The 127,529-nt window shown below is 42.5% G+C and overlaps 2 protein-coding genes across 2 annotated transcripts in view; one reads left to right on the plus strand and one right to left on the minus strand.

Annotated features, from left to right (window-relative positions):
• The window catches only part of urb1 (URB1 ribosome biogenesis homolog), a 17,013-nt gene extending 13,253 nt beyond the window's left edge, over positions 1–3,760 (minus strand). Inside the window, exons 1-13 of the mRNA XM_071517141.1 lie at positions 3,631–3,760; positions 3,310–3,449; positions 2,641–2,792; positions 2,396–2,525; positions 1,955–2,051; positions 1,789–1,874; positions 1,581–1,706; positions 1,327–1,457; positions 1,041–1,236; positions 809–946; positions 358–531; positions 97–229; positions 1–7 (exon numbers count right to left, since the gene is read on the minus strand). The exon at positions 1–7 is cut by the window's left edge and continues 116 nt beyond it. Coding sequence (XP_071373242.1) covers positions 1–7; positions 97–229; positions 358–531; positions 809–946; positions 1,041–1,236; positions 1,327–1,457; positions 1,581–1,706; positions 1,789–1,874; positions 1,955–2,051; positions 2,396–2,525; positions 2,641–2,792; positions 3,310–3,449; positions 3,631–3,757 — 1,637 coding nt within the window. The 5' untranslated portion in view covers positions 3,758–3,760. The remainder of the gene's footprint in view (positions 8–96; positions 230–357; positions 532–808; positions 947–1,040; positions 1,237–1,326; positions 1,458–1,580; positions 1,707–1,788; positions 1,875–1,954; positions 2,052–2,395; positions 2,526–2,640; positions 2,793–3,309; positions 3,450–3,630) is intronic.
• Positions 3,761–37,080: 33,320 nt separating this feature from the next.
• On the plus strand, positions 37,081–114,245 carry LOC139642338 (protocadherin-16-like). The gene is made up of 20 exons (XM_071517138.1): positions 37,081–38,880; positions 94,690–94,878; positions 95,575–95,806; positions 96,705–96,941; positions 97,418–98,446; positions 99,745–99,932; positions 100,025–100,121; positions 100,821–100,978; positions 102,495–103,341; positions 105,715–105,954; positions 106,621–106,746; positions 106,914–107,123; positions 107,403–108,269; positions 108,616–108,729; positions 108,821–109,032; positions 109,361–109,512; positions 109,833–109,963; positions 110,272–110,558; positions 110,791–110,932; positions 111,498–114,245. Exons 1-20 carry the CDS (start codon positions 37,081–37,083, stop codon positions 114,095–114,097), a joined length of 9,858 nt encoding a protein of 3,285 aa, XP_071373239.1. The 3' UTR covers positions 114,098–114,245.
• Positions 114,246–127,529: the final 13,284 nt, after the last annotated feature.

Here is a 127,529-nt window from a genome sequence, read left to right on the forward strand (position 1 = left end):
TCAGCCTCTGTCAACATAAAAAACACGATGGTTAAAGCCCTTACTTTACAGGACTGGTCAGAATAAACAATCGGCATGTCTTATAAATGTTATTACCAGGCACTTCAGTTTTAGTATCCTTTGCATCATCCTTCTCCTCCTTCTTGCCCTTTTTTTCTTCACCCTCTGTTTTTTCCTTCTTGGTAAGCGACTGCCACTTTGCAACTATGCCTGTCATATCCGGCAAAATCTGGAACAGAGCATAAAAAGTGAAAGTTAGAGATCTTACTCGCTAATGTGGCTAAGAATCTCAGTGTAAAATGCTGAATAACGCATCATTACTATTTGTAGGTATAAGACGACATTTCCTGACATTACCTTGCTTAGTGTCTCCCTGTACTGCTGCACCAAGTCCTCCATCATGTCAAGAGAGTAAATGTCTGAGTTCTGCCACACAGACTTATCCAAAAGGTACTCCATATTCTTATGGGCTCTTTTCAAGATGAAAGACATCATAGAGAGAGTTGTGTGCTGCACTGCTGTGTTGGCAAACTGTCAGACACAAGAGAAGACATTCTCAAAAGATATGGCAAAACGCATTTCCAATGTCCAACAAACCCAAGTAGAACCGATGAAGCCTCTCAGATGAGTGGCAAAACATCCTCAACTCTTCGTTTTAAGTCCAGTGGATTTTGTTTTTATTATTTGATTGACATCTTACTACCTGGATGATTGAAATGAATCTACACAAACATATGCATTTCCGACATTTTGTGGCACTGCAGCTATTGAACTAATGGGTTTATTTCTGTGAGAATTAATCACTTACATTGAGTCCCTGTGTGAAGAAGGCCTTGTTACAGACTGGAGGAACAGATGCCACCATAATCATGGAGAGCAGGCGAGGTAGAGGGATGACCTCACGAGTTTGGAAGACTATGGAAACCTCTGGCTGAGCCTCATAGATCTGAAACATAAATGCAAAGAAGACATTATTTTATTAAGAAAGGTATTAGCCAACACTGAAATCTCTACAAAAGCAAAATGAAACCAAACATCACCTTCTTAAGTAGGTTGACATTGTCCTGCCAGGCACTTTTAAGGCGTGGCGTGTACGAATACTGAGTCTCCTTAAAGTATCTGGACAGAACATCAGGACTGACTTTGAGCACACTGACCACCAGCTCTGCCACTAGTTCGTCCTCTGTGGCCTGCTTCAGCCCCACCAGGAACTGAAGCAACACAATGTTGCCAGCTCTGGAAAAAAAAAAAAGTATAATTTGTGGTCAGTATGAGAGGTTTCCAGAAGAGGATGAAGTAAACTCGCCATCCTAAAAGGTGACTTACCTGCCAGCTGTTCCGAAGCTGGGGTCGTGAAAGCTGATGCCATGCTTACGAGAGCAGCACAGGTCCAGAAGGAAACTGTGAACAAGTTCCCGGACCAACGATATCCCAGCCTGCTCTGGGTTCTCAGACATCTTAAAAAACATAAATCGAAAATTTAGACCTACTACAAAAAAACAGAGAGGTAATCTTTTGATGCATAAGCCACAGATGATTCTGTAGGTTATGCATCAAAAGTCAAAAAGCAAACAACTCACCGTGTTATCATCTGTGCTTGCATCCACAATCCCATTCCACTTGTACAGAGATGCTATGTTGGCTAACACAGCAGGTGTGAAGAAACGCACTTTCTGTGTTTTGCTTATGGCTTTGCTCAGTACAACCTGCAGCAACAGAAACAGAATTAGCACTCCAGCAACAGAATCTAAAATGGGAAAAGCTAGAACAGCCAAGACACAAACTTACTCTAGTCTTCAGTGTGGATAAAATCAGATTGACTATGGAGATCCGATCCTCCTTGAGCCCCGAACTCAGGATCTCCGGCAGGAGCTCTGACACACCAAATCAACATGTCATCAACACGTTAAAGTACAGCGAATTGTGTAAATTATAATCCATATCAAAGCATTACCTTTGACCTCTAATAGCTGTCCAACTGTCGCATTATCTCCAGACACCAAGAAGGAGAGCGCAAACTGAATGAAAGCCATGCGAACATCAGGTTTGCCCTGGAAAAAGGATGAAAAATTGACCAAAAAAAGAATGGAAGCATGTATATTTGAAGAGTTTGTTTTTTTGACACCCACTCTCCCACATTGACTTCTGGCATGAAAGTTAAGCACATTATGGATTAGTGTTGAAGTTGAGTCATCTTAACACATTTCTTTAAAAAAAATTTTTTTACATTTTTTGAGGACAGAATCATTTATGTTTTTAAAATATTGCCTGATGAATTTCAGGTAGCTAAAATAAGTGGATCCAAATGGATGTGTACCATTTTGGAATTAAACCTTTATTTTTTTACTGGAAGCAACAAATTAAATACACACTGGCAGCAAATCGTACATCTCACCTTCTTATCCCTTCTCCTTGCCAACCCAGACAGACCCTTATTGAAGTGAATGTGACTGAAGACCTCTCTGGCAGCTTCTGGACCCTGGGACACCATGGCCGACAGCAGACTGAGGCACTGACGGACAAACCTATCGTCACGGGAAAACACAATGTCAGGCACACACAAACAGTGGACATACAGTATTTTAAAAATGCGTTCATGACTGATATTTGGGGGCCCCGTATTGAGCTCATCACACCGACCTGTGATTTTCAGAATAGAAAGAACCTTGTAGAAGTTTCATGTAGCTAGAAACAGTCTTTTTCACGATAGTGCTGCCCACCATGCTGAAGTGGGACAGGTCACTGGCTGTCCTCAGTAGGATCATCTCCAAGCTCTCAAAAATCAGCATCATCTGCATAGGAGGAAGATTAGTTTAGTTTACTTTATTTAAATAGCACTTCTCAAAACAGCAGTCAGCTTCACAGTTGATAATAAAAATGCATAATAGTACACAGAATGAAAACAGCAAGAAAAAATACAATTTATAAACGGAAACAAACACTCAACAATAAAAGCAATATAAACAACAAAACACAATTAAAAGACAACATACAACCAATAGGAATTGCAAAGCAACAAACTTATAAAAACATCAGATTAGAGCTTTATCTGTCCAAAAAAGAGGAAACTAATTTCCACAAGCACACAAAGACACATCCAAACAAGATCATTATTATTATTATCATTCTCAGACTTGTGACTTAACACAGGCCAACACAACACACGACACAACAAAGAAAATGCAGACATAACAAGACACTTCACATAGTTGTAGAATAGTTGTAGAACAAAAGCAGATAAGGCTTGCTTGGATATTCACATACCAATGCTGCTTTTTGGTGAGGAACAAGACAATACCTCACGCTTACCTCACTTTCTATTTGCCTTTCTCCTTCCAGCAGTTTGAAAATTTCAGCACACTCCATAGAGATTTTAATATAGCCTTCAACCACGTCGTACAGGTCAGGGCATGGCAGTTTCTTTGCAGTTGATATGAATGTCTCCAGTCCTGCAGGCGATAAAGCATCAGAGCAGTGAATCAAAGCACAGCAGACAGCAGCGGTAAATATGCTGAAACACTGACTGAGCAAAACGTAAAAAATCTGGATGGAGTGTATCGGTTGAAGTCATATGACAAAGCAGTATTTGTGTGAAATGACAATCCGTAGCAATGACATATTCACACTCACCCTTCATCGCTTTAGCAGGCTCCTTCAACATGGCTTTAAAAACAGTCCCGTTGAACTCTGCCATTTTGTCTTTTTTCACCGGCGTGTTAGACTCTCCCGAGTCTTCGCTGCGACGTTTTTTACCCATATTTTCCCCCACAATAAACACAACTTTTTAGCAACTTATTCCGCTTTCATTCTGTTTCCACACAAGTAGAGTTTGTCGGCGTGACACACACGTTGCGGTGTAAACAGAAGTATTGTCCCACGGAATTGTCTTCCGGGCGAGCCGAGGAACGTTGGCTGCTTTACTTTAGTTCCGCGTGCTACATCTTCTGTCAGGTTACCCAGTTTACTTTCAGTGATGTGCGTGTGTGCGTGCGTGCCGTGTGTGTGTGTGTGTGTGTGTGTGTGTGTGTGTGTGTGTGCGTGTGTGTGTGTGTGTTTTCCCTCCGAAAAGAACCACTGCATAAATAGCCAAAGCCAGAGCAAATCCCTTTAAAATGCACGTTTAGGCCTAACTATTTGGGGAAAAAGCTATATTTTGCTTATGAAATTTGCAAAAAATAGCAGTAACTAAGTCCTGAGTACATCTTTGTAAGGATCTTGGTACAGTTACAGAAAAAGAGGAAAGGTGGGTGCTTTAAAATACACCACCTGCTAACATCAGCATCTCAAAGCCCATACACGTATTGTCCTTTTACAATTGTTACATGCAATATGTTCAGTTTAAGTTCAGATTAAGTTATATCAAAGTATACTTAATGTGGTCATCATCCATTTTATAGAAAGTTCGCTCCCGTACACTCTCATTTTGGCTTTTACCAAATATTTGTTGGCAACTTGTATTTCACTTCAGTAAGTTTTGGAGGTAGAAATTATAGTTTCAGTGCAGTTTTAGTTTTTTTTTTTTATACACATCAGTTTTTTTACATGCCTTGTTTTAGTTTCACTTGACTACAGTATAATAATTTTGGGAAAAGACAGATTCTGCTGAGACCGAGTAGACATACTTGTGGCTCTGCATTGTATTTAAAGAGTAGTGGTTTCAAACCAAAGTGCAGCTGGTTCGCAGTTATTCTTTTAACAAACTGTTGCAGGCACTCTCTAACCAAAATTCAAAGTTGATGTTGAAATGTTATATGAACTGTAAACCAGCACAATGCTAGTAGTTTTTTCTAAAATGAAAAATAGGCTATGTCAGAGCAGTTTACAAATGGTACATTGTAACAATCAATTTATTTAAATGATTGATCATTTATTAAATAAATTAATAATTGATCAATTTCAATAGATGATGGTCATGGGGAGGAAAATCATCATGTCACTCATCAGGTGGCTGTGCTTAAAGGTCAGTGAGAAAAACCTGAATTTTCCATTAGACATTTGATATACAATTATATTACAGAATATCTTGAATGAAACACAACAAGGATTTAATTTGCATATAAAAGCCATCTGCCGTCACTGATTGTACTAAGCCTACTTGCAGGCTGCTAAAGACAAAAGTGAGTTACACAATTATTTATTGCAATAAACTTATGCCAGATAATAATGTTGTCTACATAGAAAAGAATGGTGGGGTCAAATCCATGTAGCTAATTGTTCATGAGAAATTATTTTGTATTTTCTCAGGAATAAACTGAACCTGCAGGAACACTAGCTGTCCCTTTCCCTCTCCATAACGTTTAGTTGTTACTCAACTGCATGGCCACCAGATGTCACTTTTGTTTGGCTTCAGAACTTTTAAGCAAATGAAATGGACAAAATTTGCTTACAGGCAGACTGACATACAGCAGCCAGTCAGACTGACAACAACATGTGTGACTCAACAGAACAAATGCCTTCCAGTCAGACAGTGAATCATATTTGGAGGCAGTTACAGCATGCTGTAGTTACCATGTCACCCTTGCATCAGTCCATTGTAAAGAGAAATGCTGGTAATACTGGTCTTGGGGCAGAAATAGTGTACATCACACCACCCTATTACTTTGTTGTACACGGAGTAATGCTGCTCTTGGGGCAGGAATATTGTATTGTATGCATATATTGTGCTACTGTATCACCTTATTGTGCATGAGATAATGCTGCTCTTGGGGCAGAAATACTGTACTGTAATGCTAATTTAAGATTACCAGTATTGTACTGTAAAGTAATGCTCCTCTCGGGCATTGCTGCTCGCAGCCAATCACCGTGAGGCACACCGTGCGGAAAAAGCGCGAGCAAAATTGAGTGGAATAAACTTTTCGCCATCGCTGCAGTGTGCGCACTAATTTGCACTTATTAAAGAAAGGTGGCGGACTACTCTTGAGGTGAGAGAGAAATATCTGTTTATCTATTTAAAGGCATTTCTTCTTTATTGGGTGCTACAGAGTGGGCAGTGACAGCTACCAGCTGATGATTTCGACTGCACGACTGGTAGAATTAGCTTTAGCTCCCAGTTCCAAAAAGTTGCATTTTGTGAAAACTGAAGACTTTATTGAAACTTTTATGGTGGCGTGTGCATGATACTAAGCCCAAGGACACTCAATGTAAGTTTGAGCCACCAAGGAGCCGGCGTTTGGAAGGCGTCCCTAGATGAAGTTCTCGTTAATGGTGAGTTGGATAAAGATCTTTGGGAAGCTAGTAATGGCTGTGGGGCTATAGCTAGCTAACAGTAGGCCTACTTTTTGTGTTTAGCCTACCTAACGTTAGGAAGAAAAGACAGAATTATGTGGATAATGTTCATGTTCAATGTTCAATGTTCATTCAGGCTTGAATGATGATAGATAAAAGTTTTAGGTTAAGTAGAATTTAGTCGGGGCATAATCGTTTGCTAGCTACTGTTAGGACTGCTAACATGCGGAAAATGGCGCATGAGATGTATTTTCCCGCCTGGCAGTAATTGATACCATATGCCCACTAAGATTTACTATGTGTCCCTTTAGAAACAAAATGTGAAAGACTCTGGCTTGACCATCCCGCCACTAAAGTGATGCACCCCTCTTACAGGTGAGTTCTGATAGTCATCTGTTGTTGTTTTGTGCTGTTTGCAGTTTCGTTGCTGTACTGTAGCCAAGGTTGTGTAATTCTTCTATACTAGGAAAAATGTTTAATTTAACTAGGTAATTCACAGCTCGTCTCTACGGTAAACACTGATATAGTGTTTTCCTGTGTCTGCTTTGGCACCGTGTCTGATGTATTCTTGGTCCTCAAAGCTTAGTAACATTTCTCATATTTTGTTTTTGTCTTACAGCCTCGGGTCTCCACGAGTCCACTTGGGCCTCCCAGTCTGTGAGACCATTGACATGTGGTCTCTTGGCTGCATCATGACAGCCATGTAACTGGACTCACACCTCAACCCTGCAGGTGGTCGGACTCCATCCTTTATGTCTGGAGGCTAAAGGTATCATAACACCATCCTGCTGTGACCCTTGCTCGTCATAATATATTTGAAATTGATTGAAAGTTTTTTTCAACAGTGGAGTCTAAAAAAGAAACACGCATCTAATCTGAAGAGAGTAGGGGCTACATCTTCAATTGTTGGGAAGACCTGATAGGAGTAGGTGGTCCCTATTTTATTGTACAAGTAAAGACTGAATCCGTAGCGTTCATGTGCTTTATTTCCGTCAGCTAGGAAGTGGATTTGACTGAAATGCCATTGACTTTGTTTCAAAATCCAGCTCAAGCATAAGGTTGGATAGGTGCTTGGATGCATTGATTTATTGTCATGCTTCATCCAGTGTGAAGGGCTCGTTACCGGCTATGTGCGTTTGTACACTCGAGGACTCGCCATTTGAGAACATTCCCTGTGTTACCACCAGCCAAGATGATGTAGAGCCCAAGGATGGGAACACTCACTCTAATAAAAAACCCTGATGAAGGCCACGAGCCGAAACGTGTTGGTTTTACTAATAAATGTTTGTTCCCAGTACTGAAAGTGATGCTGGGATCTATTCTTTTCCAGTGTTACCTGCCCATTCCATGCACCTTGTCAGTAGGTGAAGTTGCGCCAGAATTCCCTTCCGTCTTCTAACGCTCACTCTAATGACAGAGATTTGTTCGCGATCGACTCTAATGATGGCGCTTCATCCACGACAGAGTCTAATGACTCAGTGGTGGATGTTCCTAAGGATGGAGCTCCAGCCACCACTATCTCTTTTGATGGAGCTTTGGCCACCACCTGTTGACGGAGATGAGATAAACACTGTTCCAGGGTTAGGGTTAGGGTTTATCAACTAAAGCTCACATCAAGGAGAAAAGTAAGAGATAAAGCCAAACTTAATGTATAGAAGTGTATTATTTCTGCTCCATATTATAATTTTTCCTACTATTCAGCGAGGATGATAATTTTACCAAATAATTTTGCAGAGGTCAAGCCTAAGAAGAACATCCGCCAATCTTTCTCCAGGGTGATGAGAGCCATATGTTGCTGCTGTGTCAGTGGTGAAGAGTGAAGCTCCATGAAAAACCAGAAGACTCGAACATCGAAACTAAATCAACAGAAAACTCCTCGAGAAAATGTATAAGCTACCTGTAAACAACTGGAGAAGCAGTGATTGTGTGTCCCTGTGTGTGTTTTGTCTGCTGGTGCTACCCCACGCCACACGTGGTTATAACCACACACACAGAGGGGAATGTCTGTTTTTTTTCCCCCTCTTTTTTTTGTCCATTTTGCCTCACCCTATTCCTTTTTCTTCTTTTTTTCCCTAGCAGCTTGTTTGACAAGATGGACGGCATGGTGCACCAACTCCTTGAGACCAGCGTTTAGCAGCGGAAGATTATACAAGAACTCATGGCCCACCAGACCAGGGCTACTGAGGAGCTGCTCCGGAGCGAGGTGACAGTGAACGACGGTATACCGGCTCCTAATGAAGCGCACCCTTGATGACGATGGAGGCTTATCTCCACACCTTTGAGAGAGTCACAGAAAGAGATCAGTGAGACCAGTGTGAGTGGGCCTGATCCTTACCCCCTTCCTCACTGGTGAGACCAAGCAGGCGTACTATGCCCTGTCTGCCTATGAAGCCCGAGACTATGCTGTCCTCAAGGCGGAGGTCCTCCATCGGTTGGGACTGTCCCTCGTGAAAGCTGGGCAGCAGTTCCACGGCTGGAGCTACATCCCCAGCGTTTCCCCCAAGAGCCAGATGTCGCAGCTGTGCTGACATGCATGCTGGTGGCTGCAGCTGGTGCCAGCCACATCGACGGAGGTGGTGGACTGGGTTGGCATGAACGGGTTCTTGCAGGCCCTGGCCCCAGAAGCAGAGGGAGCTATGGGCCACCAGGCACAGACGATCCCATGGCAGACGGTGGAACACTCCCACTCGTTATCTTTTCTGGTTAAATAAAGCATCCCTGTGAGGGTTTTTGTTGTCAGCCATTGTGTCTGTGTGTGTTTTGCCCACTGGTCACTGCCCCACGTAGTAGTAGTAATAGTGTATTTAGATTAATTTAACATGAGTTGAATAGGTGTTATATCTCTGACAAGGTTATGGTGTCATTCATACTGCAGAACTATAATACAGCTGTAAGGGTGGTATACAGATAATGAATGTGAATGAAACGCAATGAAAAGCCTATAGGTTAAATCAAATAAGTACCATGACAAAAATAGTAGCTGGAAATTGGGATGTAGAATATTATGAATAAATCAGGCCCTATAGACAATATATACTATGTGATCTGTGCTGTGTACTGGAAACAGAGCTTTGGGGTTTCAAGGTTGGAGTGTGTCAGTAATTAGATTTAGGAGTCTGAAATAGTGGGATATAGGAATTAAAGTTGGAGCATAGGCATAACTGACTACACACTTAATTTATTATGGGGACAATGCTTTATCCCACCGGTCATCATAGTAACAAGCCACAAAACTTTCCACGTACTTTTCCATATCCACTGCGCGATAAATAGAAATCACAGGAAGTAGAGAGCAGTGTGCGGCTTATTCACTTCTATTGGTTTGTTTCCCAGCTGTCAGCACCTCATTAGGTGTGAGTTCTACCACTTTGATATTGGCTCTCACAAAAATTGTCACGATTTGATGTCAGTTTATTTATATTACTGGTAACGATAAACAAACACATCAAATGATTAAGACATTTCATTCCATTGATTTCTTGTTTCAAGTTCATACATCACAGCTAAGCCTTCCATCCGACCGACCACTAAAATCTATCAACTCATCCCTAGTTCAAGGAATCAGTTGTCCACCAAGTTGCACCCAAATCTGTTCATTACTTTTTGAGATATCAAACATGAAAATATAGCTTCATACCAACTTCTATGACGGGGCATTAACTACTAGTCCAGAAAACACATATTAGCCTAAATGTTGTTTAACATCTGCTCAGCTTCCATCTCCAAAAAAAAAAAGAGACATTAAAGTGCAAGTTCCTGTATTTGTGCTCAGAATAAGAAAAATGCTTTCATTAAATGTCAAATAAAGAGCAGACCGGGGAGACCTTCTGAGAGGAGAGACAGGAGCAGTATCACGTTGAAGTGCAAAAGGTCTCAGTCGTCTGTCAAGAGGAGGGTTTGTGCATTGGTTGCTCATATGCTCCATTAATGCACTGCACAACCCCCACAGGTTTTCTGCCAGAGCGTCTTTGTCGTATCAGTCAGACATGTCTCACGGTTCTTAACCGGTTTAGTTTCAATAGATTCAAAAGATTGAAAATGCATTGACAGAATATAAATGTACTGAGGTAAATAAAGTTACTTTTAGTGGTTCCCATCAGCTTCAAATAGAGGGGACTTGTATTTGATTGGAGGCTTAGGCACAAAGGAATTCACCTGTTCTTAATTTAGATTGCTGTAACTCTGAGATTATAAAAATCTAATAAATTGCATTTGTATATCTTGTATCTTGTTTGATTTTATCATCTCAAGGTAATTCCCAAAGTAAATAAATAATAGATTTTAAAAAATGAAGTTAAATCCCTAATGCTACCAGTTGAGTCATGTCTGTGCATGACCTTTTCCAGTCTCTGTAAGCCGTGATATTTTGACATCCCATCCTACCTCTGCCCATCTTTATTCAATTTCCATTGCCTGGCAGCCTACTTTCCAACGCTTTTCTTCTACTCTTAGTGTTGCATACTTGGGGTGGAAATGAGCCTCACATGCTGCTGACCTTCTGGCACCTGCACCCTCCATCTGAGGTCTGGTTCAGCGAGGGCTTTGGGGTCAAAGCAGCCCTGATGTGGCAATAAATCTACATTTTTTTTCTCTGCCTTTTAAAATTCATGACCATACAAGCGCAATGATAATAGGAAATGGACTTCTGGATTAGGATCCTGGGATTTGGTGGCTAGTTAGGTTTGATAGCCCAGGTTTATTACCCCCTGTGGATAACCTCTGCACAGCAAACTGGAATTTGTTTTTTGAACGAGTCATCTGAAGTGTAGTGCTTATTTTTTGGGGTACATTAAATCTTTGTCAGTGTTGTAATCCGCTATGAGTGCTTTAGCACTTGATCCCTGTCAACCTTACACATCTGCTTGCAGCAAAGATCCATGTTCCAGCCTCTGTTCCAGGGTTGAATCATAGAAAAACATCTATACTCAACAATGACGCTCTTCATGAGATTTCAGTCCTGGGACAGTCTCAAAGTCAAAACAGACAATCCCACCCAAAACTTCCCCTCTCCCATATGTGTGCCTCAGGTTTAGTCTGAAATTGTATAACTGTTTGAAATATATTGGTGCTGGCTTTCCTGTATTGGGAAGAAGTCTTGGGACTCTGCGGGATTTTGCGTGAGACTTTCTCCTTGCTTTGTCAAAAGGTTAATCCTGTGGTTGCTTTCTGGACTAATTTTTATGTAATTCCACAGAGGGACTCCAAGTACTTAGTGGATTAATTGTTTGTTTAATGAACCACTGCACTCTCTACAGCCATTGCAGTAAATTGTGTTCTTTATCAACTTGCTTGGTTAAGATAAAATTGTAGAAGCCTCGGCGCAGGACAACCACATTCAGGACAGGTGGGGAGAACAGGAGTTATCCTCTGCAGGTTCTTTCTTGCCACAGAGTATCAGAAGCAACATGTGTGTCTGGGAATCCCATTTCGAAGGCAGATAAACAACTGTAAAGAGAGTAGGAAATACAGTTTGATGCTGAAATGCAGATGCAGCCATCACCAGATAGTTAATACCTTACTGTGCGCAGCATTTAAGAGGAGGAAGAGAGAGGCTATGTTAGTGCTGTCACTAGGTCACCAGTTTGAATCCCTAGACTGGCTAAAGGGATGAATAATGCTTCACCCAACTACTGTGTGGAATAAGGCACTGAACTCAGTTGCTCCAGTAGAGCTGCTGAGTGGCCAACAGTGCAACACTGTGGTAGTACAGGGCAGCTCCCAGGTGTGAGTGTGTGAATGTGTGTAAAACCCCCTTCCCATGCAACTCACCCAGGCTGTTGCTATAAATTAGACTGTGTTTTTAGTCAACTTTTTTTCTGGTAAGACAAGGTTTAAATGACAATATGCCATCATCGCGGTTAGTGTGGCATTTTAAACAGATATATTTTTTCAGACATTTCAGACATATTGTATGTCTTTATAAATGATGAAATCAAACAAAAGGGCTACCAAATATCTTTAATAATGGAAAAACATGCCAAGAAATGGTCTGAGGTAACTCCTACCAAGGCAAGAATTACATAGAACTCGAATGTCAAATCTCTGGTATTGTTCTACCGTGTTTGATTTATTACAATATAAAGTAAGACATATCTAGGAAACTGAGCATTACACTGTTATCGGCCCCAGACTTGTAAAAGTGCCCGTTTGTTTAGTGACTTCATGTCTTCAAGCCTGGTTAGAAAGAGGGCCTGTAGGCAGTGTAATTACATGCATGGGGAACAATCAGCTGCGCTCCCTCCCTCATTAGGACTTGTTACTGGAGTGCTTAGCTCTCGCAGTGGGGCCGAGCTGCGTTGGCCACCGGACTACAGAGGAAGCAGGAGTGGCACAGCTATGCAAAGCCTTTTCCGGTCCATAAATGCCAGGTTTATTTTTGAAGTTCTGGCCTGGTGTGCTCCACTTCCTAAAATACCTTCCCTGCAAAACAAAATGGCGGGTGTGCAAAGCCTGTCACAGCTCTGATGGCTAGAGGAACGGGCTGGTCAGGCCTCAGCGCTGGCATGTCGGAGCAGGATGGTCATCAGGGCAGAGAGGCTGTAGCCACATGTGGCTTGGTTAGAGTCATCATGTCAGCAGAGGGGCATGTTTCTTCCCTTTGGGCAATGGAAAAGAAAAGGGTTATTTATGATGTGGGTCTTTTCCATGCCACAATGTGCTACACTACTCAGCACTGATATATGACTGAAATAGCATTTCAGCGACGAAATTGAGCAAAGCAACATTTTGCTAAATACATTAACGTTGACATTTAACTTTTTATGACTTTGTATTATTTAGACTTTCTATAACAAGGTTTCTGTCTGAATTTTCCCTTTCTTCCACATAAAAACATATTTAATACTTTTCTTTTTCCTTTTGGAGCAAATTTAAATGAGGACGTTAGATATTTATGTGTTTACTTCTTCTGCAACAATGCCGGTAGCACTATTGGGTCTCGGTAGAGATGCTGGGTGGTTTCCAAAGAGTTCCTTTCCACAGCTGAAGCCACTTTACCATGCCTGTTTTCACCACGGCACACCACAGGCCCTTCTGTGAGGTTGCTACACTTCCGCTGTGTGCTTCTCAGGCCCTCCTCACGATAACACTACAGCCAGCGCTGCCGGGGGATCAAAGATCACCCCACGCCTAACAAACAGCTAGACACTTGGCCTATCAGAAACATCTGGGAGCGGTTGGGCGCAGCTGTTGGTGTGTGCCCACACCCCTCAAACCATCGGGACCCGGGCCAGATGTGGAGATCATCTCACGTAAGGTACAGATGTTTCTGTTCCTCGGAATCACCACAAGGAAAACTAGGATGCTTTCTGAAGTCCTATTAAATTTAGACTGTTTGTGCTACACCCAGATCGGGTTCGGTGCCTTGGGATATGCCACTGGCTTGTGGGTTGTCACTATTTAGCAAGCTGATTGAAAACAGTGCTTCTTGCAAGATACTTGTGGAAAACAGAGCAAAAAGTATATTGTCTTTTCGAATGAGTGAGTGTGAACCACTAAATATCACCTAATCTGACCCTACTGATAATACAGCAGTGATTAGCCTATGTTGCAGGTCTTCTTCATGCATTGTACCTAATGTACATGAGTGGCAACAATTATCCTGCAGCTCTATAAATATGCAGCCTAAATTTGGCATTTGCTGAAGTGATTTTGTGTTTACAACAGGCCACCTCATAATGTCCCATAATCTGCGGATGTCAGACACTGACAGCTGTTCCAGTAAATGACGGCTCTGCTCCTCCTGTGACGAGAAACAGTCTCTATTAATTTCCTTCACTAGTCTTCAGCTGAAATTGCTGAGGTTGGATGCTGGCATTCACATAGGTCATTTGTATGCAGGGTTGTACGTTTCAAACTAATACTATACAAGGTATTTTGTGTAATTGTAGTATTTGTACATAAGGGTATTCAACATTTTTAGTTATTAGTTGTTTTAGGCATTTGTACCTTTGGGCTTGAGGTCTTTTTTTATTTCTTTATAGTTCCTGGCAGTTGTGGATCAAAGCTAATTTCATCATTATTCTTTGTTGTTTTGTCATCAAAGTATTGTGTATTTGTGTACTAAATTGTTTTATGAAACTCTTCCAATGAATAATTTCATCAAGTACTAAATCCATTGGACGGATAGTACCAACCACACAGTAAAATCTCCAACGAACAACAAAAATATGGAACATGAAAACACAAAGTTGTTTTTATGTCACTGTCCAGTCTTGTGTTGATGCATTAGAATCCACTGCGGCAATGTAAAGGATACACACACATGAAGATACCTATAGAGTGATTGCAGAGTTGACATATTAATGCACTGAATATGATGTTAATACCAGACCTGAGATGGTCTGGAGAGAGTCTTCCGCTCCTGCAGGCTCCCTGTGGTGATTAGAAAAACACTTTGGTGGATATTACACCCTGTTATTCTTTCCCTCTGCTGTCTCTGCCTGTTCCCTCTCTCTGCACACCATTAAAACAACATCTCAGGCCTAGGGTCACTGAGCACGACATCGGAAGCAAAGTTTAGCGAGGTACCCTCACTGTGACCCCCTCCTCCCCCCATTCTCATGAATGAAATGGTTTTGTTCCGTACATCAAAGAGAGGTTTTCTGTTTACGTTGGCTTTTACTTTCTGTATATCTCTTCCTCGAGTTTTCCCCTGTAGTATAAGCATGGTGAGTCAGAGACGTCTTATATGATTGGGGGGTCGTGATAACATCGGTACCACAATGCCCTAGATAGGCATTTGTTTTTCGTCTCAAATTTAGATGGTCTCGCATTCTTGAACCCACAGTCCCACATCTACGCTGCCGTTGCTGTCTCTACGTCATCAGTCTGTCTTCAGGTTGCCTGGTGGTCTTCAAAAGAGGCTTAATATGGAGCGTATAGCCATGCTTCTGCCCATACAGCCTCTCAATCTGAGGGAATGGCAACCTGTCACAAGATAACATTGTAAGGCCTTTGTTGAACCCTGCCCTTATTAACCCTGTGAGGTCCTAGACTCCAACTTTTCAGTCCAGATTTAAGACAGCGCTGTGTTTTGGGCCACCGCTGGCAGATAAGGAGGATAATTAATAGAGTTTTTTAACACTGGTCCACAGATGTGATTTAGCAGTACCTCTTGACATTGATAAATCTCCCAGACCCTTTTCTGTGAGAGCACAATGTTTTGATTATGAAGCAATGTCTTTATCTTGCAGTGGGTACGGAGGAAATAATCCTAGGAATCCTAGGAAAAAGCCAAACTTTTTAATTACTTTAGAGTTGTTGTTACTTGTTTCCATGCAAATGAAAAATGGACTTGGAGTACATGGTCAGAAGTCATTAAATGATAAAAAAAAAGAAGAAAAAAAAAGTAAATTGTCATTATAGACATATACCCAAGTTTCTAAGCTCCTTCCAATTACTTCGCAGGTCAAAAGGATAGCTTCCATATCCTACCTCTATTTCACAGTTTCCCTATTTAGCGTGCATATCTCTATGGTATATTTTCTCTACAGTTTTTTGTTTACATTTTCTGTTTGTTTTGTCTCATTTTGTTTTTTTATCATGGTAATCTCAATGTTGTTGTAAATGAGGGCCATCCTCAACGATTTCTTCGAGAAATAAATATAGGTTTGAATGAATAAGAGTCCATAGTCAGACTCTAATATTGGCTTCTCTGTCCCTTCATATCAATGGCAATTGCTGGCTTTCATTTTGAAAACCTAGTTTAAGAACTGACACATACTGTATACAAACTTTGGCAATATGGAGTTTTGATAACTCAGAAGACATCTGAATGATGGTGGGGACTACAAATGCTAATGCAGCTAATGATGGAGGTTTAGAGGCATTTTTGTCTTTATTAGAGAGTCTATAGTGAAGGGAGAAACAAAAGATTGAGAGGAATGACATATAACAAAGGTCCCAGACCAGATACAAACCCAGAACATCACGGTTACATGATATGCACCGTAGACCACTGATCCACCAGGACACCCAATGTCAGGATGGAGGTTTTCATGGAGACATATGAGGTGCACATGTTCATTAAATGGTATTTATTTATTGTTATTTCCTGTACTCAGAGCCCTTTGCAGTGTCCACTTTAAACATGCATGTCAAGAATTAATTATGTGGAAAAACCACTGAGCTTGTTTCTTTAGGCAATTGCTGTAACATGTCTGGACTTATTCTTACTTGATTGTCACAAGTGACAAGTGAAAACAGTATACAGGCCATTTCCCCCAAAAAGGTTATTTCCTCATTTATTATTGCAAAATTGTTGAGTTTTCAGGGTTTGATTTCAGCCTGGATTAAATGATTTTTTGGATTTCACAATTCTCAGTCAATGAAACACCTCATACTCTTATACTCTTATACACTCAGATTGAGCTGTGTTCACATTCTTAGCATTGCTCAAGGTGGCCGCTGATCTCCGACAAGGATTCACCTTGTCCCCCCTCCTGTTTGTGATATTGATGGGTAGGATCTCAAGGTGGGAGGCCTGCAGAGTGTCCAGTTTGATCAGATTAGAGTCTCTGCTGTTTGACAATGTGTCGTCCTTCTGGCATCATTGGACAGTGATCTCTGATGTGCACTGAAGCGACTGACTGCTGAGTGTGATGCAGTTGGGATGAGGGTCAGCACCTCCAAATGGTTCTCTCCTGGAAAACTGTCCTGTCACACTCAGATGTGGAGTGAGCAGCTGAACCAAGTGGAGGTGTCTTGGGGTCTTATTCAATGTTTCCTCTAAGCCAGTAATGACCAGTCCTTTGCCATAGAGGGCGGAGTGTGTACTTTGTCCTCTGTTTTTGATTGTTATTGTTCCATAGATGACTTAAAACAGGCACTTAAAACCTGGTAAACATACATGTAGAGCAAAATTGCTGGCTGTCTTTTCAATAGTTTTGCTTCTCAGGCTTTGATTTCAGTCTGGTTTAAAAGATTCTTCTGAAAGGTTTTCAGCCGTACAAACACTGATTCTGCATTGGTAACTGGTCTATGACCTTGTTGACATGCAGAAGCCATAAGCTGCCTGTCTCCAATCTTGAGCTTCTCCCACACTACTTTGATCTTATGACTACTTTATCTCTTTTATGACAGCCTCACCATTTGTTAATTACTTGGCTGCAGGCGTTGGCTCTAGGTTCCTGAATTGATGAGTCATAGAATAAAATGACTCCCTCTGCCTCCGGCTGAGGATTTGGGTTCAAAACCTCAGCCGAATCATCAAAGGGCAAATAAGGGATGTGGTTATTTACTATATCTGAGGTTATAAAATGATTTCTCTCACCATTAAAATGATTATATATTTATCTGCAATTTCTGATCTAAAACCTTGCCCGTGTATTTTTAGTCGTGGGCTCAGCGGCCAGTTTATAGAGTGCTACTGATTATAGTGTTTGTGCAGACCAAAGCACATATGGCTTTGACAGTATCATAACAGCTCTCTCCATGCACATCTGTGCATGACTAATACTGAAACATTACATGCTGATGTGAGATCTTCCCATGGGCCGTGTATTTATTAGATTTATTCCCCATCACCTCTATACCCCATCTCTCTTCTTGAGTGTGCTATGGCTTTACTATTTTGCTTCGTTCCTAAACTCCTGACAATCATCTATCATGTTTCCCAAGATGGGTTTATTTTACACTATAGACTGTGTTGCATGCTACAGCAATATAATGCAGGTTCCACTTGGGTTATTTAAGGTCAGAGAGTATGACTGACCACCTGTCCAGGCTTCAGATAATGAATGTATTTTGCCAGAGCTGTCTGCTGTTGCCTTTTTATGTCACTGTATTCCTGAGATTCTCACAGTATAAATATCAACTGAGCTCAGATGCTATGACTCCAATATTCTGCAGCTGAACCTGGCTAATGCAAAATGGAAGGCTTTAACATTGGAAGACTACATCCCGAGACCATATACAAGAGAGGCCCAAAGAGACTCATTTATTTTTCTAGGATTTATTGAACATAAATGTTAACCATTCAGACCTTGTAAGTGCCAGAGAAGAAGCCATCCAAGTGCTTTTTTCATATCACATAGTAAATATTTCCAGTTGGTTCTTCATTTTGCTGGATGTTTGCTTTTGCAATGCCCTTAGCCGGAGTAAAACAAGAGGCCATTGCTGTGATTTATTATGAGAGGTAATCTGAGTCGTGTTTTGGTTAGGCTCCTTTGGGGATAAGGCATGATAACAACACGATATTGCCCATACACAGCTTGCCATATCCTATGCGAAATGGCTATTGCAGTTTTAAGCTGCATTCTTGTGGAGATTAATCTATTTCGTCATGTGTTTTGGGGCTTTCACCTGTCACATTTAGAAGTTTTTTTTGTAAATATAGCACAGATCTTTCCATGCAAAGTTTGGGATTTCACAAAAACAAACTGCATACCTATTAAATCAAAGAAAAATTAAGATGTGGGAATAATCAGTGCTCTTTCTCTGATGTAAAAAACAGATTTTTATCGTAGGTCGATCTCATGCATGATTGATGCTCATGTGGTTTGTACTTAACACAAATAAAAAACAGTGAACATACGCACGTTTGAGACTTGAGAAATTTGAATTGCGGCAAATTTATGACAGTCACAGGATGAGCAGACGCAGGTGTATCGGGCCGTAGCGTAGGATGTTGACTCTAGCAGACTGCTGTGAGTTTAGAAAACCCTGAGGGTAAATATAGCTCTTCAAACTGAGAGGTTTTGAACAGATTCCCTTCCTTTCCATCGTCACAACTGGGAGCTGCTGAGGGATGGCCTTTACTTAATTATCCAAGAAGACATGTATTTCCAGCGCACACTTCCTCAGAAAAACGGCCAGATACACTTGACCTCTCATCCCATATTCCCGTTGAGTTTTCTTGTCGTAGTTGAATGATGATGACAAAGGCACTTCCCTCTTCAGCTGTGCACCTGGTGGTGAGTCTTTGGAGGCCAGGATCCACACAGTTCTTGGAAAGGGATCTAATCTCTGCTTGATACACACTTTATATTCAATTGCACAGGCACAAAAGAGGTACAGTCATTACAAAGAATGATCAGCAAGATTGTCATTGATTTCCACAAAACTCTGTGGGTTTGGAAGCAATTCATAACATCACGATAATGATAGGAGACACTTTGTCTAGGAAATGTTTGGCCTTGTGTGGCCTGGTCCATATAAGCTTTGTTAAAGTAACTCCTTCAGAGAACTGTATCAGTACTTCTGCTGTGCACTTTCTCTCCATGCATGAATCATTAAAGGGAACACTAAATTGGATGATGGTGAAATAGTCTTTATTTCAGTTTTATTCTTAATTATCTCATTAGTACAGTTAGAGAAAAGCTGTCTGTAAAAGAACTCTCATCTCTTCATGTGGTGGAACTCGATCATTGTGAATTTCACACAGATTGTTGATTTCCATAAAACTATTGTGCACTCAGTGGTGGGTGTTGTTGAGCTTCAGATTTTATGAGTTGTGGTTTGAATAATGTCACCACTTTCATTTCTTCAAAAAGAATCTTTGATTTCATTAACAAGCCTTGCCAAAACAAAACACTTGTTAACTTTAGTGACATTGTTTCAAGTGTAAATCAACTCATACGCAAGTAAACAAAGAAATAGAAATAGAAACTACTTGCTATTTCTATGACCCTTTTATCAGTTGATGTGATGGCGTCATCCCATGGTGCAACATGACACCACTCTCCAGGAGAAGACATTGAGAAACAAACTTCAAAATAAACAAAAAAGCACATTTGTATTAGTAGAAAACAACTCTAGCTCGATCCTGTCTTGCCTTAAGGTGTGGTGATGCTATAGTTCTTCCATTTAGTGAATTAGAGGAGTTAGGGACAGGAGGATCCAGCATGTCTTCCTGCTTTCCACAGGGGTAAAGTGCTTCCTTCCTTCCCAGACAGTTTGCAGCGGTTTGTTTGAACTCATCTGAACATCATCTGTCTCTCTCCTCAGGATGTCAGACAGCCGAAAACAAGGAATTGAACACCGATGGCTTATGGGACGGGCCTGTTAGGGTACTTTGGTTATTATTTCATATCCAGCACTCAACATGTTTCACACACTCAACAACAAAATTTTTACTAAATTAAAACTTCACAACAATTGTAGACTTGTGTTTGCTCTGCCTATGCTGTCAGCCTCTACTGGATAATTGCTCCAGTAGAGCATCATAGCACCTTGTTTACAATGTGTGGAGAGAACAATTTCATTTCATACACACTCAGAATTCCAGGAATGAAAGAGGAAAACTTCAAAGGCCTTTGGGAGAATAAATTTACCCCCTCTGGATTCAAAGGGAGGCTGGAATGGACCAATCACAGATTGTCCAAAACTCTGCAACTAGGCAACCATGTTTTCTGGATTGCAGCCCTGCAAAACAATAAGGTCATCTACAACTTACACAATGATGTTGACATGATAGTTCATTTAATTTCTTTAATTAATATGTTTGTTTGTTTGTTTTTTCGTTTTTTTTTTTTTAATAGATTGAAATTATCAGTGTAAACCCTCAGTTCTGGTGAATTTCCTTTTTTGGATTGGGTGATGCAAGGGATTCAGAAAACTGTTTTGTCTCTGCATCTGCTCCATGAGGAACTGTTTACCAGTTCTAACTATTCAATCCTGTTTCTTGTTATGTAAATGTATGCTCATGAGCATGACCATATGGATCATGTGACCCTTGGACAATTTGTTGGTAAAGCTGGCCGCCTTGAGGCCTGATGCCTCCCTCCTAGATCCAAAGAGTTGGCAAAACATCATTCCTTGCACGTTATGTACTTTATCGGCTGCATAATCACAATAAAAATACAAGCCTACTGATATCTTTGACAAAAAAATCTGTACATGGACCATGAGTGTAATGGCATTGCTCAAAGCAACCGTGGCAACCGTTAGTTCCTGTGGAGCGTAATGAGATTGACACTTCTTGAGGCCACCGCAGGCATGTGCTGAATGTAGGCGGTATTGTTGTATTGCATCACCATATGGGCCTGATTTAAGGAGGTTAACCAGGCATTTATTTACCATTCTTTTTTTTCTCCCATTATATACAGATTTTGATATCAAATTAAGCTTGTAGCGCAGGCTGGGCCACAGAGTTAAACAACTGCTGCAAATGTTTATGCACTTTTTCAAAATTGATTATCACTTGTCTATTTGTTGATGTTTGAGATGATTAAAGTAGGTCTATTTGGTCCCAATGCCATAAATAAAGGAATATAATTTATTATTGGTAGGAGGGTGTGGGTCATTTTGACTGATTCTTCCTGTGGAACACACCGAAAACTTCACATCAGCCAAAGAAAATGATCACAGTAGCTGACTCATGGCAGATAAAAATAGTTTCCATGGATGTATATATTATTTCAGTGCATCCTGTCCCTCCATCTGGGTGATGCTCTGAGCAAGTTCCCCTGTTAGGCATACCGGCTGTGATCTGCCAGTGTGGCCAGGACATGAAGTTGTAAAATAGAGTTCAGTGAGGCTGCCTTGGTGAAGAGAGTGAGGAATTCACTCAAGTTGCTCTTTGCTGACCCTTAAGCCCTGATAGTGATTGTTCATTGCTGTGCCAAGGCTTATTGCCATGGTGTGTTTCAAAATGATGGACCAAGTAGAGTCAACACTTTCTAAACTTTCTGAAGTGACAGCATTGTGAAGTGTGGAGTAATGGGATTAGTGGCTTTATTCTCTCTAGTTTTTTCCCTTCCCTCAGAGAAACATTTGCTTGAACAATTTAATTGTTTTGGTTTGGATTCCAGAGCCACCCTTTCAATGCTGAGCATTCCATTCCTCACCAACATAATGCATTCCAGGAGAATAAAAGTGATCTCCATCAGAATTAGCTGGACTCCCTACAATGTCAGAGGAATTTTGTCATGCAGGAGAAAGACATGTTGGACCTTTTGACTGATAGTCAATTAATTAGAGAGCATTCATACTGGACAGGCCAAAAGATTGGGTTTTGCTGTGGTGGGTCTCACTGTTATTAGCCAGGACAAGGGGCAGAGGCAGAACTGATATTAACTGATGTGTATTGTAAATTATCAACTTGTATTTATATTGTTAATCTGTATTGTCTTTGTTAATGTGGAGTGTGCGACATATGTATGTATTTAATTGTAACCTGCCAAGGGATTGCAGATTAGTTTAAGATAAATCTCGTAAAATACAGCAAATGGCAGCATTTATGTTTCATATTGTACACGATCCTGTCTGTCTAATTGAATGCTTATTCTGCCTTAACTCTCTAAACTTGGTCTATACCTGTACAGGTAAAACTGATGTGATTATTTAGACTTTGCCAACATCTGCAGTTCTATTTTTGAATAAAGGTAAAGATTTAAATACTTTCACTGAAAACTAATTTCACGAAAAAAAATGGCATGCTAACTAACAGGGCTTTGTGGGTAAAAATGGCCTGAGACATGCTGTTTTTAGTAGTGTAGTATGGTGATAAAGGCACTACCTCAAAAAGCACTGGAATTTAGAAGATAAAGAATGATAATTATACTAACCTCTGATACAGAAAAAGATGTTTTCTATCGTTATGAATCTACTTAAGCTTGCAGAGATGAATCTATTTAAGTTCACCTTTCAACAGCAAAAGCAGCCATAATTTTAATGTCTCTTAGTAAATCACACTCTAGCTGTATCTCCCAGCAAAAAAAAAAATCCCTTCTCACTGATAGCTGGAATTATCCTCATGCTTGGCAGGTGTAACATCCTTCTAATAGAGGTCAGTTCTTCTCCTCTGCTTACAAGTAGGCTCTTTGCTACAGGGCTTAAGGGAAAATTCCAGTCTCATTTATTTTTTCCCCCCTCAATTCTATAATTTCTCTGCTGCTCCTCAAACTGTTTTAACAACTTTATATGTAGTTAAACTGACATTAACATCAGCTGTTCAGCCTCTTGTATTTGAGGTCAAGAACCTGGAGAGACAATTACAAACACTATGTACCACTTTTAACTATAGATTAGCCAATAGGTTTAAAATACAATTAATGAACATAGATGTCCCTGTAGATTCCTGGACTCTAATCAAGCAGAACCTTAACCCAAACTAATGCTAATGCTTGATTAATTAGTTGTACACAGGATTTGGTGATTTTACAGCAGAATGCAAATGACCTTAGCTTGGTAAGTCTCTGTTTTGAACACAACCCTTCACAAACGGTCATACAATATCGTTTCATCATAGCAGTGATCTGATAGTTTGATCGAAATGTCTGTTGAAAATATCTTGAGGTGACATCACCTTGTCTATGTTTGACCATTTATCTGCAGGAATTAAGAGAAAGACACCACCAAACTACTAAATGGGCCCAGAAATGCAGTGTTAAAGTGTTTTTTTTTCTGGCATTTTCACCTTTATTACATAGTTCAAAGTAGAGATTGCAGTCTTGGGATGGATGGTTTATGTGGTATGCGCCTTAGACCACTGAGCCCCCAGGACGCCCCATGTTAAAGTGTTTTGAGGTGGATTTTTCCTTTAATGCTCAGTAGATGGACAGTTTTGCTCAATGAAAACAAAATATGTTGGAGAAAAGCAAAGGAGTGCCAGGCAGTTTACTGGCTTTGTCCTCAGAGTAACATTGTTGTGGTTAGTCAGATTTTATAAAAAACTTTTTGTCCACAAAAAGGTTTGCAGAGCATGCAGCGTCTTTCTCAGCAATACCCTGCTTCAGATTCATGCAGTCTTCTGCTGCTGGCCACACACAAGTTGAGCAATCGGGGGTGAAGCGCTTTGCTCAAGGGCCCCTCAGCGCTAGTTGTTGAGGAAGGGAAGAGCGTTACTTATTTACTCTGTCTGCACAGATTCTCCTAGAATTATACAGTGCCTCCTGGGTGAGATTTTGCAAACACTGCGCTGTTCATGTTTTGGACCTTCTATTTTGATTGACTGTGAAAATACTATCTCTGCCTTCAGTCTTCTCATTGCTATGTGGAGTCTGAGAACTCAGTTAATATGCCATTATGTTACCAAGCCAGGCAGAAACAAATCCAGTAGCCTACCGGTGATAATAAATTTAAGAATTCAAAAATCCTCCATGATGCAATATATTGCCATTAGGAGTGGCTGCAAACGTTGAATGATTGCAGATATAAGCTAACTAATGAGCTGCCTATCAGGGTCTCTGATGAACAGACAAACTGTGATATCTTAAGTGTTTATTTATACAACATTTTATATCTTGTCCAAACAAGACAAGTTTGATAATGGCATGTAATAGCACAATCTAAAGCCTTTGAAGTTAAGCTGGTTGTTGAGTGAGCCGTCGTGAGACCAAAGAAAACAACTATTTCCTCTTCTCTGGTATCTCATGGTGGTGGAGACAGAAAATAATAAAGTTATCAGGCTGGCGTCACAGAGAGCTTTGACCCGACAAGAGCAGAGTGACGGTAGGATCACTTCCGCAGGCTCTTGGAACCAAGGAGGATCTTTCAAATAAATATATATATATATATATATCAGTCCCTTTCATGTATTTTAATGCCTCTGCAGGCAAAATGAAAGACACATATTGAATTTGCCGGGGTAAAGCAAACCAAACATTTACCCAGGGTTTATTATAGACTGTTAATCTACTTGATCTATTTTTAGGTTAAATGCTTCTGTGGCCCTCAGCACAACTCTTGAGATGAGAATAGAGAATTGACGATCATCACTAACTCTTTATCACCAGATACCACTGTAGTATCTATCCAAGGTGTTTGAACACTTCCCATTCTGGAGTTTAAAAATATGAATAATCTGCAGGCATCGCTTTCAGTGTCCACTATAGGGCATCACCATGATTTTTGTGTTTTTTTCTTTACATGAAAGATTTATTGGCGCAATTTTCGGAGTCAGGAAGTAGTAGTAACATTAAACAGAAAACTGTAAAAGGGCTTTTACATCATGATTAACCAGAAGATGACAAAGAGCTGTTACTCCTAGAGTGATATCCAACCAAATGAAAACCACCTGTGAACCCAATTTCTAATATCCTTTGGAGAAGATCACACACTATGCAGGTCTGCCTGTGTAGACACACACACACACACACACACACACAAACACACACACACACACAAACATGAACTGAACTCAGGTCTACCGACTCGATTTCCACAAGTGTGTGAAGTGCTGCATGGCATTCATATTTTACACAAACCTCGACACAAAGATTTAAAAGCAGGTGAGTGGGTATTTATCTTCTGAACTTCGCCTCATCCAGATCTTTTTCTCCGCCATTATAAATAACACTGAGCAAACCAAAGCTCATATTTCCAGTCAAAACGCACAGCAATCTAGGGGAAATGGTCTCCCCGTGCTTCTGGTTAGTGTTTTTGTCTCAATAAAAGTCCACACTAGACCTCTGCTTAGGCACATGCCCATCCCCCCCAAAACACTGCTGTGGTTTCCTTATCAATCGTTCTGCAGGGGATTCAGGGCCCAAGTCTACAACCAAGTTATACCTTTATATTGAGATTTTGTTCCAGATGGGGTTATAGCAAAGCAGCAATGTGCAAGTCAGTATTGTCATTAACCTCTTACTTTCAGAATATTTAATGTGACATTTAGTAAACACAAACTGATCCAGTATTAGGGAGGAATGACCACTCATTGTCGACCATATGAGTATTGTTGCTTCATCAGATCAGGCAACAACTGATGTGTATACCAGTTATATAAGCACATTTGGAATAATTTAGAAATAGCACAATGTTTTGCACAGTTTTGTGCAGAGTTTCAATATCAGGATAAACAGAAAAATAACTGATACAAAAAGAAAAGTATTTTTTGTTCAAGTTCAGTCAGAGTGTCTCATTATCCTCATGCTTTCCCCCCTGGATATAAACTTCTTAACCAAATATTTTCAATGTACTTTGTGTGTCAGCACATTGGGGTCAGATCTTCTCTGACTCCTTTAACAGAACAGTTTTTTTTTCTTCTCAAAAGTCTTGATAAATCATCACACATGCTATAAAAAGCAGACTTTTTATGTCACCTATGACATGGTGCAAAACAAATGCACTTCAAATGCAAACTTCACTTGAGTTCAGCAGACACAGCGCAGACTTCAGTCCTCAGTCCTCCATGGCAAGAGCATATCATGCTGCACAATATAAATTAAGAAAATCATAAGTAGTACTTACTACCTTGTGATAGTAAGATTCAGTAACAGTAGAAGGTTCCCAGTAGACTATATTTATTGCATGCAGCAGCTTGATAATTATGGACTTGAAAGACTACAAGTTTGTGGTGTATATAAGGGAAATTCACAATGCTACCAGGAGAGAATATGCATCAGATATACCCAGTCTCATCTTACTGCATTGTGTGAAATCAGTTTGGGTGCCATGTGTTTATTCTCTGGTTGATATGAATTCCTCTGCCAAAGGAGCATGTCACACACTTAACTTTAATCTTGATTAAACTCGATCTGTTTATTATTTCTTCCATGGACCTTCAGCAGAGCAAAAGGAACCGAGCTCTGTGGTTTCCCCTCTAATCCATGGTCAAATGTCACTAAAATAGCCATCACAGAAAAATTACCAAGACCACAGACTTGTGATGTGGACAACATCTAACCTCAAAGTAGAATTGCAGATTTCTCCACCATTACAGCACCTTGCTTTTTCATTCAGGGTCCCGTATGACTCACAGAAGTAGTCAATACAGTCTGAACTGGTGGGAATGAGGCGTTCAACATAGTGGGTCTTATGCTGTGGATGGTCTCAGGCATGGAGAAAAGACATGAACAATTAATTGAAAGTGTGATGTGATGTTGAGTAAAGTTAATGAGGATAAAGTGTTAAGATGGATCAGAGAGAAAAATCAGAATGTGAAACTAAAATGAGATTTCTACTTTTGTTTGGAACTAAACTGCAGCTCCTACTTTGGCAACAGATGGTCCTCTGATATTTTGGCTGTTTAGGCTGACAATTTTACTGCCACAGCATTTACATTCAGTACATCTAAAGATACAGTGGACAACTCAGTAAAGTACTTCCTTTTTTTACTATGGTAAAGTAACATGTTGTCTGATTACAATAAATGCTGCCAACACGATATTTCCAATAAAAATACATCTTGACAAGACATCAGGGGTGTTAAAGGGTAACTTCGGTATTTTTCAACCTGGACCCTATTTTCCCAACTGCGTGTGTCTAAGTAACTAATGGGGACAACAATTTTCGAAATTGGTCCAGTATTGAGCGAGATCCCTTCAGCCGGCAGCCGCGAAACGGGCTGCAATGTAATTCGACGGGGCAAATGCGAACCGTCAATGTACGTCCACTAAAAGTGCTTGTTTTGCCACTGACAGGCTCAGATTGTTATTATAAGTGTCTGACAACATTATGGAAAGGATTCTATACAGCAATGAAACTGAAAATTGTTGCCCCCATTAGTTACTTAGACACCCGCAGTTGGGAACATAGGGTCCAGGTTGAAAAATACCGAAGTTACCCTTTAATCATTTTTTTGTTTAATAAAATACACTGCAGCATGCTTCATAGAAAGTGAGTTTCTATTTTCTGATAACTTGATAATTTGATTTCCTAACTTGATAAGAATATGAAGCCCTTTATCTGATAGAAGACAAGAACTTAAAAACAGGAAATATTTTCTCTTTACACAACACCACTATACGTTTTACCACACCAACATGTATTAGATACCTTTTACCCCTCCTTAGTATTATTTCACTCCTTATCTTAACATCCTATTGATCCTTTGCAGTCTAAAACACAGTGACCATATGCAGATGTACCAAAAAGAACATTAAAGTGATAATTTATGTTTTTATGGCTCCCTGATACACCAGAATAAGTGACATTAAAATGTATGGGGATGCATGCTGCAGATGACATGGCTGCTTGTCCCTGTGGTAGGGAAGCTGTAGGCTATATTCTCACAGTAAAAAGTTGAGTGTCAGCTTGACATTGAATGTGTGTTTGTGCGTGTGTGTTCGTGTGAATCTACGTATATGGGTTGGTGTGTGCGTGTGTGCGTGTGTGTGTCTGAGTTTGCCTCCATTGCTGTGCTGTCACAGTAATAATGAAGAGCTGCCAGCGCTGGAACTCATTCCACTGGTGATATAGCAATTCACAGAGCAAGTGTGGAAAGACATAACTAGGTTGCTCGGGGGGGAAAACCTTCACCTAGCAAAATTTTGAACCTTGGAATAGATGACACCGGACAAACTTTTTTTTTTGCAAAGTTTTATTTTTTCCTAATCAGCACAAACAGAAAGATTCAGTTCTCATATTGGTAGTATTCATGTGTAGCCAAGACTGAAAAAACAAGACGGGGCACAGCAAGTCACTGTCTTCGGCAAATGTGTTTTTGGCACCACATCTATGATGATCAGGAGATGCAGAAGTGGAGATGATAATAGCGTATTTCTTTATTTTGTTCAGTCAAGGCTGAGTGTGTGTTTTCAAAAGGTGTTATGGGTGATGATAACAAGGAGAGCCGAGAAATCTACGAACAGCAATTAAATAAAAACAAGATGATGCCTTGGATGAGTTTACCTCCTCTATCTTAGCTGTTGCTCAACAACGAATATGATTGTTGACACAGCATGGCTCCTTTTTGCTCCTCTCTTGTTTATACATCCTAAATGCAAAGTGACAAGGGTTTAATAACTTTCAGAGCCTCCAGTGATTGATAGCATGAGGAAGTGAAGCACGGCTATGGGCTCCGGCGCTGTTAGAGATAAAAGTGGAGCTCCTCTCGGGACTTGACTGGAGATGTAACAGAGTCCCAAGATGTGAGGAAGGAAGACAGAGGGGCTGTGCTGTCTGGAGCTGCCCTGCTCCTTTTCCAAAGCTTTGTCTAGTTTTCTAGAGCGAGATGAAGAAAATCCTCAGGAGGTTTCTGGTCTTCCAGCATCTGAAAGAAAAAGGCTCTGTCCTCTGGTATAATAGCTAGGCCCATGGTAATAGAGGTCATCTTGTCAAGGCGTTGGTTATAATTGATGTAAGGTGTGGTTCAGTGGCACCTGGGAGCTGCAACACAATGGGAAAACAGAGGAAATGTATGAACTAGACCTGGACTGTACAGTAATACTTTATTTGAAGTGCATTGAGATGCATTACAAGCATTTTGTAAGCCCAACCAAAGCATAGATAAACCTGTCATACAGTATTAATCAGACAAACATCAGAAAAATCACGCTGAATTTCATACCATGTCATTATACAGTTACCCCATGAAGTATTCAGCCCCCTAATCCATATATATTGAGTTTATCATATCATGCTCTGAATCTATAATAATTAATGTGCACTCACAGCATGCTTAAAATATGCTTTATTCAGAGTTCCTACACAGTTTCAATTTCAAAATCCCATGCTCCCAGACTTTATTTAATTTCTTGATTTGATTTGAAGATTTTAGTGTTCAGCATATTTACACAGATCACAGTCATCTTGCCCCGATGCCAATTAATGCCATTCTTCACAGCGACAAATCATGAGCTTGGAATTATAAAGTCTGTCTGACTTTTTTTTTGTTAATCAAACTTGAGCCAAGTTCTATCTGTGAACGTGTCTTGAATTTCCCCAAGGGGATCAATAAAGTGCTATCTTATCTGATCTTGTTTGTGCTTGTATGGTGTTATTTATTTATTTATTTATTTATCTACAAAAGAACAGTTTGGGTTTAAATATTTAAAAAGATAGAAAGTACATGACAGTTTTGCAGGATGTTATGTCAAATCTTTGATGCTCAAAATCTCAGAATTGCACTCAGACCGAATTTATATGTTTATTATTATGTCCCATACTTTTTCAACCTATTTGTGCATTTTCCAAACTTTTCAATACATTTTTTTTCTTTTTCCATACATTCCCATTCTTTCCAAACCTGTGAAGGAACCCTGTTGTATTAGACTTTATATACAGTATATGCACCACTCCAAGTAATGCTGCTGATTTACACTTCCCTTTTGCATAGGATGGTGGCACCAAAGTTCAGAAATAGCCCGGCCTGCCTTCAGTGGCTCCTTGTGGCACAGCAGCAGCTCACCGAAGCAGAGCAGAACAGGAGGCTGCACTTCTTCACGTGTTGAATAAATTAGTCAGATTTGGAAGAGGGCCGTCCACCGCTCGGCCCACCGTGTTGGGTTTCAGTCGGCGTGCTGCGGCAGTGTGTCTGCGACCAGACTGGCTGTGGATGCCGATAAGTTGATAACGTCCAGTGGAGGAGGACGTCAGGGAAGTTACAGAACACACAAGTTTGATATTTTACTTTTAATCGTTCGCCTGGCAAAGGAATAGGAAAGAAACAAAAGGGATTTCTGCAGGAAAGAAATACTCCAAGTGGAACGGGGGGAAATCTCCAAAAACAACGCAAAGGATATCACTTTTTTTTGTCCTGAAATGGATATAATTTACACTCTGGACTTGGACTCCATACGGGAATAATAAGGAGAATTGGGGTATCTGCAGCTCGGCTCGTCTTCTCTGAGACAGGAAAGGAACAGATGAATGTGAGTATCCATCACAGCATGTCAGATCCCCCTCTCTCTCTCTTCCAGAGGGAACTTGATGCCGTTAAGTTATCCATCAGTGCTAACGCAGTTTATCCAGAGAAAGCCACAATGATTTCCTCACTTCTGCTACATGCCGAACGCACTTCACAACTTACTGGAATTCACTGGCGCGCGCGTACTCACACACACGCACACACACACACACACACACACACACACACACACACACACACACTGCTCACCTCAAAGACTAGAACTCACTAATATTTATGCTCTCTTGCTGAATTATTCTTCCATTGCCTTCTGCAGCCACGATGCATAATACAACTCCTTGACTGACGATGTGGGCTACCTTTCTTTTTGAAGACCAGGTTCCAGCTCTTTTAAGCTAAGACTTAGGTAGTAATAATCAACATAGGAGCTCCATTGTTTTCAATATGGCCACTTGACACATTTACCTATAAGGAAACTAAAAGAAACGCCAAAGCAACATTCATTTAAAATCCTCCTACAAAGTTAAATCAAAGGAAAACAGCAATATAGTATTCCTATAATATTCCTATAGGGACTTAATGGTGTGTGTGTGGCAGCCTACTCAATAGTGAGTTTATAGTTATGGTCCTTAATGGTGTTTTTATCTCCTATATGCATCACTATAATATCCCTAAAGGATATTATCTAGCCTATAGTCTAAAGTTTTCCTGTAATATTTGTATAGTATCCTGCTAAAACTTACTATAGGACTGTATGGTGCTTTTTTTTCCGTGAGGGAAACAGAGCAAAACACCTTCGCTTGCACGCACGTACTTGGAAGAGCGGTCAAATACTTCAGTCGGCTGTCATGTCACACTGTCTACGGCCCCTATGAGACATTCCTCTCAAATTGGTTAATGTATGGAGTCCCATTGTGTGTCCGCTTAGTGCCGCTGCGCCTTTGTGCTTCACTCTTCCTCCTGCCGACCACATACCAAATGATTACCCGCACGTAGGGATAGGTATTTTTTATTATGATGTTGGCAGACTTGTGCTCATTGACCGTGAATATGTGTTCCTTTCCCTCAATTAAGCGAATTAATTAAGCCCCGACTGGGTTCCATCACTACACACTTTAGTTGTGAGTGTGATGGTTGCCATGGTACAGCGGCGTAATTACGCAGCTTCCAGCCTTTTTTGACTTTGGACACAGCGAGGAGTGCAAGCCCCTCCTTTTTCTTTTTCTCTCCCTCCGCCCAGTCATCAATTTAAACACAACGGAGGAGGCTTCTTTGGGTTTAGTGCGCACATTTGTATGCCACTCCTACAATTGTTGTCGAGTTAAGTTACATGTGTTGCATTCAGAGTGAATGCAGTAATGGGAAGGTGATTGCCCAGACTTTATCAGTGGCCATATCTTTCAGGCTTCTTACTGAATCTGTGGCTGATAGCCTAACCTGATCAGATTTTTGTTTTGATGAAAACTGCTATTGATTTACTTGGCACGGGTATGGATTGAAACGATTTAGAATAATCTGTGATCATCTTTCCAGAGTAGGCCTATGCCATATTTCTGGGTTGAGTTAGGCTATAACTCACCAAGAAAACAAAACAAACAAAAAACATGCAAAATTGATGGATAAAACCATAATCGGGACCTCCACAGCTTTTATGAGAATCCAAGGATTATGTCATGAGCCCTTGGCCCAGTGTGTGATGAAGTAATCATTTGACTAGTCTTGTCTTTGTAGCTTGCACATGCTGTTGATGAAGCTAGTTTTCCAGAGTCCTAAAAAAGAATGAAAAACACAAGATATATTTCTCCCTAGGATTACCAAAACAACACCGCCCAAACATTTTTTCTTGCTGCCATACTATGCAGTTCCTAATTTTGTCTGGCTGTATTTACTATGGTTTTACTGGTCTCCTTGTCCTGCTGTCATCAGTCACACATCAAGTCTCTACCGCTTGGTCCTGGGTTTTGAGACCTTCATGCCAGAGTGTTGTTGCCTCTGGAACTAGTTTTCTCATCAGAGACACTGTGAATTCAAAAAGTATGAATGCTGAAAGGAAGAACCTCTTGTGAACACACTGGAATTTTGAAAATTTTAATAATGCTACCAATCCTAGCCTTTTCAGAAGAGTGTGTGGGATGGTACACCTATGAGCTCACCTTTGACCTTGGTTGTGGCTATGTTGTCAAAACATTCCTCGCCCCCCCCGCCCCCATTACTGTAACTTGATGCACATGTGTTTTTAATGATGCAACCGCTAGTACGGCCAACACAGTATCACATGGTGTCATCTTCAAAGACATAAGGTGTGTGTGTGGGTTTTTTTATCCAGAACATCTTACACAAACAGCTGAACAAACCCATGCTGCTCCTGGTGTGGGAAAGAGATGATCCTGCTTTGTCCTGGACACTCAAAAACCATCCGCTCACCATGAAAAGAGGAGCTTGTGTGTTTTCCCAATACCCTGTTTGTTATGGCCTGGAAGTGCACGCACATCTGAGGCCCCTGATGGCTTTTCCTGGCCCTCTACATGCCCAGGGACTGAAGCCCCACAGACTAATGCAGGGCACAGAAATGCGGCACTGGTGAGAGGCAACAGTCTGGCAAACATTCAGAGCTTTTTCGTTTGCTTTGTGCTATGCCTGTCATCCTCATGTCCAGTCAATCTGCAGTTCTGTCTGTGGTTTCCATTATTGAGCCTCAGGCACCCTGGCATGTTCTCTAAACCTCAGAAGTTTTATTTGACTTAGCTGGAATCATGACATGGAATTAGAAGCTCATTTTACGTAGTCTGTCACTCTAGCTTTCCCTCTTGGCCTGGTGGTGGTGAAAATGGATTGGTAGTTTTAATTAAAGTGATGCAATTTATATACTGTATGTCAACATAGCAAAGTTATTTTGAACCTTTTGCTGCAGCACAATTCATATGTATTGGGATCATATTGCTAATCACTTGGGACATGTTTCTGTAGATCAGATGTTACTTTTGTTTATTACTTAACTTGGTACAGAAAAGCTTAATATTTCATTCACATGAGAGTGTCTCATTTACCATCTCTGATTATAGCCTATAAGTAATTTAATGATTACTCAATATGGGGGAAGTGTCCCAAGATACTTCACAGATTAAATAACCTGGTTTGGCCATCTATTGATCTGTGGTGAATCTACTATAATAAGTATAATGTTTGACTGTTGTTTTTGCAGATTGTTTAGCCCCACATTCCTATTTTGTAAGAACCCTTCTTTGTAATGGAAGAAGGCTTACTGAAGAAGACAGCAGCATTTGTTCACATGTATTGAGTATTGCAGAATTTGCCAACCCAAAGGCCTCCTTGGTAGTGGTAAAACAAAGACAAATGGTACTTTCCAGAGAAAAAACAAGCACAAAATAAATATACAAATACATTTTCACCTATGATGAAATATGAATGGCTGAAATAACTTGCCAAACATGATCTAGTCTACAGTAGGGAGACGGTTTATGCTGTCATGATGTTCTCAGCCTTCACTGTTGCCAGGGATTTTGATGCCGATTCCAGTCATGCTTGCAAAGTACCCAGAATGATCTCCACTGAATTGAAACAGAGGTTTCATTCTGCATGTAAATCCTAGAAACCTTGGACTTAGTCGGTTGACTTGGTTTAGAGGATTCAAGGGAAACTGGGTCAATGCTATCCTTACTGCTAACAATTATGTATACAGGACGTGTCATACAAACACATGACTGACTATTTGGAAAAATTACCTCAATTAGGATTTTGTGATGTGTAAAAAAAACATTTTTTTTGGTGTTTGCTTAAAATGCATGGGGCTTTGTCCTTCAGCAGTTACATCATCTTAACACAACTCCTCACAAAGGATGAACTACCAGTGAGAGGGACTCATCATGAGCTACGACAGTGATGCAAGGAGAACACATTTAAATCCAACCCACAATGGGATTGGCTTACTAAACTCAACACTTTTCAACCAATAACAGCTGTACTGAAGGGAAGAGCAATCTTTTTCCAGATCGCTCTTCCCCGAAGCCCTAAGCTATCCCGTATTCCCTGCTGGCATGTGTAAAAGTCCCAGCAACAGCACAAATAGGTTCTTTCCTTTTATATCCTGACTTCACTTAGAGTCATTTTTGATTAGACTACCTACCCTCTCTTAGTCCAACAGACATGAAACTCATTCCTAAGATGGAGTTGGTGGGTGGTGGGTGACAGTGTTTATCATAGTACTGCAAACTCTTTTAAAGGGGAAGGCCTATTTGATGCAGAAGTAAAGAACTGTTGTTGCAGCCATAAAGCACAGAACTTTCTCTTGAGTCTCATTTAACTTTAGATTTTATTTAAGTCTTGTGTCGTATTTAACTTTATACTGTATCCTTTTTAACTTTATGTCCCTCCTAACCTGGCATTGTGCAATTAGTCTACCCGACTGCGTCTGCTATATCCATTAGGCTGCTCCGCTCTGCAGCGGTCCTCCACTGTAGCTCAACCAGAGAGTGCATTATTTCAGTTGTGGCATTTGAACAAAGATTCTGGCCTTGAAAAGTTATCCTTTGTGCTTTGGAAAAAGCACTTTAAAAGTGCATCCCCAGTGTTGCAGTAAAATAAATCATTATTGAGCTTTAAAAAGTTCAAGAGCTGTCAAGATTTTGAAGCTATCATGGATGTATTCTCATTTATGCCAAGAACAACACTTACAAAGCAACCCAAAGTATGGCATTTAATGGTGAATTAGTGGTGCTTGCCTTCATGGTCTTGCCATTTACAGTTATTACTATGGCCTCTTAGTAATAGGAATTAGGAATGAATACAGCAAATTGACCCAGTGTTCATTTTGCTATTACCGTAATAGATACTCCACACCAATTTCTACATTAAACTGTGGAATAATCTTGAAACAGTAATACTGAAAATTATTTTGTGTTAACTATGCTGATTTTTATGTTATATCTGAAAAGAAGCAATTGTACAAGATTTCACTACTCATACTGAGTCCAATTCAAACCAATTTGTGACTGTTAAAGTTAGCATCTTCAGTGTTGTGGGCTCAAAATCGTGGCAGACTGAAATTAGCCTTGGAATCCTGTATGCTTATGGCCGGCTTCCAGCAGACCTCAATTACAATGCTGCAGAGCCAGAAAAAGAGAGAGAGGTAGACTGCATGGAGCCCCTCAACTCTGCTGCTCTACTCTGTTCTACTGTGTCACTCAAACGCACTGTCACCACCGTGGCCGAGACGGATCACCACACTGTGCTCAGGGACACACGGGAGGCATTTAGCACACCACGCACGCATACAGATACACAGATGTTTGGTGAATGCTTCTTTGCATGTTATCAGTTAAGCCACTGGGGGGAGCCTTCACCAGTATCTCACTTCCTTAAAATTTAATAAATGCTCCTGTATTCATTTTCTCAAAAAATATTAAAGCTTTACTTTGCAAATAAGACAAAATAATTATGAATTTAATTTATTTAGACAGAACCCCAGACAATTGGAAGCTGCTCTCCTTTTTTTTAATGAATAAGACACATCAATCCTTGTGTGCCAGACATTGGTGGTTTTGGATTATTCTGCAGATGGTGACAAGCTTGCTGAACAATTCCCACATTGCTCCACAATGTCTCTCATACTAAATTACAGATCCTCTGCAGCGGAGTGGGTCCGTTGCCAGAGTAATGTCTATTGTTCATGCAAAGTACCTTGGACACCCTTCCAAGTTTTAAATATGCTTATTAGAATGGGCTTTTTTGCTATTGATTTAACACTCAAACTCATAATTCTCAAGCTTGGGGAGCATTAAATGTTTTAAACGGTCTTTCAAAGCGTCTCTCAAAACTGCTCACTCCTTAAGAGCTCAAATCCTATGGTACCACACATAAATATTCTGTCATTCCAGGGTCCCGGTGCTTCCCAGACTTGGTCTATACACGCAGACAGCAGAGGGTACTGTTATATGGTCAGCACACAGGGCAGCCTGACAAAAGAGGAATCTGTGTCTTTTTAATCAGAGTTGAATAGCGACACCACAAAGACTCCCCCTCTGAGGTAGTATGCTGGGGCCTGTGGTTTTGATGTTTCTTTAGCAAAGGAGGGCTTTCTGGTATGTCGTAGGAACAAGGTGTTGACTTATTAGGTGAAAGAAGTGTAGGAAAATGTTATGTGCAAGGCCTATTGTATGCACTGTGGTTGGGAAAGGAGCCCATAGAACATATGGGGAAGTCTTTAAGGCATTTACTTATTTTTCTAAAACTAACTTACTGTATTATGCACAGAAATCATACACCTTTTCTTTGTTTCTGCTGTTGTCAGGTTTTGACATTGCTCAGCACTTTAACAGACACTTCTCCTCTTTGTGTGTTTCCAGGTTTAAAAAGAAGGAGCCAAAATGAAGACAGCGGCCAAGGGTTTGGGAAAGTCTGTAATGGGCCCATTGCACCGTGAGGGCTGGTGGAACAGAAGGATAGTGCTGATGGTGTACGTGGCCTTGGAGCTCATAACGGTCCATTCATCCATGGTCCTGGGTACCCTTGAGCTACAGCTAGATGAGGAACAACCAGCAGGCACAATTGTGGGTGACATCAGCGCTGGACTGCCCCCTGGCATCACAGCATCCGTTTACTTCATCTCAGACCACGAGGGCACGGGTGTGGGAAGTGATTTGGACATAGACGAGAGCACAGGCATTATTAAAACAGCCAAAGTTCTAGACAGGGAACTAAGGGATAGATACAACTTCATTGCAGTCACCATGACAGGCGTGACAGTAGAGGTGACCATCAGGGTGAATGACATAAATGACCACGCCCCTTCGTTTTCTAAAAGACGGGCCACATTTAAAATCCCTGAGCAGACAGCCATTGGCACCAGGTTTCCCCTTGAGCCGGCTGTGGATGCAGATAAAGCCCAGCTAACGACCCAAGGTTACCTTATCAAGGATGGTAACGTCGGCCAGGCCTTCACTTTGGAGACCAGGAGGGGTAGCAACGAGGTTCTCTATCTGGACTTGGTGGTCAATGCTATTCTAGACAGAGAGAAAAGATCCACTTACACTTTATCTTTGGAGGCCTTTGATGGTGGTTCTCCTAAACGGACAGATCAGATGACGTTAGATATTACTGTCCAAGATATCAACGACAACGCTCCTGTTTTCAACCAGAGCCGCTACCACGCCATAATATCTGAGAACCTTCAACCAGGAAGCAACATCCTGCAGGTGTTTGCCACCGATGTTGATGAAGGCGATAACGGGATGGTGCTGTATGAGATCAACAGGAGACAGAGCGACCCAGACCGCTACTTTGTCGTCGACTCTCGCACCGGCATCATCACTCTCAACAAGCCCCTGGACTTTGAGATGAGGAGGGTCCACGAGCTGGTGATCCAGGCGCAAGACAACGCCACCCAGCCGGAGGTCACCAATGCCTTTGTCACCATCCACGTCAGAGACTACAATGATAACCAGCCCACCATGACCATCATCTTCCTCAGTGAGGACGGCTCTCCCCGAATCTCAGAGGGGGCACACCCAGGTCAGTACGTGGCCAGGATCTCAGTCACTGACCCAGACTACGGAGAGTATGCCAATGTCAACGTCTCGCTGGAGGGAGGCGATGGGAAGTTTGCCCTGACCACTAAGGATAACATCATCTATCTGATCTGTGTGGACCAAATTCTGGACCGGGAAGAGAGGGACACTTACGAACTGAGGGTGATGGCTACGGACTCAGGCACGCCTCCTCTCAGAGCAGAGTCCTCCTTCACCATCCAGGTGATTGACGTCAATGACAACCCTCCTCTGTTTGACCAGCCGGTGTACAGACAGGTAATCCCTGAAGTGGTGTTTCCAGGGAGCTTTGTGCTGCAGGTGACAGCCAGAGACAAAGACCAGGGGCCCAATGGGGACATCAGCTACAGCATCTTGCAGGACCAAGGTTCCACCTCGAACTGGTTCAGTATAGACGCTGTGACGGGGATTATCACTACTCTCTCCCAGCTGGATTATGAAAAGAACCCCAAGCCCAGTGTAACTGTGGTGGCCACAGATGGAGGGAAACCGCCCCTGTCCTCCACGGCGGTGGTAAACATCATACTGCAGGATATAAATGACAATGAGCCTGTTTTCGAAAGGAACTTCTACAACGTATCCATCAAGGAGAACACAGCTCCAGGGACGTGCATTCTTGAGGTAGGACAGAGTTTTATTATTTCATTAAAATTTTGTGAATTGATGGATTTTTTGTGAATACACTCCCAAACTTTAAAGCTGAATTGATGTCGGAGTCTGAACTCATCTTCAGGAAATTGTGAAGACCAGAACAAATGGAAATTTATTAGACAAATAGAAGAGACATTTGTTAGGCTTTGCTGATTTCCCTCATTCTGTTACGAAGAGTCATTTTTTAATGGTAAAGCTGTTTGAATTGGACAGCCTGAGGACTTTACCTGCAGTTTTTAGGCCAAGATGATCTCCTCTTTGGCTGTCCTCCCCTTCACCTCTCAAAGGTTTCCAGGGTAACAGAGGCAGTGTAAAGTCCTCTGTCAGCCCAGGCACAAAGGGGTTTTTCACATATTCACAGGCAGAGACAAATTCAGGGCTTTATCTAAAGAAATAGATGTCACTTCAGCCCACAAAAGGCACCTTAATTAGGCTAGTTGAGCGTGAGAAAAAATGCCCATAGACGACAAGATGAATTAAAGTTCAGACAAATTACAGCACCCCCAAAGACTGCTGTCGTGTTTCATTAAAACATATTGTTCTCTTAAGTTGTTTTTGGCCATCTTGTTAAAAAGACAGCACTTGTTTTCTTTTTCTGCTTTTTATCAGTTATTTTGAATCGCCAAAGTGCTTTCTCCAGTCAGCAGGAGCTTTTTTAAGAGTATTTTATAAAGATACAGGTTCACATAATCCCTATTTCACAAGTGTCTGCGGCAGGATTGCATGGATCAAGGACTTGGATGCACAGTGCGGTCCTGACAGAGCGCCCAGCAGACGGGATCTTGGCCCGGGGTTTGGCCTAGGGAGAGGGAGGGGTGAAGGGAGCTGCAGGCCTCACCACGACTCTTGGCTCGAATGCAGAAATAGAAGCTATGAGGGCTTCTTTTGGGAGGTCCCACAATTATAAATCACAGAGAACACAAGGATAAGGAGAAAGGGGAGTTCACTGAAATTGATTGTGGAATATGGAAGGGGAACCAGAGAATAATTTAAAACAATGTATGATTTGGAGAACTTTAATGCTCTACGATCATTCTTTCCAATGTGGGTTGAAGTTCATGTTCTGTGAAAATATCTGAAAATGATGTTGTTGTGTTTTTCAAACTGGAGACTGTCAAAGCGTTGTCTTTCCTCCGCCTTGCTTCCAAAGCGGTACTACCTGCTCGTAGACAGCTCTTCTGTGAATGATATGCTTGATCAGCGGCCTTACAGGCTCCAAGTATGAAGTAGTTCTTCAAAGCCAGCGCTCCCTGGCCTCTCTTGGGCCCGCCTGGATGCGGCAGACGTGTGTTTGGCGGGCCATGTGAGAACAGACTGCTCTTACTTAGGGTGCCAGCTCTACATCCAAACATCTCAGCAAGACATCTGATGACTGCCTTTTTTCTCTGCATATGGAATTCCCAGTGTCCCTTTTTTCCATGCACAGCACTGTCCAAAAAGCCATTACAATATGAGTATTGTGATCATTAATTCAAACTTTTTGAAGTGGTTAGCTTTTTTTTTTTGCTCCCCAGGTCACCAGCACAGCAGTTCATGATTATTCTAGTGAAGTCTGGCTCCAAAGTCCTCTGCCTGTGATATTTTGTCACTTGCCCTATGCGTCAATTGCTTTGTAGAGGAAATTATAATTAGGTGTGTGGGAAAAAAAGATGACTAAAAATAGGGGCTTAAACCTATTAGTAGCAATCAATCTTGTAATTCAATATGCAAGATCTACAGCAAAGAAAATAGGTCATCCTTGAGAGGGGAAATCAAATACGGTATGAAAAACAACATTTTACAAACCACAAGCTGCATTATGGAATGTGTTTTATGAGGCATTGCAAATTCTATTCTCCTCTATTAGTTTTTCCCTTTTTCAGACTGTGTCCATTTTTACATGCTTGCTGGACAGTGTAGAAGTGAAGCATAATCGCCGCACCAGGGACCTGATGCCGTAAAGGAACCGCAACACCAAAACACTTATCCTTTTCACATACATCTATTTGATCCATTAATGTGCCATTATACAGCATGACCAGTGAGATGTTCTCTTGCACCATTTAATATCGCCCATTCACACCGTGGGATGAAAGCAAGCATCCACTCAGGAGGTGACCTGTTGTAACTGGCCGAAAGAGCACAAACACTGCACTCTGCCAATGTAAGTTGTATTACGCGCGTGTGAAACCTGCTCACTGTCACAGGACCGTAAACATGATGGGATAAATCATTACTGCGAAGCCATTAAATTAAGGCGAAGGCCTTTGATTCATGATTGTCATTACATGTGGGAGAGGCACAGAGGACTTTGCTCAAGGGAAAAGAAGAGTTTATAAGTTCTTCATGTGTCAAACAAACAAACAGACAGTTGCACAATTACTATATTTAGTCAAGATTTCCTCTCTTAATAAATGTAATAGAGGATGTCAAGAGGGAGTCTTGACCGCATAATGAAGCGCACAGTCTGGCCTTTAGATCTCAAATCCACTATTCTGAGACTGAGACAGTTTTTGCTTTAAGATTTATTTGCCATTCATTCTCATTTGTTCTGTTTCAGTGGTTGTTGATGAGGCTGTCCAGTTGTTTATGACGGTATCTTGCATTGGGGAACAATTGACACTTCACTTCATGGGGCTTTTCTGTTGGTTCGGAGCGTGTCTCTGCTAAGAATCGCCCCTCTGTCTGTTTTTGGGGGGTTGTTCTGGCTCCAGCGGAAAGGCGAGAGGGGTTCTCCAGGCAGCTGAGGGGGAAATGAGCCCCGACAAGTGCTGGCATGGGTGGCGGAGGTGACACGGGCAGGGGGGCTTCCTCGTCTGTCCGTCGGTCTGTCCCTCTCCGAACCCTTATCTGATCTCACTTCATTTCTCATTAGCCGGGTGTGAGGATAGCCTAGACCCCATGGTTAGACCCGCCACCCCCATGTTCATGACAGAATGGACCGCTTGTCATCACTGCAGCCCCCATAGCAACATGAGAAGAGCACTGATTGCTGTGAGAGAAAGAGCAAACATTTTGGTGTTTTGCTTCTTGGAGCTGTAACTCAAACTTATGCATTTATCAGTTCCTTTGCGACCAAAAGTGCTTCCTGTCTGAGCCATGTCTTGGCAACTTTCTGACTAAACACATCACTGCTCTTGAAAAAACATTGGTGATCTTATGTAGGATTTTCATGCTTTAGCTATGATTTGTTGTGCTGTGACTGAGACAAAGAGCCCATTAGTTTTTAGTCAGGTGAATCAATTTTGAGCAGTGTTATGTGTGGGATGACTCAAAAACATTCATTATTTCACAGAAATCTTTAAAGGCAGACTTAGTTGAGAGAAACACCTTTCTGAATCATGTTTCCATGCCTGCCAACATAAAAGCAACGAGCCTATGGGGAAAAAGAACACTCTAATTGCCCCTGAGAGAAAGTATGAATGATTGAAAGAATGTGATTCTTTCATGCCAGTCTCTCACAGTTTCCACAGTCTTTTTGTTTTACAGTAACCACCTAATGGTAACCACCAGGCAGGTACTAATAACACTGATTCATATACCTTGAGCCATAGAGTGACTTTGAGCCTGAGCTTGAGCAGTAATCAACTTTTCTAAAAGTTTTCTAGCTCCCTGCTCCTCCACAAAACCACAGTTTCTCCTCTCAGTGTCTCGGTCACGCCTCTCAAGCTTAGACAAAAGGCAAGCATTTTCCCAGCTGGCTCTCAGTATAGTGTGCAGAAATTGCGCATTTTGGCTTCTGCCCAAACTCTACTACAACAAAGTTCTGCAAAACAACCATGCAAAATGCAATGGATTGGTGACTGAAAGGGACACCTGGTTGCTCAGTCATTCTCTCTCTCTCCATGGCTGCTTGTTTTTCTCTGTGATGAACTTCTAGTGAGAGTAAAGCTCTTCCAGTGTATCCAAATGAGACTCCTGGCAACTTGCTGTAAAGTGAGACTAACTATGGAGACCAGTGAAATTACCAGTTTTGGACTGGTATTTTTATACACAAACCATGTAATCAATTCTCACCAGACATTTTTCTGGGGAGGGCTTGTGACAAACGAAATGTTCACTTGTCTGTTTTAATACCAGACTGGCCTCTCTCCCTGTAAGACTGGGTTAGCTTGAGGCAAAGCTGACTCTGCTTTTAGTCTCCTCTGTTTCTTTTTCCTCCGCTAACTACCAAGCTTCGCTGTGGCTCTGCGGTATAACAGTATTTTCAAGGAATGGTAAAATTGCAGGAAACTGGATGTGCTACTTAATGTGTTCGCAAATGTAATACTTCCTTGAACACTTACTCCTGGGCCTAGCAGGGGCACTGAAGCGAACATAAACACTGATGTACATCTGGATAGAGTGTGGGTGTTCAGGTCAAAGTTGCTGCGCTTGAGACAGCTGAGTGCATTTTATTGTGCTCAGACGTCCATCAGCGAATCCACCGCCTCTCTCTCTCTCTCTCACTCCAACAATACAGGAAGAGGAGAAAGCTGTGGTGAAAAGTTTAATGTTATATGGTTGAGAACAGAAGCTGGGCGGAAATACTGTTCATTAGTGGAAAACTGAAGCTGTGGGTGTTCCAAGACCAAACTAAAGTGAAATGGAAAAGTGTAAAATGCAGTGTTTGTTTATGTAATTGCATTTCAGTCAGATCGTTTGGGAATAGTAACAGGTTCGCCTTTTTATTATCAAACAAGCCTCATATTTCGTACAGTTAATATGTTTTACAACCATCTGCAATATATACAGTAGGTTGGTAACTTTATTTTCATAGTTGGGATTACTGTATATCTGTGCTGAACATTTTAATGAGACGTGCAACCACCAGCCAGTGATATTTTGATCTTAAGTTTACATGCAATCAAACCAGACGTAGTTGCTGGTAGCTGTTCATAACGTGGGTGTTGAGTGGTAAAGCTAGCGATGTTTACAAGTCTTCGGGGTGATTGTAAAGGGTCATTGTTGGCCAGGGTGCAGCCATGCTGAGTGCTGGCTGTGAAGAAAAACCTTGTGAGGGACAGAGGTCTGCTGTAGGGGTTTCCTGCCCACATCTGGCAGGGAAGGAAGATGGGCTTATATAGCTCTCTCATGGGACGAGAAATTTCATTAGCCAGTACGGTCCGTCTGCCAGACTGTCTGCTGCAGGTGAGGCGGACCTCTCAGCACTGCTGCCAAGTTTCTATGGAAGGGTGTGAGTGCAGTGAAAGAAGAGAGAGAGAGAGATGGAGAGAGAGAGAGAGAGGAGAAAGAAAACAGTTGAGTGTCTCCGGAGGGACAGTCAGCCTCTGGCAGCTGCGACAAACCTCCGACTCAGCAGCTGGATCCAGCTGTGGATCCCTCCCCTAACGTCTGTCCTCTGACTCTGAGGGGAAGGATCTGCTTCGTTCTTCCTCTCTCTTTGTCTCAGTTTCTCTCTCTCTCTCTTTGCTCTTTCTCCTCCACCTCCCCATCCAGGCTCTTTATCTCTTCCCGCTTCCTTTTCCCACACTTGTGTCCCCTCTGTGATCCAGTTACAGCACTCCACTTCCTCCTGGTTCCCTCCAGAGTGGTGACATGCGGACCGGAGCAGGTGAGAGCAGCACATCTGCTGACCCAGGGACACTCGGGCCGCCCCGGAGCGAGGCGAACACACTGCCTTGTGGGTCCCAGTCAGGCCGGGCCGGGGCTTAGCCAATTAGATGATGCAGGGAAGAAATGGGTGTAAATTACCGACGGGGTGAAGTCAGACTGCAGGTGTGTGTGTCCTCAGGAACACTTTCCCACAGTGTCGGGTTCGGGCTCAAAGAGAGGAGCACTTTTACTTGACCTTAGTAAATAGAGACAATTATTCACTTTGCTTCCCTCCTCCGAGACAACTGAATGGGGGGTGAGAGAGAGAGAGAGAGAGAGACAGAGAGAGATAGACTGAGAGGCTCGCTGTGATGAGGGCTGCCAGACCTTCTGTTCTCACAGCCCGTGGTCCCCTTGCACATGTGCATGGCAGTTGGCATTGCTAAACAAGCTGGGCGTCAGGAAGCATCATCTGCTCATGATATTCATTCTGTTCCAAAGCAAATCTGCGCTAAATCATCCATCCAGTCCCCTGCTGTCCATCAGAAGCCACCAGACTGGAAAACAGACACTGAGTGACAGCTTGCCAGGTAACAAAAATCTGTAACCAAGAAAATAGATCCTAGGCAAATAGCAACAAATCATTTCTGGCATGTTGATGAAGTGCAGGTACTGCAATGTAAGATACTCAGTCACCAACACATTGTATTTTACGTTCATGACAAAACTGCCTCTTCCTAGAAAAGCGTGCACTATATATACACAGCCCTAAAATATCTTAACCACTGAGCAAATTGTCTCCATATCCAGAACTTGACTGTTACAAAGAATGCATCGCTTTCGTCTGCCAGTAACCTCAGCCCCCTTTGCTCCAGCCTCTCTGCAGCACTGCCAGTTGAAATAACGAGTGAGAAGAATGCTGCCGAGCCCAACAAGCGCATGGAAAGAGCAGAGCATTCGGCCAGAGGGAGTGTGGTCAGATCGTCCAGTTTCTGCTCTCAATTAGATCAATTTGGGTTTACTACCAGGTCTAATTAGGGTTGTGAAAGGTGGCTGAGGGCGAGGGAATTAGCCAGTACCTTGGCTCCCCATGAGAGATAGGTGGTAGGAGACAGCATTTTCAGGGAAAGAACGGGTAAAAAAAAAACAGGGGGGAAACATGCTAAAAAACGAACGAGGCCAGATGTAAACATTCCAAAAGCCAAGACTATCTCTCTGTGTGGTCAGGAAAGTGTGGGACCTCCGTGGACACTGTTGTACAGCGGGACGCTTGTTAACAGTAATGATGCTATGAAAGCTTCTGTGTGCCACATTCTGTTTCCTCGTTTATTACCACCCTTGAATATGGAGTTTTTCCAGAGAAAGACAGGAAGAGAGAGAGAGAAAGAGAGAGGGAGAATGAAGACGAAAAAGAGATAGCAAGAGAGAGAGAGAGAGGGAAAGACGAACCACACAGAGAGGGAGGCTTGTGGGGAGAGACGCTCCCTTTTACATTGCGGCTAGCCAACACTGTCTCTCTTGGCTTCAGACAGAGAGGCACCCAGGCCTTCTCCAGCCCTCAGTCCCTGCAGACTCCTAGTCTGTGTGTACCGCTGCACCATGGTGGTCCACCATCACACTGTTGGTTCCCTATCTTATTGAAGCCTTCCCCACATCTCCCAGTAAGGCCCCCCTCATGCGTCATGAGGGAGGACATCTATCGTGCCTTATCTGCTCTAAGGTAATGCATCTGCGTTATAGATTAGTCGTAACATGGGGAGACAACTTGCTTGGCTTAGCGCTGACTTCCGCTAAGTCCTTGGAGGTGATTTAAAGATTTACTTTGTAGAAGGGGGGAACTAATTACCTCGGGGCTCTGTGCACTTCATCAATAGGGCTAATTTGGTCTGGTGCAGCAGAGTTTATGTTGAGAGTGGGGTGCTGCTTCTTTTAACCAGTGTGTTGAAAGGCCAAATCTTTGTTTAGATTGTTGTGTATAGCCTGGTGCTGCGAGGAGCCTGGAGGCAGTGTGGGGAGCAGTGGGACTCTCCGCTGTAATTAGGCAGCTCTTGTATGCAGGAGTTCATGGCTCAAGATGTGTGATGTGGTATCAGAGCAGGCGAACAAAGAGCCAGCGATTGGGGCGCATGGTATGGAGCGTGTGTGGTGGAGTTGTGTGTGTGTGTGTGTAGACGGGGGTTCAGGGTGGAAGAAATTCTCTAATCATTGCCCTGGCTTCCCCCCAGCTTACCTCACAAACTGCATCTGTGGGATCCAAAGCGTCAACACAGGAGACTCGGGAGCAGGGAAATTTATGGAGCAGATATGATCTTTGCTGCCCATGCCCCAAAAAACTGAACCGAAATCCCCTGCTCATCAGTGCTGTGTACCATCCTTTCATTCCAGCATGCCATAAAGGCTGCACATGTTGCCAACCCGCTCCCAGCAGGGCAGACCCACGTTGACCTACCTTGGAATGTGAAAGTAAAAGTACTGACCCTTACATTCTCTTGTTTTCACTGTGAGCGGCCTGCACAGACTGTACAGAGGCTCTCTTTCAGGTTTCAGCCTCAGAGGATGCATGAGAAATACTTTACGGGTTAAGTGCCCAGAAAAGTGCTCATTGTCTGCTGCGGCCTCAGTAAAGTCCACTCGCTGCTGAAATCTATGCAGACAGGAACACGGAGTAGTAGTAGTAGTAGCCGGGATGATGGGGAAACAAGTTGTTGATGCTTTCAAGAGGCCAGTGTAGTATCGCCAGGGAAGAAAGGCATCCAGACATCTGGTTCCAGGAGCTGTCTCCAGTCAAACCTGGCTGTGGCTTTATGGATGAGCGCTGGAAAGGGCGCATGAAACAATGTTTAATGTAGTCTCATCAGATCCATGAGAGGGAATAACAAGCGCCTCAAATCCCTGTTGCATTTCTGTCACTTGCTATACTGCATCATCAGCTCTTTGAACATCTGTTGAATTGTATCTATCTATCGGCACTTCTTTACTAACAAGTGATCTGTGCATTTTAATCAACTGTTGTGTCAGCGCTCCTCTGATCCCAGAACTGACTATACCTTTCAACAGTGGCTTTTTTGCATAATGGTTGTGGAGAGTAGGTAGCTTTACTGTCATGTGGTGGGCCGTGATACTCGGATGTAATCTCATTGAACAGGACTCTGGCGGTCTGCAGATGTGATTGAGCTTGGCTTGCCCATCTGTCCAGATCTTTGGTCTGAGGCCTAGAAAAGGCTAAATAGTCACCTGCTGCCAATTTTCACTATCAACTACTGGCTTACAGGCCCTGATTAGCCCAGACAGTGGATATCAGAATTAATGGATCTTGCAATTTGCCTTTTGTATTTGAAGTCACGGCATGCTGGAGTAACGCTAATCCATTGAGAACACAATAAATGCCTTGGACTGGGTTGTTTGTTGATGTTTTTTTAAACCTTTTTTTTTATTCAGGCAAAGTCAATGGAGCATGCTTCACATTCATTCAGTCCCACACTTTCACACACGTGGGAGCTTCCCAGTATAAATTCTTCTTCTGCTCAATTGGAGCAGTTGGAGGCCTTGCTTAAGGGCACCTGGACAGGTTTTTGAGGGAGGGGAGAGCAATTACTCAATAACTTTTTCACTTTCTCCACCCACATTTCCCCAGTCAGTCCGGGGATATGAAATAGAGATGAACAATTATTCAAATTGCAATATGAACTTGCAATTTGGAAATTGCAGAGGCTGCAAAAGGTATTTTAGTGCTCCGAGTAATCTTTGGTCCATGAATAAAGCACAATATTGGTGAAAATCTTTCATTGCACTCAAACTCAGTAAATCCTGTACACTGACATCAATTTTTTTTTTTTAACAAAATCACTTTTCTTTAAACAATTAAAAAAAAAGTCAAAAAACTTCATGACAAGCAAAACTTGTGATGAAATGAATCGCAGTTACAATCGCATTTGCAATATTCTGTCAAATGATCGCAATTCGATTTTTTGTCTTATCTTTCAGCCCTAATATGAACTGCCACCCTTTCGATCACAAGCCTGCTTCTCTAACTTCTGGGCTATCACCAGCCCCCTTGGGTGACAAATAGGCCAACATTGTAAAACAGGACACAAGCAATTTCATCACCACTAGTATAACAAGGGCTTTGATTAAATATGTATAATGTTTTCATCCTAGGGGAAGCTATTCAATAATGTTAAAAGTTTAATATATTTTGACATTTGGAAAGTCTGCTGCTGGGTAACATTTATTGGATGTGTGGTCTCTAAAGTAAACAGAATGTTTGATAAGACAGTTGAGGAGTAAGATGTAGAGTGTCTTGTTGCTTGTGATGCAGGATATTTAATACCCTTGTGCAGAAATGTTCATGCCCTGTTCATGGTCCCGGTTTAGTGTTAAGACTGCTATGTGTAGGATTTTTAAATTGTACATTATAATTCTAGCACACCCCTAAAAATGTGACCCTCAGCGCTATAAAAGTGCCATGACTTTCATCAGGGAGTTTTTCTCCTCTCTGCTGCTTTAGAAATGTCACTTAACAGTCTGCCTGGAATAAATTCAAATGCTCCACAGGAAATCTGACCCTAAACTTCCCAATTCTGCCCAAATGAAAGCACAAAGCATCTCATTTAGAGCCACTGTTTGTAATTTCAATATTCAAGCTTTACTTCCAAAATTATAATGCACCGTCACAATGCTTTGGCAGAGAGATTTCAGTGAACAAACGTGTACATAGTACATTATGGCTGTGTCAGAAGAAGATGAGAAAAATGGGCTGGCTTTTTTCCGAGTCACTTGGCTTTAAGTCTCAGTCAGTTTCAGTCAACTCTCTTCCCCTGTCACCATTCCTGTCATCACTGCTACAGCACCATTTATTATTCATGGGCTTTCCCTTCCATGTTTTTTTTTACCTCAAGCATGCTAATTTTACACTCACTAATAGGCTTAGGAGTATCTATGCATTTTTCATTCTCTTATCACCACGGAGGACTGGAATCATCTTTGAAATATCATTCTCCTCAATATGAAACGACTAGTGGAGAAGTCTTCCGCGCAAGCAACCACTCTACCCTAATAAGACGCAACATTTTGTTCCTTAAGAAATCACACTTCAGTAGGTAAAGTCAGTTGAAGTTTTTCTCGCTGCCATATTTTGCTTTTCGGGAGTGTTTCTAAAAGGGAGGCTTTCTTTGGGAGCAGAGGCTTCTCTCAGCCTCTCTCCCTCCCGCAGCTCTCTAAATGACTTGTAAACAGGCTGTTTAAGTGTGAAGTCGCCCTATGCCCTGTTGCTTCCGCTCTTTATTCATCACACTAACACACATACATACAAGTTTGGTGAATGTTTTTGCTAAAGAGCTGGGGGAAGGGCACCGCTGCTCTTGTGGGACCGGCCCGAGACACGCTCTGCAGAAGGTAATTTGTATAGGCCAGGACAGATACAAGAGAGAAATAAGTGAGAAAAAGAGACTTTCTGAGTCAGACCAGGCTACTCTGTAACTTATGATCTGTAGTGTGCGATTTAAAGCCCCGCATTTACACAAGAAAAGGACAGGAAGGCTTTAAATGTGACTATTAATTTTTTTTGGCTTTTCTCTAATGGCACACAGACATTCATCACATATACGTTGTTGGATCAGTGAGGTCTCTGAATTGGCCAAATTGGGCAAAAGAGCAAAGAGAAAAATGAGCAGTGAAGATGCTGAATGGAAAACTGGAATGGAAAAAAAACAAAGGACAGAGAAGGGAATGACTGGCACTCTGTTGAAAAGACTCAATGAAGAAAGTGGAAAAATGATCGAGGCAGCAAGGGAAAGCAGGGAAGGAGGACGAGTGAGAGAGATAGCAGATGCAGACAAGGGGGAAAAGGAGGCGATTTTACTTCATGTAGTGCGAGTGCAAAAGTGGTGTGTAGACGAAGCTGAAGTGGTGGTTAGTTACCATGGCAATATTGGAAAATAGGGGGAGGGAGGAGAGAGGCGTAAACAAGAAACCCCATCGATTTTAAGGGCAAGTCAGCATCCCTAAAGTGCCTGATTTTCTGTTGCAATTGTGGCGGAGTATTTACTCACTAGGCCAGTTCCCAAATCAATCGTATGGGGAGGTGAACTTGCAAAAAGAGTTCATCACTGTTTCTCTCTGGTCTGTCTCTGAGCCTATCGCACAACGTTATCAACACATCCTAGACTCCGAGGATGTTTGTTTGGAAATGGAAACATCACGGTGTCTGTGCCAGAGAAGGTACATTTATCCTGGTGTATAAACACACCACATAAACTGAGCTATCAGATGAATCTATATTGTACATCAACTGAGGTTTTCGTTCGGAGGGGAGGGGAAGGGAGGGGAGGGGATCAGGGGTAGCGGAGGACTGAATATGTTTATTCAACATGCTGGACTCCCCCCATGCTGTCAGTGTCTGGGCCTCTGCATCTGTCATGAAGGACAGACGTGGGGGAGAGTTCACAAGGCCTCCTCTCTCCCAACCTCCAGCTCCGCTCAGACGGCTTTGTCCCTGCTTTTTGTCTGGCTGCGGGGATTTCCCCTTCACCCCGTCCCGCCCGTCTCTCCTGGGTCCTGATAAGAGATCGGGGGTATCCTAATGAAGTGCCGGCGTGATTAGATTCAATTTAACCTTCATTTTCCACTTGGGAGGGAAGAGCTATCAGCCTAAAAAACACTTCCCTCCAGAAACAGACTTATCCCACACCTACATCCCCCTTTTGCCTGGAGCGGCCAGACTGCTGCTACCATTCAGCCTTTATCTCCCGCACTCGGGTCATGTGAAGCAACAAACACACATCCATTATCTCAGACCGGACAGAGCCTATGCGGGCACTGTGGACAACAATGTAAACACTCAAGGAGGGCACTCACTGGATTGACAGGATTCTCTCTGAGAAAAGAGGATGTTTTTGCCTTAAACCTACACTAGGCAAGATTTTTTTCTGTAAAAATACTCCCATCTTATCGGCCTAAATCATGAGGGGCTGCATCAGAGAAGAGCGTCCCAAATCCCCTAATGGAGACGCTGTAGATTCACCCTATTTGTCCAAATTAAATTCTGGTGGCTAGTATGGATACTGGCAGGAAATCTCTTCTCCACGCAGAGTAAGTGTCAAAAGTGTCAAAGTGTTTTAAGTGATGAATTGAAACTTATGAGGGAAATACAAAACTTTCTCCTGAGTCACCAAAAATGGTTGAACCTCTTCATCAACTTCAAGCCCACCAACTACTAAGAAGAAGAAGACATTTTGGTCAGTGGAACACAAAGTTTACCGATGTCACATTACATGATTTCTAGGTTTTGATGTCCAAAAAATGCTGTTTTGGTCCCACCAATGTACAAAGTTTCCTAGTCCAGCTTTAAGACTTTTTTCCTCCTGTAGTCACTCATACTGTGTGCCATTTGAAACAAAGCAACCAAATGAAATCTGTGTGATGCATTTAAAATGACAGCAAACTGAGAAGAGAAACAGTGTTGTGTGTGAAGACGATGATGGAGATGGATTGCGCAGCAGATTGCGTGCCAGTGCGTTCTTTTCCCTCTCTGAGAAGGTGGGACAAAGCTGCAGGATTTGGCCAGTGTTTTTGCAGTAGGAGAAGGGTGCATCAAGATGGGGCCAAAGCACACAAGCTGAAGAGAGTTTTGGCATGGGCTTACAAGAGACACTGCTTCAATCAAGGCAGATCCATACACATGGGCCAATGGGATCTAAAAACAATCCATGACTTAATTGTTTTTTGAGGTGGTTCAGTTGAAATCATATAGCTGGCATTGCTTATGATGGGGTTATATCACAGCACAAAGACTTAATGATGGGATCCTACTGAAAGAGATTAAGTTATATATAGGAAAATCAACAGATGAACAATGAATTGTCATTCATATAGGGAATGAAGTCCCATGTCCACAAACAGCTGAATTTTCATTCATCCAATTGGCGAAATGGTTCAGTTATAGTGGTTGTTGTTTAAGTTCTGGAAGACTAGGGTTGATGGGGGGCGGGGAATCCTTCAGGATTCGCACTGTCCGCTTCCTGGTTTGGCTCGGATTCTGTCTGAAAGGAAATGAGGGGTGATCTCCTTTAGGTCACAGGCCGTGATTATGGCAATAAGTATCTGAGGAAAGAAGTGCTTCTAAAATGGTCCCAGAGGAAACTCTGTGTAGCTGTGGCAGCTTTTTCAGACCATTTGAACACTCTGGTCTTGTGTTATTTTTCAGAGAGGCTCTTGTCAGCTGTAGGAGGAGCTTTACCATTAGAAACTTTGCGTCCAGAATTCTACTAGTGCTTGTTGAAATGTCTACTTCTTGAATACACAACCAATATATTATAAACCATGTTGAAGTGGTTAAGTCTTTTCCTTAAGGTGTGCCTTGTAAGGCTGTGCTCTCAAGAGTTAATGCCTCAGAAGGTGCATTATGCATTTTGAGACCTGCTACATACTGTAATTTAAGACTTTTAAAGGGTCCTCAGCATCTAGGCTTCATTTCTTTTATAAAGAAGTAAGAGAAAGTGGTCCATCGAATCCTTGAGGACATGCCTTCCCTGGAGATTTGCCGCTAAATATGAGTCATAACATCCATAGTGAGTACTTAATTTTGTTACACACTACCCTTTGTTTTCAAGAGCCTAGTGATTTTGCAGGAGGGGGGGAGAGTGTGTTTTTTTCATGAGCTCCCCTAACTGGCGAACAACCATGGTGGCTTTGATAAGATTTCTCCTTTACTGCTGCGGCTCTTAAGGGTGGAATGCCTCTTTGCACTACTTCGCCTTCTGTGAAGTTCATTGCTGGTTTATGTAATGAGTCTCATTAAAGGGAGCCCAATGGCACTAACTCCTCTGCTCAAGGGGGGGATTGCAGGATTTGGTGTGGTCTCCCCGAGGCCTGGGTGGTATGGTGAGAGGGATTAGCAGTGTGACGTCAGAGTCCTCTGCCTGGAAAGAGTGGCATGATGTGCTCACATAGCTGCACTCGCACTGGACAGTAGGTTAGTTTCCAATCCCGGCTGGAGCCTGGGAATCTTCAGATGTGGGCACTGCAGGAAGCCAGTGGAAATGAACACCGTGGCAGTGGTGTGCGCTGTGGATGACAGAGAGGAAATTGCTAGCTCATGCAGCACCAAACTAATACAGGGTTTTCAAATCTTTTCCAGGCTCACCAAAGACGACTTTGTCGTATAATTCACGACCTTTGTTTTCTACGATTCGATCTATTTTCTATGCTTTTCTGTAGTCGAGTGTCATAGTAGATTGATGGATCAACTGTTTCCCCATATTCATGCTATTCTACAGAGTAAATGAATTCAAATGAATTCAACTCATGCAGGATAGCCCCCAGAATACTTAGATGTGGAGCTCAGTTAGCTATGGTTGTTAGAGGAGTGATGGGTGATGCTGAGAGCAAAGCAGATTGTCCCTAAATAAATCAAATAATTCCTGCCAAAAGTTTCAAGGACTTTCCCTGACTCTGCCTTTACCTTTTTATTAAACTGCTCACAGAGTGCCAAAGCAATTAATGATAGTTCCAGGCAATTTCACTCATTCATGACCTTTAGTTTTGTCTTAATTGCGGACCTTGACACCTGTAGTCGTGCCCCCATTTCCTAACACCTTTTCACCCTCTTATAACTTTCTGCCAGGAGCAGAGGACACCCACAAAGTTTTTAGTTGGCTTGCATTAACTTCCTCTGTGGTTACTATTTGTCCAACATTTGTTCCCAATCCAGAGTCCTGCTAATCAATCCTAATAATGGTTTCATTTTAAGAGCTCTCCATGCGGCGTCATTAAGATACAGTTGATCAATATCCTTGTTTCAGTGTTTCTTTTAACGAGAAGTGCTAATGTGATGCAAGGGTCTCTTTAGAGAACCAGTCTAGACCCTTTTCACTCTGTGAGCCTGCTGTTGCCAGGCTGTTAAAAAATGCCGGAGGAGTTGCCACAATGTGCTTCTATAGAATGGCTTATGGCACAAACACGGCACTGTCTGTGTCTGTAGGGACTGTTGATGTGGGACAGCTGCTTTATGATGGTAAACTCCTTTCCTGAAAGCTGTGGACCCCCTGCTAGCTCGCCAACATAACCGCATTGTACGTGAATTGACTCAACATGTTGGATTAGCTGGTTAAATACAGTGATCCTTTCCCTCAAAAGTACAATCATGACATTTAGGGCATTAGAATACCAACAAAGCCTTTTCAATCTTTCTCAGGGTTTCCCTTTCTTGTGTATTCTTGGCAAAGTGCGAGGAAGATAGCAACCTGCATGTTAATTATACCTCTCTATACTGTGGAGTAGGTTACATGTTGAGATTTAAATCAGGGTTTGATGGAGACTAACAGGAGGAGCTGGACAGTTATTTGGTTTACAGTGCCTCTGTCGTAGATACAGATAAAGAGTAGAGTAGTTTTTGTGCATAAGGGTTAAAGCACTTAGAATATACTCTGCATGGATACTGCCAAACCAGTGACAGGGAGCTCTTGCCATCTTGGCAAGTGTTTCTGCAAAATAAATACGGCAAAAAAGAAAGGGAAAAAAGCGAGTGAATGTTGGGATCCAAACCAGAAACCGAGCCCTGTGTAGGTTTTTTTTTCATTTCCCTCTGTCACGCACAGAGGCTGAAACACATCTCAACAGCATGGAAGAAGAAGACAGCGGGAAAGAGAGAGAGAAAGAGAGAGAGAGAGGCAAAAGTGAAGAGTTAAAAAGTGAAGAGTTACAAAAAAAATGAGTAAGAGAGGTTTGAGTCGGGGAGAAGAAAAAAGAAGAGAGAGAGCGAGAGAATGGAATAAAAATAGGCTCATGATGGAGCTGGTGTCTCGATGAGGCAGCCCACTAACCTCAGAGGCGCCACACTCCCTGGCTTATCCCAGCCCAGCGAGAAGGAGGGGCCGCACCACAGATCTCTCCCACTGCCAAGGCTCCAGCGCCAGGCAGGCTCTCTTTCTCTCTGGTCATGGGGGGCCAGGCATCTTAGACTTTGAAAAGCAACAAAAAAAAAGCTGTTCCACTCTCTGGATGACATGCCTCGTCTCAGGACGTCCACAGTAGCTGCGACAAGCCCCCAGCCTCAAACCTGCTGTGTTTTTTTCCGGATGTAGGGATGGTACTTACCTTTGGTTGAACAAAGTTACTGACCCAGTGTGGCAGCTGGTTGCTACTGAGTCAGAAGCCTGACATTTGAACCAAGCAGGCAGTGTTACTGCGGACCGCGGGGTGGGTCACATCAATCACAGCCAGCGGGGGTGAGTGGAGCAGACACAAACCTGGCAGGAGATCACTGACCTGGGAGTGAAATTCCACAGTCTTACCATCACTTCCTGTCCTCCTGTGTCTCCCAGTGGGATTGCAGCTGAAAACAGAAGAAGAAAACTTTAATAAAGATTTAAAAGAGCAATGTACCTGACCATTGAACTGATATTCTTGCAAAATTAAAGCACAATCCACACTACTGCACCATCATCATTATCATTTCATAGTCAGGTCTGTGTCCCCGATATCGAATCTCTGAGGCGGCACCGGATTGCCCTTAATCACAGACCGTGTTTATACTTTGGAGATCCGCTGTAAGGAAGATGGACTTAATGCAGCATATGAAAACAACAGAAAGAGTCTGATTTATCAGGAAGTCTGCGCTGTCATCTGGGAAATGTTGAGAGACAGAGGAGGGAAGAGAGCTAGACAGCCCCAACATGCGTCTTCATCTGGAGGGTATTCCAAGGAAAAATATTTTCATAACTGTTTGAAATTTTACATATTAAGTGGATTAAGGGAACTGTACACACATATTTTTCTCATCAATTGACAAAAAGAACATCTGGAGTGCATTAGGTTTAGTATTTTGTTTCTTTGCATTTGTCACTTTACAATCAGAGCAAGTGGCGTACATAAAATGCGATGCAAAGATGGGGGTATTTTATTGTTTTTTTCTATCTCCCCCTCCCTGAAAAATACGACAAGTACATATAATTAGATGGCCAAGAAATGGAACCTATATTTTTCAAACCCACAGGGGTTTAAAATTTGCTGAGTGGCTGCATTGCTCAGTTATTCTATATGAGGGATTTGTAAATTGAGTCTTCCTTTTGTTACCAAACGACTGCAAGATTGAAGACCTATTTCATTGTGATTGAGGGGTTTTCTCCCGCTCACTTCCTTTTCTCTGCAGAACAAAAGAGGAAACATTAGAGTAAAGCATCAAAGTTAAATGTATATCATTTTTTATACTGTCATAGAGAGGTCAAGCTTTTACATTGATCAAAGTGATTTTAAAGTTCATGCAAATGAGCGCACAGCTTAAAGCAATACTCTTATCATAGCTTTTAGCAAGGTCATCTGTTAGACGAAAAAACGCCCCCACAATTTTACACACTTCTGTCCTGTCTGGACAGGCTTGCATAGATAAGAATGGTAGGTATGAATTGGCCAGTATCTGAAAACAATGGTTGTGTTTGTTGGGAAGAATGTGTAAAAAAGTAAAAAAGGCTGAGCATAGCACCCCATGAAGGTGGCAAATCGAAATATTTTCCTCCCAAACAAACCACTTCTTCTTGAGGCATGAATTCCCCTTTAACACGTATATCACACTACAGCTTCCTGTTTTCCTTCTCCAGCTCCATGCCTGTTTCTTTCCCCCCCCAAAAAAACTCTGCAGCTCTCTCTTACTCTTTTACACTTCCAGCATGGTAAAATGAATCTCACATACACCAATATCTCCTTTGCACACCTGTGTATAGTTGGTGACAGCCATGTAGGAGAAGATAGCTTTCGACTGTTGAGAAGAACCTTACTCACACTGAGATGCAGTTTTATTGAGAAAACATACGGCTTCAGTCTTGTGACTTCCAGAGGGTCACAAGACAGATGCCATTTGGTGGATTTTCTTATCCCAGGTACCTCATGAATACATATCATGGGTGATCCTACTGGGAGTCAAACCCCTAACTACCATGCTTTACTCTTTGAGCTACAAGGGAGTGCAGGAGTTCTCTGCACTTCTGTTGGCTAGCATGTCAAAATAAAAAAGTTGTTATTTTCCATTTCCACTCAAAGACCAAATATGTGCCACACGATAGCACTAAACTCTATTTTTGCAATACTTATGTTTAATTTTTCAATTGTCTTTGCAGACCTCAATCTCAAAATAGCTCCTATACCACAAAATGGGTCCCAGTAGGCAAATGGCAAGGACTTTTGTTTCCTTTCTCCAAAATACCAAATAAGTTTTTTGGTCAAAATTCTCATCACTGGACCATTTGGGAGCAAATTAAGATGCATTCCTGACCATGTGACATTGATGTTCTTTATTTAGTGTGGTTCTTGATAACACTCCTAGGCGAATAAAGAGTAATAGCTTCATTCAAAACCGCCCAGTTTGCACTCTAAGACCTTTTCATCTGGTAGCAATCTCCCTGTGAGCAGTTTCAGCCACCAAAAGCCCAATCCATCAGCCACTGTCATGTGCTGCAATGAAATGTGAAAGGGAGTGTAAACGCGGAGAGGAATAATGTTCCTTTAAAATGGAAAATACCAGTTTAAACTTCATTTGCACATAATTGCTTTTTGGAAGAACAAGAAAATAAGGAAATCAATTCAAAAGTCCCCATATTTATTTTAAGATGGACGCGGAGCTTTAAATGAAACACGTTTTCTCTTTTTTAAAAATTGCTGCCTGCTCATTATTCTTAAGATAACAATGGGATTACTGTTAAATGTGTTGATTTCATTCATACACAAAAGATTGGTTTTAATTGGTTTCCCTTTCATGTTTCGAGACCACAGTATGTTTGGGTTTGATGTGGAAAATGAGCAGCAGATTGCAGAAAGTCCAATGCAAACAGGGAAAATAGGTGGTGTGTGCATGCAATGCAAGTGATTGTTGCCAGATTATATGCACCATATGTATTTCTTCAAGAGAATAGACCGTGCTTCCTTTTTTTTATGAATGCCTCCCAAAATCATCACACAGCGGAGCCATATTTACCTACGCTGACTAACTGGTTCCATGTTTTTCGATTCTTGAGCATGTAGACAGATGATAGCGCTATAGCAGGTCAGAGAAGGACAGGAGCGCCTTCAGGTATCTCCCACACATAAAACAAATCATATCCGCTAAACTTAAAGGAGCAAAGACCCTGGATAAAAGGTGATATTAACTGTCTGTCTTTAAACAGATGAAAAGCAGTCTATAAGTGCATGCAGCCTCCTCTCTCACTGCCCTGGGCGCCAAGCATGCGGTCAGCGTTGCAGCGTGTCCCATCACGGAGGTCAATGGAGGGCAGCGTGATGGGATTATGGGATGCAGGATGTCTGCCCTTACTAGACTGAGAGAAGGAAATGAGAAGTTTCTAAATAAAGCCAGTTAAAATGAGTCAGACAAAAAGTGAGCAAGCCTCTCATTCCATTCACTTGTGGCCAGAGATGAGATGGGAGTTAAAGAAGGGTGATACAGGGATACAGACTTGGGGAAAAGACTTGGAGAGAGAGAGAGACAGATAGAGAGACAACCAGAGTGTGAGAGAGAGGAAGAAACACAGAGAGAGATAATACCGCAAATCACAGCTGTTGGAAACACAAGCTGACTCACAGTTTTCTCAACCTTATTGAATATCTCCTGTGGAGGATTGAGGGCTGCAGGGTTAAAGTGTCCCAGTCAGGGGTTTGACAGAGACATGACAGACACGATGTGAGGCTACACTAACATGAAGCACAGCAAACCAGACAGATTCTGGAGTCTGCTTTTCTGCTACATCCTGTATTATCTGCACTTTTTAGTCAACAGCCAGATTTAGCCTGAATCTTACCTTTGGTTCTCCAGCATCCTACCGCTCAAGCAAGACATCATTTTTCGGCCCAAATAAGGGATTCCGGACCCCGCCCCCTTTCAGTCTAATGTGAAAATAAAAAGAGGAGTAAAATGATTGCCTGTAACTACATCCAAAGCTAATCTTGATTATTATTATTTCTTTCGGGGGTTGCTCTATTAAGCATCTCTTTATTTGTTGAGGTGGTTTCTGTTTGGTTTTGAAGCTGCAATGAAAAAAAAAAAAAAATTGATAGCCATACTTATCTTAGCATTCCAGCATTTCATGGCTTTGTGAAGTGAGAATAACATAGACTATGAGGAGGATGATGCAACATCCGCCCCATGGTTGTTAGCAAAATAGTTTAAAAAAATTCAGTAACATGTTAAAATCTGTCATTTTTACGTACATTATTTGACCCGTTTAAGAACAGAACGATATACAAATGGGATCTGACAATACTATTCATTTTCGCTATAGGCAAAAAAAAAAAAATGGATCCGGATATAATCTGAAAGCCCTGAAATGATGACAACACTTGAGAGGCCTATTAAGTAATCCACAAAATATCATCGAGACGTCCCGGAGTTACAAAACCTCAGCTTCATCATCACTGAAATTTACATTAATTGTCATGGGGACTACGGATTGATCGGCAGCTATTATTTGTGGATTCATTAATTTTTTTGTTTGTTTGCTCATTTTTCTGTTGTATCTGTCACATGCAATATCTCAAACACCACTGATTGGATTTTGGCAAAACTTGGGCGAACGATGCATCTCACCGCCACGTGCCGACATTTTCAAAATCACACTGATTGGCCCAAAGGGGGGCGCTACATTGTTCGTTCGATAAGTGTGTGATTTGCGATATCTCAGACACCACTGATCGTATTTCGACAAAACCTGGGGAAATGATGCTTCTCACCACTGTGTTCCAGCTTTTCCCAAAATTACACTGTTTGGCCCAAAGGGGATGTTAGAGTTACAGGTCAAAAAAGGTGGCATATTTGGTACTTTGGCCCACAGGGTGCTGCATCATTTGTGGGGGATGATATGTTTACTGTTGCCATGTTGAAATTTGCCCTCAGTTATTTGCTTTATTTGGTGCTGTATCTCTGTCGGCAAGAAGAGCTGCTGCATATTCACAGGAAACTTGGAACAGGTTAAGAATCTGCCCAGGCGTTTTATGCGAATTAAATTGATTGACCTCCTCCTTCATATGATATGTGTTTGTTTGACCATTTACATAACTGTGAGTGGTTTTACCAGGGTGAAGTGAGGCCCAGTAAGTAGCCTGCAGTAGGCAGCTGCTTCTCATCTTTCTCTACAAGCATGTGTGTTATAGTTGGCTGCTCTGATTGGGTATCACATAACCCCAGCCAAAACATATTCAAATGCATATCTGTCTGTCTCTTTGGCTCTTCTGATAAATAATAACCACATAACATGTTAAGAATAGGTTGGCATGTGGCTGAAAATGGAAAAAAACCCCACAAAAAATGCAATTGAATGGTGTTTTTTTTCTACTAGACTTGATCACAAGAAGCGTGTTTTGTATAGAGTTTGACTGTAGATAGATAGATAGATAGATAGATAGATAGATAGATAGATAGATAGATAGATAGATGCTATATGTAGGGACCTGTCATGAAATCCAAATTGAATGATCAGTGGAAACATTAGAGTGCGCGACTAAAGCCCAAAGGAAACAGCCATTTATGAATTGTGTTGTGTAGGTTCACCATTATTGGACAGCCACCGTTCAACAGGTTTTCTCTCTTTTCCTCTCCTGTCAAAGGTCTCTCTCTCTCAGATATAAACCTGGTCTGTTTCCAGGCCCAGGTCTATATCTGTTGCTCTGTTTTGTAAGCCGGCTCCTCGGCCGCTGTGCGTCCGACCTCCTCCACTTCCCACATCCTGCACGACGGTCCTTAGGTTGTTTGTGAAATGGAAGGAGAGCAGGACTCCTCTGGGACGTAACGGAGAAGGGAAGGTCTGTAGCCCCCTCACCTCTGTGCTCCTGCAGAGTCCCCAATGGCTCAATGAACAGCGGGCTTGCTCCCCCAAACTAGTCCGTTAGACTTGGCATGCATGTGTGTGTGTGTGTTAGAGAGAGAGAGTTTATGTATTTGTGTGTTGAGGGTGGGCTTTTTTGCTTTTTTGCATTAGAGGTAGATGTCACATTGAGTTAGTCCAGCAGTCGGCTGAGGTCCGGCTAGACTGGAGAACAATATTTTTCCAAGATTGCCCTGGAGTGCCAGTAGCCATAACGAGGGGATGCTGCTGCCCAAACTCCTGCACATTCCTCTTCTTTTCTTGCATGCTACGTTCTTTCTCTGACTCTTTCCTATACCCATACAACAAATTAAAACAAAATACTGTCTCATTTTTAACTACAAATTGCCAGTGGCAGCCTATCAACCTCACTCCACCCTTTTAACACAGTCAGCTGCAATGAGACTGGCATACTGTTATCCTTATCTGCAGGATGCACCAGTCAGATCTTGCTGGAATACACAGTCCGACTCTGGCACATTTGCTCTAGGTAAGATAGGATGTGCCTCCATCACATTATTTCTGTGGTATGAATTGTAATAGATTTCAGTTGTGCTTTAAGTTTCTCATATTACGCTCCATTGGAGTTTCCCTCCCTGTCATGAAGCTCAATTGCCTTTCAAGCTTTTTTGAGCTCATCAGACAGAGAAGTAGCTTTTCTTTTCTGGAAAAAATTAAGAATCCATTTATAACAATAAACCAAACATTTTCTTGGACAAGACAGAGGCAGTGTTTCACCAGAGGGAAATTTGCCTGCCTAATTTGTTCTCAACAAAAGATCTGGGACGTCCCGCATTTCTTGCCAAGGCATTGAATCCCATAGCATGTGAAACCAAAGAATGTGACTGAAGTAACTGGCAAAAATGAGGAGTTGTTTGGTTCTGAAGTGAAGGCCCACCCCAAAACCAAGACGCCCATGCTGTGAAACCCAGTAACTCCCATGCTTGATAAATTTGATTTTTTCTTTTTAGTCTGCGCCTGCAGAGCAGCGAGTGAGAAAGTGTTGTGGGCGATCATGCATGCTCCCAGTGGCCTACTGGGTTGAGTTGGCTAGGTGGTTTCCCCAGGCAGCTGTCTGCTGCTCTCAGCCCCGGATTGCACAGCGCCCAGGTGGGAGTATCCGTGACCGGGCCCAGGCGAGAGCGGCACACTTGGGTTGCCAGCTTTAGCAGGAATTCCATCAACACCCGCATGTCGTCTGTCAGCTGAACTAATCTGAAGCCAACAGTTGTAAAAATAGGGCCGGCTATTGGAGGGTAGATCTCCCTGGGTTGGCTCGGTCTGTGGGAGTCCCTTGGCGTAATCCTGCAGTTGTTCTCCTGATTGAAAGCAAATGCATCCATCATCACTGCTGTCATAAAACCCTGCCTGATTGCAAAGCCTTATAATTGACGGCTCTATAGATAACATTTGCACAAATGTAGACATCACTGATTATAGTATTATGGTGAATTGAAAACTATTACTGTCGTTATTTATTTTAAGTAGTTATTAAGGGCATGTACATTATGTGTGACAATGGTTGTGTGCTGTAGATCCCAGACAAAAATCCCAAATATATGCATTTTTAAAAGCGTATTTTAGCACACTAAAATTCAGAAGTCAAGGGCATACAATAGTCTTTTGACCATAGTCTAAGCCTAAGTTAAGTTATGCTTCCCTTGTCTAGCCACAGATCATTGGGGTGAATAAGGCCAAGGGTCAGGGTTCACAGGCTGGCCAGCAGTAGGCCCAGGGACTCTGCAGGCAACCTGAAATACCAGTAAATCAGACAGTTATTCACTGTTTAAAGCTCCAGTCCAGGATTCTCAAGCAAGTCAAGTTTTTCTGAACGGGAACCAGGAGAAATACGACACTGGGATGGTCTCTCCCCAACTCTTCCCCTTCTGTTCCACTCTCTCGCTTGCTCTTTCTCTTTCCCTCCTGGTCTGTTTTCTCCATCAGTGAGAGGAGGCCTGTGGGTCTTTGTCTGAAGGGATATGTCAAACTTTTAGCAATGTATGGTCCATTGGCATATAACACCACATGGGGACCTGTGGAGGGGTGTTCAGCGCAGGCTTCAATGGAGAAACCCCTATAAGGCATTTGAAAGACAGAGGGAATACAGTCCATTAGCCGACAACCGTGGAGATTGTATTTCTCTCAGCTTGGACTTTCAAGAAACCGACTTACAACTAAATGTAGTCAATTTGTAAATTAATGCCGGAGGTTATTTGAGTTTTTGGATGGAGCTTAAGTGTTGAGAGGAAAGTGAAGACAGTGAGGCAGTGGAATTCAGATCCTGAACAGATAAAGAGAGGATGAAGGACAGGGGGGCACTTGAATTTCGGGGAGCTCTAAACCAGATGTGATTTGTGGGCCACCTAAACCTCACCTGACCCGGACCATGGTCAATCCGCCAATTTTACCTCTCAAATCAATCAGTAATCAGAAAAAAAACAGAAAAAAAGATGTCTGTTCTTCTACTAAAAGGAAAATAATAAACTATAGGTCTATTAATGCCTTTTGAAATGGGTTTAAAATTTTTATCTATGGATGACCTCACCTCCAACAAAAATGTCAGTTGCAAAAAGCGTGTGTTGTGCATAGGAATTCACTGTGCGGAAAGAGAAGATGGCAAATGAATTGACTGACCCAAAGGGATGCCTGGATATCCAAATGACTCTGCCAGAAACAGAAGGGAGATGTGGGTTAAGAAGCTACAATAAAACTGATATGACCTCTGAAAGATGTTCTTTCCAACATAATACATGGGATCTGCGAATCCAATGGCTCATAACACCTGCTGTCAACATACTATGGTGATTTAAGAGAAAAAAGGGAATAAATGAATGGTAGTGTTTGTTCTTTGCTCCTTTGTCCAAAGTCAGTGCCATGAAGCATAAAAAAAGATCTGCAGTGAATTTAGGCAACTGTTGCGACTTGGCTGTGTGGGTTTATGTATGGGTGGTTTGTTATTTCCGTTGCCTCCTCCACTCTTTCCAGATCCCTGTCCTCTGTCCTGGCTCTGTTTGGCAGTGCACATTGTTGTGTCTCTTGTGGTGTCAAGCAGCAGGTCCACCAAAGCCATCCAGAAGCCAGGGCCTGGAACCGTGAGAAAGGACCGCTGTGTGATTGGATTAGCTTTTGAGCGCCACGTTACTTAATTAATGAAAATGACCCCGGAGCAGAGAGTGAAGCCATTGTCTCCGCGGCGACAAAGTCCCTGCCCATCAACAGTATCCTTAACAGGATTTCACAAAGTACGCCAGGCGTTCTTAATTTGTTGGCTTAGGACACTACAGAAGTACACTGGCAGCTGAATTGCTGTCTTCCCTCTGGTTTGCAATGGCAAGTTTTCAAACACTAGCAGGATCATAAAACAGAAGTTGAATTATGTGACTTAAAACAAATGGGATTTGTGGTGAATGGAGCATGTTTAGACTTGGTCAAGCGGTAGCAGGGCCTTTTCACTAGTCTGTGACATTGTCTTTTCTTTTAACTATATGGCAGAAGTGGTGTCCAGTGATTTTACCCTCCATTTCCATTTGGCCAGCCAGCCGTTCACACCTGCAGATTATGGCACAGTCCAATGCATTCATCGCACATGTGAACAGTAGCTATGGGTCACTTGATGATGTGTGAGTCCCTCCCTCTTTCCATCCTTCTTTCATTTCTTTTCCTTTGACTCTCTATAGAGGAGGGATGTAAATGTGGGCTGGTATTCTGAGGGTGACGACCCCGCAGGGGCTTCTGAGGGGTTCAGCAGAACCAATGTGACCAGATTACTTTGCATTCCTCAGTGCTGAATGGCTCTCTCTGGAAACTATTACCTGGAATTACCTCAAATCAAAGACTTCTTCCTATTATCTCAGCAGGATCAGTCAAAGCAGGCCGCATTGTGACTGCCAACTAAGATGTTAAAATAACAATTCTACATACCTATTCCCAGGACAGCCAAACTCTTTTTGCATGTGAATCAGTCAACCAAAAAAACTATTCAATAGCTCACAAATCCTGAAAGCACTGTAGATCCTAGAAATCATTTGTCAGAGTAAGAATTCTGCTAAGAAATAATGCACATTGGAGTAATGATTGATTCAGTTTGATTTAAAAATGTATTACTTTAATTAATTATTAATCATTAATTATTGTTGAGCACATTCTACTTTCCTCTGTGTCACTAGAGATTTGATGTAAGAAATAAAACAAACTTATCCAAAAGGCTTATGTATTTTTCAGCGCATGTCAAAGAATCTTATTAAGATTACTTTTGGAACAATACACCCCCCCCACCCACCCACCCACACACACACATTAGATTATGCCCCCCCACACTGACTGCTCCGACCCACCTGTCAGTGTGTCCCCACAGCCTCGTGTTTCAATCACTTCTAACACCTACTGACAGTGGCTAAATATTCCCAATGGCTCACCCACTCATCATGTCGATGAAGATGTGTCCGAGACAGTGGCGTGCTTTGTGTCCGGGTCCTGCGCAAGGACAGACGGACTCTTGTGCACGAAACAGACAGTCTAACAACACAACTATTATATGAAAGGCGAGCTTATTTTAGAGTAATGGCTCGGTCAAGTTCTGAGGCATTGGACCGCACTAAAAGATTCATTGATGTGGTCCCTATCTGTGTACAGAGACTTGTGTACTTGGTTGAGAAAAGCCTTTTATAACAGTTTAAACTGATGTGAAGATTATTTCAGGCTCCCCACACTCTCCACCCCACCTGTGGTACAATGGAACTGAATGAGTCACTGCATTATTAGAGTTAGAGTTGTTAGAGTACATTATGTTTTTGTGGTAACTAGTAACTTGGCAGGTTAGTTTTTTAATTTGAGTAATCTGTTATCACTTTCTTTTTAAAGTTAGACTGTCTTTATTTTTATTTGTCTTTCATACCGTTTCATTTTCGTTTTGTTCGTAAACTTAAAGAAAGTGGGAAAAAGTGAAAAGCCTGCTGCATCTTGTGCAGGCAGCATGTAATCTAAGTATGCTTGATTTAAATGACATTGGCTTAATGTGTTAAAAACAGCAATAGTCTTGCATTGCATTTTAAAACAATGATTGACAATGAACACACTTGGCAGCACAAGTGCTACACACAAGTACTCTAACAAGTTACTTTTAATAAAGAGTAACTTTGTAACGTAAGGTAAGTAATGAAGTAAAGTAAATAATTAATAACTTAAGTTATTAATTAACTGTCCCCAACACTAGTAAAGTTTAAATAAGTGACACAGTAAAGAAAATAGAATCACTTTGGTTGGTCACTATATGGCCAATAGACTCTTAATGGGGCTTGTAATACGTATGCATATGTTTTAAGTCCCTCTTTGAGGTTTTAAAATCTTAACTGAATTTTGGTAAAGCATGAAAGCTGCCTCTTTCTTCCCAGTGTTTTTGCACCAAGGCCTTTTGTTATTCTTCCCCCCAAGCTTTCATGGTTTCAAATTTCTCCTTGGCTTACAAAGATCTGGAACTGTCTGTGCTGTTTAATGCCTCTGAAACACCAACTTGGCTTGATCCGAGATAAAGATTTTGATTTGCTCAATTCAGTGTCTTCACAGCCTGTTCTGGTTAGGTGCTTATAAATTTTATGTATTGTTTTATTAATTATATGAGATGGGGGAGAAAATCATTGCTAAGAGCAAGGGAATGGAACAAAGGCTTTGCTGCTTCATACATACTATAGCATGTACTTCACTTTATGTAAAGGCAAGGGGGGAAAAGACGTTATGCAGTAGCAATAAATGAATTAGATCCCCCTTTTGAATTAATTCTGGCTATTTTGTGGGTTCTTTGACAGTCTTCGTTTTAGACTAGGCATTGAATCCCAAGCTACTTGGGCCTCTCTCTCTCTTTCTTTGGTGAGGTGAACAACAGCTCAAAGACAAATGATCTACTTGCTCCACAGTACTATGACCAGCGTTCCTGGGCAGCTTGCCCATACAAGTGAATTTCTAGTTCTCTGAGTGCAAGAGAGTTTCATAAACTGTGTGTGTGTGCATGTGTGTATGCGTGTTTGAGGGACTTGACAGTGGAGGGATAGGGGGCGAGCGTGTTTGCATGTATGTATGTGCATCATGTGCATAATGGTGAACTAAAAAGAAAGAAAAAGTAGTAGTTTTTACCTTATATTAATGGGAGGCTGAGAGAGGGAAAAGTAGAGCAATATGTGGGAAAAAATACACATCTTGCAGCCATTGTTTTTTCCCTCTCTATCTGACCTTACAATAAGTCAGCATAAAAACTAGAACGGTGTTTAATTTCCTCTTTGATTAGATTGGCGGGGGAAGAATATTCCTTCTTTGGTCTCCCTCCAGTAGTCCTGTGTGATAGGCGAGGTCCTAATCCCCCAGAGTAAAGGGTCTGTTGTGGGGGAAAGTGTTGTGAGAACATCTGGTCATGAAGTGTGCGGTTCCTAGGTCATGCCTAGTGCGTTTGAACAGGATCACCGGAGCACAGCAGTCTTCCTTATGTTGATCTTCAGTTGCATTTAAACTTCACATGCCATGTGTAAATTTTATATGGACTCTGGATGGTGTTAAGGTAATGTGGATAAGTCCTATCCTGTGAGATAAAACCTAGACAGAGCTCTGAAAACTCTGTCCTGGCAGAGAATAGTTTCTGGACGATTTGCAAAATGACGTTTTTACTGCAGGATCTCTGCAATCTGTCTCCAATATTATCAAGATGGGAGTAGAAACCTTATTCCCATTGCGGCCATTTTGAATTTACGTCACATTCGGAGTGGGAAACTCTACCGAGCAAGTACAGCCTGGCTTAAGCCTACTGTTGTGTACCAAGATGCACATCGTGCAAATGTTGGGAATTGGACAAACCTTTATCATTTCACAGATCCCCATTGAAAAAATATATTAGAAACAAATGGGCCTGAAAAATCTGGAGGGATCGGTTCACATTTTAAGGTAATATATTACCTTAGTAGCTACCTTGTAGCTAACTAGCTAGTACGTTAGCTAACTTCCCTGCTAAATTGAAGCAGTCGTATTTGTTCCCAAGATTTATAGCTAATCTGATAAATGTTTGGTGTGTCTGAAGTTCTCACTCATGTGTTGAATGCTAGTTTTATCTGCCAATCCTCTGGGTTAACTTTCCCACCCTGAGTGTGACATAAATTCAAAATGGCCGCAGTGGGAGTAAATTAGTTCTATTCTATTCTATTCAATGTTGAGGAAGGACTATAGGTGGGAGTCAGACTTGGGCAGGAGGACAGAAGCAAAAACATACAAAAAAATAAAAAAAAACATACAACAAGAGGCAATATAACTGCAAAAACCTCAGGGATGTCAATTCAGACTCTATTCAGACTGACAGGTAAGTAACTGTAGGTACAAAAAAAAAGTCTAGAATTTTTCCTTGTGGGCACGTGAGGTCTGACATAAGAGATTTGGACAGGACTAAAATTGTGGACATGCTCTGTAATGATAAAACTAATCCCATCCGAACAGGGTTTAAGACTACATGCTATGAACTTACTAGATCAAAGTCGATGTGAACAGTTTCTCTCCATTGATAAGTGTCAATGTCACTTGAAGATAAACAATAGTGGAGTGAATTGAGCAGCTAGTGTGCCTTGCTTACTGAACTGTAAATAGAGCAAACCCAAATATTGCTGTTAAATGTAAACTCTACCTATCTGTGATCACTGAGGAAGGCCTCTTAAGGCTAATTTACATGACCCTTAAATAAATAAATGGACCTACTGTGTATCTTATATGTATCCAACATAGACCATACTGCACTGTTTATAGTATGTGACTTATAGCTCGGGGGGTGAAGTTGCTTTTGAGTGCTGACTTGGGATCAGCTTCCCCAGCCCCCTTTTCTTTCTGTTAACCATTATGGGAAATTATAATTAATACCAGTTTCCCCTCAGGGATTATTAATGTTTCATCTTATCTCATCTTATTGGAAAACTGACGTCAGATCAGTCTTAAAGAGTAACTTCAACCCACACCTGAGTTATTACCAGCCAAAGCATTTCTTACTCTATTTCCCTTGTTGGATCCAGAGTAAACATAATCGTGGGTCATTCCCTCATGGACATGAATTTATGAAAGGCATACTCTTACAGTCATTCTGTAGTTGGTGTGTATTTGTCTTTATTCTTTATTCTGTGTCTTTATTGGGGTTAAAGGCAGGCTGTCACCTAATGAACTATTATGTCATTCCAACAAGGGAGGGTGAGTTTCATTTTTCTTTCTTATGCAATGAGCACAGCCAGAAGTATATTGACTGTAATAGACGGCAGTGTTATTTCCAGTGACAAACGGCTGTTGAATAAGTGCATGGCTTGTGTTTCAACCTTGCTATATGAACAATGTCTTTTTTTAAGATGGACTTTTTTTTATTGCAGTTGTGTTTCATTAGATAGTATAGAGAAATAAAGAAATAGGAAAGATGGGAGAGAGAGAGAGTGGAACCCACAACAATGCGTACATGTTAAGCCACCAGGACATCCCGAACAATGTCTTTTATACATTGTGAGTTCTGTTGGACTATTATGGTGTGGTCGTCCTGTAGGGGAATACATGTATTTTGTGGTAACAAAGTCTTAACTTGTGCACAGAACATGCTATTGTGTGCACCATAATAAAACAAGTGTGCGAATAGATATAAAACGTATGCACATAATAAATTAATACATAGAGCCAGTGCAACCGCACCAACCTGTTTTCTGAGACGGGATGTGTCAGAGCTTGTTGATCAATAGTCCATAACATCCCTCCAGTTTGCATATTGACGATGGTAGAGTCCATCAGCTCTCAATATGTCAGTTCTTTCCTATACTAATAATAATGCCTTGCACGCTTTATCAGTAGGTAATGCCTTATCTCATCTCTTGAGTTTTAAATCTGAAGTAAAATTTAATTACAACCTATCCATTACACCTTATCAAAACCCTCACTCAAAATATCAGGCTAATTGAATACATCAATGTAATCAAGTAATTTCAACTAATTATGGCAAGTGAGTGAATTCAGTTTTAAACTTGCATTAATTAACCTGTGTTAATTAATGTGTTAATTAATTTGTTCACATGAATTTTGAAATCGTGTGCACAAAGGCACAAGGTCAATATCATGCACACACACAATACCATCTTGTGACCTTGATATAACAAATTGTGGTCTTGAAATATATATTTTATCCTCCTGCAGCTGCTCCTGGACTTTGCAGACTGTCGTTGAGAGTAGGGGAATGTGGAGAGCGAGTTCAGCATCTAATTTGTTTACTACATCAGTTTGTTCACAGTCAGTCTTGGACGGGGTCCTAAGGCATCTGGTACCACCCATCTCTGGTAATACATGTATGGAGGGGGAAGTGATAACAGGCCACACACTCAGATCCACGCCGCCTGCTCCTACAACACATTTCCTCGCGGCGCTCCGTTGTTAAGCCAGTCAGTGTTCGTTTGCTAATATTCTCATTAGGGGCCTGCGGAGACGGCAGACTAACATGTTTTCTCAGCCGGTGTGTGACATCATCACGTTTCAAAAGCACCTCATAAACACATAGTCCTCGGCTGAGGTCGAGTCTGGGAAAGCTTATAGACGCCCCTCCACCCCAGTCATTGTCTCTGGAGTGACAGTGATCTAAGACCATGAATGATGAAAGCAACTGAAAAAAACGTATAAAGGCAAAGAGATAAATTAACTATAAAATTAACTTTTTTATTAGAGCTGGGTTTAAATAGCTCTGTATTATCTGTTCTCCATTAACTTCAACATGAATTACTAATCGGGTCCTAGGTATTCTGGCTGGAGACTTGAGGTACCGGGCCGTACCATGTGGCGAAATTAGATTAATTCTGCCATCAAAGATTTCCTGGAATGTCTACACACAATCCTCCATCAAAAAAACACCATTGAAATATCAAACAAAGAAAAGCTTAGAGAGAAGTCAGTCTCTGGTCAGCCAAAAGGTCTTAAATCAATTCAAAATAATAAGGACTTTCAAATGTGTGAAATGTGTTTTCCAACAGTATTGCCCTTCAAACCTTTAAACAAAAGGCCACACAGCATGCAGAGCAAAAATCTAGTGAAATATCCCAAAATATCCGTAAAGAGGCTGAGGCTTTAATCTTCTGGGCCAACGTTTTGCATTTGGCAGAAATATAAGTGTTTCCCCACAGAACTATTTTATGGGGTTAAATGAAAAGGCAATCATCATCCACAACCGCTTTAACACAAACAGCCTGACATAGAGAATTATTATGCGATACTTCTATACTGTGCATATGGTGCAGGCGGGTGCTGATATCATCCCTGATTAATTATTGATTACTTATTGAAGCGCTTTTCTCAGAGCTGATATTTTTGGGTCATCGCCCCCCCCCCCGCAGTGTATTGGAAATGGGGAAAAGCTGCTGGTATGAGCGGGTTTTGATCAGAGTAGACAGATGGGAGATCAAGGCGCGATTTGAATATTTCAGAATATTCCATTACTGCACATTTCTTCTTACATTAAGGAAAACCTTGTAGTTGCGTTTATGTCATGCTGGGCTGTAACTTGATGCCGTGCCACAGGTGTCGTCCACATCAGACTTTTAATCAGTCCCACGGTGTCAAAGGGGGGCGATGTACTCTGCTTTTGTTTATTATGACACTGGGAAGTCTCCGGAGGAGAGGCCTGCAGCGGCTCTGTGTTTTCCCCGGGTTGATAATGTGCAGCATAAGATCATCCAATCCAGCTCAGGCCGTGCACCTGGTAATCTCAGTTTGACTAGGTCCCCCCCCCTTCTGAGCCTTTGCCCCCTGAAATTAAACGTAATCCCTTTGAGGGCCGGGTTGATCTGCTTATCGTTTCACTACACACAGAGCCAGTTTTCTCCCCAAAGAATCTATCATGTGACATCTGAATCTTTAACCCATCAAATGAGCTTAGGTTTTACTGGTGAAGCAAAGTTTGAGAGATCCCATGACTTGCCAATAATCCACAGTCCCCTTTTCCCACTGGCTTTTTGGAGTATAATATGTTTCCTTTGTGCCAGTTTCTCTTTTCTGCTATTAACACTTCTACAGCCCACAGAGCCTTCAGTTTCTTTATGAAAAGCCACATCTAATCCCTCATTAGCCCACATTCAGGCGTTTATTGAAATGTTTGCAAGCCTTGCATGTGGTCCTACTGGATTAGCGGATTCAGAATAAATGCTTGCATTTTTTTTTTTTTTTCAAATGCATCTGCAGTGAATGGTTATAGATAATGCTTCTATTAATGTTTTTTGCACTGATTTTTCTTTTCTCAAACTATTTTGTTTTGTGTACCTGGATAGTGTTTCAGATCTCCCACATGTCACTTCCATCATACTCGCCTGTCAAAGCCGGAGCCCCTCACAGCAGCAGTTAAAGACACTTTTGTTAGATGCTGCTCCTGTTTGTAGTTGGAGGGAATAGAGACTGGTGTGCTGATGTAATCTGTTAAAGGGAAGGAAAACATTGTATAGCTGTTGCTGAATGAGCCCTGGAAGGCCCCAGCCTCAGAGGAAACTGGGAACAGGGGGTTGGAGGATTAGAAGTGTTTTTTCTCCGACTTTGGCTTTACTTTTCCCTACTTTTTCCTGACAGTTTTTTCTCTTTTCCTTTCTTTGAAAAAGGGCACTAAATTCGCTCTTGGCCTCATCGCACAATGCGCCCTTTCACATTTTCAGACAAGTATGAGTGACAGATGTAAGTTTACTGTTGCAGCTTTTTCTAGCTTTTTCAATAAAGATCAAATAATAAATATAATGGAGATCTGATTTAGATCACTTTGCACTGTGTGTTTTTATCAGACCTAAGTCAATACGACAGAAATCAAGAGGACATCAACACAGAAAGAGACACATAAACCTAAATGGTCAAAAAAAGAACTTCTGGCTGAAATTATAAGCGTGCGGTCAAGTAATGATAATGTATTTTCTTGAGCGTTGTTGGTGTTCTTTAATGTGGCTTTATTTTCTAATCCTAGTGCTTCCAATAAAGAGAATACATCAGCAGTTTTTTAAACCATAATAGGGTTCAAACCAAAATATTGCTACCCTGCCAGCAAGCAAGATGCTTATGAGTCTTGAGGTCCACAGTTTGAGAGAATCGTGGAATTTTTCCACGCCACATGTAATCCTACAATGCCTATGGCCCAATTTGATGATTTCCTGGTGAAAACCAAAAGCAGGGAGTACAATAACATCGGATGGGACTAATGCTGAACCTTTGATATCTCAGACAATATCCTGCAACATGCGATCTATCAGAAGGATTAGTCCTAATGTTTTCATGAAGACAGTTGTGTCATAAGGCATGGTTAATCAGCACCATAGGGAGGCCATGTGCTCCGTCTGTTTCTTCCACACAGTTGCTCTCCTGCTGTTATACTCAACTTGGCCGCGTTTTGCTTCTAAAAACCAACTCCTTGTTTCTAGGAGCCGCTGGTGCCCAAAAGGCATCAGTTAGTGTTTGACATATAAAATGGAAAATAATGCCCCATTTGTTAAGCCTGGTGAAAGAGTTTCATGACCTTCTTCTTTCATGTCAAATCATGGAAAAACATCTTTCTTATTTTCATTTCATCTCAGGCAAAATCTTTTTTCCGGTGTTTATTTTCATTGGGTTATTTATTTAGTTAATCTTTCAGCACTTCTTCTTTTGCCTGGCTGCTCTGCCACTCGCACCCGCTCGTCTCCTGCCCCTGGAGCTGGTGACCCCTGGGCAGCCTCGCTGTGTTCGCCTTGGCTCCTCTCCCATTACAGAGTGGCACAAGAAGAAACCAAAAAAGATATGGGTGCATGTGTCTTTCAGGCAGCTTATCCTCCCTGCTAGGGGACTGAATTTACTTAATAGCCCTTGGCATTATACAGCCTACACCTCTCTTTGATCTGGTCAAGGTCTGTGTCTCTCTGCTGTATTCACTGTACCGCTTCACTGACCTCTCCCCCATGCCCATAATGAAATATCAGTATGACCGCTGCTATCACCAAATGGAGGATGGGCCTTGGCTCCTACACTAACATCCGGCTTGAAGAAATACACTGACAGTTTTATATCAGGAATAGGGCCCTGCAGAATCTCTACTCTCATACGTGCTTAGGCCATTTTTCATGTAACAGGTGCCTCAAAGAATCTGTTCACATTTCCGGCTCTAATATGAAGACCATATGAGGACTGATCTGCAGTCAGTGCAGAAGCTGTAGCACATACCTGTAAGGGAAGATGCATTTCATTATGATTAGCTCCTTATTGTCTTACAGTAAACCCATAGAAGGAAGAGAAAGAAAGAATAAAAGGATGGATGACCCTTAAAGAATGTGGTTTCAAGCATCCGTCTTATCAGAGGAGCTGCAATAGAGAACATTGTCTCTACTTAAGACCCTGTAGATTTGCCCAAAAAAAATTCTGGTTTCAGGTATGGACACTTCTTCACCCATAGGAACTGACAAATCAAAGCTTAAGAGTGAAATACAAACTGTCCCCTAAAACAGTGGTTCTTAACGGGGGGTCCAGGGACCACCAGCGGTCCTTGAGGGGGTTCCAGGGGGTCCCCAGCAAATTGATGAAGTGTTAAACTTCACCATTATTTCATTTACAAGAAGTTAGAGAATGTAGAAGAAAGACTATTTTGATGATAGTTTCACTGTTATCTCTCTACCTGCAATACAGATAGTCATGGAATTCTGGACAGAATCATATTGAACAATAAAAACATTCTCAGATTTGGGTCCGAGAGACAAAATCTCATCAAATGGGGGTCTGTGGCGCTAATGTGGACTAAGTTAGAGGTCCTTAATATGAAAAAGGTTGAGAATTGCTGTCCTAAACAACAGCAAGTGGATGCTCCATCCAGAGAAAACTGGACTCACCATCACTACATCTTTTTCCTCTCTCGTCCTTTTGGTATTCTTTGGTATAAAGCAATCAGACTGGCCAGGCTGGTAAACATGAAAGTGCTGTTTGCAGTCTACTGACATCACGCCACACAATTTCTGTGTATTCAAATTCTAATTTTTCAGATAGTTATCTCTCACTGAAGCTGCCGGCATGCGAAGCTGCCTAGTGTAGCAATCAGTTTTCTGTCACACAGAACAAGCAGGTTGGCTTTCCTCTGATCTTCACTCCACTCACCTCTGCTCTGTGCTTCCTTTCCGGGACGCTGACAGGACCATAATCACAACACCCTCACCGTCTTCCTCTTTCGCCCGTCTTGTCGACTGGGAAGAGAAACAGCGACCTTTGACTGTTTAGTGTGTCTGTTAGGTCAGGGGAGCCTTTACACACTGTGGCACATTCCACTCCCTCTGATAAATCTCTCCTCGGGAATCAAACTCTGATTTATTTACGCCATTGTCGCAGAGGTCTAGAGTCAAAGTGCTCAGCGCAGAGTCACAGAGGTTACTCCGCAGAATCTCACAGTGGGATATTCTACATTAACCCATTCATTTCCAGTCTAATGTCCTCTAACAATGCTTTAATGGGATCATTTGTTAACTATTACGTGCACGTTTGGAAGACTAATATGCATCACTATGGATAATTTGGTCGCCTGAACAAAGGCCTTTGCAAGGGACAAGAATTCATCCTGAGTGATCTGTGTCTCAGCTACACATAGTACCATTGTGGAGTGGGTTATAACAGTCTGGGCCTCATGGTTGTTCTGTAATTGAATAAAGACACCGTTCGACAGATTGGAGGTGCTAGGGGAGGGCATTACATATGGTCAGCCGAGTCCCATTGGTGTGTGAGGGTGGGTGTGTGTGTGTGTGTTGGGGTGGCTGATGAGACATGACTGTGTTGTGATTTTCAAAACGGCAGTAATACTAAATGTTTAATGTGATTGTGTCATACCTGATCAAATATTTAAAGTAATAATCCATGTCATTTTCATATGAATCAATGTATTATTTTTTTAATTTTAGTCTTTATCACCAACTGACATGACACAATTGTGATTCAACCTATTCCCAGTTCATGAAAGCTTTTACATTTACTACATTTTCTTTTCTAAACATTAGGTAGCGGATAGGGCTTTCCAAGTAAAAATCCTCACACAGGAATGCTTCCACAGAACATGATGCATTTTTGTTTGAAATGCATAAATAGAAGAAGAACTGGGTAGTTAGCAAGAGCAGCGATAGCCACCACGGCTGAACAGACACAGAAAAGAGCGCCACCTACAGACACTTAAACCTCATCAACAGAAAATCAAAGGAAAGAGATGTCACAGTACTTGACACACTGTTTGATTGACAGGTGATCAATGGGAAGTGCAGTGCAGAAACACCACAGCAGTGAGCGCTTAGCAACAAAGATAAAAAAAAAAAAAAAAAGAAGGAACAAAAACAAGAATATTGTGGATTACCACTTTATGACAGCTAAATTGCTTTGAACACAAAAGTTTTAGTCACGTCCAAACAAATAGAGTCTGGAGCCAAAACATTCAACAATGAGTTGCTGTCCAAATATTTCTGGATCTCACTGTATACTTTTCAGAGTTTTTTGTCCACTTGTGTAAATGATGCAGTTATCATGTAAAGGTTAAAACTTAAAAGATAAAAAAGCAATTCAACATAATCAACTTGCTGCATTTAGAATATATTTTTATAGATAACCTTTATAATTAACTCTCATTTTACACAGTGTAACAGTCTTTATGTTGTGTTGGTGTGTGTGAACATGTGTGTGTTTGTTGGCAATACTCTTCGATAACTTGTACACCTGTAAATTGTCGTGTTAGTCAGTTTCTTCACAAAATAGCATTGTTTTGAAGTTCACTATGTGCATGGAATCATTATTTTTATTGCCTTGGGAGGATCATAAATGTGAATGTTTGTCATACAAAGCAAAATCCAGCTGTCAGTTTAGCTTTGTAGCTCACTTGTACAGTGTCTGTGGTAACTGCATTGCAATCATTTTCATATGACTGTTTTACCTCATCATTTGCATGAAGAAAATGTATATATTCTGTGGTATAAAAGTAGCAGCTGTTCTTTACTTCTTCAAAGGAGATCTCTGACTTGAGAATTTGAGCATGTCAGCACTATTCGGAGTTGAAAAAGATCTAGTATTCTCCTGCGGATCAAAATGAGAGACGAGTGAGAGAGATACTGACGTCAGCAGACAGAAATCTGTTGGCGTCCAGCTGAAGGTACTTCTGATGATGAAGGATCCTCTGGAGTATGGCATTCACAGGAAACTGATGATAAGTTATGCTGGCAACCGATTATCTGGTCCCACATGAGCGGTGATATGAGATTAACCACAGCACAGCCGTGACTTATGTTTTGTTTGAACGATGTCCTACCAGAAACCGAAACAATAGCAAAAGTTCACGTTGAACGTGATGAGTGTTTGCAGATAAGGAGATGATGGATGACAACCCTTTCACCTCTCCTATGTATATGATGTGTGCGTTCAATTTAGAGGTTGTGGGTTGGTGAGGTCAGTTTAGCTCTGTGCGGTGGTTCATTCACTTTGTTTTAGCGCTTTCATCGCTGATAGAGCGAGCAGCCACACAGAGATTGGGATGATACAAAATTAAAACACTGCGCATGGCTGCATGAGGAGTTTCAACATAGCCATTGGAGCATTGGATCCAACATCTAAATGATAGAGTGTGAATACTGCAGAATTGTATCATAACATATTAAAGCATTAGACGCAATGTTGTCTTTTGGCTTGACTTGCTTGTTTAATAAATGGGTTACTGTGTGTGGCTTATTTGAAGATCATTTGCTGGTCTGGGAGGCCCTATAATACCATACCTCAGAACATCAGAGCAGTCTTTAATTACAAAGTCAGAACAACATTTACTTGGATCATGGAAAAACACAAAATAGACTCCAGGGAAAAGCGAGGTGCCATTTTATCTGTGATATATAATAGCCTTCATTTTCCCCCTGCCATAATTCACTTCCCTGCCTCGGAGTCTTAGTTATTGATGATGGCAGAAGCACCTCAACATGCTGCTCTCACACACAAGTGGCGGGTGGCTGGCTACTAGATGAAAGAGAGAATGGATTGTTTCTGGGTCAAAGGTCACAGAGGGGCAGCTGGACGTTTGGCTGACCTGTGACCCAGGACCTCACATGTTAGTCAGAACTCGCTGCTTGATTGGATTAGATTAGGTATGCTTCGTACGGCGCTTTCTGTGGAAGTCTCACACACACACTCATGCATGAACACACACAAACACGACAGAGCATTGTGTGTGTGGGTGGGTTGGGGTGTCCGTGACATTCTCCTTAAACTGAAAACATGGAGTACAGTATCCACTGGAGACTCCTCAAGACTGGAAAATCAGTCAGTTCTAGTCTGTTGAGGTCTTCTGGCCTTTTTTTTTAAAAATATCAAACACACCGGCTCTTGTATAAGACTTGACTTTGAGTCTGCGTAAAAAGTCAAACAACAGTAAAAAAACACAGTGAAAAGCCGATAGCTAGCTAGCTAGCTATTTTCCCAAGTGAACAGCTTGCAGCATTAAAAACAGACATGGAAGTAAATCAGATTTAATTTGCCACACATGTGTGCCTTTAAATCGCTTTAAAGGAAATTCAGGGAAAACAGTGAAGCGGGAAATTCATAAACCTTTAGGGTGAATTTCAGCAGAAATTGGTAGAAGCACACAGCTACTCTCTTGTATCCACAATTTAGAACATTTTGACCAATTATTGGTGGCAATTTGGACAGTCTTTTTCCACTCATTCATTCATTCATTCATTCATTCATTCATTCATTCATTCATTGTCTTTACCTGCCTTTTCCTGTTCAGCATCACGGGGGGCAGGAGCCTATCCCAGCGTGCACTGGGCAGAGGGCGGGGAAACATACTGGACAGGTTGCCAATCCATCACAGGGTGTGATTTGGTCTTTGAGTGTGTATAAAACTAACCTTGTCCCCAGGCAAAAACACTCACCTGGTGTTCATTATGGCCTTGGCCCTCCCAAGCTGAAAAGAAAATGTCCACCACACTGTACACTGAATCTACTTGAACACTTGAAGGGTTCTATTCCAAAACATTATGTATCTATTTTGGAAATGTGTTACCTGAAGTTCATCATTCAGTGTGCCTAAAATCTAGAGAATCCAGTCTGCGTGTGTTATCATTTTGTCAACTAAGAACTTAAATTACCTACTATCTTTTGTTTTCACTTTGGTGCTATCAATCATTTTGAGTCTGTGTCTCTCTCTGTGGATATCTCATTTTGGAATGAAACCCTTCACTTGTTTCCAGTGAAAACCAGATAAAGCCCATATCAAAGTGTATATTGGCGTAGCAAGGGCAAAGCAAATATGAACTCTAGGCTTTCAACCATAGCTGGATTTCTATTAGCTGTGGCCTCCGCATACATATCTGCTGCCCATCAGACTCTACAGACTCTGCTCTGCAGCTTTACTGAAGCTGTCCTTATTTATTCTGGGAGACCTATTGGAACACAACAGCTCTTTTACAAGAGAATTCTGTTCAAATAATTTGTTTTTATATGGCAATTTCAGAGGCAATATCCTGTATATAAATTGATTTTATATTGATTTTTGATTAAACCCATTACAAGACAAAATAAATGAATAATTGGACAGTTTTCTGACCTCAGAAGCTCATTTTACCAGCAGACATGACTTATGCATCAAGATGGGACAGCACCCTTCTCCCAGTTTAATTTAAGGCAGTGATGAAGCATGAACTCTGTGCTCTAGAAATTATGAAAACTAACAACAGAGATGAATATTCTTTTAAACTTTTGATTTACAAACACTAAAGGGGCGTGTTGGAAAGCTCGTAGCATTTCATCACTCAGCCTCTTTTCACCAAATGCACACACAAAGCGCTCTCTTTCCACAGCTGGGCAAGCAATTAATACTAAGGCATATTGCAGGTCCAGACACTTGATGATAACAACCCCATCCTATTTAAGTCTCATTGCTTAGCAAAAAGCAGGAAATGTAATCACTGAACTGACTCTGGCTCGGGGCTAAGTGCTCTTGGATAGTGTGTGAGGTGAATTTGAGGTGTGTATGAATTCACCGTGGGACCATCAGCGGGAAGTCCCAGCCAAAGCTCCGCTTGTGTGTAACCCAAACAGGTTTTTATCTTTCAAATAGATGAGATATGTTTGATTCAGACTTGTGTGTGTTCCTTTTAAGAGCTCGCGTGAGTGTAATCCTGTGGAGGACGTGTTTACTGTGGAAGTCCCTTTTGCTCTGAGAAACAACTGAAGTGCTCACTGACTACCTTATGTATACTCAGGAGGGATTGTTTGAAATGAATCACATGAAGGAGGGGACCGGACATGTATACAAGATAAAATATAATTACCCTATCACCTAAATATTTTGCAGAGAACCAAATAAATACTGTAGCGAGGAAATGAAACCCGCCTATGTCTTTGGAAGCTCAAAAGAATTTGTGTGAAAAAACTACTCATGAATCAGAGCGAACATCACAGATGGAAAACATGCAAATATCAGATAGTAACCATATTGAACATGTCAAATAGTAAATGTTCGCTCTCAAGCTGCCTGAACAGAAAGTATTCCAACTCACCAAGTGACGTAGTTTTACACGTATATGGAATTACATGCATGTGGAAAAATCACATTCTCACATTTTCCAGTAAGCTTGAAACAAGGTAAAAGGTAAAAACGATGACAGAGAGCATCTCCATCCATCTCAGCGAGCCAGAGCCAGAGTTTTTATGCAAAAACCAGCTGTAGCTTGTTGTTGGCGGGGCAGTGTTTGGAAAGTTACGTATTGTTTGTGTGTGTGTGTGTGTGTGTGTGTGTGTGTGTGTGTGTGTGTGTCTATCTATCTATGCATGATTCCCTGTCTGCCCAGGATGAATGTTTGTTGACTTGCAATTATGCGACTCAATGAAACAAAAGAAAAAGATCTAAACAGACACTCAGCTCTCCGTCTCCGACCGTCTCCGCTGCCAGAAGTACGTTGTTTTTATACGTCCGACCCACGTCTGAACCGAGGATGGAATGACCTCCTCCGGGACCGGGCCTACAGCTAAACAGACCTCACTGGAGAGACGGCGCGCACGCCAGCGCCCTGCCCGGCCAGCCTTCATTTGTTTGCAGTGTTTATCAGTCAGTGACAGGGTGTGTTTATGTGTACGGTTCCAGTAGGCCTTCGCGGGCCCCGGTGCCCCGATCTCCCCCCCTGCCCCCCTTCCCCTCCTGGCAGCAGGCTGTAGATGGGGGGGGACATTAGAGCGTGATTAAGTTCCCTCCCCTCAGGACTGATTACATTGCTAAAAGAGTAGTGCAATAAAGCCGACGCTGCGTGGCTCTAATGCTGTTTGGGTTTGGAGGTGGGCTGTAATCACCGCCCCCTCATCAGAAGGCTCAACATGCTGGAGTGTTTACATGGGTAATGACATTCAGAGAGTCTGCCACTATGTCAGAAAACTCTTAAGGACTCACATGATCCTCACAGTCAGAACTGTCTATATTAAATGGTCTGTGTACGGTTGTGCTCCTGCTGTTTAGCAGGCACTGTTTTCCATGCGTGGTTTATTTATTTATTTATTTATTTATTTTATTGGGATACCCATTAGCTGCCGATCTAATGACTTGTCTTCGTGGGGTCAGTTGATTTTCTGAGGGGTATGGTCTCTTAATAAAGTAACTTTGGGCATGTTGTTAGTACTAGTCACTGCATACATTTCCTTATTTTGCCAGAAAAACCATTAAACCAGAAAAAAGAGTGGCAGAAAAAGAGTTAAACCATCAAGATACAGGGGAATGCTGGGTCTGCTAAGACAAGGGCTTAGAGGTTGACTCATTTCTTCAGCAACTGAACATTAATTAAAACGCTTAAGCCGCATGCCAGCAGAAGTTCGTTCAAGTTTAGTTGTCTCCAAGCCCCATCACAGCAGGAAAGTCTATCACCTTCCCCATTGTCGTCACTATCTGGATCACTCGGTGCCTGGGGCGAGACAGCAGAGTAATGACTTGAACAGTCGCATTGAGGAACCACAACATCATGCAATTAGTGTGAGTATAAATGCCATACTTGATGATCTATTGATTATTTACTTTTTACAGCACTGAGGGAACGTGCTGGTGCCAAACTGTCACAAGTCCCAACCTTAATGACAGTCCAGCTTTGCCGCGTTTTAACCATAACTGAAACCATGTAAGACATATGTTGAATATAAAATGCAAACCTTTACAAGACTAATGAAGTGCTATAGAGAGACAGAAAAAAAAGCCCAATTTAGAAACCCATAATGTGTGATAAAAAATCCCTCACGCTTGGCTTTCTGCAGATGCTTCTTCCTCTTCTTTGCAGTTTATTCCTGCGATCCTCATTGGAGAACGGACAGGTCTAGACACTGTTAACACAAGCAGCTACCCATGAATCAGTGGCACGACAGTCTGACTCGGCTTTCCGACTGGCTGCTTTAATTACTGTTTTCCACCGAGCTGAAATTAAATCACAATGGCAGTATGACTGTCAATAAACACATCCTTCATAAGGGGTGGCTTCCAAATCTCTACTCAAAAACCAACACACCCCCCCCCCTCTCCAAAAAATGTCAATGTTTTCTGGAAGCCACCCCAAGTGCAATGCTTTTCCCATTTCCTGCACTCTGAAAGATGAAGGCAGCTGAGAGATGAAGCCCTGGTATTTCATTAGGGCCCGTCTGGTGGCTTACTGTAAGTGTTGCAGAGTTTTGGAAGAGTCGAGTCGCTGCCACACCACAGATCTGGCTCCCTCTGCTGCGCCGGGGAACTCGACCAATCCATCCCACTCTTTACTCTTAACTGCTGACCTCAGCAGGACCTCGGGGACAATAAATGCACAGTTGTGGCGCAGTGTATACTGCATGTATACTTGTGTCTGCATGTCTGTATCGATGTCCATATGTGTCGGGTAGTCGGGCATCTGTATGTAATTCTGCGTGTAGGGGAGAGTTCTTGATGCAAATTTAAATCCCTCTTGAAAGAACATTATGCCAGAGCAGACAGATCTGCTTTTATGATTATCAGTGCAGACAAGACAATCCAAATCTGATGTCTGCAATGTGTTGTGTATTATTACAGATTATGTACGCTGCTTTGAGTTGACCGCCGATTGATAAAATTAGCGTGTGGTTTCATGGTACTTGCTTTGAATATCTCTATTGGAGAATCCATATCAAAGATGAACAGTGTTTTGTCTCTAAAGAGGGTCTCTGAGTAAATCTCACTCCACTGCTTCTTTATTGATGAATGCAGCGCTCTCTGTTGCGAGTAGTGATCACAAATTTACTGAAAGACCACGAGATCACAGGGTTTTATCGGCCGGTATACTCTAGGCCTCAGAGGAGAAGAGAAACCTTGGCATTTTCGGTGCCTGTCTCCTCCTCCGCCTCATCAAACAGGCTAGTGGATCCCTGGGAACCGAGGTCCTATCTGGCCCTGCAACCGCATCTGTGCTGTGTTTGTGCATGCCATGCTCAGTGGGCATTCTCCCACCCACTGCAGGCAGCTGTAGCGCTACCCTGGCCCACATCAGTGCTTCTGCACCCCCACACGCTGTGTATGGTTCATATTAGCTCCCCTCCCACCTACCCCAGACCCCACGATCCACCGCCTAGCCTGCCTCGGCAGAACAGATTTCGGCACAGATATGGGACGGCCTACGAAGAGGATGACCGGCTGAAACGAAGCCAAGCTTTACGGGGATCCGAGGCCCGGGTCACCTCTCCCAGTTGTTGTCTTGTTAGAGTGGGCCCACTCAGCGAGTCTCCAGCACCGGTTCACCTCCCACACTGGACCTTGGGCAAGCCTCAGAGGCTTTTAACTGCGTCTACTGATGATTGCGGTGGTTTGGCTTTGGTGGAGGTTACTTCAGAGGTGTGCTGTGACCCTCAGCAGTCTGGGCTGACAGAGAATCACGCCAGCTTTCTGTCAGCACCCCTCTTCACATGGTTGTACCTAAAGATGTGAGAGGAAAGACCATGTCAGGTTCAAAAATACTGCTTTTAGACCTCAGTATGTGCATTTGTGTCCATTATTGTTGTTCTAATGGAATGATGTGCCAGTTGAAAGTAAGTCAAAAGAATATAAATATCTCTTTCTTTCCCCATAGATTTTCTTTATTATTGGCTTGAGGTTGATTAAAAGACGACATCTGAACAAAACATCTACCATGAGAGAACATAATACTTTACCAATAGCCCATTGTGCCTTTCAGAGATAAACTTTGAGATTAATAATTTAGACCACATGTCAGTGTCTGCAAGGCAGGTAATGACAAGCAATTTTACATCCACTGGAAATGTTAAACCTAGGTAAAAGACAAGCTCCCCTCTAGCCCCCTTGTTTGTTTTAAATCCCAGCCTCCACATCTTGGTATGGGTTTGTCATTCAAAATGACTGTTCTTCAATGCAAATAACTCAAACTAGTAATTTTCTCTTTGTTTTCTTTCCATTGGCTCAACCAGTGATCAGCATGCATAAGAAAATAGCGGCAGGTTTGTTTCTCCCATTTGACCTTTGGAAAATAAACAGACTAATGCCTTGTGCAGGAGCCTATCAGATGAGTTACTGAGCCTCTGTCATTCCAGCTGGCCAGGGGTTAACGCCACACACCAGTACGCTTACATTTCCAGTGGGTGAGGGTTAGTTTTTGTTTTTTTCTTACCAAAGTAAAACTTTCCTTGAAAATTATCCCTGATATTTTGTGCACAGAGTTTGTCATCGGTGGCTAAGTGCTATACATTTTTGCCAAAGTCCACTCCAGCCCAAAGCTCACACCAGGCTCAGCAGTGTGTTTGGCATGCAGGTCCTTTCCCAGGACCCCCTGCTAGCGTTTCCACCCGTGTGCCTTTCAGAATGAAATTGCAAAAGATTTTATTTCATCCTTCTAAATTTCATTCTAAATAAGAGCTACAAATCAAATACTCTCGATTTACCTTTAGGGATTGTGGCTCATATCAAATAGTGACCAGGTTAGTGCACACCGGAGGGCTTTTAAAAACACCTTTACGTTGTTTTCAAAGTCTTATGGTCACATTCCTTCTTGATGACTCAGGATTTGCTTGTAGGCATGACTGTAGTATTACACACAGCATCTTAGCTCTTATTATAAAGTGGCAAACATTATGGCAATGGTTAGGCCTATACAGGTTTGTATTCATTCAATTCTTGCCCCTCCCAATGTGTCTTCTGCATTTTTTGTCATCGTTATTATAGGAATTTGTGCCTAATTAACCTGCCTGGTCAACGGTTGATAAATAGTATTGCACGTCTGATCTTGAATGTGCAGTTACTATATGGTGTGTACTAAAAGACATAGCTTCTACGCCATTCTATACCCTTTTCTTAGCTGCACAATGTCTCTCCTCTCTGCTCATTTTGCCTTTTCTGGAACCCTTTTCTCCTTAAATGGTTTGATGCTTAATCACTTCCAGCTGCTAGGTCCAGATGAAAGACAGACGCTTCACTTTCAGAGGAAAGTGTTCTGAAACCCAAAAAGTACAAGCAACCTAACTTTCAACAGCTGAAGGTTGCCACAACTCAGAAATTGCTGGTGTTTGCAGACCAAAAAGAGTGTCCCTATATATTCTGTGATAAGTGTTTTGAGACATTCATTTAGGCTTCTAAACTTTTAAAACATGTTGAGGTGTTTAGGGGCCTTAACAAGTTGAGAAACACCTTGAAGAGAATCAGAACTCTTATCTAAAAGGTGAAGAGACACTTTTCCTTCTGAAGACCCTTATGCTGTTAGTCTCGATCTGGCTGGTTTATTGGAGGTCCTTAAGTTTAGGGCAAATTTATGATAATGAATGCCAAGCTAGGACTTGACTGGGGATTGAAACCACTCAAGTCTTGTGGTGGAAACTTTAACCATAAGGTCGCAGAGCTGGTTGAATTCTTGACATTATTAGTCAACAAAAGTGCATTTGTTCAGGAGCAGTAGCGTCAACAGTTCATTTGAAGGGTTTTTTTTGTTCTTTTACTACAGACAAGTATTTTTTTACAGGCATTTAGTTTAGATTTCAGGTGATAACAATGAGAAGCGAGAGCTGCACCAGCTGAGCGAGAGCGAGACTGTAAATGAAGGAAGCACAGCACATCAACAACTTCCCAAAAGTGTACTGATTTGTAAAAGAAGTCAACATAAATTCCCCCAAAAATACAACATAAATCATCATCATCAATCAAATTCAACACATTTGAATTAAAAATCATAAATTTAATGAACAAACCTTGTTTTGGTGTACCCCGAAACTCAAGTGGACCCTCTAAACTCTTCTTTACCAACATAAAATAAGTTAACATGCTGGTTTGATGCTCCAGAGAACTTAAATTCCTCTTTAAATCACATTTAATTCATCAACACATTTCTAATTGCATTTACCCTCTGTCCCCCTGAATCACAGGAACACAGTCATGGTGTTTTGACTCACTTTTCTTCCAACAGTATAGTAGTTATGATGAGTGATGGGTGAGAGGAAAGGAAAGAGACAGAAACCTTATCCTCTGCCGTGTCTGCACTCTAGCACCGAGTGTCATTATATCCCTGTCTGCTCTATTACCTCCCCTCTGTTCCTCTGCCAAATATGCGGACCTTACACCATACTAACCCTACCTGCTGCCCTTAACCCAACCCCTCCAAGTTTATGTCAATGCATGAGCACTACACAGAGCGAGATGAAAAGCTCCAGTTCATGAAACCACTGTTGATTTAGTAATCAATGCTTCTTTGTCTTTTCATGTCAGAAAGTCTAGTCTCTTTTATGCTCTAAAGCAGCTCAGACAATCCCCTTCCCTGAAAGCAGAGCTGCAGAACTTACCGGGGTCCGTAAACTTGGCAGAAGTTACTCAGAGTTTCCTTGGGCAGCCAAGAATCCACACTTACTTAGAATGGGTCAGTGAATTATGTCAAGATCATAATGATTCTGTTCAGTTTACTGTAAAATATTATCTGTTATCATGTTTACTCTACAGCAGATGTGCAGTAGATTCTCTGCAGCCATTCAGTATGCATCTACAGTTTGAGTCTGGTTGGATGCCCAGACCTGCAAGGACAGTTGGAACTCATTTTCATAGAGAAAAGACAGTTGTAGGCCTAGATGATGGTGTTTTGGCCACTGGCACATTACAGCATATTTTTGGACTGGAGAAGTCAATGCATAGAGTCTGATTAAGATGGTTACTGATCTTGACATATATATGATGTTTTACAGGGATGCCCTAATACAGCAGATTTATTTTTAATGGACATCTGGACAAAGAAGTCCACTTTACAAATCTGGAATACATTTTTCTCCTGATGTCACGCAGAGTTACTCAAGGAGGGTTTGTGAATATCAATTGCTAATAATGACCAAAACTTCCATTACCTATTTGTTTTGTAATTATGGAGAATATGCGAATAGTGCCAATAGTGCCTGTGTAATGCTGCTCATTGTTTTACAAAAGAAATTATAGAAAATGATAATTGAGACCTGGTGTGCCTTATGTGAAATTTCCATGAAAAGATGGCTTGCTTAATCTTGCGCACAAATTCCTGATTTTTTTTAACATAAAGCTGCACTAGGCAAGATTTTTATATGAAAATACACCAGTCTGATCAGTCTGAAATCAAAAAGCGCAGCTGCAACAGAGAAAAGCATCCCATCGCCCCTAACTGAGATTCCAAAGATTTCTCCTATTTGCCCAAATTAGGTCTAATTTCTGGTGTCAGGTATGGTCAGTGGGAGGACATTTTCTCTGTGCACAGAAAGTGACAAATCAAAAATACAGAAATACAGAATTGTCTCCTAAACAGCAGTGAATGAGCACCAGCCGGCTAGGTAAACATGAGCATGCTGTGCACAGTTTAATGATGTCAAGTTACAAGATTCCTTGGTAGTGAAACAGTTACCTCTTGCTGCCATTTGGGGCCGCCAACATGCGCAGTTGCCTAGTGCAGCTTTAAAAAAAAAAAAAAAAGCGTTTAAATCCCCCCTCCAGGCCTCTGCTGTAAGTTTGTTCCCTTCCCAGTGGTCGTGTTACAGAGTCTTCCCCAGCCAGCAGCCCATGGCAGGGGGCCCCCTGTGCTCTCGGTGATGTTCCTGTGAAGGCATCGGGGAGTTGTTTAGCCTTTCAGCCAAGTAATAGCACCCCAGGGAGACTACCTGCTCTGGCTTTCTCATACCGCTCATCTCTCACCCTTTGGAGACTTGCCGGGGAAACAGAGCGAGGCAGCTGGGAAGTTGCTCGAACATCTTTTCACCATTTTTTCAGCTGGGGGGGCCGCTTGAAATTTCATTGCTTTTTTCACACTAACAGTACACACACAAAGCAGGCACATATCACAGGCTACAGTTTGGCATGTATCAAGTGTCACCGTTTTCTAGACCTTACCCATGTATTAAACTATGTAGAAACTTTTTGTCTCTGCAGCAACAACCAAAATCTTTCTCATATGTCTGGAAGGAATCCAGACAATACTCCCTGTGTGGCAAATGTTTGGTGTTTTGAATTTCGTCAACACTGTGTGGGCGTCTTCCTTCCACCGGGCTGGTGTGGTCTCCGTCTGGGGCTTTAGTGTGGTGGTGGGCATGCATGTCACAAAGCCTCTGACCTGCGTATCTGCTACTTTAGTGAGAAAGCTCAGCGAGAGGGGGCCTTTGGGAGGTCTCCGCCTTGCTCTCCTCATCTCCGCTCTCCTCAGAAGTGATGCCAGGACAATAGAGGGAGAGGAGTGTGCATGGCTTCACACCAGCTGTGAAAGCTCATAGCAATTCTCAGTCCAGATTTCTCTAACTCGCCCACTCGTTCGGTTTCTTTGAGCCTACGCTTTCCTTTTTTTCCCTTTTCTGTCTTTGAATGATCGCCATATCAATCCATCAATCTATCGCACGCTGTCTCTAATTGTTGTTGTGGGAGTAGCGCTCTTACAAGGCTTAATTGATTATGTCAATGAAACTGTCTTATTAAAATTATATGCGATATTGACTGTTTGTGGTGGGAAGAAAATGCCTGGAAAGTGTCCACTTTTTGGAGAAAAAGGTCATTTTATATTACCTCATAGATCAGATAGACATAAATTGCAGTATTTCTGTGTTATAAGCCACCCATCACACTGATGATAGCTAAAATCCTTCTAGTGGGCAGAGTCTCTCCTATTCAATTACTTCACCTTTTCTAAGTCTCTGCTGCTCAGTAAACAAAGTTCTCTTTATACTGAAGCCCTGGGGATGGCAGCTTGTTCCTGAACAAACTTCCACACTGAGATCTCTGAAACTTTAGCACCGCTCTCGACCCATCTCAGCCAACTGGCTGGCACGTCACATATGGTGTTTCAAGTAACAGCACTCTCCAAGCAAGATAAAAGCGGGCTCCAGTGGAAATAGCAAGCTTGGGCATAAATTTGAGCTTAAGAGATTTAGAAATGTCATCCAGTATTTTATGAACATTTCTTTACACTGCCAGGTCGCAGCATGTGCATCGGGGGTCATGGCGACTGGAGCGGCTGCTGCATACTCAACTGTGCTCGGTTTGTTTTCAAAGGCTACAGACGGCATTTCTGGAGTGATCTCAGCGCAGCATCAACTTGGCCTCACCCTTTTGCTCCACACAGATCACAAGCTTGTGATGTGTAATTCATTACATCCCTGATGTTTGTAGTTTTGTGTGTGTGTGAGTACACATCTATAGTGCACTCAAAGGAAGCGTGCATGGAGAATTTGACTGATGTGTGTGATAATTTCCCAGTTGGCAAGCATTTAGCACTCTCCGCCATTTGTGGCCTATTTGGATTGGCAGAGGTGTGGCCCTGATTGGGTGGTTTCGCTGTGGGCTACGTGAGACAGATTTGTTTGACTGGGCACTCTAAAATACGAGAAGCCTGATTGAAAACTACATTACCTTCATTTCACCCCTTGTTGGCTTCAATGGTTTCAGCTCTACATCATTCATTTACTTGCAGGTTCTTGCACCAGTTCTTTCCATGCTGGAGCTTTTAGCATGCCTGCAAGATGAAGATGGAGAGCAGAGCAGTAGCAGGGGCAAATAAGTTCACTCCGACATTCATGTTTTTGCATTATCCTCAAAAATGTAAGAACAAGAACAAGAAAACTATCGCGGTCAATCATATACGAGAATCCTATGTGGCCTTTTGGGAAATTCATCTCTAAAAATAGAAACCACCCAAATCCTGGCCGGTTCTTTTGCAGGCCTGGCTCTCTCTCAGACACCACAGAGTGAGGACATTAGATGGGCCAGAACACTTTGGAGCATCCAAAAGCCTAAGGAAAATTACTCCAACTGAACATGTTATACATAAACATACAAAGGCATGCTCTCTCTCTCTCGTGAATCCTGTTCTCTTGATTGGACAGTCAGTCAGAAAGTCTCGTCTGGAAGGCTCCTGGAATCTGATGGGAGAACCACAGAGTGCCCGAGTTATCTTTGGATTCCCCCAGCTTGTTTTACTAAGGGCTTGGCCAAACGTTCCCTTTCCCCCCGCTGATAAGACAGCTCCCATCATGCTTCACTCACACACACTGAGTGTAGCAAGAATACCGCTGGCTGCTGCTGATGATCTAAGATTACTCCTCCTTTTGAACTTTTAATCCAATAAAAAAAAAAAAGAGAGTTTGCGTAACATCCATACATTGCAATGGGCTGAGTAAAGACTCGGTGGGAAGGAGAGAGGCCCCCAGAAGATTCAGGAGATGGATAGGACAAAGTGGTGAGTGGTATTTCTCTCCCCCTGCAGAGTAGAAAATATTCTACTCATGACTGCTACATCTCGATCGACTTTCTTCGTTGCAAATTATTCCCTCCCATTGAAATTCATCCCGCTGTAGAGGAGGTCGTACCATTAATCTACTTACCACACATACTGTACATGATCAGCTCTCAGCATCTCACACATACCAGTCCAGTTTTAGGATTGTAGACTGCGGTAATGAAAAAATGAATTACGATTAAGCGAGGCAAATTTGAAAGGGAAATAAACAAGTGTTTCTTCCAAGCGGTGGGATGTAGAGTTGAATGATGTATGTGTCTTCCAGCTGTGACATTGTAACCAAACTACAGCATTATGCAACATCCTCAGCGAGCATCAATCTTCATTCTAGGTTTTGTGAGTCGTGTTACACTCTGGGAGATTTACGCTTCCCTCTCTCCCTGTGACAGTGATGTATTATAATCTTCTCTATCAGACTTTTATGAAAGACGTTTTGATGCCAGAGGCCACATTTTATTGGGCTATCCTCATCACTCAGGGTTCATGGTTTGTGGTTTGGCTAATTGTCCTACTCTCATTTCATCTCCATCAGGCCTCAGTGAAGAAATCATTTCATATGGCTGGCTGGCAAAGTGTAATCTCCTGGACAGACGGGGCCCCCTCCACTCCAGCAGGATGACACTGATATGCTGTTATTAACCTATAAACGAGAGTGGAATCCAAATCGCAGTTTCAGCTGACTCCGACATAGACTGATTGCTCGAGGCGTACGATTTCGAGTGGTTGGGATTTATGCAAATTTGATTGTGCAGTTTATTATCTGGCATTCCCCAAAAAAGCCATACACTTAACTCATAGAATATATTCCTCGCACGCTCTCATGCCACATATGACTCCAAATATACTCTCCGCTATATACTTTATGGCTGGCTTTGGTTGCACTGAGAGCTGTGTAATTATAATAAAGCGTAGGATATCCACTTCATGTAGCTGAAGTTTATGGTTGTGTGTAAAGTTAGTGTGAGGTGTGCAAATGTATGAGCTTGTGCTGTCCCATAAACATAAATGCAGGAGTGGAGTTTAGAGAAGGGTTTGTAGCATACTTCCCTAAGACTGGCCGACCATCTACAGTAACAGTTACAGGGTGCTGAAACATTGGTGAACTTGGCCTGAACCTGAACACATATGCCTCCTATTCTTCCTTCAATCAGATTTCTTAACATACAGAACATGACTAAATCTCTCAATCCCATGTCTTTACTGTACTTGCTCTCAACAGGAAAAAGGCTCAGTATCTCCTTAGCACACGCTGCACTACCTTACCCTGCTCATCTCTGCTATAAATAGGATTTTTTTTTCCTGGTTTCCTGGTTTCCTGGTTTCCTGCTACTTCCACTGGCAATATAATTGTTCCAGACCACTTAAGTTTGACTTTAGTGCATAGCCGGATAACGTTTCTAGGGCTGCAACTAACGATTATTTTCATTGTCGATTAATCTGTCGATTATTTTCTCGATTAATCGATTAGTTGTTTGGTCTATAAAATGTCAGAAAATGGTGAAAAATGTGGATCAGTGTTTCCCAAAGCCCAAGATGACGTCCTCAAATGTCTTGTTTTGTCCACAACACAAAGATATTCAGTTTACTGTCATAGAGGAGTAAAGAAACCAGAACATATTCTCATTTAAGAAGCTGGAATCAGAGAATTTTGACTTATTTTTCTTAAAAAATTACTCAAACCGATTAATCGATTATCAAAATAGTTGGCGATTTATTTAATAGTTGACAACTAATCGATTAATCGATTAATCGTTGCAGCTCTAAACGTTTCTACCATTTGATTCATTATAGCTACATATCAGTATGGATTCACAGAGAGTGAAAACAACTCAAACTTCCACACCACCAAAAAATAACTTTTATTCTGTCTCTCCTTGAAATCTCAGATGTTTTTCCCCCCAGTTCATTTTTCAGGTCCTCATATCGTAAATATAAATGTAGGCACTGTGTGAATGTGAATTTTTTTTTATGTCTGTGGGTGTACCTTGAAAAAAAAGAAAAAAGCCCCACTACTTTTCATGGATGGTTGTGGCTAAAATGGAAAGGGACATGAAGTCTCCTCAAATAGCTCACACATTCAATGCCTGCCACGAACGGGTCAGTCACAAGAGAGGAAATATTTTTCTTAGAGATCTGTTGGGAAATGGTTACTTTCTGGAGTGCTGAGGCATGTTGGACTCGTAGAAAATCCCCCTACTTTCTTTTACAGGCCCCAGGTATTCATTGCTACACTGGTTCTGCCTCTGGTTATACTGTCCTTCAGTCTCTCAGTCTTCCACTCTCCCTCCAGCTGACACTCAAAGGGGAAACGGTCAGCACATTCCCAAACTTTTGTCATACAACTGCGGAGAAAACAAGCGTTTAAAGCAGCACGGTAGTTATAAATAACTTGTCCCCTGCAAAAATGATAAAATATTACAGTAAGCTACAGGCACTGCGTGTTAAAAGATGGAGTAGCTCTCTTGTATTGCTCTTGGTTTCCCCTTTCCTCATGTGGTTTATTATTCTTCTCTCTGGCTTGTGCGTCTGCCAGCTTCACAGCTCCCTCACTCCTACACACTACTCACCCTCTGTTAGGAGTTACAGTCAAGAGTGTGGGGCAAGCGCTCTGCTGAGTCGCCCGTCTGCCATCTGCTCTTGCAGGAGATGGAGGCCCTGTTACCGCAGCCAAATCTTCATCACCTCGAATGAATGATTTCCATCTACTCACACTCGTACCAATACCATCTTTAAGAAAAAACCATGAAGCCTGCTTTTGATGATAAGCGTGGCTTGCCTTATTTTTCTTGGCAACGCTCCTGATGACTACTACCCCATCTAACGCACAGAGGAGGCACCCTGTGCTGAGTGTTGGAGCATGCTCCGAGCTTCGTTTTCTTCAATTAGTGTTTTCTTAAAAAAGATTCATTTATAAAAGAGACGGAAGGAAGGAGAATTCTAATCAACTTGTGAGGCTTACCCTCACTGTAATCTCTCTCAAGCTGCAATCCAGAGCCAACACTTGCAAACAATTATCCCGCTGGTACCCAGGGGCCCGATCTGATTGGCCTGTTTGCCTCGCGCCGTCTTGGGAGCTCCTACAGTAATTGAGTCGGCTCCCTGGCTGACGGCTTGTGAGCTGCTTTTATAACTCCAGCGGTTCCAGCCCCTCTGTAGATGTGTAGCATTATTAAAACCAGACCGCAAGCGGGACATTACATTAGAGTATAATGCGCTGCACTGAAGCATACTGTGTGGTATCCCACTGTTCCCCAGCCGTCCCTGTCACTGTCCTGTGCAGACAGACGCCACTCCTGAAGCAGGCAGTTTTCCCTGCTGGCAGCCCTCCCAGAGCCTGTAGAAGTCATCCTCCCTCCCTCCCTCCCTCCGCTCCCCTTCATTCCCTCAGAGCCTCTTACTGCCAAAGGGCCTGTTTGGCCCTAGCTCTCGCTCAGATAAACAACAAAGACGGGGTCCAAAGATGCTTTCAAACAGCACCTGGTATGGTGTTCTTGTTTCAGTTTGGAGATTGCTTTGACTCTCACATCCCTGTAATAGAATTTAGATTTGATCTGCTGTATTTAGGCTTTGGAATAATGACTGAATTTATCCAATAAGGGAAATTCCCAGTCCAACTCCCATTCCAACAGTATAATTTTGTTGTAATGCACAATGTTCGGAATTGTTTAAGCAATAGCATGTTTTCTTCTCTGTAGGTGACTGCGACAGATGCGGACGGCGGTTCCTTCGGCGCCATTACCTACTCCCTGGGCTCGGGCATTAACAGCGCTGTTCCCTCTCAGTTCACCATTGGCAAGGAGACGGGCCAGATCTGCACCAGCGTTGCACTAGACAGAGACCAGGGCCCAGCCAGCTACGACTTCACTGTTACTGCAGTGGACGGGGTGAGCTGCCGCATTCTGAAATCATGCTTAATATGAATCCGTTGAGCCACAGAGTAATCCCATAAACACAGCAGCAGCACTTTTCATAGAGACAGGAGAGCAAAGACATGGCCAACAGTGCAGAAAGACTTTCGTTTGAGCAGCCAAGTAAGAAAAGAGTGGAATGACTCTCCATGGCAGGCTTACTCACAAGTTAGTATAGCATCCTGTTCACTCTTTGCCAAATAATACTTAAAAGTAAAGGTTAAAAATGAAAGGAAATTACTGCAGCCATGTTAAAGCAATCAGATGGAGAAATGCCTCAACTGTCAGGCAGTAATATTTTAACAAGTTGGACTGCCGCCTCCCTCCCTTTTGCCACCTGGTCCAAATGAAAAGCCTGCACTGTATTCTCTCCAAATGAAAAGGCTATGAAACAGATTGTTCGGCTGCGGTGAGCCCTCTCACCCTCCGCAGGTCCTGACATATTGCTCTTTCCCTAGGGAAACTATCAATCTGTATCCCTCCACAAACCTGCTGGGACTATATTTTAGAGGCCACGCTATACATCCAGTTTTAACAGGGTTACTGCTGGTTTTTACTTGCGCCATTAATGTGGCCCAAATCCCGCTTTCAGGTGTTTTTTTAAGCGGTTGGTCATGATTTACTGTATGTGGAGGTATAATATAACAAAAGAGCTTTTTGTTTCCTTTACAGGGGGGACTGAGCTCGGTAGCCTACGTGAAGGTAGATCTGGTCGACATTAATGATAACAGACCGGCCTTCTACCCAGTGAGCTATGCTGTCAGTTTGAGCACGCAGAGCGCCCCGGGGACCTCGGTCGTCAGGGTGATGGCCTATGACCCCGACAGAGGGGAGAACGGCAGGGTCACGTACCGAACAGTACCTGGAGGAGCCTCGCCTTACTTCACTCTCAACAAAGACACAGGTTGGTACAGCTGCTCGGAGCGCTTTCCTGCTCTCACTGAATATTTAATCTGAGAGTGAAGGTTACCAATGCTTGAATTATGGGCAAATAATACTTAATGTATATACTATAGGGATGGGACGATATATCGAGATTCAATATATCGCAATGCAAAAATGTGGCATTACGTATTGTGTGGCAGAAAAATGAATCGCGATATTAGCTCTATTTTTATTCTGCTGTAGTAATCACAAATTCAGAGTTGCACAAGCTTCCAAATTATATTATTTGCACTTTGTAATGATTGTATGATGATGAATTGTTGTTTACATTCTGTTCTATGTTTATTCTTTTACATTCTAGCAAGCCAATGCCATTGCTGTATCGAATCGTGAACCCCATATCGCGTATCGTATCGAATCGTATTGTGAGATAAGCATATCGTCCCATCCCTAATATGCTATATTTCCCAGATTTCAGTTATTTAAGGAGCTGTTTGTATTAGCCCTGCGATTTCCGGTGTAATCTCTGACCACATTTAAATACACACAAAAAATTTGATTGTGATGTGATTAAGACAGCAATGCAAGTCATGTAAACACCATACTCTGATTATGCTAGTACGATTATGCTCTTAGACGGAGTAAGTGCAATCGCAGTAACATATGTGGAGTGATTTTACTCGCATTAATATAAAGACCAGTCAGAACATGTAGATGTAGTTGGATCTGACAGAGCTCATGTTGTTCTGTCAGGGTCACCGAGCTCAAAAAGACACATGTCACATGTAAACTGGACTATTAGGAGAGGTGTAACTTCATAGAATCATGTAAAAGTCTTACTCAGGTAATAGCCACATTATGTGAAAGTAGCCTGTGTGAACCCTGTCTGAGCTTTGCCTGCGGCTTTGTCTTCGTAGGTGTGATCTCCCTGTCTCGATCGCTCCATGGGAAGGTCAACTCTGTGATCCCCATGGTGATCTCGGCCCAGGACGGTGGCGGTCTGGTCGCCCTGGTCAACGCCAAGGTCAACATCAGTGTGGTGGCGGGGCTGGTGGCGCCGCCTGTCTTTGAACAGACTCAGTACCACTTCACTGTGTCAGAGGATGCCTTGCGTGGGACAGCCGTTGGCATCGTCCAGGCGAGCAGTAAGACCGGTGGGTGGGCTCTGTCCAGAACGTGAGCGCCTGATTGATAAAAGACCACAAACACATGCTCTCTGTCTCTCTCTCTCTCTCTGACACACAAACACACACACACACACACACACACACACACACACACACACCTCATTCCTATGGCCCAGGCTGAACAGTTCAGTATACATTTATCAGTCACACGGGATCATAGGGCAGAATGTGCTGAAAGTGTTTTTTTCTGCTCCCTCCACCACTTGTACAAATAGGCGTTGGGCCACTATACACACCTAACGTTGAAATCGCATCAATCAAAAATTCCATTTCACAACTTTGTTTATATAATCATTTTCTATGGGTATTTAGAACTCTATTACAGTCTTGAAAATTGAAAAATTACGTTTTCCAAGTATACTATTACTTCAGTGCTTTTAGTACAGTCTTCTGGCCTGTGTCAACATGCCTCTGTTTTTTGTCATCTTCCTCTCTCTTTGCAGGCACCTCCAAAGATATCTCCTACACCATCAGCTCTGGGGACCCAGCGGGCTACTTCACCGTGGATCCTGACACTGGGGCCCTGAGGACCAGTCTGCCCCTGGATCACGAGGCCCAGTCGACCCTCGATCTGGAGGTCCAGGCCCGCAGCGGCAGCCCCCCAGCCTTCGGCCAGACCCGCGTCCACATCACCATCGCCGACGTCAACGACAACGCGCCTGTTTTCCTGCCCTCGTCCTCGGAGTCCCTGCTGCTGCCGGAGCATACGGAGATGGGTACGGTGGTGTACCGTGTCCAAGCCGAGGACAGAGACTCTGGAGCCAACGGCCAGCTCACCTTCGACCTCTCCTCCCCGACCGGAGCCCAGAGGACCTTCAGCATAGAGCGCAGCAGCGGAGAGATCCGACTGGTGGGGAGCCTCTCCTACGAGAGCGTCCCCCGCTATGACCTGCAGGTGACGGCCAAGGACAGCGGCGTACCCCAGCTTAGCGCCACCCTCGTGCTAGTGGTTCACGTCCAGGCAGAGAACGACCACGGACCTGTGTTCGACACCCTCACCTACCGCGTGGAGCTAAAGGAGGGAACTCCGCTGAACACACGCTTCCTGCAGGTCCGGGCTCTGAGCCGAGAAACACCCGGCTCAGGTTCCTCCAGTCCCCTGGCGTATCACCTGCGGCCGGACGGAGATGCTGCAGGGTTTGGCATCGCTGCAGACAGCGGCTGGCTGTTTGTGAAGAGCGCTCTAGACAGAGAAGTAAAGGACATGTATCTCCTAACAGTGTTGGCCAGCGCGGGTCACGGACAGCTGAAGAAGACCGGCAGTGCCACGGTGAGGATTTCGGTGACCGACGAGAATGACAACTCTCCTCGGCTCACGCAGGAGAGAGTCTTCATGGCCGTGAGAGAAAACCTGCCGGCGGGAACGGGCTTCGGTCGAGTGTCGGCCACAGACAGAGACAGCGGCTCCAACGGACGCCTCAGCTACCGCCTCCTCCACCCCGACCGCCACTTCCAGATCAACTCCCTCACAGGTTGGTAGATAATGTGATGTACTATGATCAATCACAGCATGAGTCACAGCTGGTCTTTTTGAGTGTTAAGATAACAATTTGGGTTGCTGGGGTCATTTCATTAGAAAAGCAAAGAAGATAGAAACCAGTGATTTCTGCAGCTGATTTCACTTATTAGCACACCTTAAACCAGATAGGGGGAAACTTGTCAGTGAATCAGTTGGTGTAGTGTTTGGTTTGAATAAAAACCTTCATACTCTTGTGCTGCCATGGCACATGGTTGCAAACCTCTATGACCTTTGGGCAGTTTCCAAAGCATCTGAACATTTTAAAACAGGCATTTTAGCAAGGGTCATTGTTCTTGCAGAATTTCACATGAAACGGGAAACTTGAGCTAGGGTTCTCACAAGTTCAACTGCGGCTTGCAGGGTATGAAGTTAAAGTATCCAAAAGTCCAACAGTCACATCGAAATCGCTTTGGTGTGAGATCAGTCAGCAAAGAGACTAGAATATATCAAAATAGTGTGAAACAGAACTGCAGTCCAAATCTGTCATGATGACATTGTTTTGCTGACTTTTGTGATGCTGTGTTAAGTCTGTGCTCTGAGTTACTATTGTGTTTCATATTCATAGACCTAGATATCTGGCTAGGTTCTGTGATTTCTGCTACCGTATTTCTGTGAGCGAGTGTGAGAAACCTTCCAATTCTCTGTAGTGCTTTTTCTCAAAACTTTGCCTCATCATTCAACAAGCCATGGCATTACAACAAAACACGATTTTATAGATCTGATCTTGCTCCTCCATCAAATGTGAAAACTGGAGCTTTCTTGATTCCACAAGAAATAATTCTTTATTCTGTGTCATAAACATCATGAATTATTTATGACACAGCTCAATCAACGCTCAATTAATTTATTGTGTCATGTACTCGAGTTAGAGATGAGAGACTAGGGCTGCCTCTGCCCCGCTGTCATAAATTAGTCAGATGATGGTGACTGCAGTCCTAAGTGTCTTGCTGGGCTCTAATTGGCCTGCTGAGCCTGTTAGTCTGTGGGTGGAGACACACGGACTGATTTGTGATCAGTTCCTGGCTCAGTTATGTGTGTCTGCAGCATCTGCTAAGGTTCCAAAATCCCTCTGTTTGTGTATGTGTGAGTATGTGCGTGCACATGCGCGTGTATGTCTGCACACTGTGCATGTTTATTATGTGTGTGTCTCTGATCAAAGCCTGCTCGCTCTTTAATCTCTCATCATTATTCCAGTACTTTGGACTAGTGCCTCTGCATAAAATCCTTCTCATCCGCCCCCTGCCTCCCCAGGTGAGATCAGTACAAGGACAGGCCTGGACAGGGAGCAGCAGTCTAGCTACCAGCTGGTGGTGGTGGTACAGGATGGAGGATCGCCCCCTCGCAGCGCCACAGGCACCGCCTTCATCACTGTCCTGGATGACAACGACAACGCTCCCACTTTCACCCACAGCCAGCCTGGCAAAGTCCTCATCGTGCAGGTGATGCCTGATTCAAGACCAGAAACACAGACAGGCAGCAAGTGAAGTGTCTTTAATGTCTGCAGTGACATCTATTTGGTTTTCATCCATAGGTGGTGGAAGGCCAGCCATCTGGGCTTCTGCTGGGCACACTGCACGCCAAAGACCCTGATGAGGGCGAAAACGGCACCATATTCTACTCTTTATCAGGTACAGTAACTGTAGGAAGAAATAACGTTTGGACACACCTGATTGAATGTACTATGTTTTTCATTACCTTAAAGCCATTTTGATCTAAAGACTTATGCTTAAATGCTTGAAATTAGTTTTTTAGCCAAATATAAATATTGAAGTTGATGCCTATGTGTGAATTTCTTTCCAAAGCCTTTGCTTTTCCATCAAGGCAAAGGGCGGCTACTTTAAAAAATCTAAAATATAAGATAGTTTTGATTTGTTTAACACTTTTTGTTTTTAACACTTTTTTTTTTTATCACTGCATAATTCCATTTGTGTTATTTCATAGTTTTGATGTCTTTACTATTATGCTAAAATGTGAAAAATAGTAAAAATACAGAAAAATGTGTGTGTCCAACTTTTGACTGGTAGTGTAATTATGTGTGAAAGTAAATTACTGAAGGATTTATTATATGCATATTTAAATGTGCTATGTGTAGCATTTTTAAACATCAATAGATCATTGTCAAATTATAATTACCATGAACAAATGAAACCATGGTCAAGATGATTGGTAGCCTCTACCACTTATGTCTCAAAATGAATGATGGTAATGATTTTTTCATGATAAAATGCCAAACATAGCACCTTTAAGGCAAGTGACTGGGTGGGTAATGTGTCATTTTGGCCTCCCACGTCTCCAGCTGAAGTTCTCGCTCTCTGCGTCTCCCCCAGGTCCCAGGGCAGAGCGTTTCTCTCTGAACCCCAACACCGGCGAACTGCGCTCGTCCTCCCCTCTCAGCCACTCAGACAGATCTGAGTACAGCATGACGGTGACAGCCACTGACAGAGGACTGCCCCCCCACAGCACCTCCTGCTCCCTCAGCATACAGGTCAGACGTCCACTGGACCCTCGCCAGCGCAAACCGTCTCAATACTCACCTATTTTATATCAAAGAATAGACTGAGGGCCTCTCAGAGTAGCTGCAGACATATCAGCCTCACTTCTGACAAGCTTCCCTCCCTTCCCCTCCCCTTTCTTCCCCTGCGACTTTTCAAAAGGGAAATTTCTATCTGAAATGGAAAAGTGGGTCTGAATCAAATACTCCCAGCTGGCTTGTGATGAGGGCCAGCTGTAGACTCCTCTGATCAAGGTCATACTCAATGACTTCAACACTTTTAATACAGTAGCCCTTTTTGCAACGAGAGGCAGGCCTTTATGCTCACATAAAACACAGTATTGAAGTTAATTTAGTTAATATTTAATATACAGCCAGAAAAGGGACCGGCAAACACAATGGAAGGAACCTGGAAGAAACCTAGACTTATGGGTTCCAGGAAAATAGAGTCGTCCTGTAAGGGCTCTAGTGAAAGTTTTTTCCTCCTTTCCAACAACAAAAAATGAAAGTCATAATTAGTATTTAATTGGATTAAACAGTGCAGTGTTGTTTTTGTGTGCTGACGCATTTCTGTAATTTTCATGTAATCATCTTTTCAGACTGACTTTCCAAATCCATCACTGATAGGATGGGACTACACTAATTTATTTCTGGAACACTCAGTTTTCCATCTAATGTGGAACCAATTTACAGCTTGTCATGTAAGGTTTCACAACAAATACAGCATATTTTTGACTGCCTACTCGCTGTGGGAACTGTGCTGCAGGATGCAATGCTGAGCCTCCTTATCATCCTGTAAGCTTTTAAAACACTGTCAGTAATGCTGCTGAAAATTAGATCAGCAGTCTCTCTCTCTCTTACTGCCACTTAAATTCTCTTGCTATTACTATAAAAAACAGCTTTATTAAAACAATGTGTCATATGTGTAACTAATGGTGCTCGTTTCCATACAAAGGAGCAGAGTATTAAAGTTGGAGTCTTTGAAGTCACTTGAATTGGTCATCAGGGGAAGTGTAAAACCATGCACAGTGCAGGACTATGTCCCAGTGCTAAATTTACTCACTCAACATTTCCTATTCCGATTGTGTTACTTTTATCATCTATTGTTTTTCCTGGCATTGACTGGCGTATCTGATTAAGTTTGATTAATGATAGCAGGCATGTTATTCAGGTCTGTAAAAACGTCTTAAAACTGGCTTCTTTTATTCCCATTGAGCGCATACTAGAGAGTGGACAAAATCTGTTTCTGCTTTGCTAAATTCCATTATTATTCCATTCATTATTTTCATTCTTTGTATTGGAAATTGTAAACTGAAATTGCCATCAGACATGTGCACTCAAACATCAAACATCAAACATCAAACATTTATAGTTTGGTTGTACAAACAACAAAAACTTGAAGAAGTTCACCTTTGTTTGTTAACAGGCTTAGATGTCATGCAATATGTTATTGAGTTCTTTCTCTGTGCAGAAGAGTAATTTAATCAAATACTGTTTCTCTTTGCTACAGGTTCTCAGCGTCAACAGACCTACTTCTAAGACCAACTCGCACTCCATATCCTTCAACTCTGTGGAGGAGGCCAAGCCCGGCTCCATCATTGGCTCTGTGCGCTTCCATGACCGAGAGGCCCCGGAGGCGGGGGAGGTGACGTACACGGTGGTCGGCGGCACGGACCGAGACGGGACCTTTGTAGTGGACCGCCTGACCGGAGACGTGTACCTGGCTCGGCCTCTGGACTACGAGCGAGACGCGCGCTACACCCTGCAGATCGAGGTGGACGACTTCTCCCAGGCCCTTCCCAGCAGCACCCTGGTCCAGCTGGACATCGACGTGGAGGACAGCAACGACCACGCCCCCCAGTTCCCCGAGGACCCCATCACCATCGTCATCCCCGAGAGCATGGAGTCCGGCTCCTCCGTCTACACCTTCCAGGCCACGGACCAGGACGGCAGCGGGCCCAACAGTGAGCTGAGCTACTCCATTCTTCACCAGTGGCCTAACACCCCCGGCCTGCTGACCCTTGACCCCTCCACTGGGATCCTCTCCTTGGGACAGGAACTGGACCATGAGGTCACTTCCACTCTGATCCTGGTCGTACAGGCCACAGACTCTGCCCTCAACGCCAGTCAGAGGCGCCGGGGTTCTGTCACGGCGAGGGTGTACGTAACCGACGAGAACGACAACGCGCCGGTGTTCAGCTCGCCCACAGCGGTCAGTGTGATGGAGGACCAGCCGGTGGGCTTTGTGGTGCTGTATGTCATGGCAAGAGACGCAGACCAAGGGGAGAACAGCCGGGTGACCTACAGCATCCAGTCGGGCAATAAGGAAGGGACATTCAGCCTCAACCCTAACACTGGTAAGTCATGAATCTGAGACAGGGTTCCCACGGGTCTTGAAAATCTTTGAAAGTTTGTGGATTTGAGAATATGCCTCAGCTCTCTGGAGACATCAACACTTCGCATCCTGAGGAAAATCCTATGAGGGATATTTTTGCATTGATACAGCAAATGAATGATTTCACCAAGATTGCTTGACTTGACAAGATCATAAGTAAAAAATGAGGCTGATGTCTATTGATGAGTAATGATGTCCAATTTTAGCCATCTTAGCCTTTTTAGAATTCTTCGATTTCACCGAACAAGGCCTTGAAAGCCATTGAAAAGCCTTTGAATTTGAAGTCCAAGTGATTGTGGAAGCCCTGCTGAGAGAATCCTTGGAGACTTCTTAGATATTCTGGACAATTAAGGTTCGCCTTTTACACACGCAGCCCCCCAACCACCACCACCACCACCCCAACACCTCCCCCACCACACACGCGCGCGCACACACACACACACACAAACTCTTGTAATACTCCGCTTACTTTTGAGTTCTGCAAAACTCTTGCTTCACCTTTCATGACTTATTTCTCTCAGTTGGAGGCCAGACAGACACAGCAGCCTGCCAAAAGTTACACGCACACACACACCTACTGGCACACACACACACACACACGCAAATGCACGCACACACACACACACACACACACACACATGCACACACACACACACACACAGAGCCCATCATCTGTTATTGTGGATCTATTCCCATGAAAGACCAAAGAACCTCCTGCTCAGGCTTCTGGGAACCATTAGAGAGGGGATCAGTTACGCGTGTTTATGTGTGCGCACGTGTGTGTGTGTGTGTGTGTGTGTGTGCGCACAGACGCAGATGTGTGTTTGTGTACTTGCATGAGACTCTGTCACTTAGTCAATGCTGACCTTGGGCTGTTTGGTCCTGTGGGCTTTGTTGTGGTGTGTGAGACACGTGTCGACGTTGGCTCCACCCTCCCCTTCAAGCCGCCAACCAGGATCCCCACCCCCCCACCCCACCCGGAGCGGCGAGGGGATGGAAACAGTCAGGGTCTGTCATGCGTGTCACTTCTGCTCCAGCCCGCAGTGTGTGCTCATCTTGAAGTGTTTTCATGCACACTGGTCATTTGTTAGAATAATGACAGAGTTAATCCTTTGAGCACCTGGTTTGCTCCCGTTCTAGGGTCAGTGACAGGAGAACCGGGGCTGTCTCCGCACACTCTATTTTCATTAGTTCGGTAGGACACTTAACCACAATAGAGAGAAGTGTCGAGCTATTATTAGGGATCTACAACGTCTTAGGATGAGGAATGGTCAGCTCTTAACTCTATCGTGTTAGTCACCCCCTTCTCTCAGACACTTTCTCATTACTCAGTGTCCGAAAGAAGGTCATTAATTCCCGTGAAGGAGCAGAGGGAAAAGCACATTTGTGATATGGTGAATTACTTTTCTGCAAAAGACAACACTATTCACTGATTAACACTTCAAATGTTGATAAATGACTCCAGCATATGAGAAAAGAAACAGATGCCTTTGTTGTCCGAGCTCTGCTCCTGACATTACCTCAGTTAACCCTCAAGCCGAAGTGTTGGCGCCACAAACCCTGCGTACGCTTATGATGTTGGAATTAGAAACATCCAAAATAAGAACTTTCCCCTGTTTGTCTCTGTGTCTTTTCTGCCCATATGTTATCAGTGACCAGGCATACGGCAGGATCACAGAGGAGTCAAACTTGGTGAAAATATTCAAGGCCGTAACTCCTACCAGATTAAAGGCTTAGGGGCAAGTTATCTCAGAGCTAGCGAGATACAAAGAGAAAACACGCAAAAAAAAAAGTAAAAACAAAACCAAAACAGCCCCAATGTCCTGGCCCCTTCTTTCTTTAACAGTTGCGGCTCATTTTAAGGCATGAAATTGAAATTGAATCAATGCGAGCTCTACCCTCTTAGGGCAGGATAATGAAAAGGCAAGGGTGCCCCTAATTTCTACAGAGCACGGCAGGCCTGGCTGTTGCGTGTCTAGAGCGTGTGTTTACTGCTTTTTTCTCGATGGCTGCGGCATTCTCCAATGGAAAATCTCGTAAACTGTGGCCAGACCGTTGGGCTGTTACAGCAGTGGTGGTAGCACTCAGGTAGGCTCGGCTCTGTGTGGAGGAGATTAGCTCTGATTTGGCCCTCACACGACATCTTTTCACACTTCCTTTTTTAACATAAGTACACGCAGCCACGGGATACAGCGTTGTTTATTGCCTTTGATATCCTTCATAGTAGTCATGTGTATAATTGCTCCCGTGAGACATAATCATGCATGCACACACACACACACACACAGGAGATGTCTTTTCATATTTAATCTCTGATTCCTCTCTCTCTCTACAGGCTCTCTGTCTATTTTTAAACCTCTGGACCGTGAGGAGCAGGACATCTTTAACCTCACAATAATTGCTGAGGATCATGGGATACCTCAGCACTCATCCAGCCAGCTGCTGTGTGTCCATGTGATTGATGTTAACGATGAGGTGCCCTGGTTTGAGGAGAGCCAGTACGAAGCCCAGATTGCTGAGAACCAGCCTCCGGGATCCACTGTGTTGACGGTGTCCGCCTCTGATCTGGACCAAGGTGAGGCATACAATGTGCACCGACTTAGATACGCCGGATTTCAAGTCTTACAGTATGTATTTAGTGCGCTGTCATGGTAAATATAATGACACCCACATACACATTTTCTGCAAATAGATGGCAAACTGTTTCTCTCACAATTAAGATGCCAAAGTGTGAGACAAAAATGCTGATAATTCCCCTTTGATATCTCCTTAGCCCCCATGTGCTGAACGCCTGTACACATCACAGACATTAACAGTTGTTTTTAATTGAGGACTACACAGGAGGGTAAGGGGGGTGGAGGAAGGACACATTCCCCTGGCCTTAGTCAGAAGCACATAAAACAGAAGGATTATAAACTTTCCCTCCAACAGCAATTAGTGAAGTAAACAGGTGAGGTTGCCAGACTGTTCTCTCTGTTAGCACGCAATCTGGCATCCAGACACCTGAGGGAGGGCCGTCACTGCCAAATGCTTAGACAGCAAAACAAACTACAAACAAATAAAAAACAAGGAATACAACGCTATTTACATGAGAAGAGCAGTGTATTCACAGCTCTCAGGCATTGTTTTTCTACGCCTGGGGTGATGTTTGTTTCGGCCTACACATGTTTGAAATAAATGCCTAATTTTCTGCATTCCACTTTTGAATTACAGCATAGTTACTGTGTGTCTTTCCCTGTAGGAACCAATGGTGAGGTGACATATGGAGGCATCTCAGAGGAGGGCTTCAGCATCAACCCATCAACGGGTGTCATAACAACCACCAGGACGCTGGACAGGGAGCTCCAGGAGTTTTACACTGTGACAGGTGCTGCCCTCTGCCTCTCCTACACCATCTCCTTGATCAATAAAACATGCAGACTATTTCAGGATACATAATATTCTTTTTGAAATTCAAATCACTCGTGGAGTTTTCAGTATCTCTCGGAAAACGCTATTCGTGCTGATGTCTGTTTTTTTCTTTTGTTGTGACAGTTTATGCAAAAGATGGAGGCATTCCACCCAACTATGCCAAAGCCACTGTGAAGATCAGAGTGCTTGATGAGAATGACAACGCCCCTGTCTTTGGGCGTCTCTACTACAGTATAGAGGTGCCTGAAAACCTGGAGCCGTTGCCTCTGTTTACCCTCAGAGCCACCGACCAGGACATGGGAGACAGCGGGGAGATGAACTACAGAATTGCAGGTGAGGAACAGAATCCAAAAAGAGAGGAACGCTTTGCTCGTTGGAAAACGGGGTACACATGCAGGATTATCCAAAAAGAAAAAAATCTAAGGCACACTCCCTTACGTACAAAAATTAAAAGAATGAAAAAACGCATGGTGCATTGTTTTTCTTTTTGGATAATCTTACAGGTGAGGAATTCTTTTGATCTGTCATCCATGTTTTAAATTATCTGCCTTGGCTGCTTTCATACAACTACTTTGTATGTAATTTCTAAATGTTCCATCACTCCCCTTGCAGCTGGAGACCCATCAGGAGACTTCCGCTTGGACAGACAGTCAGGCGTGCTGTCCACCTCAAGGCGCCTGGATCGGGAGAAGAAGCCCAGGTACACCCTAACAGTCTCAGCCCAGGACCAGGGCCGCCCCGCCCTCAGCAGCACAGCCACCGTGGAGGTGACCATCCTGGACATCAACGACAACAGCCCCCAGTTCCAGAGCAGCAGCTACACCGCGGACGTGTCCGAAGACGTCCCCATCGGCTCACTGGTCCTGGAGGTGAAAGCGGTAGATCTGGACCAGGGCCCCAACAGCCAGGTGCTGTACTTCCTGAGCCAGGGCGCCCAGAGCATGTTCATCATAGACCAGAACACGGGCCGCATCATCACAGCAGCGCCCATAGACAGAGAGAAAACCGCCTCCTACAGCTTTGAGGTCTGCGCCACCGACTCGTCCCCAGCCGACCCGCGCAACTCCACGGCTCAGGTGACCGTCTACATTCAGGACGTGAACGACAACGCTCCCTTCTTCATCCAGGACCCGCTTATTATCAACATCTCTGCCAGCAGCTTGTCCAACCGTCGAGTGCTGGCCACCATGAGGGCAGAGGACAAGGACTTTGGGGCCAATGGCTCCGTGTTCTATCGCTTTGCCAACCCTATGAGGGGCTTCACCATCAACTCCCTGACTGGAGACATCCAGGCCACAGAGAAGCTGCAGACTCTGACCCAAAACCAGAGGACCCTGATAGTGGAGGCCATGGACCAGGGCAGCCCGGCTCAGTCCTCCTTCGGGGTGGTAATCATTTATATCAGGGAGCAGAGCTACAGGGGCATCCGCTTCTCTCGCAACGCACGAGATGTCAGCCTGCAGGAGAACGCTGCTAAAGGTTTGGATGATACGAACTTAGAATATACTTTCAATTACTTTTTTCTGCTAATGTATAATGATAATGAATGTTGCTGTTGTCCTGCGAAAACCTTGTAACAGTCTTGGTTAGTTATAACTTCAGTTGAAGGATTACATCTTCTTCTATGGGTTGAGGAGCTTCTGCCACCCTTGGACATATGAAACAGTTTCAAAACACATTGAATAAACTGAAAAATGCATGGTGGTCAAGCTGAAACCAAAGCTGTTATACAAGGTTTTCACCCAGCAGCGTCAACATATACAGTGTAAACAGAGTGAGAATAAAGTGTGTGTGTGTGGGCTGTGTGTGTGTTTCATCTTCCTAGGCACAGCAGTAACACAGACTCAGGCCCAGTACCCTGATGGCTCCCAAACTGGTATCAGCTACAGTATCTTCAGTGGAAACAGAATGCAGTCTTTTGGAATCAGCGCCATTACTGGTAAGTGCAGGAATGGTAAAATACACCCTTCAAAAATGGATATTCCACTTCTATACTATATGGGCTGACCCGCTGTTATTTTTTGAATCAGGTGAAATTTGGGTCCAGAACTCTGAGGGACTGGACTTTGAGGAAACCCCAAGACTCCGCCTTGTGGTGAAAGCTGAAACGGCATCCTCCAGTTCCTACATGGCTGTCAACCTAATCCTGCAGGACGTCAATGACAACTTGCCACGCTTCCAGCTCCAGAACTATGTAGCCTACATTAGAGAGGCACAGGGTTACGATTTTCCCATTATCCAGGTGCAGTAGCCTGTCCCCCACACATTTATTATGGTTGGCTGTTATATAAGTGTGAAGTTGTAGAAGAGAAAGCACTCAGTTTCAAACTTCAGAAATCTGGAGAGTTTCAGTGCCGCTGAGAAATGATTCTGCTCGTTTGCCTATGTTTTCAATGTCCCCAATGAATATATATAGGTTCATTTGTGCCATGAAGCCAGGTCCATATAGCCCATTTTTATAAACTCTGACTTCCAAGTCCAATATTGCTCACCAGTTCACGTTACACAGAAACAGCTGTTGCAAATCTTTCTTTGTTTTCATTTCCAATCTGGGGTGGTGATTTCCTCAGGTCGCGGCAGATGACCTGGATCAGGGTCAGAATGGTCAGGTGACCTACTCCATTAGGTCATCGTCCATGAGTGGCTTGTTTAAGATTGATCCGCTGACCGGCAGCATCACCACTGCAGCCATCATGGACAGAGAGATCTGGACACAAACAAAGTGAGGCTTACTCTGTTTTCTCTCTTTCTCCCTGAGCTGCACAACGCCCTTTCTGTGGTTCGAGTGTATCTTGCAGCCTGCCATGTGGTTCCCCTCAGCTCAGCTCTGCCTTTCTCATATGCATGGTTTAACTTTTGTTGCCATGGTACTGTTTCACTTCCCCTCACAAATACCTTGCCTTGTTGTATTGAAAAAAAAAATCTCTTTTATGAACTGTCTGAAAAAAAGAGGCTGATCTTAGTGGGGGATGAAACCTGGCTCATAAAAGGTAAAAAAAAAAAAAAAAAGTCCAGATGCTGATATTCCTTTTGTGGCACCAGGCTTGTTGTCACGGCGACGGACCGGGGAACTCCGCGGCTGGCTGGCTCTGCCACTCTCACCGTGATCATCATCGACCTCAACGACAACAGTCCCACGATCCCCCTGCCTCGGGAGATCCGAGTGCCTGAGGGTAAGTCAACTTCACAGTGGAAGTCAGTCCAATGATCTTATCAAAAAGCCTCACATCGTGCTCCCTGGCAGCTCGCTCAGCGGGACTCGGTGAGAAAAGTCTGACCCTTTTATGAAACAAGGTATAACCAAGCAACTCTGTTCATTTCCTGTCTGTTTGATGTCAAGGCTTTGACAGAATATTCCTTAATAAAGAGAGAAAAATTCAAAGTCTTAAAATTTGTAAGAAAAGTGATACCAGAAAACTAAATATCTACTCTTTTGCTCCCCACCACCCCCATCCCCTTCCTACCACACACACACACACAGATACTCTGATTGGCTCAGTGATCACCCAGGTAACCGGAAATGACGTGGACTCTGGACCGGCCCTGTCCTACACGCTGCACCTGGAGGCAGATTGCCAAGGCATGTTTGGGATCCATCGCTACGGAGGAGGGGTGTCTCTCACCGCCCCCCTGGACTACGAGGAGAGGACCTGGTACACTCTGACCGTCCGCTCATCAGACTCCAAACACCAGAGCGAAGCCAACCTCACTGTGCTGGTGGACGATGTGAATGATAACGCCCCCACGTTCACCCAGGATCTGTATCAGGTACAGACTCCATCCCATACCTGCTTTCACGACTCCATACCCCACCTCTCAATGTATTATCATGTCCAAAAGAGTTGAAGACATTTCGCCACTCATCCAAGAGGCTTCATCAGTTCTACATTCGGATGACCTGGATGACTGAAATGAATCTACACAGACATGTAATTGTTGAAGTATCTGTAATGGATCTTGTTACAGAGGTTTTAGACTATATTTTGTGTGTTTTCTTCAGGTGACTGTATCAGAGCACCTCCCAGCAGGCAGTGCAGTCATCACAGTAACAGCCACTGACCGTGACTCTGGAGACAATGGGAAGATCACCTACCGAGTGATGTCATCAAGCAGGGACATATTCTACATTGACCCAAGCAATGGTAAGATCACTGCGTGCACATTTATAATTCCTGGTTGTTTATAACAGTGGCTCCCACCCTTTTTTTTTTAGCCAGGGCTCCCCTTAATTACACTTCATAAAAAAATTATCCCCTAAGGCTCTTGGAGGCACCATTGGCGTTTGAACATCTTTCCAACAGGCATTGCAAAATATTTCATCATTTTGTCTGTTAAAAGTCATTGAAAACAAAATTTAAGAGTTATTTGCTTTAGATGTTTTGCTAGAGATAAGATCTGAAAATAATCATGTTATAAATGGGTGCTCTTCTTGCCACGAGTTGTTCTCTCTCCTGCTCTCCAATATGATTCTTTTGCCTCAATTCCAAAATATCCCCTCCTACATGCCCACGCCCACTACAGTAATTGCAGAAATTAAACAGATTGATTTGAATCATTTTCTGTTATTTATTTAATGGTGGACCATCTTATGTAATGAATGATTCATATCATTGAAACGCTGAATTTTGGATAGAGGATTAAAATGAAGTTGCTGTTTATATAATCACGTTTAAATCTTTAACAACACCCCTAACCATTTCATTTCAGGCACTCTGTTCATCAACCAAAAGACAGAGTTCGATTTCGAGAGCCCCTCCATCCTGGTGGTCATTGAGGCTCGGGACCAGGGCAGCCCATCCCTTTCCTCCATCGCCACTGTCCAGGTGCAGGTGTCTGACGTCAACGACAACGCCCCCATCTTCCACCAATCAGAATACAGAGCCACTGTGTCCGAGGATGGCCTCCCCGGATCCACTATCCTGACCTTGGAAGCTGTGGACGGAGACCTGTCCCGGGACAACTGCGGTTTTGATTTTGCCATTGCTAGTGGCAACTCAGGCAACGCCTTCCAGATTGAGAGCAGCGTGCGCTTCCTGGAGGGGCGGGGTTTCCAGACCGTGGGCAGCCTGATCCTCGTGGAGGGGCTGGACTTTGAAGCTGTGGCAAGTTATAATCTGACCGTTGTGGTGTCAGATCGCGGCGTCCCTCAGCGTAGCTCCAGTGTGCCTATCCTCATCAGTGTTGTAGACGCCAATGACAATCCCCCAGCTTTCAGCCGGGCAGAGTACAGTGTGGTGTTGAGTGAGGGTGCAGCAGCAGGGACCGAGATCCTGCATCTGTCTGCCATTGATCCAGACTCTGCCCCCAACGGAGAGGTGCAGTACTTCATAAGCTCAGGGGACGAGACAGGCCTGTTCCAGGTGGACCAGTACACTGGAGCCTTGAGGCTGCAGAGACCTCTGGACAGTGAGAGGCAGTCCTCCCATGTGATTGTGGTCCAGGCCACTGATGGTCAAGGGCACTACGCCTTGGCCCCCATCAGTGTCGAAGTGAAGGACATCAACGATAACAGGCCCTACTTCCCCCTCCAAATACTAACTGCTAGCATCAGGGAAAACCAACCCCAGAATGCCTTAGTCACCATGCTGCACGCCATTGACCATGACCGAGGTGTTTTTGGACAGTTGAGATATTACATGTTAGACAGCTCGAAGGAGGGAAGAGAGGCTTTCCTCATCAACCAAACTTCCGGAGAAGTGCGGACTCGCTCTACTTTTGACTTTGAAAAGGTGGATTCCTTCCATTTTGTGGCCGTTGCTATGGACACTGGCAACTATTCCGCCACGGTCATGGTGCAGGTGTATGTGACAGGGGAGGATGAATACGATCCTGTTTTTAGCTCCTCTGAGTTCTCCTTCCAAGTGCCTGAGGGAGCAAAGAAAGGGCAGAGTATTGGCCAAGTGCAGGCCAGAGATGAGGATGGAGGTGTGGATGGCATTGTCCTCTACTCTCTAGCAGACAGCTCACCTTACTTTGAAGTCAACACATCAACAGGTGTGATTTCCTTGAAGATGGACAGCTACAGCAGACATGTGGGCCGCTCTAAACGAGAGGTGCGTCTGATGACTCTTGACTTGACTGCCCACAGCCCTCTGGAGGCGTCCCGCATAGCAACCACCAAAGTTACCATCGATGTGACCCATACCTCTTTCGGTCTAGCCACAGACATGAACATGCTGCTTATCAGTGTCATCGCAGTTTCACTTGGGACCATAGTCATCCTAATTATAATTGCTGTGGCACTGTTTTTTGTTAAATTAAGACACAAGAAGAAGGAGCAAAAAGCACGCGGACGAACACCAACATCGGGCACAGTGCTGCACAAGCTTGAGGAAACTAAATTAGCAGGAAATGAAATGATCTACCATCAGGCACTTCCTGGATACCCGGCCGATCAGGGGGGGAACAGCGGGGGTCCATACACTCGTGGCGGCTCCCTGGATCCCTCCCACTCCAGCGGGCGTGGCTCGGCCGAGGCGGAGGCAGCAGAGGACGATGAGATCAGAATGATCAACGAATACCCTCGAGTGTCCAGTATCTCCTCCTCCATGCAGGAGCGCATCTCTGCCCGAGGCCCGGACTCTGGGATCCAGCAGGACGCAGACCAGCTCTCAGATGTGTCTTGTGAGCCTTCCATAGATGCCAACCATTGGTTCAAAGGGAAGAAACTGGGCAGTCTGAATAGTACTCTGTTAGCTGGCCAGGTGCCAGTCTACAGGGATGAGGGGGGTGGATATCTGGGCGTGGGACGGGGACTCAACATCTCCCACCCCAAAGACTATACTTTCCCAGAGGATGGAAAGCCCGCTGTGGATGGCTCCCTAACAGCCATAGTGGCCAGTGACGAGGAGCTGAGGGGCAGCTACAACTGGGACTACCTACTGAACTGGTGCCCCCAGTTCCAACCCTTAGCTAACGTATTCACAGAAATAGCGCGATTAAAGGACGAGACAGCTCCTCCTAATCCTCGCAGGTCGTTTCATCACAAAGCAAAGGCCGAGCCGAGAATCGACCCGCCGCCCCTTATTACCTCTGTGGCTCATCCCGGGGCCAAAACTGTACCTCCTAAGCCCGCCGTGGGGAGGACATTCCCCCACCTGGCTTCTTTACGGAGATCTCCCATCAGCAGCGAGGGATCCATCTCCTCTGTCGCCATGTCTCCGAGTTTCTCCCCTTCCCTCTCGCCGCTGGCAGCCCGCTCTCCAGCTATCACGCCCTTCAATGTCTCGCAGGGCCCCTCAGCGTCCATGATCAGCGCAACTGAACACAATCTGGAACACAGCGAGGAGGCAGAGATGAGGATTTAAGTCCTACAGATTCATCTGAAGGTTGAACTAAAACTGAGTTATTGTTGTCCCAGGATTGTTCTACTGTATGACAACAGGGGCTGTAACCCCAAATGCTACACTCTTTGGTCTAAGACAACAAATACACAGGATTATACTAAGCAGTCCAAATAGCTGAAGGTGTGGTGCTTAATGAAGAAAAACTGAACTACATGACTAACAGGCCAAAATGGACGATGCCTTTTTTGGAAGAAACTCCTTTCTCTCCTGTTGATCAGTGTTAATTTGCACATTCAAATGGGGATTCATACATGATGTCAATATTTTGTACAAAAACATTGTTTGTCTATATTTTTATACTGACATATGGTTTCTGACAAGGAATGGCATTACTGTGTCAAAAGGTTGCTATAACCTCAGAATATATTTCTATATTTGTATATTTGTAGCTCGTACTGTATACTTGCTTGTACTGTAAGTTGGTTCTATCTCTCGTAATTCTTAACCTCTGTGGTTTTAAATGAAGCTCTTCATTAATGCTTTATGATTTGGGATTTTGTAACAGATTGTTGTAAATATTTATAAAAGAAGAAATGTCCTTGCTTGAACAAATGAAACATCAGTCAGAATACAGTATTGTGTGATCAGATTTCCTAAGAATCCGGTGTTTGATCTCTCATCAAAAATTAATCATGCTGAAATCAATGCTGAAATGTTGTCTTAGTCCGCAACACATGTCCCTTCATTTTCTTTGAAGGAAAATTGGACTTGACATCCAATGATCCTGTCTTTCAGGTGACCTGGCTTTAATTTATCACAATGAGCCTTACCTTTGTACCACTTGCTTTTCATGTTGCATCGAAAAAATTATTGAAATGAGGGAGAGCACCGAGCACCTGTGGTTTAACAGTAAATCCATATTTGTTTGCTCAATCTGCAACCTAATCCGTTATAATTCCACTGATCTAAACATTCCAGAGAATGTAAGCAGGTCTTGTTCATTTTTCTACTTATCAAGTAAAACAAATCAGTAAAATAATAATAAACAAAAGTAACATAATCTAAGCTCAAAGTCAGTGGGATGTGTTTCGCTGTCCCAACATATGGACCAAGAAATTTGCAGCGGATTTTCTCATTTCTCTCCAGGGAGGTTGTGTTGTACAGATTTACTGTAGATGAATGTTATTCTGGACCAATTTTGGCTCTCCTTCTATAGTAGCATTATAAAGAATACTATATGGACTTATGGTAATACTAACAAATGTAACGTACAATATGAAGGAACTATGAAAATGAGTGTACGTTTATGAATGTTCAAACCACCACCAGAGAATGTTTGTTAGTTGCTGATTAGAAGAAACTCATGACATTTACACATTAAGCCATGATTAAAATTATACTGTATATGGCCATTACACAAATGCCTAGCCCATAAATACATTTATGATCATACTTGAGGTTTTGGCAGCCTCTACAATATACCCCTGTGTAAGTTTACATAACTACCTAGAGCCCTGCCATGGCCTAAATCTGGAAACTCCAATTTCCCTCCAGTTATCATGAAAGTGTTAGTTTCCTTCACAGTTTCTATCCTTGACCCTTGATAACGTTTTTAATTAAGATGCAAGCTTAAGCAACACTAACTTCTATTTTTATTTATTATATAGGTAGATCTTCTCAGAAACTGAGAAGCTAGGTAAATTATTTAGAAGTATGCTGTTGTTGTTTTGACCATGGCCAAAAATACATGAAAACTACCTATTTCCTAGAATGAAGGTACCTTGTTGTTTGTATTGTTTTGTACTGAACAGTGTTACCTACCACTCATGTTTCATTTTTTTTGTTCAAACTGTGCATATAATGGTGTCACAGAGAAGAGAAATTCCTCCAAATGTTCACACATATCATCCTAGACTTGTCCGGAGAAATGTTTTGAGCAAAGTGCCTGATTAAAGTACTTAAGTGAATATAATGTTGCCTCTATCACATTTTTCCTCAGCACAGAATGATGGTGATGTATGGAAATGAATGATGTGAAAAATAGTTGATGAGATTTAATCTGTGAATATATGCAGAGCTGCTGCAGCGCTGAAAGATACCAAATGAAAGATACCAAAGATACTAAATGTATATGCTTTTTAATTGATTGTTCATGATTACAACCCCTTTAAGGATTACAACCACGCAAAAAATGAAATCCATACAGATCACCAACTTGATCTATCAAATATGCAGGTAGTGACATTTACCAATACACAGGAATTTGTTGAATTAAGCCCACAACACCTCCACCACCCTGTACCAGTGGTGGAAAGTAACTAAGTACATTTACTCAAGTACTGTACTTGAGTACAATTTTGAGATACTTGTACTTTACGAGTATTTCCATTTGATGCTACTTTATACTTCCACTCCACTACATTTCAGAGGGAAATATTGTGCTTTCTACTCCACTGCATTTATTTGACAGCTTTAGTTACTTTTCAGATGGAGATTTGACACAATGGATAATATAACAAGCTTTTAAAATACAGCCAACCTTTTTGGCTTTTGACGTCTTACAAAAAGCAGTGTGTAGTCGGGGTTACATTTCAGATGTCTATGAGTTGTTAACAGCTCCACCAAATAGTGATTTCTCCCTCTAAACCTCACATGGTTTCATTTCAATAAATGTTCAAATGATCCAATATTTCAGCAAAAATCAAAGATTAGAGAACAAGTCCAAAAACTGAAAACAGATTTGTGTATCAGAACTTTGTTTTTTCTTCTTTCCTCTCCCATTAATCATATCATGACCCCTCAGATTTATCTGGTGACCCTTTGGAGGGGCCCGACCCCTAGGTTGGGAACCACTGGACTAAACTAGCTAACTGTATATAAGGTAGTTCAAACTAGCTCCACCTCCAGCAGCTACAACAGTAACATGCTGCTTACACACTGATGCTTCAGTATTAATAATCTAATGATGTCATATATAATAAAATATCAGTCAGAGGGACCAAACCACTACTTTTACTTTAATACTTTAACTATATTTTGCTGCTAATATGTATGTACTTTTACTTAAGTAGGATTTTTCATGCAGGACTTTTACTTCTAATGGAGTATTTTTACATTGCTGTATTGGTACTTTTACTTAAGTAAAGGATCAGAGTACTTCTTCCACCACTGCCCTGTACCAAACTTTACACTTACAGTATACCCAATTCACTACATTACACAGTAATTTCAAAACTTGCTATTAGTCCCAACAACAATAAGCTAAAAGCATGGCTGACCCTACTGGCTTGAAACAGTTCAGAAATTGGATAGTCTTAACAATCAGAAAGAAAGAAAAACACCAAGGGACCACATTCAATTTAACGATAGCCATTTAGGGCGTATCAGGAACTTGATAGGTACATATGATGTAACACAATCGCAATATGATTTAACACTGTACTCTTTAAGAAGCAGTCTTGTAGGACCCGAGAGTAAAGGCCTTCACATGTGACAATTCCCAAGCTTTCGTTCTCTCGGACTGAATACAGGACAAACTGTTTCAACAGTGGAGCACAGACCTTGTAATTGTGTCAGCAAGTAAGACAACCGGCTATCTATTAAAGGATCATAAACTCAGGGAGCTCCAGACAGGAACTGGCTGCCGCTCCCACTGGAAGAAAACAGTACAGATTATATAGCCGCTCTACCCTGCAACTATAGGATTTCAGTCACTATCATCCTATCATAAAGAAAGACTTCAGAATGAATCTAGGGATTTTTATAAGACATTTCAAGTAATCTCTTTACATCTTTAAATCTTTCTAGTGTAAGCAGTCATAAACAAAAAACAAACAAACACTAATTTCCTTTCCAGTGAATGCTCTTGCCAAACTTTTTCCATCAAAGACAAGTACAGTACAAAACACAATGCTTTGCAAGAGGTAAATGGCACACATTGGAAATTATATAAAGGAGCCTTGAATTTCAGTTGCACCACATGACATTCTCTATTCAGCCTTGTTCTATCTTTCCAATATTTGTTCAGATTTAATTTGTTGTTTGTTGAATTCGCTCAATTTATTTTGCTCCAATTTGCGCCATATGAAACCATGGAGCCAATTTATTTTCCTCCTCCTTTTGTTTTCTTACACCTCCCTCATCACTGTCATTCATAGAAGTTACATGTTGCAGAGTCCCTTTCCATACTTTTGCTGTCTGTTGCTGTTTGTTACTGATTTATTTATTTTTTATTCTTGGAAGTATATGTAGAAGTCTTGTTGGGATTTAAATGAGAGTGATTGATGGGAGATAGTGGTTTCAACATGTATACGACCATCGAATCCATGTTATCTTCTCATTTTGTTTTGGAAAAGCATTCAGACTTGCACAACAGTCATTTCTCATTTAAAACTGACAACACCTAACCTCAAATCATACCGCCAATTTTATCTCCTGGCATGGAGATAAACGCAATTGATGTTAATGCATTACCTTCTTACATCAATCCTAAAATTACCATTACTGCACCAATGTTCCCCTGCACTTAACTTTGTTTTGCTATCTTTAAAATATCAGTCTGTTTCTCTCTATCTAATTGCTCTCATTTTCTGTTCCCCCAGATCAAACACATGAGATAAGTAGAGTCAGATATAGAAGAGTCTGAAAAATGTGCATGTCTGCCATCAGGGCGGGTATCACTGGAAATGTTTTCATACTTGCACTTAAAACATCTATATTTAAAATGTAATACTAGCTCTGAAATGATATGTTTCTATAATGAATGCATCTTTCTAAAAAAAACTGTGCAATCTAACCATGATAAATGTATTTACTCCACAGAACTACCCATCAAATGGCAGAAAACTTGAGTATTGTAGAAATTCAATATATTTTCTCTATAGAAATTCATTTTTTCTGAACTTTTTGACGTTTTCAATACCTTGTAAATAAATACACTCCAATACAGATACCACGTAGTATTATTTTTGAGTATCCAGCCCCACCTGTCATGAGTACACATTGCATCACTCTCATATTGCCCAAGGCTGGCCAACACTCTGCCTGATGAAACCGAGCTGAAACCAGACCAGCTCTGCTCTGTCTGTGTGCTCCAAGGCCTGCCCATGACTGGTTATGCAGCCGAAACCTAAACCTTGTGGTTATTCTGCGTAATTACACACACACACACACACACACACACACACACACACAAAGGCAAATTGATTTTGTCTCTGGACTGGAAAGATGGGAGGAGTTGGGAGAATTGGACAGCCCCGTTGATGACAGACAAGTGAACTCATCAGGAGCGTCATGGCGGACTCAGGTTATGAGCTGAATAGAGCGACCCAGAGCCAGCACCTTAGATCAGAGGCCAGTATACACACAACACAACTCAGATGATATGAGTAAGAGGGTAAAAGCCAAGTCATTACTCAAAGCTTAAATTAAAGGTTCTGGGTAAACCAAATGAAATATATAATTTTCCCGTCAACACAAAAGTGAGTGGAGTGCATACACAGGATCCTGCTGTCTTAACATGCAATCTGTAGTGCCAGGGTCGACTTTTCCCCTTTAATGACGCACTACTTTAACCTTTCTGTCTCTTAGCTCGGAGATACTGTAATGCTCGCTTGATACTGGCATTCCTTTATCTTACATTTCAGTACAACAGTGCTGTTACTCTCCTGTGTGCTTACTTGAAAACTTTTGAAAGCGCACTCATACATATTCTCTTTCAGTGCATTCATTAAGGTACCTTTGTGCTCATGCCGGTTTGCTTCAAGCCGCTCTCTCACAGGGGAAGAATCAAGGCTTTGAAATCCTTAAACCTGCTTGAGAACCAAAGTGTCGTTATTCATATTGATCGGTTCCATACTTTGATCAAAGAATGTGTTAATCAGCTAATTTCATGCGTTGCTGAACCTTTTCCCTTTGCTCCCTGTAGCACGCTTGTGGAAAAGGGGGAATATTCTCTCTTTCTATTGCAACACAATAAAATACAAGTTGTTACTCCTCTGCTGGCATTATTTCCATATACTGATCCCTATATCTATAAAGGATTTGTGAGGCATTTGGTTTATTCAGTTGCTGCTTGTCTCAATTACCGTATGGATTATTTGAGCAAAATGTAGTATGACTTCAGTATAATTGCAAGACGAGTAACTTTCTTGATGGTGACACAGTGGAAAACATCCAATAGTGTCATATTGTTTTTATCTGCATCCTTTTATCCTGCACTTTTAAAGATTTGTCCTGTCTTCAAAAACACCATTACTTTATACTGTGTGTACGTGTGTGTAGAGGGATTTGACAACAAACATCTCAAGTGCTTCAAAGTAGGTTCATAGAAGAAAACACTAGGAATCTCTGAAGAGGATTTTCTTTTTAACTGTTATGACTCATTGTGTATCACTGAACTCAGAGAATCGTTGAGCATTATCTGAAGAAGGTGGGGACTTATCTGAAATATTAAAACATGGGGTGGATGAAGAGATGGGGCTGGGTGGATGCAGGGATGCCATTGGGGTTATGAAGCCACTGGAGTTATGAAACCTCCTATTGCAGGTGTTTCATTGAAACACTGATCTGACCTATATCTACACTATACCCACACTTCCCTGATGTTGCTCCTACAATTGTGCATTCAGCAGTCCAGGAACCCATTGTGCCAACGCTAAGACACTAACTGAAAAGCCCACTCAAATGCATAGTACCAAGTAGATTAAGTCCAGAGCATCGTCCTCTGTTCTTGAGCAGTTGAACATGTGCAGAAAAGGGAACACAAGGAGAATAGGTTGGGAGGAGATTGGGAGTGTCCTGAAATGCCAAAGGGTGGGGAACTTTAATTACAAAACCGAGACAGGCCAGAAAGTGAGTTTTGGAAGCCAGAAATCTCAGCACCTGATGTAGTAATTGTTAAGTCACTGGTATTGATCAACAACCCTTTCAATATTATGCTCATTTTGTGCCACGGGCCTGTAAAAACCTTACAGGTTTTACATCTTGTCACAATCAATGCCAATGTCAATGTTTTAGAGCTACAGTGAAGGTCATTAGTATTGTTTAATTAGCATAATTATTAGCATTTCATTGTCAGATTGACAAAATGTACAATATGTCAACATGCAAAAGACAATGTGAAAGTGAGTTTAACACTGTAACACTTAAACACAAGCGCTCCACATGTGTGCAGGGTTTAGAGAGACAAAATTCCTCTGTCTACAGTATTTAGTTAAAAGGCATGGGGGCACAGGATGGGGTGTGTCACATGTTGTCAGGGGACCCAGAATTCTTTGCAGCGCTCCTACCTGTCATTAAAGGTAGCAAAAAACATTAACCCTTACTCAGATGTTCCAGAGAGCTCTAATGCTCTTTAGCAGGAGAGGGCTCATGTAGCCTTGAAGGCATAATGACTATAACGACTGGAGGACATAATGGTTTTAACATGGCTTCTGCAGAAGAGCTTGTGCCATGCCTCCTTTTCACTGTCTTATGTTCAAAAGCACTTTCTGTAATGAAACGACCAAACTCGGCCGTCTTTCAAAGGTAGTCAGATGGGGTTCGATAATGTCTTTTCTTTTTACAATGTAGGGAGTGATCTCATATTGATGATTACATTCTCTGCTCTTATAGTCTATGATGTGACAGATAAAAAGATGAGTCACAGTTACAGAGATCTGTGTGGAATGAATTGCTTTAAAATCTACGGGCATGAAGCTTATTTTGTTGGTTGATAATGTCTTTGTATTTACCATTTGCTTTCTGCTACTGGTGCGAGCTGCTGGTGCAAGGCCCTTCGGTAAGGATCAGACTCTTCTCTGGAGAAGTCCAGGCTACCATCCAGTTAAAATGAAGCCAGACCAGAGAGAGGTCTTTTTGCTCAAGCTAGGATTACCCATAAACCCCTCATACCTGCAGCTTGCACGGAAGTCTTCCCCTCCTTGTTCCCTCAGCAGAGGGCCAGGCTCCAGGGATGCTCCATCCTCAGCTTACCACAATCCTTTCTCCAAACACTCTGGAGAGACTTTCTTTTTTTTACCCCGCTGATCCTCTTGTCTCTTACGAGTTCTGTTTTTTCCCTGCTTTCTCCTCAAGGTCTTGCCAGGCTACTTGCGTGACTAGAGGGAGTGGAAAAAAAGGTTTCAAAACCCATTGGCACGCGAGCCCCAAATCTATTTTTGGAGAGTGTTCTTTTTTTCTTTGAAAACAAAAAAAGCCACAGGGAGAAATAGGCAATAGTGGGGTGAAGGGGGTCTGTTTCTCATTTGGCCGGCCCTGCCTCCTGTCCTGCCCCGCCAGCGTCAGAACCACAGCACTGGGGAAAGAGGGTGGCTCAGACTAGGGAGGAGAAGTGTTTTTCCTGCAAAACCACGGCCAAAACTATGGACCCTCATCTTAGCCCCTGTCACTTAGCAACAGGCCCAACCTGCTTCCCATTACTAGGCCATCTGCTTGTGTTTCAGGCTTTACTTTGTTTTGATTTGTTTCGCCCCTTTTTAACTTTTGCCTTAAATTCACCATGATAAAATTACTGCATTTGAATTCCTCGTTCATTGTTAATTCATTTTCATCAGGCATTGTTTTGTAGGCCTGCTGCAGAAGCGTTCAGTGCCATGTGGCCCATGGCTTAATTCCACTCTGTCTCGGTGATTTGTTGCAGTAATTGTGTACAGCACTTTGTGGAAGAGACAGACGATGAGATAGGAATTCAATAAATTATGGATGAGGCGTTTATTGTTTGACAGATGTGAATATATTGTCAACTGTTTGGGGTTGATATGGAACAGTTTGGTTCACAGTAAAGTATTTTTGAAGTCTGTATTGCATATGGTCTGCGATGGATTTGTGCATTAAACAGGCACAGGATTCTGTGCTTTAAACTGGTGTTGGTGTTTCCCACCCATTTCCTTGAAGCCACTGTAAAACAATGACATTGTTAGACATTGTTGCACTAGCAACAAAATTACCAGCCGCAGCGTAAATGCCCTGTAAAGATTTCCATCCCTTAATTTATTCGACAACAACAAAGTTAGCATAATTCAGAACTGGTGTATGCTATGCTTTTGGACTGTTGATGAGAATGTTTGTTTATGCCAAATTCAGATTGCTGTTATTCTGTCAAGAAAGGCTAGAAATGACATAGGATTTTGTCTGAAAAGAAACCAATAAATTAAAAAGATGATGAAGTAATTGTTTATGAAGTCTTTTATGTAGGACTATTAAGGCTGACAACTAATCTAAGCTTATAATGACACCAGTTGTAATTATGCCAGTTCAGGCAAAAGATGCTGCAGTCTGTCAGACTGACGGGCCAAAACATTATGGTATGAATGAAAACGGAGAGCCTTGTGGTTGTGGAGCATAATGATTCACAGCAGTGCGCTGCTGCCCTGATGACGAAGTGTTTCCCATTGCTGATACTGTGATGGGAAATTTCTTTAGAGACTCAGGAAAACCACTGTGCCCTCAACTGAATCTGTCAAATTAAAACAAAAGCATCTTAGGTTTCATATATTGCAGCAGAGTAGATGCTTAGATATCATAATTTATTTGATTAGACGACCATGGCCTGGCACCTAGACCCCTTGTTATCCACTTAAATTTCTTAAATGCAAAAATTTCATTGTTGGTGCATACTGTATACAGGTGAGATAGACACTTAAAAGTTATTATGCTGTCAACAAATAATTTACATGCATCTACCCCATATAATGGATTTTACTGTATTTTCTCTTGTGAATACAGGTGTAAGCAGAATGGATATGTACATATTCCCTATGTAACCTAGGTTCCCTGAAGCCAAGTACAATGCTGGTATAGGAAACATGCCTTCATTAACACCACAGTGGAAGTCTTTATTTTATTATGCCAGAAGGACAAATGTGCTTAGTACATCAGGGACATTCTCTCTGTCCTTGGGTCATTTATAAAGGTTGTACAGGTGTTCATTCCTCATAGTTTTTGTGCTCTTTACCTTGGTTGATAGACTCTGTGTCACCTTAATAGAAAACTGTCTGGCAGGGGAAGTGCTTTTGCTATGAAATTGTCATTTGTATAGAGGGGAATCAAGTGAATCAAAATGAATCAATTCCTTGTTTTTGGGCAAATCAAAGTTGGTTAAATAATCAGACTTCGCCCAAATTGTTTAGATTGGATTTTGACTGGGGAAAGAGTTTGCTGCCCCGTGATAAATCATCTGTATGACAATTTTTTAAACTTTTTTTTATATGGTTTGTTTTGGGCATGAACAAAAACAGCTGGGCTTAGGCAAGAACAAAATCCTTGCACAAGGTTAGAATGACAGTCCAGCAAAAGGTTGCTTTGGTACGGTTTCTGAAAGGCAACAACAATCTCTGATTTAGGATTAGGCAAGAAAACTGACCGTGGCGAAGGTTAGGGAAAAGATTAAGCAGTATTATCAGCGCCGCCTCTCCATATACTTATCTCTCTTAGTCCAGGCCAAAACAAATCAGACATAATAGACCAAATGTTCATATATTTTTCTTCATCAATTCTTTCACCTCATAACATTGCATAAGGTTTTGAATCTTTGAAAAAATAAATTGTTTTGTTGTCACATTGCTTTGCTTGAGAAGTTACCATGTTGATCTAACCTTGTTAGTGAGAGTTGGGATTATTTTCTTTAGTTCTGTATCTCCATGGGACTCTGGCTCAGTGAAGGCCAAGCCTCTGAGAGCCAGATTGATGGACTGAATGCAAACAGTTTCCAATTCCTTTCCTCATAGAGAATCATAGAAATAAGGTTTAGAAACATCGATTTGTTCACCTCCTAAAAAGAGAAGCAGCCGCAGGCAATTTCAGAGTAAAACAGTTTCGCCACAGGATGGTCTGCCAACAGACAACTTCCATCTCCCGTTAGTGTACAAGTGCTGAAGCAGAAGGATTATTAGATGTCCATAATGCCACATATACTTTCCAGACAGATTTGGTCAAATAAACCTCATACCAAGCCCCGACTCTTGTATCCCAGGTACTCAGCGCTCAGCACCTGCTTCAATATCTCTGCAGTGTCTTCCATCCCACACTATCCATCGACGGAACATAAATCTAGGAAAATGAAAACATGTGCTGACAGGCATAAGTAAGTCGACCAGAAGAAGGCATAAGTCATTTTCATCTCTCTCTTTTTATTATATCATACGTTTAACTATGTGTTTTACTTTGGAAAATATATGAATAACTGTGCCAATCTTTTACGTATTCAGCTTCATACTGGGAACAAAAAATTTTACTAAGGTCGGCTGAATTCTCAGGAACCACTGGCAATATTAATTATTATGTAAATGAAAAACACGGGCAACCTGGCAAACTCAGACTGTGTATTAATGATGTGGACTCAGTTCATTATTCTGAAAGTGACAACACCTTGAAAACGTAGATAGCTCACTAGGGATGAACTTTTTATTTGTCGCCCAAGGTACAGTATGTGAATCCATTTGTGGCTGATGACCTTCAGAACACATTGAAAAAAATATATATATATAGAGAGAGGGACTGCACAAAATACAAATGGACCAGTGCCAGACAACAGCACAATAAGTTTATTTGAAAAGTTGACATGCCCGGCTGCATTGGCAAGAGGAGTTATTTATGGCTGAAAATTTTCCAGTTGGCTACAAGTGAAAGAGCATGGAGAAAAATCGAATCCCTAATGCTAATTAATCTGCTGAAATCATTAATATTGTTGACAAAAAAATATATATAAAAGACATGAAAGGGACTTACATGCAATTTTGGAATTGCGATTTGACTAGAGGACCGATGAGCAGATTTCTAAATGTTAGTTTAGGCCTGTTGCGCGGCCTGGATATTAATTCTGTGTTCCTCTTGATGGTATGGAGCAGAGGGGATAGTAAAATAAGCATTGGTGTGTTTGTGTTTTCTTTGAGCCAGAGGGATTCCAGCATGGTCCCACCAGACAGACCAGTATGGCTACCAGCCTTGAGGTTTGACTGGCAGACTGACATACTTACCTCATCAGTCACTGCACACTTTCTCTCATTTGCATACGATACTTGGCTGTGGGAAAAAGGTGGGCACAATAATACAGTTACTGCCAAAAAGGCAATAATAATTTATGATGATCCCCGATGATGTTTATATCAAATACACACACTCTCTACCGCTTTGAGGATTTATTATGGCGCACACGATGAATCGAGAACATATGGCAGAGCTTAGCTGCCAAGACCTTTTTTTTTTCCTAAGGCATACTATCCTCAGAGCTAGATGAGGAGTGGTGAGATTTCTTACATTGTATGAGGATGTTAGCACAAAGGTAGACAGTCACACAGGAGCTAGTGATTAGTGTGCTTTCTTCAGCTAAAGCTCTTAAATTTGTCTTACTTATTATTATTGTGTCTATTCCAGATACCCCAAAAATGCTCCACAAATATTTAAGCGGGAAAATCCATTTAGCCTTCCACTTTTAACATTTCACATTAAATTGCAAAATGACAGCTGAAAGCTGTCAGCTGAAAAATACAGACGAGTCTATTGCAATGTGTCTCAATCCTGGTCCTGAACCACAGAACTTGAATGGGTTGAACGGTCATTCCCATTCAAATCAACGTTCCTGGATGGTTGGAATGACGGCCATTTTTATGTGTACTGTTGGGCTAGCTTCAGTATAAACTGACTTACAACAAGTCACTGAGGCGAGAGGTTTTGCAGCAAGTACAATCTTTGATAATGCTACGATAACCTTGTCGCTAACGTCAGCTTTCAGTTGAGTTTTGACAGTTTGTTAAGCCCTCAACATACACATCTGCTCAGTTCTCAAGCAAGTGGCAGACTTTACGGTCTTAATGCCCAGAATTGTGTTGTCACCATTAACCCTTAAAATTCTATAATCACCATTTTATAGCTAAATTACCATGACAACCAGTGGAAGGACTGTTCTATCCATTCAAGTTCTGTGTCCTGAACCCAGCGCTCTGTTGGTTCATTCCAGCTGTCTAATCAGGGACTGATTTACACCTGGGATGCCAGGTGAATGCACTTCACTGCAATTAACTATCTTTTAGGATAAAAAACAGCAGTACTCTGGGTCTTGAGGACCAGGATTGAGAGCCACTTTTCTCCCTTTTCCCAATTTTAAACCACTCAAACTTGCATGTTTACAGTTATTATGAAAATGGGTGTACTGCACTCTATAATCTGCTAGCTCTATCATTGTATGGTTAAACACACATATTGCTCATATTGTTCACAATTGCTTTTAGGGCTCTCTTTTGCAATATAAAAGTAGAATTGGTGTGCAGCATGTGTTTATCTGTTGTTCAGAACAGAATGAGTCAGTTTGGCTTTTATTTGTACCTCCATTCACATGCAATAATCCCCTTACCTACCTGTACGCAGATTGGAGTTTTAGTTATACAAACATTTCTTGGAGGCAGAGCTGCTCTAGAGGCAGAAATAATCTTATTCGTTGAGTTAAACCTCAGTAGGC

This window comes from Centroberyx affinis, unplaced genomic scaffold, assembly GCF_046629955.1.
Source record: "Centroberyx affinis isolate AG114_WGS23_722 - 3 ecotype Tasmania unplaced genomic scaffold, CSIRO-AGI_Caff_v1 ptg000466l_1, whole genome shotgun sequence".
NCBI lineage: Eukaryota > Metazoa > Chordata > Actinopteri > Beryciformes > Berycidae > Centroberyx > Centroberyx affinis.

Excerpts from the sequence above, each read along its gene's own strand:
- LOC139642338 (XM_071517138.1), top strand. The coding sequence starts at position 37,081 with ATGAAGACAGCGGCCAAGGGTTTGGGAAAGTCTGTAATGGGCCCATTG. Across the intron at positions 98,447-99,744 it reads CCAGATCAACTCCCTCACAG|GTGAGATCAGTACAAGGACA; the intron begins GTTGGTAGATAA and ends CTGCCTCCCCAG. Across the intron at positions 106,747-106,913 it reads GGAGTTTTACACTGTGACAG|TTTATGCAAAAGATGGAGGC; the intron begins GTGCTGCCCTCT and ends TTGTTGTGACAG.